The sequence below is a fragment of the Cajanus cajan genome, chromosome 1 (assembly GCF_000230855.2).
Source record: "Cajanus cajan strain Asha chromosome 1, NIPB_CcT2T_4, whole genome shotgun sequence".
In the NCBI taxonomy this organism is placed as follows: Eukaryota; Viridiplantae; Streptophyta; class Magnoliopsida; order Fabales; family Fabaceae; genus Cajanus; species Cajanus cajan.
The window spans coordinates 72,029,687-72,143,178 of NC_138517.1; the positions used below are offsets into that span (position 1 = coordinate 72,029,687).

Sequence of the window (113,492 nt, forward strand, 5' to 3'; positions counted from 1 at the left end):
TCCATTTGGTTACAGTATCTAAATGGTCCAAGAATTCCCGCCCATGGGCCGACATAGCATCTGGCTGAATCAGTGTATCGGCCGATACGTCATCCCCCAGAAAGGCACGGGACATCAGAGTGGGGGGCACCACAATCACCGAACGATTTAGTGATGATGTCTCGGCCACGTGCTTCGTCTTTTTTGGATTCTCTTGACACTCCTCATGGACTTTTCTTTTCTGACCCCCTTTCTCGGCCTCCTTTCCCTTTTTTCCCCTTCGCTGCTTGCGTTCCGGGGAAGGAGGCACTTGGTCATCTTGGTTGGGTCGGGGATGCGTGCGACGGTTGAAGTGCCAACGCCTCCGGACTCTTTGACTTGCTTCACTCGTTCGGCAAGCAAGTTTCGGATGTTGAACTCGTCGGCACCACTGGAAACCATGATTCCTGCAAAAATGATTAAGTAAACATCAATAGGAATTTTGCGTACAGCCGAAACAAGACAGATAGCATACCTATCAGGTCGTTCTCCCACTGGGGAGATTCAACCAAGTTAATCAAAGATCTTGTTGGCAAACGCCAAGGCAGACGGAGTAGTAACTTTAAGTCATTCCGCTCTTCGGCCGAAAGAATCTTCTTCGGCACCACATCGTAGGGCCGAGGGGCACGTGTCCAGTACAAAGGAAACAAGCTCCTATCGTCCTCGCCAAAGAAAAAACGTCGCCCGTTCAAGCGGATGGTCACTCGGAAAAATCCAGCCTTAAAATTCTAATACGAGGAAGTAAAACTATCTAGTAACTGCCGATCTCCCACTTGGCTTAACGACAACCACTTAGCCAATATGGAAGGCCTGGACGAGTAGAAGTAGAGAAAAAGGAGTGGTGATGGCTTAATGCAAATGCATCGGCATAGGTGCTTGAAACCTTGTAATTGGGCCTAGCTATTCAGATGTAACTGAGTCGGGGCAACATTCAAAACCCTCAACACACCCATCGTGAACTCGTCAAAAGGAAACTTCACCTTGAGATCCCGAACGAGGAAATCATATATGTAAAATGACTCCATTTTTTCACCATGCTGGTCGAGGCAGACTGTGTCGGGGTTCGGAAAGACGTTGTTTCGGCATGACCGAACACCAATGGGGTACGGCTCCTCCTTAGCATCAAAGTTTAGGCAGTTGGTATATTCCAGAAGGTTGGTGATCATGGTCGTGTCTTGATAGCGCGAGTAGTATGATGTCACCTCCCCATTCACCCACTCGTAGCCAAGTACCTCAGACGGCCCATACCGTTGCCGATTTGACACACGCCTCGCTTTAGGCTGAACCTCAGGACTCCCGCTAGTAGAAGTCTCCCCCGAAGACGATGCATTCCCATCAGGCCTTTCGGCATGCACTAGGGACTCAACTGTGCTTGGACGACTGGAATCACTGGACGACGACCCCTCGGACGAGGATGACCGAGAAATGCTAGTCGAAGAGCTGTCAGAAGCGTCAGCCATGATATTAAACACTTACCAAAATTTTCAAAGATCTACACAAGGTCGCTCGGCACGCTTGATTCGGTCTCACGGTGGTTCAGCTGCCACACCTCGGTTGAAAGAAATACGCGTGAAAGGCCCTACCACTCATGACTATATATAGCCAAGGAAAAGGGCAGAAAATTTCAAATTTTAAAAAATGTAACCGTCCGATTTTTTAGATCCAACGGTTTAGATTATGAAAACCGTTCGCCTTACCCTTAGCCAACAACCTCCATATACCCTTGAAGAAGGATCGCCCTTCTCCAAGGCTGGGGGGCAAGTGTACTGGTAAAGGCGTTCGGCCACCGCATAGTCGAAATCCTATCAGCCACCGAATGGCCGAACCTGGTGGCCGACACCCAATCGGCCACCAGGATCGGCCTGTACTGAAATATTACCCTTAATCAATAATTAAGGGTTAATTACACCGATAAACCTGATGGAGGACCATCCTTGAAGACACATGTGGGCCCCATCACTAGGTCCATGGCTAGGAGAGTTGAAGAGGAGGAGGGAGTTCACACACCAAGGGACACTCTCCTCATGATCATAGAGTATTAGTGCTCTCCTAAGCCTCTTTAATTTAGGATTTATTATATTTTCCTTTTTTACCCTTGTATTTTGGGGTATTTTAGTCATAGTATTTATTTCTTTGTATTTCCCATTTTACCCTTGTATTATGGGGTGCTTTAGGAGATTAGGTTTCTAATTCGGGCTAGGGTATCACATTAGGAGGTGACGCCTATTTTTGGTGAGTTTTGGGTCTATTTTTGGTGATAGAAAGGCTTAGGCCCAAGTGGAGGGTAAAGGTTGCATGATCATATCATGCACCTTGATGTAGCCAATCTAGACCCATAGATTCCAAACTTGGTCACCAAGTAGCATCTAGGGTTCATTTGGCATGTCATTTGGAGTGCATTTGCCTTATGAATTTCGGCCATGCATGTCCCAAATGCAACCCTAGATGCCTCCCCTCCTATAAATACCCAACACCCCACCACTTGTAAATACTTTGGATTATATAGAATTTGAGTGAGCCTTTTGTGCCTCAAATCCTCTCCTTAGTCACTAGGTTAACTTTGGCTAACCTTCTCCTATCTCCACCCTTGGAGAGTGGGAACCCTAGAGTGGCCTCCATTCACTTTTGGAGTGAGCCAACCTTGTGAGCACCAAACACCATCCCATAATCACTTCCGCCACCCTTCTCTCCTTAGTCACCTATCATCCTTTTTCCCATCCTAAGTCACCCTTTTGTCTACCTTTGGTGAGCCTAAGATCAAGGGCAAGGCCTTCCCTTTCATATTCTACAACAACCATGGAAGGAGGAAGCCATCAAGTGGTATCAAGAGCCAAGGTTCATCAAGGGTAATATCTTGTCTTTCTTGTCATTTTGGTTGTCTTTTTTTCTATTCGGTCATTTTCTCCTCCTTGTTTCTTTTGTGTGGCCGAATAGTTTTGGGTTCACACTTTGTTCCTTGTGAGCCTTCCTTGCCATTTTAGGTTTCCATTGTTAGGGTTGCCATGCTTTTCTAATTTTTAGGTTGAGTATCATATGAAAATGCCATGAACATGCTTTTTGATTTTTGAATCCACCTAAGTTTTGTCATTCTATGTTTCCTATATTTTTGTCTACATAATTTCCATGTATGTGCCAAACACTTTGCATGAAACACATGAACAAAATACTATGATGCATCATTCTAAGTGGGCGTGACATATAGGAGCTATCTAGGAGTCATTCATGCATGCTATTTAGTTCTAGCATGTTCCTTGAATTTCTTTGAAGTTTCCATGTGTAAAAATGCTTCCTTGCACATGCATGTAAATTGCAGCCCACTTTCCTTGCATTCTCACTTGGTTTAGTCAACATTTTATGCCTAAAGAAACCCTAAAAGAATCTAAGTGGTGTGCTGAAATTTTTGTGCAAAACAACTTGTACTAGATAGTACAAATCATTTTCCACTCAAAGATACCCTAAACACCACTAAAATCACGCCACTTGTCCTCCTCTCTCTCTTCTAAAATTTGACCTAATTTTCACCACCCACAAGTGCAAAACCTAAGCAACATTGGGCTGAATATTAAAGAAAAGAAATTGGACCCAAGGAACATCAAACAAAAGTGACGTGAAAAATAGAACAAAAAAAAAAAGTTTCAAAAAAAAATTGGACCAAAAAGGGCTTGTTGCTAGACTTGTGGACTTGGACCCATTACCTTTGCTTTTGGAGCTGGACTTGTGACACTTTGACCTTATTTTGGGACCTTAATATTGGCTGGACCGAATCTTTAAAAAGACTTAATCAAGTGAGCTAAAACACTAATCCATTCTAGTGCCTTTCTAGGACTACTCTTTTTTGTGCTTCCTTTTTGTGATTGAGTCTTAATTTTAGTTTGTCTTTTCTTTGGCCTCTTTTGTTTTGTCTTCATCAATTCCCTCTGAGTTTAGCCTTCCTAATTGTGCTTTTTTCAGTTTTATTTTCTTGGACTCTTGCTCTTGGGTTGGTTTCATTTTGTTTGTAAGTGAAGAACCACTCTAGCAAACTTTCACACCTTTGGTGGATTTGAGTGGAGGAGTGAACCGAATCCAAACCTAGTCTTTGGAGGGAGATACACCAAAACAAAAGGAGTGTCTAAACACTTGGAGAGGACTAACAAGTTTGCTCTTTGTGAAGGAACCCAAGTGGAGGAGTTTGAAGACCTAGACTTTTATTTTTCATAACTTTGCTTGATTTCTTTTCTTTTCGGCCTCTTGTGTTTTTGGGCCTTAGTTTCATTCTTTTGGTTTGTAATTTGGCCATTTCTAAACCTCTTCACTTTGGTTTTAGTTCGTGTAGTTGAAGGTGATTTGAAAACCTTCACCTAGGACCTCGACTAGAATATGTTTTAAGTGCTTTTCTTTTGCATGCTTTATAGCTTTTGGTAGTATAATTGTTTAGGCTTTTATCTTTGTCTTCAAATCCGTTTAGAAGGCTTGCTATTTGCCTACTAGGGGTAAAGTGCACACACACACTTTATTGTTGTGCCAAATTGTTTTGTAAGAAAAGTAGAAAAGGCTTAGTGATTTTTACTTGATAGGGCTTGGTTATTAAGTGATTCTTTGTAGTCCACCTCCCCTTGAAAGTTCACTTTGTACACTTAGGCCTTTTCCTACCTATCTTGCACCTTGAAAACCCTTTTTGTGAAAACCTTTTATCACTCACTCTTTGTGAAAACCATTTCAAACCCTTTTTGAAAACAACTTGTGAAAACCTTTTTGGATCAAAGATGAGTGATCATTCTAGTGTCCATGGTCATAATTCTCGTAGTACTAGGTCTAGTGTTAGGGATGAACTTAGGGAATTGAAAGAGTACCTAAGAAAAAAAGAAGAGGAAAATATAAAAAGAGAGGAAGAATTGAGAAGAAAAGAAAAAGAGTTTGAAAGAAATAATGAAGAAATAAAAAGATTGCTTGAAAGACTAGTTGTGGGAGGAGAGGCTAGTGGTTCAAAACCAAGAGTCACTTCTCCTCAACCCTCAAGAGGAAAGGGGCATATGTATGCAAGTGTTCATGAGGAGGAAGGGCATCACACCCAACCTCTAAGTGATACCTTCATTAGTAGCCATCACAATGATGGTTACTATCAAAGACCCCCAAGGCATCATAGACATAGGGAGTCTTCCAATAGGGAACCCCACATCCCTCTTCCCCCATTCCATGGCAAAGACAATGTGGAAACTTATTTGGATTGGGAAATGAAAGTAGAACAACTATTTTCTTGCCATGGAGTGAGTGAAGAGAGAAAGGTTTCTTTGGCAAACCTTAGCTTCCAAGGGCATGCCATGTATTGGTGGACCTCCTTAGAAAAAGAGAGAAGAATAAACCATGAGCCTCCAATTCAATATTGGAATGAGCTCCGTAGTGCCTTGAGAAGGGGGCATATTCCTCCATACTATGACCGTGAGCTTATGGATAATCTACAAAGATTGAAACAAGGGTCATCTAGTGTGGAAGAATATAGGCAATCTATGGAGTTACTCATGATGAGGGCTGGGATAAGGGAAGAAGAGAGGACCACCATCTTAAGATTCCAAAGTGGTCTTAACCTTGAAATAAGGGACAAAGTTGAGCTCTTACCATATAGAGATTTGAATGAGCTTGTTCAACTTTGTTCTAGAGTGGAGCACCAACTTAAAAGAAAAACTTTTAGAAAAGACTCCACTCCATCTTATTCCAAGAGTTTTAAGAAGGAGGGCCCCTCTTCCAATCCTTTTCCTAAAGAAAAAGAAAAAGAAACCTCTCAAAAGACATCTTCCAAAGACACTAAGACAAGTGACATCAAGTGCTTTAAGTGCCTTGGTCGAGGGCACATTGCCTCTCAATGCCCAACAAAGAAAATCATGATTTTAAAGGGCCAAGACCACTATAGTAGCCTTGATGAAACTTCTTCTTCTTCTTCAAGTGATGAAGAAGAAAACTTAGAGTCCGAGGAAGAAATTTACCCTTGTGAAGGAGACTTGTTAATGGTTAGAAGGCTTCTTGGAAACCAATCTAGTAACCTAGACCAATCCCAAAGAGAGAACTTGTTTCATACAAGGTGCAAAGTTTTAGAAAACACTTGTTCTCTCATTGTGGATAGTGGATCTAGTTGCAATTGTTGTAGCACTAGATTAGTGGATAAGCTAGCCTTAACTACTATACGTCACCCAAAACCTTACAAATTACAATGGATCAACGAAGAGGGAGGTATTGTAGTTAATCACCAAGTAAATATACCTATCTCCATTGGCAAATACCAAGATGAAGTTTTATGTGATATAGTGCCATTGGATGTTAGTCATATTTTACTTGGAAGGCCTTGGCAATTTGACCAAAAAACTATTCATGATGGCCTAACCAACAAAATAAGTTTTCATCACTTAGGTAAAAGGATTGTGTTGTGTCCTCTATCACCCTCCCAAGTGTATGAGGACCAACTTAAAATGAAGGACAAAAGAGAGGGAGAAGAAAAAAAAAGTAGAAAACCAAAGAAAGAAAAAAAAAGACCTTTCCCTTAAAAATAAAGAAGGGGAAGAGGAGGTACCAAGTTTAGAGGCAAGTGTCCCCTCTAAAGAAGTTGTTCATAAAAGTGTTTTATCCCTTAAAAATGATATCAAAAACACACTTTTGATTGAACAACCTTTGTACCTTCTTTATTTCAAAGAGACACTTGCTGCCACTAGTCATGAGCTTGAGTCTCTACCTCATAAGGTTCAAAAACTTTTAAAGGAGTTTGATGATCTATTTCCTCAAGAAGTTCCAAGTGGACTTCCACCGTTAAGAGGAATAGAACATCAAATAGACCTCATATCGGGTTCTAGTCTTCCTAATAGGCCCGCCTATAGGACTAACCCACAAGAAACCAAAGAGATATAAGCTCAAGTTGATGACTTGTTGAAGAAGGGTTGGGTTCAAAAGAGCCTTAGCCCTTGTGCCGTCCCCGTTCTCTTGGTGCCTAAGAAAGATGGCAAATGGAGGATGTGCACTGATTGTAGAGCCATCAATAACATAACAATAAAATATAGGCACCCAATCCTAGGCTAGATGATATGTTAGATGAATTACATGGGGCCATCATCTTTTCCAAAATTGACCTTAAAAGTGGTTATCACCAAATTCGAATCAAAGAAGGTGATGAATGGAAAACCGCTTTTAAGACCAAGTTTGGTTTATATGAGTGGTTAGTGATGCCTTTTGGTCTCACTAATTCCCCTAGTACTTTCATGCGCCTAATGAATCATATTCTTAGGGATTGCATAGGAAAATTTGTGGTTGTCTACTTTGATGACTGTAGACCCCTAAAATTGTCCGGGTCGGAAATAAGACTCAAAGACTCTCGAAGACCGAAGGAAAGTCAGCCGGAAGGACTCCTGGAAGACCCTAGGATGATTCTTTGTAGGTCTAGAAGTCTTAGAGTAGCTTAGAATAAGGGTGTGCGAGGATTGGAGTTCAATACGCCCTCCCAGAGGTTCAGTACGGCCGTACTGAGCCATTTGAACTGCAATACGGGCGTAGTGAACTCAATACGGCCGTACTGAAGTTTTTGAACTTCAGTACGGCCGTACCAAATTCAATAGGCCGTACTGTAGTTCAAAAAACTTCAGTCCGGCCGTACCAAATTCAATACGGCCGTACTGTAGTTCAAAAACCCAGTACGGGCCGTATTGACCCCCCAGGCCGTATTGCGCCTCAATCCTATAAATAGGACGTCATTGGCACGTCCTTCCACACTTTTTACGGATTCCTCAACCCTCCTGCTGAGTATTCTTGGGTTTTTGAGCTCTTCTCTGCCCTAGATATCTCTCCGGGAGTCGATCCGACGAAGTTCTTGAGTCACGAGCCATTAGCTTGAGATTCGAACAAGTCGAAGGGAAATCTCTTTGATTTCCATAGTAAAAATTTTGTCTTTAAGGGAAAGGAGCGAGTGGACGTGTAGTGGGAAGGAGCGCCAAAAAGCCTCCTAACGTTGTTCATATATATATAAAAGCCCGCTTCGGAGGTTTCTTTCTAAATCCTTTCTTTTACTGCTTTTATTAATTTTTGATTGTTGCATTACATGTTTAGAGCTTTCATCATGTAAATATTTTATCTATAATCGTTTCTAATAAAAAGGGGTAATTTAGTAACTTTATACTATTATTTATGAAATAATTCGTCATAGGGAACCCAAAAGGGGCGTTGTGGGGTGCTAACACCTTCCTCACACGTAACCGACTTCCTTACCCAACTCTGGTTGTAATGGCCGAAGTTGATTTACGAAAATCAATTGCCTTATATCTTTTTCCAATGTTTTGAGTAAAACATTGGTGGCGACTCCAAGAACCCTTCTTTTTGCGAAAACCACTAATCCATGGAGGGTCCCGCTTGGGATTAACATGGATTGGTGAATCATTCAATAAAATTGTTAGTTCGATGAGGTCTCAGTTTGAGAATAAGTCGTTCTAACAATCCATCATTTTTTCAAAACTTAAAAAGAGTCCAACCATCGTCGCGAATGCCAATGTCCGTTTCGGCGGGTGGCGACAATGACATCCTTGTGTATAGTAAGACCTTAGATGAACATCTTGGACATCTAAGGCAAGTCCTAATAATTCTTAGAGTCAACCACCTTTATGCCAACCTTGAAAAGTGCACTTTTTGTCAAGAACAAGTTAAATTTTTGGGCTTCATTGTTGGCAAAGAGGGAGTACAAGTTGACTCCGAGAAAATAAAGGCTATCCAAGAATGACCCACCCCAAAAAGTGTTGGAGAAGTTAGAAGTTTTCATGGTTTAGCTAGCTTCTATAGAAGGTTTGTAAAAGACTTCTCCACACTTGCATCCCCTCTTAACGAGCTTGTTAAGAAGGATGTGCCCTTCCTTTGGGGTGAAGCCCAAGAAAAAGCATTTAAAAACCTAAAAGAGAAACTCACCAATGCACCCATTCTAGCTCTACCAAATTTTGATCAAACCTTTGAGCTAGAATGTGATGCATCCGGTTTGGGCATAGGTGTTGTGTTACTTCAAGGAGGTCACCCCATTGCTTACTTTAGTGAAAAATTTCATGGGGCCACGTTGAATTATCCCACCTATGACAAGGAACTCTATGCCCTCCTAAGAGCTCTCCAAGTTTGGGAGCACTACTTGGTGACTAAAGAATTTGTTATTCACACCGACCATGAGTCACTCAAGTATCTTAGAGGGCAAGGGAAGTTGAATAAAAGGCATGCAAAGTGGGTGGAATATCTTGAACAATTCCCCTACATCATCAAATATAAGAAGGGAAAGAGCAATGTGGTAGCCGATGCTCTTTCAAGGAGGCACACCTTGCTCTCCACCTTAGGAACACAAATACTTGTCTTTGATGATGTAAAGGAATTGTATGAGCTTGATTTAGACTTCCAAGCCACTTATGCCAAATGTCTCCAAAAGCCTTTTGATGGATTCTATCTTCTTGAGGGGTATCTTTTTAGAATGGGCAAACTTTGCATACCCCAAGGATCCATTAGAAAACTTTTGGTCAAAGAGAGTCATGAAGGCGGTCTCATGGGCCATTTTGGGGTTGATAAAACCCTAAGTTTCTTGAAAGCTAAATTTTATTGGCCCCACATGAGAATAGATGTCCAAAGGCATTGCTCCAAATGCATTACTTGTTTGAAAGCTAAATCAAGAGTAATGCCTCATGGACTCTATACCCCCCTTCCTATAGCTAGCTCCCCTTGGGTAGATATTAGCATGGACTTTGTGCTTGGGCTTCCAAGGACTCAAAGGGGATTTAACTCCATCTTTGTGGTAGTGGACCGTTTTAGCAAAATGGCTCATTTTATACCATGCCACAAAGTGGATGATGCTAGCTATATAGCTAAACTTTTCTTTAGGGAAGTGGTCCGTTTGCATGGTCTACCCAAAACAATTGTGTCCGATAGGGATGCTAAGTTCCTTAGTCATTTTTGGAAAGTTTTATGGGAAAAACTAGGAACTAAGCTCCTCTATTCTACTACTTGTCATCCTCAAACCGATGGCCAAACCGAAGTAGTAAATAGATCCCTATCCACTTTGTTGAGGGTACTCCTCAAAGGAAATAAGAAAACTTGGGATGATTGTCTCCCCCATTTAGAATTTGCATACAATAGAGTAGTCCATAAGACTACTAATCTTTCCCCCTTTGAAGTTGTCTATGGCTTTAACCCAATCACTCCTCTTGATCTTTTACCCCTCCCTAATACCCCTTCCTTGTTTCACAAAGAAGGAGTATCTCGGGCAGATTTCATCAAAAAATACCATGAAAAGATCAAGAGTCAAATTGAACAACAAACTCAAAAATATGCCAAATATAACAACAAAGGAAGAAAGAAACTTACTTTTGAAGTCGGGGATTGGGTTTGGCTTCATTTGAGGAAGGATAGATTTCCTACTCAAAGGATGTCAAAACTCAACCCTAGGGGAGATGGACCATTCCAAGTCCTTCACAAAATAAACGACAATGCATATAAATTAGACCTTCCTTCTGATTATGGCACTAGCTCATCTTTTAATGTTTGTGATCTCACACCATTTTTAGGAGCTGAGGATTTGGATGAAGAATCTAATCTGAGGACAGATGCTTCTCAAGAAGGAAGGGATGATGGAGGACCATCCTTGAAGACACATGTGGGCCCCATCACTAGGTCCATGGCTAGGAGAGTTGAAGAGGAGGAGGGAGTTCACACACCAAGGGACACTCTCCTCATGATCATAGAGTATTAGTGCTCTCCTAAGCCTCTTTAATTTAGGATTTATTATATTTTCCTTTTTTACCCTTGTATTTTGGGGTATTTTAGTCATAGTATTTATTTCTTTGTATTTCCCATTTTACCCTTGTATTATGGGGTGCTTTAGGAGATTAGGTTTCTAATTCGGGCTAGGGTATCACATTAGGAGGTGACGCCTATTTTTGGTGAGTTTTGGATCTATTTTTGGTGATAGAAAGGCTTAGGCCCAAGTGGAGGGTAAAGGTTGCATGATCATATCATGCACCTTGATGTAGCCAATCTAGACCCATAGATTCCAAACTTGGTCACCAAGTAGCATCTAGGGTTCATTTGGCATGTCATTTGGAGTGCATTTGCCTTATGAATTTCGGCCATGCATGTCCCAAATGCAACCCTAGATGCCTCCCCTTCTATAAATACCCAACACCCCACCACTTGTAAATACTTTGGATTATATAGAATTTGAGTGAGCCTTTTGTGCCTCAAATCCTCTCCTTAGTCACTAGGTTAACTTTGGCTAACCTTCTCCTATCTCCACCCTTGGAGAGTGGGAACCCTAGAGTGGCCTCCATTCACTTTTGGAGTGAGCCAACCTTGTGAGCACCAAACACCATCCCATAATCACTTCCGCCACCCTTCTCTCCTTACTCGCCTATCATCCTTTTTCCCATCCTAAGTCACCCTTTGTCTACCTTTGGTGAGCCTAAGATCAAGGGCAAGGCCTTCCCTTTCATATTCTACAACAACCATGGAAGGAGGAAGCCATCGATTAGGACGTATTACCTAATACGGTAAGCATGTTGCAAGGCCCACGGGGATCAGGGCCCATAAATGTCAGTATAAATAGCTCGTCATGAGGTAACGTCACTGTTCATTAATTACCATCGATATCTGTGCATGTCCTAACTTGAGCGTTGGAGTGCCTTTTGCAGGTACCACCCCTCTTACCGGAATATTCGATCGGAGCTCTCGTTCGACTTTCAGAGTACGAGAAGATTACTAGTTTATCCTTCAGACAGGTACATTAGTCAAAACACGCTGATGAGAGAATCTAGGACGACGATCTTATCTTCCATTAAAAAATTTGTATACGTGACTTGAGAGGCTATCCGATTCCAAAATGATATCACACAAAGGAAGATCTTTGATCCGTTCGATACCCAAACCCATCCTCAATCATAAGATATAAATATTTGTGAAGACTCAATGAGAAATTAAGTTTAAAAAAAAATTGACCAAACACAATAACACATGCTTAATATTTAAGTAAACAAGAGAAAAAAAAAATTACGTATCGATACCTATCTATATATATATATATATATAATACTATGAGGCAAAACTCTTGCTAAAACTTAAAAGTGTCTAATATTATTATATATATTGGACTAAGTTAGATTTATCCATATTAGATAATTAATTTACTCGTTGGTTGGTAGCATTTTTTTTTTGAAACGGCCAAATAAAATTATATTGTGGCACTAGGGGTGCCATAATCCCATATTTACAAGGTATTGGTTAGGGGTAATTTAGATTAACTAACCAAATTACGAACTAACCAAACAAAATCTTAGTAGCTCCCCAACATTGCATAGCAAAACAGTGAATCCCGAATTCACTCTCATTTGTTTTCTACCAATCATTTAATGCCCTGTATAGAACCCTTTTTTCCACTCAACCACTCAGATTATTATTACCTCTTGTGTCATCCCTGGTATCCCCTTGTAAGTCTTCCAATCTTTATCCTTCATCTAGTTTGGGAATAGACCAAATAAAATATTAACCGATGGCCATATCTCTCTAAAAAAAAATATAATCAACTCTGTTTTTCTTTTGACAAAGTGAAAACCTTATTCTTCACACACTCAAAATATTTTCTTTTCACTCACACTACCACAGATTTTCAAACTCCGATGCCAATTGTTAATAGTAGGATAACAATATCATTCACTCACAAACAATGGAATCGAAAGAGGGAAGGGAGGAAGAGGTTTTTTTTTTTTTTTTTTTTTTTTAAATCACTCAATTGATGCACCACTAATTCATTTTCTTTGATTGACTTGGCTATACAAAATTCATACGAAAACATCATCAAGTATGTTATCTTTTATAGGAAAAATATTCAAATAAAATATTAGTAAAAAACTAACCTTAAGTCTCAAGAAAAACAAATGGCCGTACAATTATAACTTAAGAAAAAGAAAGTGGTGCTATAATTTTTTTAAAATTTTTGGAATGGTTAATTGCTAAGTAGATTTCATTTTATGCGACTTGAATTAGGGGGGTGTATTGGTTTAGGATTTCGTAGGATTTTAAAAGACTTTTTTTGAGTAAAAAAGTCCATTGGTATTCAATCAGGATTTTATGTCACTTAAAAACAATCCAGTGGTATTCAATCTGGATTTTCAAGATTTTTTAAAGAGTCCATTAAAATCCACTAGTATTCATTTGAGATTTTTTACAACTTAAAAACAATCCATTGGTATTCAAAAATATAAAGATTTTAAAGGATTGTTGTATGAGAGAGATTTTGAAGGACTTTCTAGTGTTATCTATAAATACCAGATTCATAAAACAATCCCATCCAAACCCATCGGATTTTGAAGGATTGTTTGAAGTGACTTTTCAAGTGTTTCAAGAATTTTCAAGAATTTTCAAGTGAATTTTTCATATTTTTTCTATGCTCCTGTCTTCTCCATTTTTTTCTCTACTAATAATACTACACTATTATTCATTGCTCATATATAATATTGTAGTATTGTTCTCATCTCATTCCCCTATTTTGTGAAACTCTGATATGTAAATGATAGTGTCATTGACTTGTTATATTTTTTTGTTAGTTCTCTTTAATTGACTTGCTTTATTTTATTCTATGTAGTTGAATTTGTTCCTTTATATAACACAAAAAAACGATTGAAATTTTAACTTTCAAGTGATAATTTTTTTTATAACACACGTCAAGAAAAGAAAAAGGTGAAAGATGAAATTGATATCATAATCTCTACAATATATATATATATATATATATAAGATGAATTTGTTAGGGTTTCTGTGAGTAGAATGAGATGAAAATGGATCTTAATTGGGAGAAGAACTCTCTCAGCATAAAAATTGCGATCTCTCTCCTTCCCTTAATTTGTTACTCTTATCCTTCCTCATTTTATGACTCAACAATTATTTTATTTTTTTTACTATGTATTTTTCTTTTTATTTTTATATTGTAAAATTAGGATTTTTTTTATATTTTAAAAAAAGAAAATTAACATAAGACATTGTAGTATCTAATTTTTTAGGGTTTAGGATTTATGCCTTCATTAGCTTATTTTTTTAAAAAAAAGAAAATATTGTTAAAATATTTGTTAGAATAATTTACATTTATAAATATCGTTAAAAATTATCATATAATATATAACTAAAATTATATATATATATATATATATATATATATATATATATTCTCTATATCTAAATACTTTTGTTTATATAAAAAAAAACTATATATCTAAATATTTTCCCAGTATCAAATATACTGATTTTTTTTATATAAAAAATTATCTTATGTTTCTATATTTCTGTTTTTGCATGTTTTTTTTATAATGGCTGAGGTATTTGATCCATTGGGATAACCAAGATATATTTGATCTTGTATGATTGGTGTGCTTCTAAAAATAATAATATAATTTTATTGATTTTGTCTCTTATCCATAATTATTTATATAACTAGTTTTCAACATATATTGTTTTAGTAATTCAAATGGGAGATTTACAAGGAAATAATAAAGGAAAAGGAAAAGAGAAAAAAAATATATGAAGCTTGGAATAAGGAGGATTCCGATGAATTGTTACAATTGATAGTAGATGCTATAAAAAGAGGATAGGATATTATGGACAATTATTATTATTATTATTATTATTATTATTTATCTAGACATTATTGTTTTTTTTATTATTTTTGTCTTTGACTCTTTTTAAATTTGAATGTATGAATTTTTTTTTAAAATCTTATCAAATGTCAAAACTCCACAAAAAATCTACAAAATCCACAAAATCCCACAGAATCCATTAAAATCCTGATTTAAAAGTCTTGCAAAATCCATTAAAATCCTGATTTTAAGTCTTATAGAATCCTGCAAAATCTTAAAAGTCATGAAAATCCTGCAAAGTCTTTTAAAATCCGCAGGATTTTTTATAACTAAAAAAGTCCTTTAAAATCCTAATCCAATACACTCCCCTTAGTGTTTTTTCTAGAAGGATTTCATTTTTAATTCATTGAGGTGTTACTTCACATCATTATGTGTTAATTCAATGGATATTTTTAAGTACAAAATTTCTTTCTTTGTCCAAGAATTTTTATTTCTATTTTTTTTACTCAATTAATTGTCATTAATTAGTAAGATTATTATTTGAATAATGACAACCTAATTTTCTTTTCCCAACAACCATTGGCAGAAGTCAAAAGTTTTGCGCCAGCGTGAGTTTAATAGCCATTAAAACAATTGATTATATTTTATAAAAATTAAATACGACTTTGAATTATTTATCCTTTATCAGATTTTTACAATAAAAATGATACATGCGAGACTTTAACACCAACTGGTCTTCTATACACTTTCTCTTTTCTCTTTTTCCTTTCTATGATTTTCATAAGACACACAATATATATATATATATATATATATATATATATATATATATATATATATATGGATAAATTATTATATAGTATAAGATAACCACGATTTTAATTAATCTTGACATAATGTGTTATACAATCTTACAGTGCTTTAGAATTATTTAATATTTTCTTATTTTTGGGATAATTGAAAGAAAGAGATAGAAAGAAAAATAAATAAACAAGCTAACTAATATGATAAAAAAGGAAGAAAAAGAACAGAAACTATAAATATAAGTTAACAATAACTCAAGTTTTATTATATTTGAAATCATCATCCTCAAATAAATACATATATATCCTCAAAAGATTGTCTAACAACGGTACTGACAGTGACATATAGGGATGACAAAAATACTCGCACCCGCGGGTATCTGTGGATAAAACCCGCTACGGATAATAAATGGATAGGCTAATTGGGTACTTGCTGATAATGGGGACGAATAATTTTTTACCCATTTATAAATGGGGCGGGGGCGGGTATGATGATATCCATACCCGCGGGTACCCGTTTAATATTATTTCTTAAATATCCTAATTATCCTTGTACCACATAACCCTAAAACTACACTCTCTCATCTTATTTTCTTACAAAAGTGAGGTTGATGAAGTTACCGACATATGTTAAGCATGTTATAGAATTATGTTGGATGTAATTTGATTAATTTTCTAACTTTGATTGAACCAATAAGATTTATGTATTTTAAGTTATTTACTTTCATTTGCAATTATGAGATTGAATTATTGTAACTTTGTGATGAGACTTTAACTTATTTGTGAGATTGATGTATTTTAAGTTATTGATTATCTTTGAATTTTTATTATTATTTCAACAAAATTAATGTTAAAAAAAAGTTCAAAATTAACATTGAATTTTTATTTTTAATATTTCAATGACATTAAAATATAAACTTAAAAATAATTTTTTTAATTTCTTAAAAATTTTATAAATATCCGTGGATATCCGTAGGTATTCAAGAAATTCATGGATACCCGCTTAATGGATACCCGCACAGATATGGGGCTCATTGCCATCCCTAGTGACATATACTATTGGGCTGACCAAAGTCAACACAAAATCCAGTAGGATTTTTGCGTGGATACTTGGCTTTACAATCAGCAATGCATCGATTGAGAACGCATCCTATATAGGGCAATGCTGTCTCACATAATCCTTTACCTCCTTTGCCATCACTAACCTCTCTAGCCATCACAGTTCCTATGTCACAAAAACCATCATTCAATATATATGCATAAAGGATTAGAACTTATAAAGTAATTATAATATCAACAATATTATTATGTAAATAATAATTAACAAGCTTCTTCTACATAAGCACAAGCACTATCCTAGAATATGAATATGTGTTGCAAAATTACCCAATGTGAATAAAATGAGGAGAAGAACATATGATCAGGAAAAACACTTGGCCATCACTAGTACACAAAGGGTCTTTTACGTCGCCTATTTTGAGCCTTTTACGTCGGAAAAGGTTCCGACGTTAATACGGGAGACGTAAATTTACTTCGCCTATGAAAGGCGACGTAAATTTACGTCGGGGATTCTCATAGACCGACGTAAAAAGGGACAAAAAACATGCCACAATTTTACGTCGGACATGGCGTGGTTCGACGTAAATTTACGTCGGCCATTGCAAGGCCCGACGTAAATTTACGTCGGACAACGCCATGTTCGACGTAAATTGTGGCAGTTTTTTTTTAAAACGTTTATAAATTTTTGATATACCCAACACCTGCATATAAATATAGTCCAAAATACCAAATCTAAACCAGGAAGTCCAGAATAGAAATTCAAATTATATTTCAAAATTGAATGACAAAAAGAAAATAATATATAAATCTTAAAAAACATAAATTATGACAATGTAAATCCTATTATCCTAAAAAAGCTATAAAACATATGTTTGTCAATGCTATCTAACTAACTAAACTAACTAACTATCAAACTATAAACATAATATCTAACTAACTAAACTTAGAAAAAAAGTTGTCCATTGTTCTCTTATCTTGAGCAACTCATCTTCGGGCAATGAAGATGGATCTTGAAAGACCTGAAACATTAATTTAAGTGTCATTAATATGCAATGTTAATTATCCTAAAGGTAAATATAGTTAAATAAATTTTGATATGAATTACCTACGCCCAAGAATCAATAATACCCGCAGAAACTATGGCTCTCATCCAATACATGATGTAATAGCCACATTCAAACGAGTCTTGTTGCTTATTACACTAAAATGAGAAACAAATAACTATTATTTCCAAAGTCAATAAATTTAAATATTATTGACTGTATGAATTAATTTGCTAACCTTAGGGTATATGAAATGCAATGACTTTGATGATCTGGCTCTTCCACTTAAAATATTAGCTCCAGACACGATTCTAATTAATTGAAATAAAAACAAATGTTAGCCAATATATATAATTACAGTTTTAAAACATAATGAAAAAATTTAGTTACCCTTGTAATTGACATTTAATTTCGTGGCTTGGTTTTCGATGTAGTGAACAAAACCACACCACGGTGTATTCCTTAGGAATGATTACCATTAACTGCCAATGGGACCTACATTGTATGACAAACAAATTAGTTATAAAATTACCATGATTAAAAAACCAATTAAAAAACTAACCCGTCAATGTATGGAGCCATGTATATATCTCTTCTTGAGTCACTCATCCATGTTTGCATATATTGCTGGATCTGGACCTGAGTGTTTCCTGATTTTTGGATTGATTGAGGCTCAATAAATCCATATACTTCTGCTTGTCCTTGCTCCACACTCAATTTGTCCATGTACCTAACACAAATAATTATTATAATTTAAATGTAATTATTGTAAATTTAGACTCATAAAAGAAAATATGACTTACATGGCCCACAGCTGTATGATAGATATATTTAACATGGAGTTTCCCCCAACAATCTCTAATGCATCAGGCAAAGATATGTGTAGTGGAACATCAGAGCTATCAACTCCAAAAACTCTAATGTCCCACTGCAATTGAATTGGCTTCTTCTTTAATAGTGGTAATATGATTAGAAGCTTAGATATGGGATCACCCTCAGCTTCTGCAATATGAGCATCATCAACATGAGGTTCTCTGATGACCTCCTTTCCACGATTGATAAAATCCTAAAGAAATAATGAAAATTAGTTAAACAATAATAGAATTATAAGAATATAAAAGAGCAATAATATAATTACCTTTGCCTGTGCTGAAAGCGGCATGACCAAACGTTTTGGCCAAGCTAAGAATGTGCCGGTTGCCTACCCCACTAGTTGAACCTCTGTATTGGGCAAAGGCACTAGAGCAGCAACATCTTGAACTTGGTCAACCACAACCCGTGTCCAGTCTGGCTGTAGAGGGACACCATGGATGGTTGAGCCACCCTCAAATACTCGGCCAATTGCCACTAACCGTGGGGGGTCATCCTCAACATATAACTCACACTGGTTTGGTACATCAGTGTGAGTCTGATCCGGTGAGGGATTTGGAGCAGCACAACTCCCTTTAGTGCTGACTCGAACACCATCATGAGCAACTGCAGTCTGTTGCTAAGAACGAGCCAAAAGTTCAAACTTCTGTTCAAACTGTTTTTGAATATTCTTCAATCTCTCTTCAAACTGACTCTCCAATCTCTGCTCCAATCTTTGCATAACCTCTTGACTGCAAGAGTCAACAGTGCTCCTCGATGATCGGGCACCAAAGAAATCTCGGTGGCTCCAAGAACCACCAACACCACGCACACGGCCTCCGTGCTCTGGCCTTCCTATGGCCGTTGTGAGGATATCATTCCGACCATCGGAAACAAAATGAGCCCTGGGTGCTCTGCTCAACTAAACCCTCCTACAACATATTAACAATAAGTATACCCTAAACTACACTTATGAATTAAATGAGTTGAAATGAAGAGTGTTAGTTTGTATATTTTTACTTACTATTTTATCCACAACGACCCTTGCAGACTCAGAAGTCATTTGCCCATCTGATTTTGTCCGGGCTGCTATCCACATCTCATGGCGGGGAGGTGACTCCACACGGTCAGCAGACTCAACCCCTGCTGCCTCTGCCCTAGCCTTCTTCATTTCCTTTTTTTTTCTTTCATATCCCCCTCTTGACAATAGATAGGGTGCATCATTCTTGGCCTGTCGTTCTTGGGCAACTATTCTTTTAGCCTGCAATAATACAAAAAAAGAAAATAAGATTAATTAAAATATACCTTAATTATTTGTGTCAATGTAAGTGTTATCAATAACTAACCTGCCACGAAGGGTCCAATCGAGTGGCACGAAATTGCATCCACTCCTCATCAATGATCTGGTACTTTAGACAGGGAGTCTCATTTTGTTGCTCTCCAAATACATACTCCCGTGTCAAGAAAGTCTTGAAGTCTCTCCACCTGGTGGCCAGGGCAGATAACATCTTCCTCCTCATGACCTCAGTATTGGGAATGTCAAAATTTTGCTATGAAAATAACAACAATTAATAAATAATGTATTTAAGTTATATAATATTCAAGGGATGTGAAAGTATATACCTGAATATCCTGCCACATGAGGTTCTTGTCAACCTCCTGAACGTCATCTCATGATGGAATGATAATAGAAACATGTCGTCGAGTTAGGACTCCCAAATAGCTCTTAAACTTGGCAGCATTTGGGCCTGATGCCTTGCCAGAACGAGGATCCACCTCAACTGGTGTCCTCTCCTTGGCAATGCGTCCAGCTGTCAACTCAGACAATCGGGTGACAGATCTACCTTCCCTCCTTCCACTGCTAGACCCAGAATCCTCCATAATCCTGAAAAAATTAAACTCTCATTATTAAAACAATGAATTAACTGAATAGACAAATAAAGTAAAAAACATAATAACAATTTAATGCATCTGGAACAGCCCGTACCGAAATCAGAACGGGCTGTTCCAGATCAACAATTTATGAAGCCAGTAATTTAAGCAGAACGACCCATTCTGCAAGGAGAACGGGCCGTTCCAGAGGAACAAATAGCAAAAAAAAAACAAAAAAATTACGTGGACAACAAACTAACCTCAAACGACCAACGTGCAGACACTTAGAGACTTGGATACGTTGAATGTAGCAATAAACGAAGTGGGCGACTTAGAAATTCAGAGGATTTCGTATAAACGGTGAGCGCGGGAATGGAAAATGGCAAGGTGGGTGAATATAGTGGAACTATTACGTCGGACTATGCTGCTGCGACGTAAATTTACGTCGGCCTTGGGGGGGTCCGACGTAAATTTACGTCAGACTAGGGTGGGATCGACCTAAATTTACGTCAGAGTAGAGGGGCCCGACGTAAATTACCTAATTTACGTCGGTCTACGAGGGGTCCGACGTAAATTACCTAATTTACGTCGGTCTACGAGGGGTCCGACGTAAATTAGACTCCACTTATTTACGAAACTGCCACCGCATTTTTACAACGTCGGTGTTTGTGGTTTGCGACGTAAATTGGGTGACGTAAATACCCTTTTTTGCACTAGTGCATGTTCTCTGCAATTGCTTTTTTTTTTGTATAATATCTTTCTCTAGTAGTTTGCTAGTATGATGGACAAGCTTTCATGGTTGACCTTATATAATGGTAATTTGTTCGTTTGGAAAAAGAGAATTAATGAAAAGTTATAAAAAAATCAGTTTGATTCCTGCATAATTAATGGAATTATTTTCTCATTATCACTAAAAAAAATAAGTTATTATTGGCAGTTTTTTTTTTGCGGTTTCCATAAACCGCAAAAAAATATTACATTTGTGGAAAGGATGACAAATGCTACAAATTATTGATACTTTCTGGCAATTTTAAACCGCAGGAATGGTAATCGTTACAGTGTTGGCACTTTCTGGTAGTTTTAAACCGCCAGAACGTTCAATAATTTTTTATTTATTTAATTATATGTGCCTTAATTCTTTTATGAAATTAAAAAAAAACTTATAAAATCAATTTAAAATAAATAAAAAAAAACAATTTTTAGTTCACGAAAAGCCTCACGAACCCGCCATCCCCAGCGTCTGCGCATCCATGTGCTTCAGCATCTCGAACATAAGGTTTGTTCATCCTCTCTTCGCCTTCTTCATTTCACCCTCACCTTCACCGTTCGCTGGACGCTTCATCCTCTCTGGCGGTGCTTGATGAATAAATAAAACGGAATGGGAATGGGAATGGGGGTGTACCCGCTTTTCATGCTTTTCCCTATTTATTCTCATTTACCATTTTCCCCCTTTTTCTTCTTGCTCCTTCATTCTACAAACTATTTCTTTTCTTTTTTCTTTTAATCTCACTTCACTGATAAAAAATTTCCTCTGCTTCATAACCAGGTCACAAAATCTATTTGTCTGCATGTTGGGACAAAGATTGCATTTCTATTCATATGTTCCTACTATTCGTGAACAGTTGCAGGTGATTTGATATTTTACTTCTGCATTTACACTTTTTCCTATTTTATTGATCTTTCTATTGAATTGTTATTATTGAATATTCTGGAGTTTGAATGCCATAACTAAGTGGCGTGTTTGTGTTTTTGTTGTCTTATTAAATAAAACATGGTTGTGGATACTATGGAAGATGGTTGCTAATGCTAGCTTTGGCAGCTTCGGGTATGGAAAGGAAATAAAAAAAATTATGGATTTTTTTTTTCTATTTGTCTTTGAAGTTCGATTTGTACCATAAGGGGACTTGCTATAATTGATTATCATGTGCTTGTAGTTTTGCTGATTAGTTATGTCATGTAGGATTTGGTGAAGGTTGGCAGAGTAAAACAAAATAGACAAAAAAATGGAGTCGTAGTGTTGGTTTATAGCTAAGGATTATGGAAATAGTCCAAATATTTGGAACATGTAATTTATTTGATTTGGAACCTTGCATGAGCCACTGCCTATATCATGATTTTGTCACTGTCTCTTCAATTTGATCTTGTTTTGTTTCAATTGTTAAGTTTATGCAATGCTTGGTGTACTAAGTTTATGTAATTTCTGAAGTGTTTGATGTTTTCATGATCTTCTTACAACTAGACGGTGTAGTGTATAATTGTTAAGTTTATGCAATGCTTGGTGTACTAATTAATATTTTTCTTTTTGGTTATTGTTCTTACCGGAGATCGATCGTAGGGGACGATCTGTTGGGTAAGATCGACGAGCCTCCTTCACGGGTACGCTGGTTGCTCCAAGATGGGGGTGGTACCTGCAAAAGAGACTCCGATGCTAAAGTTAGTGTTTGTGGGTGTATGAGTCTCGTATAAGTAATGCACATACCTTTGTGTGAATTAGGGTTTTGTTGGGCCTTGGGCCTGAGATCAGTTATGACCTATTTAGATAGTGGACCTCGTCTTGGCCGAGGTCTCCCAGCGCGTGTCCGAGGTCGTCCTACACTGTGATGCCGAGCTCGAGCTCGGCATAGCGGTACGGATAGTACACTAGCCCCCCGAGCTCCGAAAGTCGTGGGTCGAGGAGTTAAGACCGAGCTCTCCAAGGGGCCGTGACCTTTCGCGTACGCCTGTCTGGCAAGATGCCATGTGTCGTAACCGTTGCATCGTTCTTGAAAACGTGCAGGCGGCGTGTTAATGGGGAGTGACGGTTAAGAAATGATGGTCGTGCTTGTCATAATGGGGCTCATTAAATGCGTCGCCAGTTTTGTCCCTTGGCTGACACGTGTTGTGGCCGTTTGGATTTTGTGGAACCCCTTTTCTCACTCTCGCGCCTCTTCTCCTTTCACTTTACTCTTTGCATTCTCTTTCCCCTCTGGCTTCTTGAGCATGCCGATTTTCTTTGTCTTCCTGCTTCTTCCATCTCCGTTTTCCTCCGTCGCCCTCTCCGGCAACCGAGTTTTCCTCCTCTCGTTTCTGTCTTTTCGTTTATCAAAGGAGTACCAGGTACTTCGATCTCTTCTGAAATCTTTTCTCCTTCTTTTCAAATCTTTTGATTTTCTTGATGGCTGGTAACAAGGATGCCGCCCCCTCTGCGCCTGCCAAAGGCAAGGGTAAGGCGCGCGGCAAGGCGGTGGCTGCCGGGACGGTCGCCGCCGAAAAGAAGAGAGGGGAAAGCCAGCCTAAGGACCCCTCCCAGGCATTCCTGGCTACGACTGGGTTAGGAGTGACGTGGGGGAATTTCATAGCATCTTCAGGTCGTTTATGGAGATCAATGCGATGTGGAAATCGCATAGGATCTGTGAATCCTCTCTTTCCAAGCTTATCCGGCTGGAACCGTGCCAGCCTGGTGAGCCCGTCTATATGGGGGGTCCCTCTGACCCTCCTTTCTTCTATATGTACCAGTGCTTCTTCAGGGATTTAGGCGTATGCCTTCCCTTTACCCAACTTGAGTGTGATTTTTTAAATTTTATCAACTCGGCTCCTTGCCAATTGCACCCCAATAGTTGGGGTTTTTTGAGGGCCTTTCAAGTTCTATGCTCGACCTTAGGGATAGAGGTATCTCTCCCTGTCTTTCTTCATTTTTACCAACTGAAGCTGGGTGTACCCCCTTATTGTAACGACCCGTCATGGTCTCTACACTTAGTGGAATCGCAGAGAATATTAAACTGGATAACACATACATACAAGCATAAATATAAAGATCAAAATAATTAAGTTTCTGTATACAAAATAAAGCACCATATATGTACAGTCATCCCAAAATATTCCTTAGTGCTGGTCAAGCACAGACAAAAATTGTTACCTAAAATGGTAACCCTAACACGAGGATCAAACTCCCTGTCTCGCAGTGGTCACCTCAACTCCAAGCTAGTCCTGACCTGCTCCCATACCAAGTATGATCATCGCAATTCCACCACATGGAAACAGAAGGGTAAGCTAGAATTCACAAATCAATCATACAAGTATAGAACAATAATCTATACTACATAATTGTCCAACTATCAATCATATTCATAGAGTCACACCATACACTCTATCCAATACTACTCATGCATAAGATACAATCCACCAATCATGAAGTCAAACACCACACTTCATCATATTAATAATCATGCAATAAATGCATCTCATGACAGATATCAATGCATATCAATCATCTAATGCATCGTCACGCATACACCTAGGAGATCTCCGTAACAATAGAGCTATATAAGTGACATTACATCCTACCGAAACCACCCCAACCGTTTTCACGCCCAATGCGCCCGCTCGGTCACAGCTAAACAGGATATATAATCCTCACTCGGGTTAACTCAGATGATGTCACTTACACAATTGGAAGTCCAGATCCACCGTCAGGTATAGCACAGCTGGGTACGGGCTTACCACGACCTTGGCATGCATAACCAAGTCAATTGTGGAGTTCGCCCACCGACTATCCGCAAGGATCCACGCACCTTCTCGAGTACTTGGTTAAGGGAATAACCCTCGACCTCATACCCCGCTCCAACACTAGCTAAGGACTTAGAGGAGACTCACCCAACGCAGTGGCCTATCCGAGCACCACTCTCCCAAATCCAGTGGCCTCCCTGAGCACCACTCTCATATATCAGTGGTCTATCCAAGCACAACTCTCAAGAGACTCTATGTGAGCTCTTCCAGTTTGAAAATATTTTCCTCTCCTCAAGTCCTAGGCTAGACTCATGCCATAAGGTATCACATGCAATCATGCATCATACATCATATATGGTCTGCCCACCATAATGATCAACAATCATACACATGTCATAAGACATCACATGCAATAATGCATCATACATCATACATGGTCTACCCACCATCATGATCAATAAACATACTCATTCCATAAAACATCACATGCAATAATGCATCACACATCATACATGGTCTACCACCATTATGATCAATAAACATACCATATGAACATATACACATGTCATATCATATTCAAACATTCATACGTATCATCACAATCATACATCATATATCATACATACATGATCCAAATCTTCAACTTTAAACATGCATAAGCATCAATTATTTATAAACATATTCACGGTCGGCGCAACCTGAGCTCGCCCAACCTAATCCCAACCTGAGAGTCCTAAAACTCATCCACACCTGGCGCGTTCAACTCACGCTCGGTGTCCTTGAGACAGAGACTCTTAAAAGTCTCCACGCCTGACGCTGCCAAATCATGCCTAGCCCAACATCCAACTCGAGAGCCCTAAGCTCTTTCATGCCCAGTGCGCTCAACCTGCGCCCAGCCTAAATCCTAGACAGAGAGTTTCAAAACTCTCATCCAAACCAACACATCTAGCCACATGCAAACACAAAACACAATGCATAGGCTCCATATAACATAGAACAAACTCAAAATCAACATGCACCTCAAATTCACCAAAAACTCCATTTTTTCCAAGACCCCGAAAAATGAGCAAATTCTCCGATCCAGCCATGGATCCTCAACTTTCATGCATCAATTGAGTTTCTAAACTCACATGCAACTTAATAACAAACATTCTAGCTTCCCTTACCTGAAGATCGGCTCAAAATAGCCAACAAATGTGACGAAATAGAATTCCCTTCCAAAGCTCAACCCGGAACTTCAATCCTCCCAAAGTAAGCTTTCTAATCTGAATTTCAAGAAAAGACAGAAGGCATTAGTGGTCTAGAGGAGAAAAGGAATCATATAGAGAAATTTGGGAGAGAAAGGAGCTCACAGACCTAGAGACCTTCTCTCTAAAACTTCTCTCTAAAAACTCACACTCTCCTGAAGGCCCCCAACCCCTATTTATAGACTTTTCGAAATGGCCAGAACGGCCTGTACCGATACCGGAACGGCCCATTCTGAATTCCCTCAACACACACAAAAATCACTTGCAGAACGGTCTGTTCTGAAATCAGAACGGCTCGTTCTCCATCCAGAACAGCCCGTTCTCCAACCAGAACGGCCCGTTCTCCACTACAAATTTCAGTTTAATTTAATAGCTTGGAACGGCCCATTCCAGATTGCGAACAGCCCGTTCTAGGCTACTAAATCAGCCATATTTCTTTTTCTACGTTACACTTATGGTTGGGCTTCTTTGAACGGCAGTAAGGCTGGGGGATTATTTTCTCTTTACTCCTAGTCTTACAAAAATTTCAAGCAAGAGTTTTTCTGGGTTCGGCTCGTGGATGTGAACCCGCTGGAAGATGGGGTATTTTACTTCAGCGGGCTGCCGAGGTTCCCTCTTTATTGGCGGCAAGCTCCAGCCAGGTTTCACGGGTCGGGCAACCTTCAGTTGAGAGCATTTTTTCGCTTGCTAACTCGGTGTACAAGGAGAGGGCCTAGAGAGTGAGTATCTTGTCTTTTTGGCTGTTAAGGGCTTGGGAATTTTTGCTTTTACTGACATATTTGATTGTTGTACTTGCAGGTATAATGGGAAAAAATAAGTGGCGCGAGTTGAAATCGCGCTACAACATCGCCGAGATTGAGGTCCCTGAGCCTCTAGAGGAGGAGGTGGCCCCCCTGGAGACCCGAAGAAAAAGAAAGAGGGGAGAAAAAGAGGTCAGGGGGACCTCTGCCCCTCGAGATGCTGAGGAGGTGACCTCCAAGGTTGCCGATGCTGATGTGGTCGACCTAACTGGGGGTTCTCCACCCGAGGGAGCTCCTCAGGTGGTCGCGAGGAGATCGCCCAGGCTGCCGAGCAGGTTGCCCAGGCCACCGAGGTTGGTGCCTTTCTTTGTAGTTTTTATTCTATACTGCTATTTTCTTGCTTGCTAACTTAGGGGGAAATTTGTATTTTTTGTAGGTGAGGCATGCTGCCGAGGTCCCGGTGGCTTCGAGTTCGGGGGTACTAAGGGCGGGTGCCTACGTTGCTGAGCAGGGGGGCCTGCCTCTACTTCTGTTGCGGCCTATGGGAAGGGACCGAATTCTGAGGTCCCGACACGCACTCCCGCGACCTCGGCACCACCGTCCAGTTCTTCGAAGGGGCCCCCCAGAAGCCAATTCCTTGCCCATCTTTATGGAAAAGATCGCTCCCGAGTGCGGCTGGACTATGTGAGCGCTTCGAAGGATTTGGATTCTCTGTGGAGTGCGGGGGTGACCTCGGAGAAATTCTTCTCCAAGGACTCGTTGAGCACGGCTGATCAGGCTATGATCGAGTCGGTCGGGCCAGTAGAGGGCCTTGATTCTGCTGAGGTATTCCTGCAAAGGACAATGGCCATCATGGACTATTGGAAGCGTAAATGGGCTAAGCAGCAAGAGGACCTGGCGAAGCTAAGGGGCCGAGTCCAGCCCTTGGAGGAAGAGACCAAGACCTTGAAGGAGAAGAACAGGGCTTTGGCGGCTGCCCTCGGTGATGCGAAGCTGCAGAATGAGGTCGAGCTCCAAGCCACCAGGAGGGAGATGGAGAGGGTTCAGAAGTCCTTATAGATTGCTCTGAGGTCTAATGAGACTCACACTGCCCAAGTGAGTTTGCTGTAAGAGCTCGCCAACTCTTCCCGAGGCCGGGTGCGTGCCTTAGAAGACGAGGTAACTTCCCTAAAGGCTGATCTCGTGGTGGAGGCTGAGAAGCGTCTTTGTGACGAGGTGCTTCTCGGCGGGAAATAAGAGGAGGTTGCCGCACTCAGGGTGGACCTCTCGAAGATGGATGCGGAGAAGGCGGAGCTGGAGAAGAAGCTCGAGGGAACTGAGCGAGCTGTCCTGTTCGAACACAAGAGAGGATTCCTCAAGGCGGCTCGCCAGGCGAGGATACTTGAGCCAAGGGTCGACCTCTCTGTCATGCATGTGGAGAAAGAGGTGCGCTTCGGGAAACTGGTGAAAGAGGACGACCTCCAGGACAGCTTGAGCGAAAATGCCTCTACCTAGGCCGGTTTTTGTAATAGCTTAGTTTATTTTGTTCTGCTTGATTTTTTTCCTTGGATTCAGGTGTTGAACTCTGCAAACATTGTTGTGTATATGATATTTTTTCTTTCGAGATTTTATCCTTGCGCTTTTGGTGGTTCTATTTGACCTTCTGCTTATGCACTTGTGTTTTTTGTGCTTTTCCGGGGCTCAAACTTGGCCTGATGTAAGTAATTCGTATTGAGGTTTGAACTCGACCCTTGGTGAGATAGAGTGATTCAGACCAAGATTCGAACTCGACCTCTGTGTAAGATAAAAATAATGTTTGCCGAGGTTCGTACTTGATCTCGGGTTAGAGTGAAACAAATCGTACTAAGGTTCGAACTCGACCTCAGTTTAGTGTAAAGTAACTCTTACGAAGGTTCGAACTCGACCTTAGGTTAGAGTGAAATAAATCGTACCAAGGTTCGAATTCGACCTCGGTGTAAAGTAACTCTTATGAAGGTTCGAACTCGACCTCAGGTTATAGTGAAATAAATTGTACCAAGGTTCGAACTCGACCTTGGTGTAAAGTAAAATAAATCGTGCCAAGGTTCGAACTCGACCTTGGTTTAAAGTGAAATGAATCGTACCAAGGTTCGAACTCGACCTCGGTTTAGCATAAAGTATCTTATGGTGAAATGATGCGGAATTAAGAAGATATGAATGGAAAAGAATGAGTTATTTTATTGATGTTATGTGTGCCTCGTTAAAAACCCTCTCAGCCAAAACTCATTTTTCTATTTTTTGGGACAAAAGACTAAGTCGGGAAAAGAGTGTACAGCTCATTCATACAAAGTTAACTGAAATAAAACTTGAGATGCGTGGCATTCCAAGTTCGCGGGATGGGTTTTCCGTTGAGTTCTTCCAGTCGGTATACCCCGTTCTCCAAGTCTTCTACAACTCGGAATGGGCCACCCCAGGTGGGTGCAAGCTTGTCGTCTAATGTGTCTCTTCGTGCTTCGCCTAATAGTCGCCATACCAGGTCACCAACTCGGAAAGAGCGAGGTCGCACTCGCGTATTGTATCTTCTGGAAGCTCGGAGTTTGCAGAATTCTTCATGAATCTGAGCTTCATCTCTGAGCTTGTCAATCAAGTCAAGGTCAGCTGTTATTTCTTGAGCATTTTGCTCGCTGTTGAAGACTTGACGTCGGTGAGACGTCTCCCCGACTTCCACTAGGATCATGGCGTCAGTTCCATAAGTCAGCCTGTAAGGCATTTCCTGCGTTGTTGACTGGGGGTGCAATGGTACGCCTAGAGGATGCTGGGGAGTTCGTTATCTCATTGTCCCTTGGCGTTCCCTAGCCGCTTCTTGAGCTCTCGGAGCACCACTTTGTTTGCAGCTTCAGGTTGGCCATTAGTTTGCGGATGTTCCACCGAGGTCGGAAGGTGCTTAATTCCAAGTTCCCGAAGGAAGTCTTCGAAGCTTTGCGCGATGAATTGTCGGTCGTTATCGGTGACAAGGGAATGCAGAATTCTGAACCTGCATATGATGCTCTTCCATGTCAACTTCCGTATATTCTCAATGGTGATCTTGGCGAGTGGGCACGCTTCGATCCACTCGGTGAAGTAGTCGATTGCCACCAAGAGGAATTTGAGCTGACCTTTCGCGGGGGGGAACGGTCCTAGGATGTCCATTCCCCACTGGGCGAACACGGGGACATCATCTGGTAGAGAGCTTCAGGTGGCTATCGATGCGCGTTGCCGAACTGCTGGCACTCTTTGCATTTTTGCACGTAGACTTGGCAATCCGACTTCAAGGTAGGCTAGTAGTACCCAGCCCAGAGTACCCTGGCTGCCATCGAGCGCACTCCGGAATGCATTCCACATATACCTCGGTGGATCTCCTCGATGACATAAGCGGCTTGCGGTGCAGTCAAGCATTTGAGCAAAGGGGTGGAGATTTCACGCTTGAACAGTTCGTCTCCGAAAATTACGAACTTAGCCGACCTTCCCCTCATCTTCCAAGCTTCATCTTTATCCTCGGGTAGAATTCCTGCCTTCAAGTAGTTCCAAATACCTGTCATCCACCCTTGTTCTTCGCTTCGCTGGTATTGACGACCTTGTCGTCCAAGCTGGGTGAATGCAAGGTTTCTTGGATAATGGTCCAATGTTGTCCAGGGCATTTGGTACTGGCGAGCTTTGATAGGAGGTCAGCTCTGGTATTTTGCTCTCGCGGTACATGCTGTATAGTGAACTCGTCAAAGGACGAGATCTGATGTGATGCCATGTGAAAGTACCGCTATAGAAGAACATCTTTGGCCTGGTATGTGCCGCTGAGCTGCTCTACCATGAGTTTTGAGTCGCTGTTGCAACTCACTCTTCGTGCTCCGAGATCGTGGGCTAACCTTAGCCCTGCGAGAAGTGCTTCGTACTCTGCTTGGTTGTTCGTCACTTTGAAACCGAACTTGAGAGATTGTTCCAAGGTGACTTGGTTCGGCCCTTCTAGGATGATACCTGCCCCACCACCTTTAGAATTGGAGGACCCATCATCATACAAAGTCCATACCTGTGGCTCCTCGACCGAGGTTGGCGTCAGTTCGGCCACGAAGTTAGCTAAGCATTGAGCTTTCAAAGCGTCGCAACTTTCATACTGGATGCCAAACTCAGAAAATTCGACTGACCATGCTATCATCCGCCTGGCGAGCTCTAACTTTCTCAGGATTTGCTTGATTGGGTAGTCAGTCTTGACTATAACCTGGTGAATCTGAAAGTAAGGTCGGAGACGCCGAGCTGCGGTGACGAGTGCCAGTGCAAGCTTTTCAATCGTCTGATATCATTTGTCGGTGTCTTGGAGGACTCGGCTGATGAAATAGACTGGCGTCTACACTTTCTGGTTCTCTTACACTATAACTGCAGTGATTGCGCCTTCTGCCACGATCAAGTAGAGGAGGAGGTCGGCTTGATGATTCGGCCTCTGGAGAATTGGCGAAGTTGTGAGGAATGCTTTGAAGCTTTTGAAAGCCTCTTCGCACCGGTCCGTCCATTCAAAATTTTTTGGCTTGCGCAGCAGGGTGAAGATGGGCCCCGCTTTCTCCGCTAGCCTGGGGATAAAACGGGACAGGGAAACCAACCTTCCCGCCAAGCGTTGGACTTCCTTCACATTTTGAGGGCTCTGCATCTGGATGATGGCTTTGCACTTCTCCAGGTTGGCCTCGATCCCCCTGTTAGTGATCATGAATCCAAGGAACTTACCTCCCTGGACGCCGAAGATGCACTTTTCTAGGCTGAGGCGCATGTTGTGCTTCCTAATCTGCCCGAATACCTCGGTCAGGTCGGCAGCATGATCCTCGGCCGAGGTGGTTTTGACCACCATGTCGTCGACGTAGACCTCCATGTTCCGTCCGATCTGCTGGTGGAAAACCTTGTCCATCAGCCGCTGGTAGGTGGCCCCCACGTTTTTGAGACCGAAGGGCATCACTTGGTAGTAGTAGTTGGCGTGATTGGTGATGAATGACGTGTGCACCTCGTCTGGTGGGTACATCATGATCTGGTTGTACCTGGAGTAAGCATCAAGGAAGCTGAGGAGGGCGTGTCTGGATGCTCCATCAACCAGCCTGTCGATGCTCGGCAAGGGGTACGAGTCCTTGGGGCAGCTTTGTTCAGATCAGTGTAGTCGACGCACATGCACCACTTCCCCGAGCTCTTCTTCACCAAGACCACGTTTTCCAGCCACGTGGTGTACCTGACCTCACGGATGAAGCTTGCGTTCAGTAGCTTTTGCGTCTCGGTGATGATGGCCTCCCGTCTTTCACCATCGACCTTCCTCTTCCTCTGGGCGACTGGCTTTGCCTCCTTGTGAATTGCCAACCTGTGACAGATGAAGTTAGCATCTATACCTGGTATGTCGGTGCTGGACCATGCAAAGAGGTCGGCGTTCCTGGAGATTTTAGCTTCGAGCTGTCGCCCTAACTCCGGGTTCAGCTGCCTACTAATTTTCGTGTATTGCCCAGGAAGTTTTCCGATTTGGAGGTCATCGAGCTCGTCGATGGGACTCGGCCGTTCATCATGGGAGTCCGACCTTGGATCCAAGTCAGTGATATCCACGTGGGTGATGTGAGCCACTGTGGGGGGATCACTCCGGCAACGCTCGTCGGATGAAGAGACTTTCAGACTCTCGGCGTAGCATTGCCGAGCTGTCTTCTGGTTTGCCTTGACGGAGATAATCTTTCCGTCACTCCCTGGGAATTTCATGGTGAGGTGCAGGGTAGACACCACTGCTCCGAGTTGGTTTAACGTCGACCTCCCTATGATTATGTTGTAAGAGGTGTTGGCTTCCACGAGGAGGTGACCCGCCTGGATGAGTTCCTCGATATGGTCTCGGAGTGTGCGGCACTCTTCAGTGGTGTGACCGTGGTTTCTGTGGTATCGACAGTGCTTGGATTTGTCTGCACTGTTGGGAGTGTGACCTGGTGGTGGCAGGGTGAGCAGGTTTCTAATGCTGGCCTCCTCCAGGATGTGTACTCGGGGCGTATTCAGGGGAGTGTAGAAGTCGTATCTCCCCCCCTTATTTGCCCTGGCAGTCTTTTTGAACTGGCTGTTATTGGTAACCTTCATCTTGTCTTTGTGACCATTGTCAGGCTTCGCTTGTGATTTTCTACGAACCTGGTCATGAAAGGCGGAGTGTTCTTTCATCTGTATGTACCCTGTAGCTCGGGCACGAAGTTCGTCCATGTCGGCAGGAGCTCGGCGACACAGGCTGTCCACAAAAGAGCCTGGCTTGAGCGCCATGAGCATGGCGTGCAGGGCGACCTCGGGGTTGAGGTTCTGAATCTTCACCGAGATGCTGGCAAAGCGCTCCATGAACGCCCACAGTGACTCGTCGTCGCCTTGTCAGAGACTGGCCAAGGCGGCGGAGGTGACGTGGTGAGGGCGACTCGTGGCGTACTGTGCCGTGAATCACCTTACCAAGGTGTCGAAGTTGTCAATTGACTCAGCAGGTAACTGGGTATACTAGTTGAGCGCAGCCCCCTTGAGTGAGGTCGGAAAAACCCTACATAGAATAACATCATCATTAGTGTAAAGGTTTACCTGCGTGATATACAGGTCGATGTGCTCGTCCAGATCCGTCGTGCCGTCGTAGTGGTCGATGTGGAGGGGTTCCCAGCCGAAAGGTAGGGGGTCTCCATAATGCCATCCAAAAAAGGGTGGCGACGGATGCTTGCTCGATTGCCAAGAGCCTGGGCAGGAGCAATGCTGACTTCATGGACTGACCTGTGCGTTGGTGCGTGTGACCAATGTGTGGCAAGCCTGGGAGTCGGTGCCCTAGGTGTTGTCGGCGGTTGAGAAACCGAGTGCACCTCTTCCTCGTGTTGGTGACTCGATTGAGGAGGTTGATCAGAAGGCCGCCGGGGAAGCTGGGCGCGAATGCGCTCATTATCGGTGCGCAATGCTGCTAGGTCAGCTTCGTTAGCGGTACGCAGCGCCACTAAGTTAGTTTCGTGCTTGGCACGCTTGTTTTGCAGATCGGCGGTGTGTTGTTGTCGCATTTGTTCGACCTGCTCGATCAGCCTTCTCAATGCTGCTTCGTTGTCCATGTTTGTCGTGTGATCGACGTCGTCTGTTGCTCGTCTACTATGGCTTCGGGTGAAAACCATAAGCGTGGCCGATAAGAGCTGTCTTGATCTGCCCCACGGTGGGCGCCAAATGTTCTTACTAGAGATCGGTCGTAGGGGACGATCTGTTGGGTAAGATCGGCGAGCCTCCTTCACAGGTACGCTGGTTGCTCCAAGATGGGGGTGGTACCTGTAAAAGAGACTCCGATGCTAAAGTTAGTGTTTGTGGGTGTATGAGTCTCGTATAAGTAATGCACGTACCTTTGTGGATTAGGGTTTTGTTGGGCCTTGGGCCTGAGATCAGTTATGACCTATTTATATAGCGGACCTCGTCTTGGCTAAGGTCTCCCAGCGCGTGTCCGAGGTCGTCCTACGCTGTGATGCCGAGCTCGAGCTCGGCATAGCGGTACGGATAATACAGTTATGAATATATATATATGGTAAAAAATTTAATGCCCTTGGAAATATAAAGTTAAAATTTGCTGAGCAATGGTAGATTTGATAAGAAAACATAACATTCCTTTCTCAGCTGGGACATGTTTAACAAAATTCTTTGTCATATATTCTGGTTTTTTCTTTCTCATTTATGTATATGTGGATTGTGACACTTGAGCTTGTCTAATTTAGTTTGAATCTGCAACATCCTTTCTTCTTCTTTGCCTCTTGATCCTTTATTAACTATGTTTTCTGGTAGTTGGCATCACTTGTGTGTGTGCTCAAGTTTGTTCTAGTTGAGCAATGGTTCTCGATGTCTTGTATCAGATTTAGCTTCATAGTTAGGAGAGTTCTGTTTCCTCTGTCTCAAGGCAAAGTTCTCAGATTGCTAAACATGTGATGGACTACTGATTTGTTCATCAAAATTGATTTTACCTAACTATAGACTATAGTCATCGGAATTTGGAGTTAAAATATGGCTGAACTTGTAGACAGAAGCATAAAAAAAAGGTGTATGAATCTTCAAGTCTTTATTTTTTAATTATTCGGGTTAAATAAGTATGTTCTTCTCAATTTTGCTTTCCCCAGACTAAACACGTGATTATTTAGGTAATGCTGATTAATGACTATAATTATAGTCGTAGAGTTATTAAGTATTTTATTTTGTGAAAACAAAAACTAAAAAAAAAATCTGAACTAATGTTTGGCAAATGAAATAGTATTTATGTATATATACAATTTTGTCCCAAGAAGCACAAAAATAAAAAATAAAGAAACTCTACTTAGCTTTGCAGGTAAACATTCACTTTCCCTTAATATGATAAAATGGAATTGATTTACCTGCAAGACAGTATGTGTCATGTGGCCACGGGAATAAGCCAATAACTAATAAGCTATGGTGCACCAACAGATCACTAGACTAGATATCAAGTCCTCCCTTAATCTTCTTGGCCTCCTTTTGAATAAACCATTTCTATACCTTTATTTTAGAAACAACCAACGACACAGGGATTCAGAAGAAAGATGTGAATTTTATAGTTGGTTTTTAATTTTATAGTTTATCTTTGACAGATGAATGATTATATGAATGTAATTCAACTCAACCAAGTTTAAAATGGGGTCTAGTTAAATGCAAATACTATGTTACTAGAGTGGAGACTAATTGAATGAATGACCAAGATATTAATTTGTATGTTTATATTTATTTTTGTTAAAATTAAACAACAACTTTAATTATATATTTTAATATATATATATATATATATATATATATACATATATTATATCAATTTTATTTTATAAAAATAAAATATTAAATCATTTTTGATTAATATAAAATTATATATATATGATCTAACTGTAAAGCTTTTAATTTAAAAGTTAAATTTATAAAATTTAAATTTAATATAAAGTTATTAAACGATATAATACTTAATAAAAGTTATATCAATATTATTATTATAACCCTCTTTATAAATTAATGCATTCACTAAATCCACGTACCCAAATATTAATTTCTCCTCTCAAATCAACTATACCAACATCACTTCACAGTCTCAAGGGAATAATGTCTCCTTTGTTGTTTTTCTCATACTTTCTCCTTCCACTCCTAGTGTTCTTCCTCACTCTCAAGTTCCTTTTCCCAACCAATAAACTCCAAAACCTGCCACCGATTCTCGTCCCTTTCCCCATAATCGGCAACCTCAACCTCCTCGAAACCCCAATCCATCGCACCTTTCATTGTTTTTTGAAAAACACGGCGACATAATTTCCCTCAGCATTCCAAGAATGTTTCATCACACACGACATCTTCTTGGCCAACCGGCTACCTTCTCTCGCGGGAAAAAACATCTTCTACGATAACTCCATCGTAGGATCGCGTTCCTTCACTGACTTTCACTCAACACAACGCGTTCACTCCTTCTCTGGAATCCTAAACGATGAGACTAAGAGGCTGATACATGGGGTTCAAAGAGTGGCGGTGATGCTGCAATATACATGGGGTTTTCTCATAAGGTGGATTATTACTTGCCTTTTATGAAATGGTTTGATTTTCAGAATTTGGGGAAAAGGTTGAAGGGTAGTGTTATAAGGTATGATGCGATCTTGAATGCGCTCGTTCATGAGACTCTCGTAGCAATAAGGGGCGAAATGATTCCATGATTGATCATCTCCTGAAATTGCAAGAGACGCAATCCGAGTATTATACAGATTCAGTTAATCAAAAGCCTTGTTTTGATAATGATTTTGGCATCTTTCCTCCTTCCTCTCTTCTACACTAACGAAATATTAGATACAGGTATATGCAAAAAGTGTTATAGATATAACATCGGTAATTATATTTTTGTTTGATATATGGTCATACAATTTTACTGTTGATTTTGAAATAAGATTCAATAATATATATTATATATCAATATAGTTTATGACTACACTTTTTAATAAGAGTTAATCATCTATATACTGCCAGTATAAAGTTTTTTTACACTGACAACCAATATATCTTTTAATTGTGTCATGTCACTGTTAAAAAATAAATGTATTTACAGTGACATTTCACAATTAAAAGATATAATTGGTTGTCGATGTAAAAAAATTTCACTAATAATGTATAGGTGATTACAGTGACATGTATTTATCATTATAGGTTGTGTCACTAAATGATAATTTTTTTATAGTATATTACTTTTTCTCTCCAAACCAAGTGTTATTTTATTTTTAATTTGTAATTCAAAATCATGTGTTATGGTGGGATAAGGTTTGTGTTGTGAAATCAATTGTTATCATATGAAAAATCTTTTTGTCACCGTGAGGTATTGAAAAAGGTAAAAGATGAATTTGAGACTCAAGTTGGGCAAGATCAAGTGTTAAATGAGTCAAATATTCCAAGACATCCTTATCTCAGGAAGATCATCCTCGAGACACTTAGGTTGTATCCCACGACTCCAGTGTTAATACCACATGTGTCTTCAAAAGACATCACTATTGGTGGATTCAACATCCCATGAGACAAATAGTGATTATTAATGCTTGAGCCATGAAAAGAGATTCTTGATTGTTGAATGATTCCATAAGCTTTAAACTTGAATGGTTTGATGAAGGGGAGGAAAAAAAGTTAATAGCATTTGGCCGGGAAGAAAGGCTTGTCTAAGAGAAGCCATGGCTATGCAAAGCGTTAACTTCACTTTGGGATTGTTGATTCAGTGTTTTGACTAGAAGAGAATAAGTGAGGAACAAGTTGATATGATAGAAAATAATTGGATTACCTTGTCAAGGTTAACTCCATTGGAGGCTATGTGCAAGGCCCGTCCGCTCGTCAACAAAATTGGAAATTATTAATAGTATAAATTTATCTGATAGAGTTAGGTGATGATCTAATACTTATAATTTCAATATGTAAGTGGTGTCCAAATATATGTTGAAATCAATAATATTAATTTGTTGTATATATACCTACCAGATGAGTTGTAGAAAGAGGTGAATTGTAGGAAGAGGGTGATGGGGATGTGTATTAGCATATACAATATCATTATGTATAGTTACTTGAATAAATTTCTTTATTTTTGTTAACTATGACCCATAATGCTTATGAAAATTAGATCACACTTTTGGTTTCTCTCATTATTAATGTCGCTTAGATGAATTAAACAAAACCATTAGGTATAGTATAATAGTGCCAATATATATAGTTATTGTAATTTTCGCTCTAGTTTAGCATCACGTTCAACCTTATCCATACTTCTTTCTCGATCTAATCACAATAAAGAAATAAGAATAAGATCCACTAGTGAAAAAAAGCTTTTAAAATCAGTTATTTTTAACTTTTAGAATTGGTTCCGTAACCGATTTTAAAAAAGCCGATTTTAAAAGTTAGACTTTTAAAATCAGTTAAATAACCGATTTTAAAAGTTAACTTTTAAGATCGGTTGTTTTATAACTGATCTTAAAAATGTTGGCTCCGAAAAAAATTAAACTGGAACGGGCCGTTCCAAAACTAGAACGGACCGTTCCAGGTTGTTAAAAAGACTACTTGAAGAACGGATATTAGAACGACCCGTTCTCCTTGAAGAACGATAACGAAATTTACCTTATTAGAGACTTTAGAAAATGAGAGCGCGAGAAAGTAAAAAAAGCAATGGAAGGAAAGATTAAAGAGAATGAGAATGGAGGGAAATATAAAAGGTTTCTGACGATACTTTTAAAATCGGTTATTTAAGAACCGATTTTGTATACTACATACAAAATCGGTTCTGAAATAACCGATTTTAAAAGTAGCACTTTTAAAATCGGTCATAAAATAACCGATCTTAAAAGTGTTCATATTATTTACAAAATTTCCACTGCATCACTTTTAAGATCGGTTACTTTGTAACCGATCTTAAAACTCCGATTTTAAATCTAATTTTTACACTAGTGATCATTAGATAAGCAACCAAGTTAGCAACAAGTTCAAAATAAAATAAAAAATAAAAAAATGAGATGGTTGGACAAAGAGATCCACCTTAGAGGACAATTGGTGATTTTGCCTCAACAAAGGCAATTTTCAAGCATTATGACACCCCTGGTAACTACTCATAGTTTTGAAATCAAGCCAGCACTTTTAAATCTAAATTTAAATCTAGTTTAGAAAAATCAATTTTTCATGCAATCACTAGTGCAAAATAGTGATTTCATGATGGACTTTTATATTAGTTGTCAACCATCTATCATAAAAATGGTGCAATGGAAAACCTATAGTTATAGTAAATTTATGTCATTATTATACAAAAATCTAACGTAGAAAGAACATTCTATGTTAGGTGTTTTGTCACTAACGTCGACATAGAATATTTTTTCTCTGTCAATTAATTATATAACTAGCATAGCAAACCTAATATGTAAATCCCAAATTGTGAATTTTATTTGCGCTCTTCATTCTCTTGTGCAATGACCTTCATCTTCCTTCTTTGGTGCAACAACTCATTCGTGTTTTTCACTTGCTTGAACTGCAACAACCATTTCTGATGACCTTGTAGTGCTTCAACAACATGTTCTAAAAGAGTAAGGAAGAAAGAAAGAAGACCAAGATTTTTATAATAGTTCACTCTCAACCAATGTGTATCTTTACTCAAAGTTACATCAAGTTCCCTTAGGATTTTTCATGGGAACTCACAGGGACCTTAGAGCACATAATTACCATCCAAAACATAAAATTAATTATACATTCAAATAATTCATACAATTAATTATGAATAAGAAGAAAAATGAGCAAAACAAAAGCATTAGGAGAAATCTCCTCATACACAGGCATACAATACACATAGGATTAGAGGCCAATTTTACTAGAGCTGTCAAAACGGTAACTCGGCATGGCCCGGCTCGGCCCACCACAGGTTGGTGGGTTAAACAAGTTGACTCACCTAATTTAAAAAAAAATGTAATTTTTTTAATATACAACTAAAGCCCAAAATTTAAATGATAATTCTAAATACAATCAAATAAAATTTAAATAATCTCATGTTAACAAATATAATTCAAAATCATCTCAAATACTCTTTTGGGCCCAAAAATTCAAATATAATTCAAACCCTAATGCTCATTTGGGCAATTAGGCCCAATAAAATGAAAGTTGAAGCATAAGTTTTTTTAACGGGTTGGTGGGTCAGCCCAGCTCACCGTGGGTTCAACCCGGGTGAGCGGAGTTGTTAGTGAGCCGGGTTCAAAATTGGTCTATATTGAAATTTTCAAAATTTTTTGGCCCAACTTGGCTGGAACCCATGGTGGGCCGGGTTAACTCACCGGGTTGAGCCCATTTTGACAGCTCTAAGTTTTACTACTTACCATACAAACTCTCACTCAAAGCAAGATTTCTCACTCTGTCTTTACCTAGATAAGATCTAGAGGATTGGGTGCACAACTCTAGGGTCATTTTCTTCCTACTTATGTTCTCTAAACTCTGAAACACATACATAAAAATAGAGATGTAAAAGGATTTGATCAGAAAATGAAAATTGTTCTTTTAAAAATGCTAACTTCCCTTTAATCCTCTAATTAAAACATACTAACCTCACTTACAAATAACTTCCCTTTTTAATAAAATATTATACTATTCTTTAATAAATATCATATAATATATTTTAAAATATATTACATAATGAAATAAATATCAAATAATCTTTCTTAATAAAATAAAAACATCAAAATTACTTATATAATACTTATATTATATTTTATAAAAAAAAACGAGGTATTAGAAAAATAAAATAGAAATAGTACCATAGAATACGTGAATAATATTCAGCATTTGTATTTGTTGTCAACTATTGAATACGTCACATTTTATCAATCATTTTCAGGAAAATCACGTGTCTTACAATTCAAAAATTAGGGGGTGTATTGGATTAGGATTTTAAAGGACTTTTTTAGTGTAAAAAAATCCTGCGGATTTTAAAAGACTTTGCAGGATTTTCATGACTTTTAAGATTTTGCAGGATTCTACAAGACTTAAAATCAGGATTTTAATGGATTTTACAAGAGTTTTAAATCAGGATTTTAATAGATTCTGTGGGATTTTGTGGAGTTTTGACATTTGATAAGATTTAAAAAAAATTTCATACATTCAAATTTAAAAAGAGTCAAAGACAAAAATAATAAAAAAAACAATAATGTCTAGATAAATAATATTAATAATTCTCCATAATATCCTATCCTCTTTTTATAACATCCACTATCAATTGTAACAATTCATCGGAATCCTCCTTGGTCCAAGCTTCATAGTTTTCTTTCTCTTTTCCTTTTTCTTTATTATTTCCTTGTGAATCTCCCATTTGAATTACTAAAACAATATATGTTGAAAACTAGTTATATAAATAATTATGGATAAGAGACAAAATCAATAAAATTATATTATTATTTTTAGAAGCACACCAATCATACAAGATCAAAAAAAAAGATGAAAAACTCACTTAAAAATTCTTGAAACACTTGAAAAATTACTTCAAACAATCCTTCAAAATCCGATGAGTTTGGATGGGATTGTTTTATGAATCTGGTATTTATAAATAACACTAGAAAGTCCTTCAAAATCCCTCTGACACAACAATCCTTTAAAATCTTTATATTTTTGAATACTAATGGATTATTTTTAAGTTGTAAAAAATCTCAAATGAAGATCAGTGGATTTTAATGGACTCTTTAAAAAATCTTGAAAATCCGGATTGAATACCACTGGATTGTTTTTAAGTAACATAAAATCCTGATTGAATACCAATGGACTTTTTTACTCAAAAAAAATCTTTTAAAATCCTACGAAATCCTAAACCAATACACCCCCTTATATTAACACGAAATTTCTGTTTCAAATAACCATTGTCAACGCTTTCTAGTAAACAAAGTACATTTGAATCACAAGGCAAATTATTAAATTTTCTTTTTAATTATTATGCAAAATAATTTAACAATATTTTTCCTTCGTAAGCTCTCAAACAAAATTACGATTAGATTTACTCTGGCATGAAAAGGACATTTTTCAAAGGTCCTTTTCCAATCAATTGTACTATGAATAATTTTATTTTAAAAAAAATACTATCATAATTAGCTTAAAATAGGATTACATCCACCCTTATCTTAATTTTTTTGAACCATGTAGAAAACCCTTTTTAGTATATTTTTATGCTTATAAGTTGGGTTTAGGAGGTATACGCATATACTGAAGGGTAGGATAGTACCATATGCATCTAGGTAGTTAAAAGACCATGAAGGAACTATCCAGCATCTGATTTAGAGTTAGAAACTGCATTTAGTTTAACCTTTATAGGAATTGCCTTTGTGGTTCTAGATTTGTCATCTTTAACAATTGTAAGAGCCTTAAGTACCTTTTTGATAAATAAAAAAAAAAAAAAAAAAAGTTGACATTGGTGCAACATTGACGATTAGAATTCCTTAAGTACTATGAGTTTCAGTTGAGTTACCACCTTGTTAAAGTCAACATAATAGTAGATGCCTTGAGTATAAAAAATCTTTAAGCATAACATCCTTGATGGTTAGGGATTTAGGTCTTATAGAGAAGTTTAAAGAATTGAAACTAGCAAGTGAGACTAATCACTAAAAAAGACACTCATAATCAACGAATTTTTTTCACGAATAAATATTCATCTAAAAAATGACATTATTAACGGATTTGTCTGACGGATATATGTCTATTTAAAACATAAATGACTCCAACAAATATTACCCACAAATATTTTCCGTCTGAAATTTTAGATGAATGTTATCCACAAATTTTTTTCGTGAAAAAATTAAGATGTTTCATATAGATATTTTTCACAAATTATTTGTCTAAAATGTTCGTAAAAAATGAAAAAAAAATCGTCAGTAACTTTAAAAAATTAATGATAAAAAATTAACAAATTAAATTTTTAAATACTTAACTAATTTTCTCGTCTAATTAATTTACCATATCAACTATTATATATATATAATTTATAATTAAATGATAATATAAAATAATAATTTACTATCAATATATTTTAATATTATATAGTTAATTTTATTTAAATTGAGAAATATAAAATTAGTGAAATGATATTGATGCCTGATAGACTAAAATTAAAAGATAATTTCTTAACATTTATAATAATTTTACCAATTTTTAACTATATATTTTTTTAATAAAACAAGCTTATTATTTAATATAATTTTAAAATGATTTTTTTGAAAATATTATCAACAATACTCACAGAATTATCAACATTATTACTAAGAGGTGCATCCGTGGATAATTATATTTTTATTAATAATTTATTTTAAAAATAATAAAATTAATTCACAATTAATTATGATAAATAAAAATTAAATTAAATAATTACCTACGGCATATAAATCTATAGGTAATTATTTTTTATTAAAAAATTATGTTAAAAATAAAAAATTAATTTATAAGTAATAATGTCAAATAAAAACTAAATTAGATAAAAAAAATTTAAAAAATTATAAAATTCTTCTAGTCAAAGAAAAGTCTATAAAAACGCTATGGCATAAGAAAGACATTTGTGCTTTATATATAGAAGTTAATTATTATTTGATTAATTACTAATTTTAATTTAATATATATTTATACAAATTTAAATATGATTTATTGATTTAACTATAATATTTATTTTTATATATAATTTATTATAAATTTTAATTATATATAATAAAAATGTAACTTGTGAAATACACAAACTAAAATATTTGTATTTTTTAATTTACATAAAAATTATTGTATTATATTATATTGTAATTTGTGAAATATACTAGAATGAGAAGGATCTAAAGATTGTATAAGTATGAGATTGTATAGTTAAGGATGACTTAAAAGAATTAATTTGTACTATCTATACCAATGAGATGCATCTACTCTTTGGTAGCTTACTTCTTAAGAACTTCACAGTTAAGCGTGTTTAACATGGAATAATTTAGGGATGGGTGACCTTCTAGGAAGTTTTTCAAAAAAATGTGTGAGTGACGACAAGGATTGCATGAAGTGTCGTGGAATGGAGCTGCTGAAAGGTTAGATATGAAGTATGTTGCACTAAATAAGGGTGTTATTTAATAAGAGTGAGATAGTTAGGTTGCATGGAGTTCCTTCTAGTACAATGTCAGACCACTACAAGAAATTTGTCATTTTGCAGGAGGTTTTTTTTTTTCATATTGCGGCGGTTTACGCCTCCCTCAAAATAAGTAATGACGTTTTATAAAAACGCTGCAGTTACGTTCGCCACAAGCATTATACGACAATTTTTACCAACCTCCGTTACCTTTTCCATTCTGCGGCGTTTTGTTTAGAGGGAGTTTTTGACCTCCTCAATTTGAATGATTTTCTTTTTTTTTTTAATTTCACAATATATATTATTTTTTTAATTTAAATTACATTTAACCTGTATAAAAAAATAATGAGGTAACATAATCCAAATCCCGTTACATTTTTTTTAATTTCACAATATATATATTTTATTAAATGTTTTTAATGCACACCTATTTCAATATTTGATCCAAGTGCACCTACAACATTCAAGAGACAAATAACAAAACAATTAATCACCTATTAGTTCATAAAAATATTTAACCACCTAATCTTACATATTGATCTAAAAATTGAATCACAAGAATCGGATTTGCATTCATCTATATCTATAACCATTATGATGTTGGTGGCGTTTCCAAGACCAAATGGTATTGTCATTAAACCATCAATCAGGATGACCACATCGTTGGTCTTGCGTCCGAGCCATTATACCAAGAGGAACTAGATATCCCCCAGAATTGGTAATGGACGCAGCGAATAATATACATTAGATTCAATAATATTTGACATTCAAAATTAACTATAATCACTAATATACAAACCATTAATACGCATTCATTCAAACACTTTTTCCGCCAACATTTATCATAGTGCTCAGTGGAAGGAGAAGTCGTTAAAATACAAGCTCACGGCGAAACATTAGGGTAACGTCCACTGCCCATAAACACTTAGGTGTTTCATCTCATCATTGCACTTCTCAACACAAAATTGCTTACTACAATGCCTGGTAACAGAAAGGTCAAATACCACTTATTTTGGCTACACTAATAACAATAGGTACAACGAAATAGAACAAATAGAAAATGCACATTTAAAAACAAAAGTCAAAATCTAGAATTAGTGAATGGCTTCAGTGTGTGTAACAATCAGATCATTGATAGAAATCTCACTGAAATCTGCTAAGATAATTAAATTATCATCATAAGCCAAATCATTTTCTCAAATCAATAACAAAATAAGTGTTCCAAAATCACAAATGTTAGGAAAATTAAAATTAAAATTGAAAAACAAATGAAAAAACAAAACTTTATAATAAAAAATTGGGTGTGCTCAGACAGCCAAGGGTTAATAATCAACTTCTGAGTAAACCCCAGATCAGAATCTCTAGTCCACAAAATTGTCTCGTCACAGCACAAAAATAATACCTAAATTTTAATTTCAAAAGAAATTAAGAAAAAAAAAAACAAAAGATTACTATCACAAAGCATTGAAATGCCGAAAATGAATTTCGTAAAGATGAAATCTTCAGGAGATTTAGGAGAAATTGAGAGCGTAAGTTCACAAAGAGAATGAATGAAGCAATTTGATGAAATTTATGAAGCACTAAATAAACCCATGTACCTACTTTTCCAGAACCGAGCAGCTAAGCAGGGCGGGAGGTGGTGGCGCTGTCTTTGTTGTTGGGGAGTGCAGTGGAACAGCCCTATGCGCGCGGTGGTTGGCGACTGAAATGGGCGACGGTTCGGGACGGGATGCGTCACCCTCCTCCTGGCAATGGCCTCACAAAAATCACCTCCCTGCATGAAGCGGAAATGGTAAAGAAAAGAGGGAAAGCACCTCCCTGCATGAAACGAAAACCTAATGGAAAAGAGAAAGAGGAAATGGTACCTGAGGAAGAAGGAAGGGGATCGTGAGGTTGAGAGAGAAGAGAGGCTCGAAGAGTGGAAGAGTGATTGAAGGAGGGATTCAAAAAAATTGGAGAAAAGTAAGAGAGGGAAAGCAGGAAAATTTTTGCAGGAAAAATTGTATATGAATTCAGGAGGGCATAAACCTCCTAAAATAAATGATAGAAACTGCCGCTATATTCAGAATTTTAAGCGTTTCTTAAAAATGTTGCAAGTCATGTTAATTTGAGGGGATTTTTAAAACTCCCGTAAAATAACCTCCACTAAATAATATTTTTTTGTAGTGGGCAGAGACCCTAAATTTATGTTGAGAATTTAGGAGAGTTTACATAGAGCTTTAGGAACCAAGCTTAGGCTAGGTTCTAGTGTGGTTGATCATTCGGAGCATAGATGACTGCTGGAGGAAGTAGCAGCAGTAGAGGCAACAAGAGATGTACTACGTATTTTTTTGGAAATTTCCCTGAAGCCTACGATGAGTATGATATGTGGAAAATATTTCAACGATTCGGGAGAGTGTGGGAGGTTCTAGTGGCCAGGAAAAGAAACAAATGGGGTCGCAGATTCGGTTTTGTTAGGTTCCTGGACGTTGTTGATGCCAAGAGACTCGAAGACCAATTGGATAAAATTTATATTGGTAATGCCAAGCTATATGTCAACCTGCCAAAGTATCCGAGGCGGAGTGCCTTGCAGGATCAACGCGGAATGGAAAGAAAGGGTCCCCGCGCAGCAGAACATCCAGGGGTAACTTCGTTCGCAGCGGGTCAACCAGGGATAGAGCAAGTAAGCAAAGCTTCAACCCAACCACAAGTTAACCTGAAGTCCTATGCAGAAGCAGTTCAAATAGGTATGAAGCATGCAGAGCGAGGAAAACAGGTCTGGAGGCGTAAATCCTCTACGCAGCAAGACAAATGGAACGGCGTGTCTTTTACGGTGACAGAGGTTAATACACACTGGCTAAATGATTGTTGGGTTGGAAAGTTAAGGGATTTAACAATGTTTGAAAAATTAAAAGAAACCCGACTTTTTCATGATGCGGCAACCGTCAAAGTCAGATATATGGGAGATGATATGGTGTTGATTTCTGGTGTCGATGAAGAGATGCTGAACAATCCGAATCAAGAGAATGAATTTTGGTCCTTTTTCCACTCAATCCAAAAGTGGGAGCCCAATTCCATTCCTGGAAATAGATTAGTTTGGGTTCGGTGTATTGGGATTCCTATTCATGTATGGGGTGAGGAATGTTTTTCCAAAGCAGTGGGAACAGTTGGCTCATTGGTTGCTATCGACAATGAAACATCCTCTTTTAATAGACTTGACTCAGCAAGATTGCTTATTAAAACATCTGCCCTTCAACTAGTGAATATCCATTTTATGGCGAAGATCAATGGTGTAATTACGTGTGTCCGTATCCAGGAAGAGTTGGCTACCTCGGTTAACCAATGCAGTTGTTGGATGAGATGTAATCCTAATATGTCGGTGGCATCTAACGAAAGTGACGCAGATTTGAGTTTCAACTCATCGGCATCGGAGGATAATGAAGACAATATGAGTGTGGAGGAGGAGAACGCTACTCCGGCGACTCAACGTTGTGTGGATAAAGAAGGAAGCAATTTGAATCTTGATCCTATGGTTCTTACCCAGCGGGTGGATGATAATGAAAACGACCAAAGGATAACTCATGTCATGGCGTGTAAAGGGGGAAGCGTGCCATCATTGCTTGGGGATGGACAACTTGACAATAACATTGACTTGCTTGGTGGAGGATCAGGTTTGGGTCCACCCATATTAACGAAAAAAACAGCAATCGGATATCAAGAGAACGATTTTCATAGGGAGGCAGGTAAGCATGCATCTGAGGAATGTCAGGATTATAGTGTACCAAGGTTTGACCTTTGTTACAAAGGTGGCAACCAAATTTTGGAGGTCGTAGCTAAAGTGGGCTCCATCGGGGGTTACGTGGCAAATGTTTCAAGGCCCAACTTAAGTGGTCTTTCACTTACGAATGGTGTATATGGGCTGTCTAACCCTGGCCCATCTACGCCTATTATAGAACACGCTCCAAGCCAAACCATTGTGGAAGAGTCTCCAGTTGGGATCCAAACAAATGCTATTGAAGAAGTAGACGTGAGTCCGGGAGTGGTGGCTTATATCAACCCCCAACCTGCTATTGTTCCTTCCAATTCCCCATTGACTCATTCTCTCCCCCCTCTAGATGAAGTGGCGAACCGGAATCACACCATTATTTCCAACCCGCGATCCATCAAAGGTAAACGGGTTGCATCTGTTAAGCAGCATCGAAGAAAGGTTAGGCAACAAGCCCTTTCGTTTTGCAATTCAATTTCTGATGGAAATATTAGAAATTGCAATAGGATGTTCTGGTTAAAAGATGAGGTCATAGAGGCTAAGCGAGTCTGGGAAATTGGCAAGGCATTAGGCGTGACTTTTGATGGTGAGGAGGAACATATCATAGAAACATTGGTTAATCTAGAGTCAAGAGATCAACAGGAGAGGCATAAGATAATTGACGAGTCAAGGGTGGATAATATAGTCGGTAGATCATGAAGTTGATGACTCTTAATGTAAGAGGGATGGGAGGGAAAATCAAGCAGAGGTATATTAAAAGGCTCATAATTGAGGAAGACATTCATATCTTGTGCTTGCAGGAAACTAAAAAACAGGATGTAACAAATGAGGTTTGCTGTTCATTGTGGGGGGACAACGATTGTGACTGGAGGATGGTTCCCGCCATTAACAAGGCGGGTGGTCTATTAACTACTTGGAGGAAAGACAAGTTTGATTTGGTCAATCAGTTTGAAGGTGTGGGATTTCTAGGTATTGTGGGTACCTGGAAAGATAATGGTGTACAAATTGTGATTGTTAATGTTTACGCCCCATGTCAATCAATGTTAAAACGGGAACTGTGGGCTGAGCTAATTGGTAAGAGGAGTGCTATTTCTGTATCTCTCTGGTGCCTAGCTGGAGACTTCAATAGTATTAGAGTGGTGTCTGAAAGGGTCAATTTGGTGCACGAAAGTCATAACCAGACTGATATTCAACTTTTCAATGATTTTATCTCTAATATGGAAGTTGAGGATATTTCTATTGTTGGTAAACGATTCACATGGTTTAAGCCAAATGGTATGGTCAAGAGTAGGTTGGACAGAATCTTGGTTTCTAGGGATTGGTTTCTTATTTGGCCTGGCTGTCTACAGACTGTATTAAATAGATGTATTTCTGACCACTGTCCAGTCAAGATGCAGGTGTGTAACTCAGATTGGGGACCAAAACCATTCCGCACCCTAGATCATTGGTTTCAAGACCCATCGTTTAAGAAGTTTGTTGTGGACTCTTGGGAAGGAATCTCAATTCAGGGGTGGGGTGCATATGTTCTAAAGGAAAAGTTGAGAGTGTTGAAGTCAAAGCTAAAACATTGGAATCTAGAGTCTTTTGAGAATCCACAGGCCTTACAACAACGGATCGTCAAAGATCTAAACTACCTGGATAAGAAGGAGGAAAACCTTGGGTTGTCTGAAGAAGAGATCCATAAGAGAGTGGAATTACAAAATGAGTTTTGGAAAGTGGCAATTAGAAACGAGGCGGTTCTATCACAACAGTCAAGAGTGAAATGGTTGAAAGAAGGGGACTTGAATACAAAATTCTTTCATCTCATGGTAAGCTGGAGGAGAAAGAAAAATGCCTTGAAAGGACTATTCATTGATGGTTCTTGGTCAGAGGATCCTACAGTAGTTAAGGGACATGTTAGAGATTTCTTTTATCAGAGGCTTCAAGAGCAGTGCCAAAATAGACCAAGACTGGATGGTACACATTTTAGATCACTTTCCCAAGATCAGAATGAATTACTCATTGCTCCATTTTCTGAAGAGGAAATTCGATCTGCAGTGTGGGAGTGTGGTAGTAATAAATGTCCGGGTCCTGATGGTGTGAATTTCAAATTCTTAAAGGAATTTTGGGAAACTTTTAGAGGGGATATATGTCGCTTTCTTATGGAATTTCATCACAATGGGAGACTGCCTAGGGGCACGAATTCTGCCTTCATCACTCTAATACCAAAGAAACAGGATCCACAAAGCCTTGAGGACTACAGACCCATCTCCTTGGTTGGGTGTATGTACAAGATTTTAGCCAAAGTTCTTGCCAATAGAGTCAAGCGAGTTCTGCCAAGTGTTATTGATGAGCGACAAAGCGCCTTCCTTGAAGGTAGGAATATGTTACATAGTGTGCTGGTTGTTAATGAGGTTATTGATGAAGCTAAGAGGATGAAAAAACCTATCATATTCTTTAAGGTTGATTTTGAGAAGGCATATGACTCTGTGTCATGGGAGTACCTACTATATATGCTTGAGCGCTTGGGTTTTAATGATAAATGGATTGGATGGATCAGGGAGTGTCTCAATACAGCTCGTCTATCAGTGCTAGTTAATGGTAGTCCCACTGACGAATTCCCAATGAGAAGGGGGCTAAGACAAGGTGATCCCTTAGCCCCCTTTCTCTTCACGATTGTAGCAGAGGGGTTGTCAGGATTGATGAGGGAAGCAGTGAAGCATAAGAGATTTAATAGTGTGAAGGTCGGGCACAATCAAGTTGAAGTTAGTTTGGTTCAATATGCAGATGATACAATGTTCTTTGGAGAAGCTTCTTTGCAAAATGTATTTCTGATAAAAAGTCTAATCAGATGCTTTGAGGTGGTCTCAGGGTTAAAGGTCAACTTTTTCAAGAGTAAATTTGGTTCCATTTGTGTGGATCAGGCCCTAGTGGAGGATTTTGCACATTTGTTAAATTGTGCACTTCTATCTCTACCGTTTCCATATTTAGGCCTCCCCATCGGGGCAAATCCTAGGAATGTGGTCACCTGGAGGCCAATTATCTCAAAAGTTCAGAAGAAACTTGCGATGTGGAAGCATAAAGTTCTCTCTATGGCTGGTAGAGTGTGTCTGGTGAATTCTGTGCTAACTTCCCTCCCTCTTTATTATTTATCTTTCTTCAAAATCCCAAATCGGGTGTCTAAGGAGATAGTTTCCCTACAAAGGCGCTTTTTGTGGGGTGGAGTCGGGGATCAGAAGAAGGTTTGTTGGATTAGTTGGGATAAGGTGACCCTACCAAAGGAAAAAGGGGGATTGGGAGTAAAAAATATCATACTCTTCAATAGATCGCTACTGGCTAAGTGGAGATGGAATCTCTTCCACCAATCCAGCTCTATGTGGGCTCAGGTTCTACAATCAAGGTACAGAGGTGGGCACAATCTGTGTGCTCAAGCCTCCTCTCAGAAGGATTCTATATGGTGGAGGGATCTTTTAATGGTGTGTGGTGGAGTTGAGGAGGATAATTGGTTTGATAAGTTGATTGAGTGGAGAGTTGGAGTGGGGTCTAAAGTTAGATTTTGGCTAGATAAGTGGGTGGGGCCTACTAATCTTGCAGTTGCATTCCCTAGATTGTTCATTAGCTCTGATCAGCAACTTGCTTCTATTGCAGAGATTGGGGCATTTGTGAACGGAGAATGGGTGTGGCACCTCAGGTGGAGGAGAAATAGATTTGAGTGGGAAATTCCTTTAGAACAACAACTTTTGCGCCTAATTAATAGTCGCATCTTCAATTCCTCCCAATGCGACTCTTGGAGTTGGGTGGCAGAGTCCTCAGGGATGTTTTCTGTTAAGTCGGCTTATCAGATCATATTAGCTGAGTCAGTCACTATTGAAGATCACGATATCTTCAAGTTAATATGGTCTATCCCTGCCCCTCCTAAAGTTCTCTTCTTTGCTTGGAGGCTTCTGAATCGAGGACTCCCAACTGTGGATAATTTGGCACGCAGGAATATATTACTTGGCGAGCATGAATCTAGATGTATCTTTTGCAAGGTAGATATTGAAACCACTACACACATCTTTTGTACATGTCCGATGGTTGATAGAGTTTGGAAACAGTGCCTCTCCTGGTTAAATTGTCCTGCACCTCTTCCTAGGCAGATCTTCGACCACTTTTCTTTCCTCCCAGCACCAATTCAAAACGAGTCAGAGGCAGAAACTTGGCATACTGTGTGGCTAGCTACAATGTGGACCTTATGGAGGTACAGGAATAAGTGTATCTTTGACGGCGGAACATTTGAGCAAGGTAGTATAGTTAGAGACATTCTTATTTTTTGTTGGAGGTGGCTATCCACCCTCAAACCATCCTTTGCCTATTCTTTCTCTCAATGGAGTAGCAATCCTGGGCCATGTATTTGTTTCAACGGGTGTGGATAGGGTAGCAGGTTCTGATTATGAGGAGATAGAAATGTACTAAGTATTTCTCTATAATCCTGGAAAACTCTATACTTTGTATATGGGTTCAGGTACCCCTTGTACCTGTTATATATTAATTTTGCTGTTTAAAAAAAAAAAAAAACCAAGCTTAGGCTAAGTTCAACTTACCACTCACAAAAACAAGGCCAAACCAAGCGTATCATCCAATCTTTAAAGGATCTCCATTCAACATGCGTGACATAAGATAATTGTAGTTAGGATTTTTTTTTTTACCTTTAATAGAGTTTACCTATTCAATAATTGCCATTATAGTATTGTGATTGTATCTTATGAAGTCTTATATGGAAGGAGGTGTAAGATACCCTAATGTTGGTCTAAGTTAGGAGAGAACCTAATGTTAGAACACGAGATATTTTTGCCACAACAATTACCAAACATCCCCTCAAAGAACTTTGAAGGCTATCTAAACAAAACCTTGTTCATCTTTCAACATCCTCTAAGGCTTGAGGCATGTATACTAGATGGACCTTAGGTAACCGAAAACTAATGCTATTATATCACCTTTGACCACCTATACACTTGCACATATATGGTTCATACCAGTTCAACACCTTCTGCCACATATACACTTGTGCGTATATGGTTCATACCCGTTCAACATCCTTAACCACCTATACACGTATGTGTGTGTGCATATGGTTCATATCCATTCGTCACCATCGATCACCTATATATATACTTGATGGTGTGTCATTCATACCAATTCAAGACTCTTGGTCACCTATATACCTGTACCTGAATGTGTGTAGTTCATAACCACTTGGTACCCTCGGGCACTAATGCACGTAAGCTTGTATGCAATGCTCGTTTGACATTCTTAATTAGATGTCATTACCCTATGAAATTGAACTTCCAAGTCATTCGACAACTGAAAATAATGAGTAGTTGCTCACCATACATAAAGATAATTAGGGTAATTAAGTTTAATCGTGATAAAAACGTAAATTAAGGATTTATTACCTAATTGGTAATCTCTGACCAAGGCCCGTTGAAATCTAAACCTATCACAGTTAATATAAATAATATCGTATATTAAGATAAAGTTACTTTTCATAATATATTTGCATTTATTACATTTAGGAAGTTTCTTATTCGAGTGTTGGAATGTTTTTTGTAATTACATTAAAGAGACATAGCGTGGAAAACATCGTTGGACAGAAATAAATATAATATCAAGTTGTTTTTTTTTTACTGCATGTTAGTTATTCATAACCTTTTTGATACAAAATTGTCTCACGGAGGGGGAGGCTTAAATTAAAAAAAAAAACAATTATATTTTCAATTTAATTAAAATAATATCATAGTAAAATACTCCATTGAATAATAGTGCTTATATATGTTAATAAATCCTTCACGAACTTGTTTTATATTGTATTTCTTTTTCATAATGCACTATATAGCTTACAATATAAGTAAATAATAAGATTATTTTTAACAGTTATTAACACTGCAAATTACCCTAATATCTTAACTGCACCAAATTTTTAGATAAAAAAAAAAAAACATGACATACACAATTTTCGATGGAATTGAAGTAATAAAATATAAGGAGACATTTCTATTTAAATTTTTACACGTGGTTTTATAATGTAAGAATCTTATATTTATCTTTCTCTTAAAAGGCTTTTTTTTTTTCATCAATGAGCATCTCTTATAAAATACGAAAATTAATTCCTTTCAAGGATTTAACCGACACTGAATAGGTAAATATTTTCCCACAATTTAAGTTTTGTACATACATAAGAGATCAGATTCGAATCTCACTTGATTAAATACAAAGAAAAATAAACACAGTTTTCATGTTAAAATGCTAATTGATAAAATTAATCACCAACAAACTGAGATTCAACGTACATAATTATTTATTTACGACTATCAATTTAAAGTAATAATCCAGATGTAACAAAGGAGCACAATTTCTCAAGTATAAAAGGTCACTGCTTCTTATCTAACGAAAGGTACGATGAACCACTCTGCATATAATAACTGGAAGAAAAATACAAATTAAACATCACATCAGTAACAAAAGCTAAGAGTATATGTGCTCCAATTAATATGCATAATTGATGTGAATGTTTGGCTACTGATTAATTGTAACTTTTCCATAAAGCTGGAAAAAGTTATGTTTTTTTATAAATGTAAATAGTCAAACCAAAGTGCCAAACACATTACAAACACACACGAATTTGAAAACCAATATATTACGGCGTCAAAATGCCTAATTTGTATTTATTTAAAGGAGTTTATCAACTATAAAATCCCATTATTAAAACTTTTCTATAATAAAATTGCTGAACTAATAAGATGATTGTGTAGAAGCTAAACAAATGAACTTCTAAAAATCTATGTGATATATTCACTTTAACTTATGCAAAAAGTTAACTCATTTTTCCTTAAAATATTTTATTTTAAAGGATCGGACTATTGTGAAGAGGTTAATAAATGACTATGGCATTGTGTCCTAATATATCAAGTGTTTTAGATAGTGATGAATTCTTCACAAAGTTGTCGACAAATGGTTGATCTCTCTAGTTCTTATCACCATAAATAAAACCATACCAGTTCTTATTTTTTTTATTTTAATGATCAAATTTCTGAAAGTAAATCTTTATGGGAATTTCTACAACCGTCTATCTTATCTTTCTTTCACTCCCATGTCCACCAAATCATTTTTCAAATTCTAAGGAGAAACCACTTACTAAGTATTTTTCTTTTTAATCGATACCTTCAAAGAAGTTAATGGAGGTTGCCCAAAGGAAAGGACTTGGTTTTCAGCATAAAAAAAATTCATTAAAGCTAATGAACATTATATTTTAGCTATTAACATGGACAACTATTCCACTTCAATATGAACAACCCTTTAAGGTGTAAGTTTTTGCTCCTCTTTAACTTTTATTATTGTTGTTCTGGACAGCAGTCTAACTTACATTTGACATTTCTTTACAAAATTACAACTCATCTAATCTTACCTGAGACAAGCTTTAGATAAAATCAAACTAGGGTTTCACATCAAAGATTGGCACATGACAATTGAATCAATGATGCTCACACATCATATATAAATGAAGTAATAAAACTTTCCCACAAAAACACTTTTATAAGACTCCTTAACTTAGGTACGCATTCACTGATATTTCAACTCTAACCTAAGAAAAGTATTAACTTAAACATCAGAATCCTTCTAGATGTCACTACCAAAAATTTAGATCATCGTCGCTTGAGCCACCACATTTTTGTCAAAAACCTAACTCTTCACCTAATTAAGTTCACAACATTGGCACTGTCTATCGGAAACACCAGATTTCTCTTTCAACTATTCAATTTTTCGTGATTAAAGAAATTATTGATCTTAAAAAACTACAACAATCTTTCATCACTATTACACATTATCAATGGAAGCGTCACTTGAGCAATAAAGTGATTCTCAATATGATTGGAGGGGAGTATGTGTGATTATTAGAGGAATTTCACGGGAGGAACTTGTAGTAATAAGAGGAAGAAAAATGTGAGGGAGATTATGATGACTTCTTCAGAAGAAAGAAAGGACAAAATCTTGTAAAGGTTAAGGGTTTAGGGTTTAGGATTTTGCTAATTCTGATTCTGATTGAACATTGGTGTTGTCTATAGAGAATGGCATATTGCTCTTTCAATTCTTTGTGTGATTGAAGAAATTGTTATGATATTGAGTTAAAGAAACTACAACAATCATTCATCAAAATTGTACATTATTGAAGCATTACTTGAACAATAAAGTGGTTCTCAATACAATCGAAGGGGAGCATGAATGATTATTAGAGGATTCAGAGGATTTTCAGGAGACGACTTTGTAGTAATGTAAGGAAGAAATATACGACGGAGATTATGATGACTTTTTCAGAAGACAGAAAAGACAAAAACTTGTAAATGTTAATTTTCGGTCTTAATTTGTTGATTTTGATTTAAATTTTTTTTATTACAAATCATGATGTTTTCCTATTAGTAAATGCCTCAATCGCAAAGTAAGGATGTTATTTGCTGATATTGAAAACTCAACTCATAGCATATTTTACGGCCTTTTTAAGAATTAGGGATACGTAGCTCTTGATGACTCATCATTTTTATCTTATACGATTTTCTGGCTATCATATTAAACCTATAGGATATGTAAAACTGGCAACGAAATTTAGAAAGGCATCTATAAACAATGGTTATTCATTTCATAGTAGCAGATTTTATCTCACCATAGATGATATGAAGGTTGTAACATTATCGGGAGATTAGAAAATAAAAAGGAAGAGAATGTTATACAGAACCTTTATAGGCAACCACCCTCTAAAATTAAAGTTTGAAGAAAATTGGGGAAGCTAAGAAATCTTTTTGACCGAGCTAAATTGTCAAGATGGCTTGAAGAATGATGTCTAGATGACTAGATTGAAATTAACCCAATGGAGAATGCCTTCTAGTTCAAAAATTGGAAAAAAAGTAAGAGCAACTTACAATGTTAGGCTTGAATTGAGATGAAAGAATGAAAGAAAGTCTGGTTTTTTTTGCTTAAGGAGATCATTGAACTTTTTGCATGGGAATTGATGGATAAGCTGAGAATAAATCCCTATTTTTTCTATCATAGATTCGAATTTGATCCTTCAGTGAAATTAATTTTAAAAGAGAAGGAAGATTACTTTAGAGCGGTAACAAGTTGAACGACAAATTAAAGAACTATTAATGGCACGATTTATAAGGGAGGTGTACTACATGAATTGTTAATATTGTGTTAGTAAAATAGAAGAATAAAAAATGGAGAATGTGAGTAGAATATATTGGGCTTAATAAACCTTGTCATAAAGATTTGTATCCATTACCATATATTGATAAGCTAGAGGACATTTCTTCAAGTTGTCGTTATTTGACTTTTATGGATGTTTATTCCAGTACAATCAGATATTATTACATCCATATGATCAAGGAAAACAATGTTCATCATAAAAATAAAAATAAAAATAAAAAGGAAAAATATTGTTTTAAAGTGATGTCTTTAGGATTGAAAAATGTCAGAGCTATATATTACAAAATAATGAACAATATGTGTTTGACAGGTAGGGATGATTTTCAAGGTATATATATATATATATATATATATATATATATATATATATATATATATATATATATATATATATATATATATATATATATATATATATATATATATATAATGATATGATCATAAAAAGCTCAACACCAGAATGTCACTTAGAAGATCTAGTTGAAACTTTTCTCTAGTTAAAAAAATATAATATAAGGTTGAATCCCACTAAATGTGCTTTTGGAGTATCAATTGGAAAGTTCTTGGGACATATGTTGCCAGAAAATGGCATTGAGTTGAATCTGAACAAGTGTTAATTAAGCAATTTTAGATGTGAAAATCCCTAAATGTGTTAAAGAAATAAACAAGTTGATGGGATGATTAGCCGCTCTGACAGGATTCGTGGCACAATCATTTGAAAAAGACCATTCGTTTTTCACAATGTTAACGAAATATCGTCCTTTTGAATGAGGTAAAAGTGTGAAATACTTGTATGCAAGTGGATAGCATTTTCATAGACTTTTTTTTTTTTTTTAAGGTTTTCTTAGAACTCCTAAAGGTTTAGATTTTGTTTGGGTGATGTGTACAAGTTGACTAAATCTTCACATTTCCTTCCAACTAACATTAGATATCCCTTAAAAAGGTAGAGTAGCTTGCACATTAGTAAGATAGTTAGGTTGCATGGAATTCCTTTTAGCATAGTGTGACACTCTAGGTTTACGTCAAGGTTTTGACAGAGTTTACATATAGATTTAGGAATCAAGCATAGGCAAGTTAAGTTCACCATACCACCCATAAACAATTGGTCAAACCGAGCGTACCGTCTAATCTTTCGAGGATCTTCTTAAAGCTTTTGTGTTAGAAGAGAATGGTAGTTAAGAAAATTTCTTATCTTTAATAGGGTTTACCTATAACAACAACTATCAATTTAATATTTGGATGACATCTCATGAAGCCTTGTATGATAAGAGGTATATGTCACCTTTATGCTAGTTTGAGTCAAGAGAAAACCTAGTGTTAGGACCTGAGATAGTTATGCAAATTAAAAAAAAAAAAAAGAGTAAGGATTATCTAAGAGAGGATAAGAATAACTCATAATAGGTAGAAAAATTATCATGATATGAGAAGAAAAGCCTTAGAGTTTAATAAAAACAATCAAAGTTTCTTCGTAAATAGGGGTAGAACGTGTTTTGAAATCACATAAACATCTTCCTTATTTCATTATTCTTTTCCAAATTCTTAAGTATCAATGAAGGCGCATATCAAAAGGCTTTGCCATTATCCTTGTCAAACATCCATAGTGCCTTTTAAGGGAGGGTGAGTTTTAACACCTCAATTTTCATAAATAAAATAAATAGAAGGTTTTAATTCAAATAAATAAATAAAGGGTTTTGAGAAATTGATTTTTTATGATAAAAAGGCATTTAAGAAAGATAATAGGTTATGAGATAAAAGTGTTTTCTAACTAATGGATTTTATTCCTCATAAGTCCAATACACTCTTTATATAGATAGGAGTCTATTAGGTTTAAACCTAATTTTATCTCATTATTTTTTTTAGTGTCATCTTGGAATCCCATCATAAAGTTGTGAAACCAAAGAGGAACCTTGAGGGGGTCTTGTTGCTACTACCTCGTCTTGCCTCCTTTCTTGGAGTTCACTTATCCAGGTAAAGGCAGTGGATTGTCTCACTCAAGGATAAAGTATGGGTTTTGGAAGAGGGGTTGGCCTTGATCCTAAGGTAATGTTTATATGTTTCTTAGAGGGGTTATGAATACCACTAAGCTTGTGTTGTCGTATGATTTGCCTATTGTATGTTTCCTTTTAGTTCCTTTATGTATGATTTGTTGTTGACTTTGGGCTTATGATTCGGTCATATTCCTATTGTCTCCTTTTGAGAAATTGAATGTTCTGTGCATTAAGAGTACAAATTTAACTTAATGGAATAATTTGGGAGAATGTGTGTTGAACCTTAGAGCCTTAAAATCAATTAGAATGGATTGGGTATCAAATTTAATTCATAATTGGATTAGGATCAAATGAGAACCCTTATATTAGGCTTGCAATTCACAAAGAAACTTAATAGAATGGTTATAGGTATGAGAAACATGTAATAGGGTTAATTTTGCATATCTATAGAATTGTAGAAAATTGTCAACATGTTATGCATATATAGGGACATGAACAAAGTCTAAGAGCCCCTAGCAGCTTTGTGGCTTTTGTCTCCAAGATGCCGAGTGTTATTGATCAGATGATGTTGAGTACTAAAACACATGAAAGTAAACTAATGTTGAATACTAAGAGCCCATACCAACACTAAGCACCATTTGACATATAAAAGTTACATAAGTTAAGCTTTAAGTGTGGCAACAATCACACTTAACATGAGAGCTTTGAGAGTAAGGTTTTCTCTCTTTGAAATAAAGTGCCTAACGTACCTTGTTGGTAGAGGTCACGTGGGAGTTCTTCGCTAGACCTTGGGGGAGATTAGATCTAGTGGAAAATCCTAGTGACTATGTTGATCCCATAGTTATGCATTGGGATGTAGCAATGGTAGTTGGATGGCCCTCAATAGTCACTCAGTGGAAAGCATACTACATTGAGGTGGCAAATGGCCACTTGCATGCTTTATATGTTAAACACTACATTTACATCTAGTTCACTTTTACAAGAATTTTGAAATGGTACCACATGTATGAGATAGAGGTCTACGATGCATCACACTAAATCTCACACACACACACACATACACACACACACACACACACACACACACATATATATATATATATATATATATATATATATATATATATATATATATATATATATATATATATATATAAATGTTTGATATTGATCTTAGTATGTCTAAATGTTATATTTCTTTTATGTTTGTAAGTTGTGCTTACAACCTTGTTATATCTTGACGTGATTTGAGATGTATCTCACTCTATATTTGTTGTTTGTGTTTGTATTGATTGTCATTTACAAGTAATGATGAATTTGTTTAGGATGTTGATGATGTGAATATAGAGGATGTTTATGCCTTTTAGTCCATGTGATGCTTTGAGACATGTTGTAACAAGCATAAGGCTAAGGAGGGGAACCATCTCTCAAAAGCCGGCCCAAGAGGTTGGAAAACCTCCCGCCTTATAAGGCCTCTTTGGTAAGGAGACCTCCTCGATGTGGGATTTGTTACATTACCACTCCCTTCGAAAGCCAGCGTCCTCGATGGCTGCACTCCACGGTACTTCACTCACCGGCACTTCACTCATCGGCACTTCACTCGGCCTTTTGCCGGTCAGAACCCTCCGATGGTCAGAACCCTCCGTGGATAGCCCTTCTCGATTTGGCTGGCTCTCAACGAAAGCACCATTTGTAACAAGCATAAGGCTAAGGAGGAGAACCATCCCTCAAAAGCCGGCCCAAGAGGTTGGAGAACCTCCCGCCTTATAAGGCCTCTTTGGTAAGGAGACATCCCCGATGTGGGACTTGTTACACATGTTCTGTTAGAATGTGTTCTGTTAGAATGCCACATTGAGGCATTATATTTATGATGTTTTACCTTTATGATTCATCTTTATGATTAAGAAATTTGGATTTCAATTTTGTAATGGTCATTGGAGTTCCAAAAGCTTTGTTTAATTTAGTTAAAGACAATTATATTTAGTTTTGAAAGTTGTGTATGGATGTGATACTCTGTACTCGCAAAAAACTTTTTGAAAATTTGTTGTTTTAGTTAATAATTTGCAATACATTTTTAACTCAATATTTAGATGAAGAGGGTGCAATATCAAGTTTCCTTTCCTTCTAGTCCATACCACAAACTCTAATGTTCAAAATTCTGTGTTATAGTCGTATATAGAGATCTACAAAATCCAAGAGCAAAAACACACACCCATGACCTCACTAAAGTCAATAAAAGGAAATTAGTAAAGGCAATTGACATTACATTTCATTTTGTAAAATTCCTAAAGTCAATAAAAGAAAGTTCAAAATTAGTTGTTGACAATACTAAAAGACATACAAAAAAGAAAAATGCCACGTGAAGCTCATTTATAGTTACTCAACAAACTACCGTTTTAAATTCATTTTCTTTAAAACAAAATATGAGAAAGCACATGTAGTTTTCAAATGTAATTTTCAAATATAAGTATATCTTGAAGGAAAGAACATGTAGTTTTCAAACACACAAATTTTAATCTTTTGGAGGAAGAACAAATAAAAGAGAAAGATAAAATAATTTTAGTATTTCAAGAGAAAGAAATGTAATTTACCAAGATATAAAGTATACAAATCCCTCTTTCTCATCTTGCTTCTCAATATTATGGAGATACTACCCCGATCTCATTTTGCTTAATATTTTAGTTAAAAAATGTCCCATTTTGATTTTGATTTTATAATATTAATTAACTATAAAATAGTTTCCCTATTATATATATCCTTAAACATTTACCATGGAGTGATAAAATAAAAAAATGTTTAAAAGAGAAAAAAATCTAATTATAAAATCAAAAGTATTAATTATATTTCTTAATTATCATACCAAAACATGAGATAAAGGGAGTAACTAATAAGATTCCTTAATGTTCAAGGGTAAATAGCCAAACAAATGTATGGGTAAAGAACTATAAAATTGACTATAATGGTGACATTTATTTTTTATTTTAATGTAGATTTTAAATAATCATTGATTTTTGGAACAATGTAAGAGTAATGGGATGATCATTCTCTTCGAAAAATTGTTTTATAAAATTCATTCTTATGCTAAATGTATTAGTTTTGAAAATTTGTTCCTCATGATGATCAATAACTTATTAAAGGGTTGATTATTACCTTCCAAATAAACATATAGAAGGATTGTGTGTCTACTTTGTTTTTCACATCTACAGACCGGGCACGATACCAAAGGATTGTTGCCAAAAGAGCATGTCCCAAACCCTAACACATGGAAAACGAAAATAAACTTCAAAATAGTGAAAGGATCAAACACTTCACATTTACTATATATATCCATATATGTAACAATATAATACAATTTGAAAATTTATAGAACAAACTAAACTTTCCTAAAAGAATGTCGCCACCAATTTTGACACTAATAACGTATCAAACCATATAGATATAAAGACAATATATTATATGCAACAAAGGTTGAAATTTTCCTTATTCTAGTACACTTGATACACATTGTGTATGCATTAGCGAATGAGTTGCTTTAGACTTTTAGATGACACAATTGTAGAAAAGTATACTATTTCTATATTTTTATAATTGACCAACCATTGTATTGCATAAATTCCAACATGAGATGGAAATAGAGTATATAAATTGAATTCCTTGAAACTCACTATTCTACAAACATAATCAAAATCACATTCTGATCCTCTAAGCATGAAACTTATAAGAACATATAAGACAAAACAAAGAGTAAATTCATAACTAAATCTATATAAGTAAATAGCACATCACCGTGGTCAATTTGCTCCAGAGGTAGGAAGATGTTGCTCCCACAAATAGAATGGCAGCTACATAAGCCATTTCAAGAATTGAAACACAAATCCAGAATACCTAGAAGAAAAAAAACATTTAGGGAAATCCTGGATACACGAGGGCTTAACTAAGTCATATAGGATGCTACATGAGAAGAACGTACTCGTTTTTGACCCAAAAGTACTGTCATATTTCGAATGCCAAACTTTTCATCTCCTTCAACGTCCGGTATATCCTTGATGAAATGAAAAAAAATAATTTTTACTTTCACATCTAATACACATGCATATATTTTCAAAAATATAAGATTTTATCTTTTTACCTTGAACAATGCTACAACTATAGAGAAGATGATTGTGGATACTATACCAAAAAACAATGATCTTGGATAAATAATTGGCCTCTTGAACACATAAGCCTGCACATTTTAATTTTATATACATATATTAGCAACCAAAAAGCATCTAACTTGGTAGAAAGTTGGCTCTACTATATAAAAAACTAAAATGTATCTACTAGACAAAATGTTATGTAAATTACTACTATGTAGCCTAAACCCTAAAATATAGGAATAAATTTGTGTAATATAGTGTATCATGAATTCAAATAAAGCAAAACAAAAGCTTGGATGAAAGATTTTTTTGTTGCAATTGTGTGCTCAAAAGCTAATGTATTGACAAGATCACCTTCATGTGAAGAAATAATCCAAGTTGACACATTATTCCTCGATCAATTATGAAGTTTATGGTTGTAAGCACCGAAGATCTCTTCCATCTCAATAGAGGCAACTGAGAAATTTTAGAGACATAAAAAAATGCAGTCACTATCAAATAAAATTCCCAGACCAAGGCTTTCAAGAAGCTAACATTCAAATCTAATTTTTTAAAAAGAAAACTAGTATCCCAGACTTTCAATTCTTAACCAATCTTTTACTATACATAGTTTCATTTATAAAAAAGAAAATTAAAAGTAACTACAAGTATTGTATATCACATTTTTAAAGTTATTGACTGATCTTTATTAATTTAAAATAATTCATTTTCTTATTAAGTATAATTTTGAAAGATGTTACAATGAGCATGGTCGTGCTAAGGGAAGCATGACTCTACAAGAGGTTTGAATTTTGGCTTTAGATGCATCTACGAGGCACAAAGGTGCTGAAAGCAGGCACAGTCACCTATTCAAGGGTTTTATAATTAGTGTCTCAAATCTAGAACAACAAAGAACACCCATGTTGAAATCTCTACCAGTCAAAAGTTGGGGATTGTGAATTAAATGTATGTTAATTGATATACTTGTTATATGCCTAACTTACATGAATGTATTATACCTGTTATATTTTTGAAGGCGACACCTTTGACACCGAAAGGGTAGTAAGAACTAAAAAAAGTTAAATGATTAAAGGAAAAGTTAAGACATAACATCTATTTGGACAAAGAAGAGATGTTCGTCTCCATCATACCTCAAAGGATTATGTTATATTTCGATAAGAGAAAGTTGTATTACAGTACAAGGAGAGCACACTCTGAGAGTTTGAGCTAAAATTTATCATAAGGATGAAAAAAGACAAGTAAAATAGAGATTTAAATGCCTTATTAAATATAATATTCTGTTATGTTTTATATCTTATTGTTTTACTTGTATATGCCCATTTATGTTATATGTTATTGTAGTGTGCCTAGGATACTTACTACGATGTTTGTTTCGTTAGTATATTCTATCATATTTCAAAGTATATAGAATGAGGAAATAACTGAAGGAGAACGAGTTTCCATGCTTATACCTTAGAACATTTACATATTCTTATAGCTTTTAGACTCAATACCTCTTGAATGAATATTATATTTATGGTTATTTAAGATTTATAGGTACACCACTTGCCTTTTATTTTTTTTGTTCTCTCCAATATCCTCCCGAGATTTTCCATATTGTATATTATATTTACTGCAAGTATTTATTTAGACTAGACATTCACTGTATAATGTTCCCTTAACTATGATAAAGCACAACACAAGTCTTATTGATATTGAAATGAAAAAATTGTAAAAAGACTCGCAACAATTAATTATGCCTTAAATAATAACGAGGAAGGAAAGGAAGTTTAAGTGCTATTGAAATGAACTCACATTTATTGAATAAGCAGATGCTAGAACAAAATGGGAGGAAATAACCAAAATTAATGGCAGCGAACCTATAATCCATCCGATCCCAAAACTCTGTAAAAAAAGAATAAAATGATAAACCTTACTAAAGATTATCAATTAAGTTTATCTTGAACAATATGTAATTAGAAAAAGTACATAAAAAATATAAAACTATCACTATCATACTTTGTCATTAATTATTATTCACCACGTTGTGGTTAGTTTAATGACTAGGACATTGAACTCATGTGCAACCAATGTAGTAAAAATTCCATAATTAAATTTTTATTTAATGGATAAAATTTATTATTTTGATGAAATGTTTTTGGGACAAACCATTGTAAATATATCAAATAGTTTATTAATACCTATTACATTAGACAATTATAAGAGTGTGGACTTTTTTAAAGATAAGATCGAAATTTTAGAGAAAACAAATTGATTGCTAAACAAAGACAAGATCATAATCCTAAAGATATTATCAAGGAAAATATTTAAATGAAATGACTTTGAGTTCTTAGATGGTAACAATCTACAGCAGGGTGTAGGATCCCAAAAGCATATACATAGAGAAAGAAACCACATATTCTGTTAATTATGAAAACTTTTTGATTCTCATACTATTTCAAATATTAAAAAAAATAAAAATAAATATTCATATTTGCATGTTTAAATTTATACCAAGTAATTGAACAATAATAGAAGAACTAATTGGTTCCCTTTTTTTTTTTTGTTACAAACTAATTAGTTCCCTAAAATATAGAAAACAATTTATATTAATAACAACGAAAATCAAGTACGAGACATGATATGAATCAAAGTTAACATAAAGGAAATTTAATACCGAAATCAAACATGACGCTGTAATAATGACAATAGTTCTAAGAGAAAACTCCCCGGATGCCATTGGAAGATAAGGTTTGTTTATCTGCAATTAATACAATATAAAATAAATATATTATTTTTTCAACAACAAAAAAAGAAAAATTACACAATAAAAAGTTACTTTTGTGATCATATAGAACTTTTTTGGGATGGTTTTACACCAGGTATTGTAATACCATTGTATAAAACAAGACCTGTCAGAAATTTTATGTAAATTTTCTCTTAAAAAAACATCGGTTGATAATTATGAATTTTGATGTCTAAAGTAATGCATTTTTATAATAATTTGGTTAAGCTATTTTTTAAGTCTCATTTTATTTACATTATTGAATTTGATTTTTTAAAATTTTTAATTTAATTCAGTAATTAGTTTTTAAAAATAATAGTCCATGTTGCTATTCATTCCAAATTGATACCGCGACAATATTAATTAAATCAAATGAAAGGATAAAATTATTTTTTTAAATATAAAAGATTAAATTAAACATTTTTAAAATAGATAAAATAAATTGAATAATAATTGGAATAAAAAGTTATACGGTCTATGTAATATTTAATTAAGTGTTTTTATATTAAAATCATATTAGATTATTGAAACAATAAGAAAATACAAAAAAAATTATTATTTTAAAAATTTTCCTAATTCTTTTATCTGTTTTGCATTGGTTTAAAATTTATTATCAGTTGTTGTATGATTCAAGATTTTTTTTAGTTAATGCATCAATATCACATGATTCTCGATCAGATTAGTTGAACTGAATGGTTCAATATAATTTTAAAAAAAATGATTAAAATTGAAATCAATTTATACATGAAAAAAAAAATAAAAAACTTAACCACATTAACAAGATAACGATAGACAACAAATTGAGTACTAGAAATGGGAAATATGATCACAAAAAAAAAAGTTATCTAATTAAAGAATTGTACCTAGGTAAGTTTACTAATCAATGAGGGTCTCTGATTAGTGGTTTATTTGACTCTAGGTGGGAAGAAATATAAGATTTTTGCTTCGAGCAAAATTTCGTAATCTCTTGTTTTTCAGAACTTGAGAAAGAGAAATCTAGAGAGCAAAGTTGTGACTAGTGGTTTTCTTTTTCTCTTCTTCCTTCTAGGTTCTTCGGGTGTGTGAAATTCGTAGTTGGGATCAGTGGTGGTGGTGTGCTTGTTCGGGTGTGGAGCTTTGAAGCTCAAATTTTCCTTCTTCCTTTTCTCTGATTTTGAGAGTGGGAAATTGAGGTAAGGGAAGTTAGGATGAATGATCAATTGATTGGTTGTGTTGCATGTGAGTAGGATTCTAAATTGTTACACGAATTGAATGATTTTCGAATTTGGAATATTGTGTTGGTGGGGATTTTGGTGAAGGTTAGGGAAAATGATGCATAATTGATGATTTTGACCACCTTTAGAGTTGCATGTGTTGTTTCTTGGTGAATATTGAATTGTAAAATATGTATGCATGTGTTGTTTGTAACACATGTGTTGGATTTTCTGTATTTCAAATGGATTGAAGTGATTCTCAAAGTCTACATTCATAGATTTCTAATGTCACGTTGAGCACGCCTTCGTAGTGCTTGGCGTAGTTTCAACCAAAGAGCTTAATGCTTCGTGATGTTAAGCATAGGATCAGTAGCTTCAAGTACAAGGAGAGAGACTCGTCTCAAGTTGGGACGGTGTTGGACGTATTTTGAATGGCGTCAAGCCTAAGAGGTTGGGGAGTCTCTAACTAGGTGATGTTGGATACTATTAAGGTGATGTCGAGGGTGAGTCAAACAAAGACTCTCTACTTGATAAGAAGTTGAGCATGAGTTTTGCCACATTAGGCATAAGGTCATAGGGGATCTCCACCTTGATCATTCTTGGCACGATTTGGATGGTGTTGAGGGTGAGTAAGGAAGAGAGTTCCCTACCTCAATGGTGTGTGATGATTTTTCTATATATGTCGATTAGATATGAAATATGTAGATGTTTGTATAGTGTTGGATGATGGTGAGCATATGTATGTCATATATTGGTATGATATTCTTGATCTCTTTATGCATGGACTGAATGTGATGTATATAGATGATGTATGCATGAGGTATAGCTTTTAAAAATGCAATATGGAATTAAGGCATGTTAGCTAATTTAGGACTTGAGGAAAGGAAATTGTTTTAGAAAAATAAAGATCCAACATAGGAAATCTTGGATTGGTGTCTGGGTAGGGCACTATTGGAAAACCCTCCTTAAGTAGATGTGTCTCTTGGAGTGGTTTGAGGTGCGTTAATGTCTCTTCTTGGTCCTTAGTTAGTGGTTAAGTAGGATAAGAGGTCAACGACTATAACCCTTAACCAAGTACTTGGAAAGGTTGTGTGATTCTTTGATGATAATCAATGGAAGAATTTCATATGTGACTTGGTAATGCATGCATACCAAGGTCATGGTAAGCCTATATTCAACTGTATTATTCCTAAAGATGGAACTATACTTTCCTAGTGTAAGTGACAAGACACAAGAAATCAGAGGAGGGATTGATATCCCATTTTGTTATGATCGAGCTAATGCTTTAAGTGTAAAAATGATTGGATTGATTTGGTAGGGTGGATAAGGAGAGAAACACAGAGAGAGAGGGGGGGGGGAGAGATCTACTTACTCAAAGAGTAAGTCTATCTAGACTTATTTCACTCAATAACTCATGTTTTATATTAAATTTTGACTATCCAACTGTTAAATTAAAAATTCTTTATGCATAGATAAAATCTATGAATTTTTAAACAATTTTAAAACTATTTGATACTATATTGGTTAAAAACCTAATTTGGTCCCTTATAATATTTTTTGTTTCAATTTAGTCCCACTTTAATTTTTGGTTTCAATTTGGTCCCTAATAATTTAAATTATTGCAATGTCGGACTTCCGTCCAAATTATTTAAACAGAGTTAACTGTTGGCCACGTGGATCCCACATAGATGCATAGGTGGATGCCAAATTTCTTTAATGCATCTGGAACCAGAACGGCCCATTCTGCTTGCACTCTTGGTGTGTTAATTTTGTACCTGGAACAGGCTGTTCCAGATGCAAAATTTACATACCAATAGTGCAAGCAGAACGGGCCGTTCTGGTTTCAGAACAGACCGTTCTGGTTCTAAAATGCCAAACATAAACAATCGATGATTATAGTTCACGTCCATGATTCTAAATCACGATTGTGAATCGTGCAAGGAAAAAGACCCAAGGTACAAAACATTTCAAACACTGGATTTGGTAATATTGTCAATGGGGATTGATAACTTCAATTGCTAAACATTTGGGATATACAATGTATCACTAAGGACAATGGTGACAGGTTTTATTTCATTGTTAGTCAAACTGGAGTGAACAACTTATTACCAAATCGGCACTATACAGTCAAGGATGAAACGACATGGTGTTTTCCCTTGAAGTCATTGACCGATGTACCCCAACAACAACAACTTATTCTTGAGGAGGTACAACCTGAAGTAGAGGAAGAGGACACACAGAACCAACATTTCACCACACAATCACAAATACAGGTAAATAATGTTGATATCTTGTCAGCCATTCAGTTTATGGATCGTCGATTGCAAGAGATGAATGAACACCAACAACACTATAATTATATAGTGGATAAGATGTATTATTGGCACCTTGAGCGTTATCCAGATGATTTCTCTTCTCAGTAAATTCTTTGAACTTTCTTAGTATATGTTATGTTATGCATTTTTGTTTCCAATCTTTGAACCATATTTCAGTCTTTGAATTTATGTTATGCTATGAATTTTTGTTTTCAATTTTTGAACTGTAACACCCCGAATTTTCTACTAATACAATGTTGAATATTATTATTTTTATATAGTTATTTTTGTTAATTAAACGGGTTTTATAGAGGTTTGTATTAATTATGAAAATTTTATATAAAGTTAATTTTGATTTTTTTAGGCCCAGAACGGCCTGTTCCGAAAAGCGGAACGGGCTGTTCCCAAAAAGCGGAATGGGCTGTTCCAAAAAGTGGAATGGGCCGTTCCAAAGGATGAAAGTGAACTATTTTGAAGGACCAGAACGGGCCGTTACAAATGGTGGAACGGGCCGTTCCAAATTTGTAAAAAACGCCTAATTGGGTTTTTCCAAAACGGGCCGTTCCCAAAGTGAAACGGGCCGTTCCAGAGTAATAAAAATGCCTAAAAAGTTAAGTTGGAAACGGGTCGTTCTCCTTATGGTCAAGCTGTGTAAAAATGAACTCCAGAACGGGCCGTTCTGCTTTTTGAAAACGGGTCGTTCCGATTTTGGAACGGGCCGTTCCAGTTGAAAATTTTGCACAGATTCGAAGGATCCGGAACGGGCTGTTCCGAATTCAATACGGGTCGTTCCGGGTACACCAGGTTGCCTATAAATAGGGGCAAGGGGTGAAAAAATTTATATTCAGTAAGAAGTGAAAATTTTAGAGAAAGAGAAAGAGAAAGAGAAAGAAAGAGAGGGAAAGGAAGAGGGAATCCTGAGGAGGAGGCCCTGCCCAAGTTTCAACTCCGCTTATCCAGGTAAGGGGGGAGTGAGAAACCTCGCTCAGTGGTGTGGGGATAATTGTTGGATAGTTTGTTTGTCGGATTGGCCCCCAATCCCTTGCCGTTGTTCTGTCTGATTTTCTGTTTGCTCTACTTTATTCCTTGTTGGAAATAATAAATGATTATGTAATCCCAATCCCTTGCCGTTGTTCTGTCTGATTTTCTGTTTGCTCTACTTTATTCCTTGTTGGAAATAATAAATGATTATGTAATCCCAATCCCTTGCCGTTGTTCTGTCTGATTTTCTATTTGCTCTACTTTATTCCTTGTTGGAAATAATAAATGATTATGTCATTAACGTTAAAAATGAATAAGTTTTAATATGATAAGAATGCCCTTTGTGGATTCCTGTGCGGACCTTATGAGGAGTATTTACGACATGACCATGTGAACTATGGACAAATGACATGAGACCTAAAAATGGACTATTGAGACAAACTGTGATTATAAGAACATGAAAAATGATGACATGATGTACTAAATGAAATTATGTAATAAGTTAAATATTGAGTCAATGAAATAATGACTGTATGACATGCATCATATGCATATATGACTCCAGGTGTGCCGTTGAGGCCGCATACCAGTGATGTAACTTGCTAACAAGGTGTACCTTAGGGTCACCAGTGATGTAACTTGCTAACAAGGTGTACCTTAGGGTCACCGGTGATGTAACATGCTAACAAGGTGTGCCTTAGGGTCACCGGTGATGTAACAAGCTAACCAGGTGTACCTTCGGGTCACCAGTGATGTAACCAGGTGTGCTTTAGGGTCACCAGTGATGATGAATTGTGAAACTTCCTTATGGCGCCACATGCATGCATTTATGAGTCGAGTTCATGACATCATTGCATGATAAATGAGTGTATATGTGATATTGATGATGTATGTGTATTGTTTACATGTTACTTATAATCGTTGTGTGTGTGTGGGTGCTATCTAACCTTTATTTCTTCACCTAAAACTGAGTGAGATGTTTCTCACTCCCTTGTTATTTTTGTATATGTTTAAATTATGTTGCAGGTGATCAGCATCATGAGGATGTTGGTAATGAGGCTTAAGGCTTCACTTGGGCATGCTCTGACAAGATGTGACATCGGGCATAGCTAGGCTTATTTTTGATGTTATTATTTTAAAAAGTTTTAATTTTCTCTTCTTTTGTAATTTTGAACGTTCTTGAGAAAAGACCAAAATGTATATTTTTGTTATATTATTTTTATTACATGAATTGAAAGTTATAAATTAATTCCTAACTAGGAGGCACTGCCACCTTTGTTAGAATTAATCTATATTTTCCTTTATATGATTTCTTGAGTTTTAATACTTATATGTTGACTTCTTATGATTTATGAGTTACGAATGTGAATCTTCTACCTTCTAATATTTGAGACATTTGTTTTATCATGAAAGATGTTATCAATTATGAAAGATTTTTATTTACTCGAAAAAGAGAAAAGAAAAATTAGTTTACATTTATTGTGTATTAATATTGGGGTAGAGGGTGTCACATTTAGTGGTATCAGAGCAGGTCGATCTAATCGACCGTGAGTTATGTACTTATCTTGATTCTGTTGTGTACTCTGACAGTGTTTTGTTTGTTGTATACTTTGATGATGCTTTGCTTTGATAATGATGATGATGATGTTCTCCTTGTGCTGATATTGTAGAGTTTGATATTGTTAAGTTATTTTGTAATTAAAGGAATAATAATCATGATAGTGTTAGCTATTACCAGTATGACCGCTCTTCTTCATTCTTATGATTGCTTATTTGTTTGATACTTCTTGCTTATGTAAGAAGTAGTGGCTGAGTGGTATCACTTGTGTTGCAAGCATATGTGCGAATAATAGACGAGATATTGTGCCAATATTGTAGGGGCTATTGAGGCCTTAGATTTGGGTAAGACATTGATTTTTTTTTCTAGTGTATTAAGAGTTTACGATTGGTGAAATTTTTGAAAGCTATAGTTGTAGCAATTGAATCCAAGGATGATGTATGTTGAGAATTGGAATTTTGGTATTCTTAAGGAGAGATTGAAGTATTGTTGATTTCTAGAGTTTGATGGTTGCATGTGAATTTTATATTCTAAGCCTTTTGTACTGAATATGTGAGTTGTTTGGTTTAGATTTGTAGTGGAAAACTTTGATATGAATTTGAGGTGGAAAGGAGTAAGTTTGGAAGGATTGAGGTATTTTGTGGCCTAGATGTTGATGCGTTATTGTGTAGGGGATGTTTGCACTCTAGTTATAGCTACTTTGGTGATCAAAGGTCTAGTTGTAAGCATTGAATATATCTGTGGTGATTTTTGAATTTTTAGCTAAGAAGATGATCCTTTTAAAATCTCATTTCTCCCTAAGAGTTGTAGCTTATTCACTTAGCTTTCTTTGGTGATAGGTTGAGATCACGTGGATGAGTAGAACTCTCTATGTGTTGTTTGATAGTTGTTGAAAGGAGAAGTTAGGCTGTATAATAATGTTTTCGGGTTAGTAGGCAATGCAAGGATAAGAATTGACTTTGTTAAGATGTTTTGGGGTGTTTTCATGTGGATTGAGAGGTTGTTTAAGGTTGTATGATGCTATGTGGTAAAGGTTGTTCATGTACATGCTTATGGATGGTATATATGAAGGTTTATAGTAGGAATTCTAATATGACTTGATATGCATGTATGTTGATATGTGGATAGATGACTTTAGGGATCAATTAATGAAGGTTGTGTGTTTAATGAGATTGACCTTAGGATGTGATATCATCATATTAGAGTTAAGGGTGAGGATATATTCAAGACAGCGTTACGTCAAGTTACCTAAGTATGAATTTCTATTGTATGAGGTGAACTTTCTAGGTCTTGTAATTTCTAGTGGAGATATAATGTAGATCTATCTGTGGTAGAAGTTGTGTTTAAGTGGGAGATACTAAAGTCAGTTAGTGTGGATATGAATTTTCTTGAATTAATTATTATAGGAGATTTATTGAGGAAATTTCTTAGATAACCTTACCTTTGACTAGATTGATCAGGAAAAGATAGTTGCCTTTAAGGAATAGTAAGTGTGAAAGTATTTTCTAAACTCTTAGAAAAATTGACTAGTGTTAACATTACCGGACTCTAGTAAGTCTTATGTGGTATGTAGTAATGGCTTTGAAGATAGGTTTGGGTGGATTATTGATGCAAAGATAGTAACTTATGTTTTTAAGTATCTAGGTAATGGAAAATTCATGAGAGAAATTACCTTACCCATGACCTTGAATTAGAGGTTGTAATAGTTACGCTTGAGATTTTGGAGACATTACTGGTATAATTCTAAGCTTGAGGTATTTAGTGATCATAAGGATCTTAAATATCTGTTTGATCCGAAGGAGTTGAATATGAGATAGAAGAGATAGTTGGAAATTGTAAGGATTAAGATTTTAATCTTAGTTGTTATCTGGGTAAATCTAAAGTAGTGGTCGATGCTTTGAGTAGGAAACATCTATATTCATCTTTCTTTATGGTTAAAGAGATGTATCTTTTGGCTCAGATTAGAAATTTAAGTTTGACTTGTGAAATTACTCCTAGTAGTGAGAGACTAGGTATGACTCGAGTAACGAGTGGATTGTTGAAGGGTATTGAATAAGCATAATTAGTTTATTCATTTTGTGGCAAGGTATGAGGCTATAGGACAAGCTAGTAAATAAGAGTTTGCTTGGGGTATTAATGAAGTGGTAAGACTTGAAGACCGAGTATGGGTACATAGTGAACTTACACTTAGGCTTCTAATCCTTGGAGAGGGTTATAAAAGTAAAACTAATATAGTGACAAATGCCCTGAGTAGGATGAGCATTCATCTATCATTTTGATGATATAAAGGTTGGATTCGATTGAGGATGTTAGAAACTTAAGCGTGATGTGTGAGCTCACCCTTAAGAACATTGAATTGAATATGTTGAAAGGATTAATAGATTAATGGATGAGATTAGAGGACCCAGGAGTTAGATTCTTTCTTAGTGACCCAAATGAAATAGATTGGCAGAGATATAAATAGCCTTTTGGAAGTTGATGATAAAATCTATGTGCTTAGTAAACCCAAATTAAGGAAGATGATCTTAGAAAAAAATACATAAGAGTACTTTTTGCATTCATTTAGGAGTTACTAAAATGTATCAGAGTGGCGCAGCGGGAATGTGATGGTCTAAGGTGAAAAGAGAAGTAGAGGAGATGGTTAGAGTTTCTTAAAGATTATGACTTCCAATTGTGAATTATCACCCGGTAAGGCGTATGTTGTAGCTGACACTTTAAGTAGAAAATCTTTGAGGGTGTTTTCTTTGATGATTAGGGAATTGCATATGATTGAGGAATTTAGAGATATGAACTTAGGGTGTAAGTTGACCTCTAAGAGTATTAAGTTGGGAACTTTGAGAGTGACTAATAGCTTGATAAATGAGATTAAAGAAGGTCAGAAGGTAGATCCTTTTCTTATTGAGTCAAGAAGAGAAGTTGAATCAAGGTGTGGAGAGTGAGTTTAGACTTGAATGGATGAAGTTTTGAGATCTAAGAATAGGTTGTACATTCCTAGTGTGCCAAAGTTTAAGAGAGCAATTCTAGAAGAAGGTCATAGGAGTAGCCTTAGTATCCATCCAGGAGTCACTAAGATGTACCAAGACCTTAAAAAGATGTTTTGGTGGCCTAAGATGAAAAAGGAAGTGGAGGAATTTATGTATGCTTGCTTAGTATGTCAAAAAGATAAGGTAGAATACCAAAAACTTTCAGATTTATTGCAACCTTTAGACGTCCTAAATTGGAAATAAGATTCTATATCTATGGACTTAGTTGTAGTTATGTACGATATTCTTAAAAAATTTGATCTTATGGATAGGCTTACCAAGTTTGTTCACCTTGTACTTATGAACATTAGACATTTCTTGAAAAGATTGGTAGAGTTGTACATCAATAAGGTAGTGAGTGCTACATGGGAATTAGAAAGCAAGATGCGAGAAACTTATCTATTTCTGTTTTCAGGTAAATTTCGAGGACGAAATTTCTAAAAGGAGGGGAGAATTGTAACACCCCGAATTTTCTACTAATACAATGTTGAATATTATTATTTTTATATAGTTATTTTTGTTAATTAAAGGGGTTTTATAGAGGTTTGTATTAATTATGAAAATTTTATATAAAGTTAATTTTGATTTTTTTAGGCCCAGAACGGCCTGTTCTGAAAAGCGGAACGGGCTGTTCCCAAAAAGCGGAACGGGCTATTCCAAAAAGTGGAACGGGTCGTTCCAAAAGATGAAAGTGAACTATTTTGAAGGACCAGAACGGGCCGTTTCAAATGGTGGAACGGGCCATTCCAAATTTGTAAAAATGCCTAATTGGGTTTTTCCAGAACGGGCCATTCCCAAAGTGAAACGGGCCGTTCCAGAGTAATAAAAATGCCTAAAAAGTTAAGTTGGAAACGGGTCGTTCTACTTATGGTCAAGCTGTGTAAAAATGAACTCCAGAACGGGTCGTTCTGATTTCAGAACGGGCCGTTCTGCTTTTTGAAAACGAGTCGTTCCGATTTTGGAACGGGCCGTTCCAGTTGAAAATTTTGCACAGATTCGAAGGATCCGAAACGGGCTGTTCCGAATTCAATACGGGCCATTCCGGGTACACCAAGTTGCCTATAAATAGGGGAAAGGGGTGAAAAAAATTTATATTCAGTAAAAAGTGAAAATTTTAGAGAGAGAGAGAGAGAGAGAAAGAGAAAGAAAGAGAGGGAAAGGAAGAGGGAATCCTGAGGAGGAGGCCCTGCCCAAGTTTCAATTGCGCTTATCCAAGTAAGGGGGGAGTGAGAAACCTCACTCAGGGGTGTGGGGATAATGGTTGGATAGTCTGTTTGTCGAATTGGCCCCCAATCCCTTTCTGTTGTTCTGTCTGATTTTTTGTTTGCTCTACTTTATTCCTTGTTGGAAATAATAAATGATTATGTAATCCCAATCTCTTGTCGTTGTTCTGTCTGATTTTCTGTTTGCTCTACTTTATTCCTTGTTGGAAATAATAAATGATTATGTAATCTCAATCCCTTGCTGTTGTTCTGTCTGATTTTCTATTTGCTCTACTTTATTCCTTGTTGGAAATAATAAATGATTATGTCATTAACCTTAAAAATGAATAAGTTTTAATATGAATAAGAATGCCCTTTGTGGATTCCTGTGCGGACCTTATGAGGAGTATTTATGACATGACCATGTGAACTATGGACAAATGACATGAGACCTAAAAATGGACTATTAAGACAAACTGTGATTATAAGAACATGAAAAATGATGACATGATGTACTAACTAGGCTTATTTTTGATGTTATTATTTTAAAAAGCTTTAATTTTCTCTTCTTTTGTAATTTTGAACGTTCTTGAGAAAAGACCAAAATGTACATTTTTGTTATATTATTTTTATTACATGAATTGAAAGTTATAAATTAATTCCTAACTAGGAGGCACTGCCACCTTTGTTGGAATTAATCTATATTTTCTTTTATATGATTTCTTGAGTTTTAATACTTATATGTTGACTTCTTATGATTTATGAGTTACGAATGTGAATCTTATACCTTCTAATATTTGAGACATTTGTTTTATCATGAAAGATGTTATCAACTATGAAAGATTTTTATTTACTCAAAAAAGAGAAAAGAAAAATTAGTTTACATTTATTGTGTATTAATGTTGGGGTAGAGGGTGTCACATGAACCACATTGTTGCATTTTTTTTGAACGTACGTATGTTTTTTGCGTTTTGTAACAGTCCGTTCTAAATCTTGAACGGCCCGTTCTAAAACTAGAACGGTCTGTTCGGGTTTCAGAGCGACCCGTTCGGGTTTCAGAATGGTCTGTTCTGCTTGCACTTGTTGTGTGTTAAATAATGCATCTGGAACGGCCCTTTCCAGGTGTAAAATTAACACACCAATAGTACAAGCAGAACGGGTCGTTCTGGTTTCAGAATGGGTCGTTCTGGTTCCAGATGCATTAAAGAAATTTGGCATCCACTTATGCATCTACATGGCATCCACATGGCCAACAGTTAACTCTGTTTAAATAATTTGGACAGAAGTCTGACATTGCAGTAATTTAAATTATTAGAGACTAAATTGAAACCAAAAATTAAAGTGGAACTAAATTAAAACAAAAAAAAATATTATAAGGGACCAAATTAGTATTTTAACCTACTATATTTCATCAATTCAAATCGATGGATATATAATCATAAAAACATTTTAGATGTTTTGAATTAATGAAACGACATATTAAATAATTTTTAAAGTTTTAAAAAATTTGTAAACTTGATTTATACATTAAAAATTTTAATTCAACGGTTAAATCGCTAAAATTTGGTATAGAACATTAGTTATTGAGTAGAGTAAATCTAAGTAGATTTACACAGTTAACTCAAGTGAGATATTTCTCACCCCTGTTTTGTTTATTTTATGTTCTATTTATGTATTGCAAGTGAGGATCATTTCGAGGATAATGTTGGAGATGTGGCTAGGCCTTATTTATTAGTGGTGTATCGAACTTTGGTAGGTGTTAAGTGTCTTTTATTCCTCATTTACACTCAATTTTTTGTACTCTTTTTGGTAATTGTAGATATATATTTAGAATATTTTACCCCCTGAATTGGAAGAATCAAGTTATACTAAATAGGTAGAAGAGTAGTAGCAAAATCTTAATAATTTTCCTCCATTTGTGCAGAAAATTTGAGAAGACAGAGTTCCACAGCCATAGCTGTGGATCTGGAGCTCTAGCTGTGAAAATATGGGGAGGAATTAGAAGGTCAGAAAGTTGTAGTTATAATTGTGGTTCTGCAGCTATAGCTATGGAAATCTAGAATGCAAAATTAAGGGTTCAGAGACTTGAAGCTAAAGTTGTGGACTCACAGCTAAAGCCATGGAGCACCCAGGATCCAGCAAAAGTTCACAGTCATAGCTGTGGTTTCACCATTGCAACGCTAGGACTTACTTCACCATGAAGGATTTGCCACAGCTATGGCTATGGATCTGCAGCTGCAGCGTTCGAGGTTACTTCACCTTGAAGAATTCTCCACAGCCATAGTTGTGGATTTACAACTACAGCTGTGGGAGAAAAAATCACTTTTTGCCCCCTGTTTTGAAGCTAATATAAAAGGAGAATAGAAGAACTGAAAGAAGGACGAAAATAGAGAGAAAAACAAGAGTTGGGAGCATAGAAGGAAGGAAGAACAGAGTGGGAACGAAGATTTGGTGGCTGCATCACTTGGGAACGAGGATCAACTCCTTTTCTTCATCTCTTCCTTTGTAATTTCTTCTTCCACTCCTTTAATCTTGTAAATGGCCATGAGGGGCTAAATCTTTGAGGATTGGTCTGGATCTAACTACTAACTCTTCTTCTTCTTAAATATATATATGCATTTCATTTTCATTACTTGTGCTTGATTCGTCTCTTAATGCTTATATCGGCTTGATCACCCGTTGTATGATTTTTGGTTTTTGAATCCGGTTGAAAAACGTTTTAGAAAACCCGAACTGAAACTTGCACCTAAACATCTCTTGCTTTAGGAATAGACTTGATTTGTTTAGTCACCTTGTTCAAGTCATTGTTTTTAATACAAAGTGTTAATTTCAAAACATAAAAGAATCATGTTTTAGATTAATCACTTTAGGATTTAACTTTGAAGGATCTTGTTGAATTACTAAATAAACGTGAAAATCATGAAATTGAAATCAGTAGGATTTAACTTTAGGATTGTTTTCTTAATTCATCATGAGTAGGTTTTGATGTTAATTTTCCATTGTAATTACTTGTTTAATTTTCTTTTAAAATTTTGATCTATGTTTTATAGATGTCACTACTTCTATCCAAGAGGTTTTATAAACCGTTTTTCAGTATTGAAGTTATCAAAAGCTTTTTATCATTTTTTTTATTTTATATAATTTATTCGTATGTGTGATAAAGAATGTCATATGATAACTTGTCAAGTTGTTAAAAAAATCTAATCTATTTTTTAACTTGTTTTTGTAAATCAATATGCTCGCTAAATATCATTCTGTTTGAAATGCTTTTGATAAAAGTACATTGTCTGTTGGCACAAATTCGTTATACTTTGTTTAATTGTTTTACATTGTCTGACTTAACACAGAAAGTTAAGTCTTTCGTAAAAATTGTAAAAATTATTTAAAATATAATTTCAACTCTTTCTTATGTTCACCTCAAAAAAAAAAACTCTTTCTTATGTTTTCCTTTAATTAATGGGTATGCATTAACACTTGTTAAAAAAAAAATTTTTTTAAAAAAAATCAACGATTGTACTAATCGACAATTCATAATACTTAAAATATACCAATTGAATTAGGAAATGTTATAATTGACACATTTATATTTGGGGAAAAAATAATATACATTAAATTGAATTTATTTAATACTATATTAGCAAAAATTCATTACAATTTGAAAACATCATCTATTTAAAAATAAAAGTATTTAATTTAATAGCCGATTTATTAATATTTGATATAATAAAGAGTTATTCAGTTAAGTAACTCTGCTTCTCCAATGATAACTTCATCTTTTTCCCATATAATGATATTCTCATGGGTTGTCATCACGTATTAATCTGAATAAAAATATCTTCAAATTTGTATCCAACTTTATAAAAGAAATTGTAGGTTTTTAAAATATTATGCCAAAATGAGTTGCATCAGCTCAATTCTAAGTATAAACTATTTTCAATCGAAAAGTACACCAAATTTAATTCTCAAAACTCAAATTTTGTCTAGTTCAATACCTATGTTCAAAAAGACAAAAAATAACTACGCATTACTCAGTATATTATTTAAGTCAATCTATAAGTTTCATACCTTGTCTATTTCATAGTCAGCTATATGATTTATGCCCATCCCATAAAGAGTTATAGGATAGATAACTGACATGGCCTGAAATAAAATAATTCACAAATATTAATAAAGTTAATTAGGTGAAGGAGGCAAATACTAAATAGCCTCCATCGGAAATTTTTAAACCACCAACAATTTTGAGTCGCCACCTTCAACAAACCAATGAAAAATGTTGGAGAAATATCTGATAAATTATCTATTGCAAGGAGAGACACGGAAGCTATGTTCACAGCCTGTACAAACACAAACAAATTAAGTAAATCTTTCTAAAATATTACACATTTTTTTTGACAGGGGTTCATATACACCAAAGAATATTTGGATTAATTAATATTATTTAAAAGATTGATTCAAGAGAAAAAGGTTTGACTTAACTGTGGCAACCATTGCGTATGGCCTACTAAACTTGTAAAATGCATACAAGAAATCTATGGTAGTGGTCCATAAGCTTTTTCGACTAGGTTCAGATTCTAATGATTCTCCAGGTGCTGCATTCACAACATAACTTCTAGAAAATTCTTTACTTGTGGATGCTGCCCCAATGCATCTATAATCATGCTTCAAATTATGTTGCTTCTCATGTCTCACGATGGGATATTCATTTTGGATTTTCTCACTTTTATACCATGATGCTTTTGGTACGTGACAACCTATAGTATCAAATGTGGAATGTTAGTAGCATTTAAAAAAGAGATTTTGATATATCTTTTAATTAGGACAAATAAAAAGAGTAAAACCACAAATTCTATTCTCGAAGTATCATTCTATTTTCTAAATGGGTTTTAAAGTAAGACAAAAATACAATAAAATAATTTAAGCATTATATTCCAAAAACTATTAGAAATCGTGTTAAATAATTCATTAATATTAAAAGAAAAACTCTTCAACTTGATCTCTATTTTTTTTTTCAAAATAAACATCTTAGGAATTACAATGATGGTTTCATAATTTTAAGAACCATTTAGAAACTATAAAAAAAAAAAAAATTAAAAAGAGAGTTATTTCTTGTTGAGAAAATTAACAGTTTATTAAAAAAAATATGTAGCAAAATCTAGTAAGAATATTTGATAGTATATAAATGATTTCTATTGTTCACACTCTTGGAAAGAGCACACACAAAAATCACTAATATTTGTTACTCTACGAAGATATCTTGATCTGTTCTCTTCCGAATTTTATAAAACGAAATAAATACTTTGGCCAATAACAATTAACAACAATTATTATTATCCTTTTTATTTTTGTGGCGGGGCACATTCGAAGCACGCCAACAATTTGTACCATATCAATTTTATCATATATATAAGCAGAAAAAGAGAAACTTCATACTTTTTAATTTTAAAATTTTTAGATAAAATGAAAAGAGATAAATTGAATATCAACAATTATTTTATTTAGTTTCTTCAAATAAGTATAATGATTCACTAAAAATTATAGGTCAAACACAATTATTCCTCATGTATTTATTTATTAATTTTCTCTTTCTGTACTCTCTTTCTAGGTCTTAATTAGTTGTACGAATCGTAAAGGAATCTTCAACAAATCAATTTTACATTTCCTTTTATAAAAAAATACTTTTAATTGTGAATTCATATATCAATACATTTACATATAGTCAAAATTTCCAATGATTTTTAGTATACAATATGAAATAGTAGTTATATTCTACCCAAGAACTAGCAAGCGTTTGTCTGACTACAACACACAATTTTTTTTACATGTAGTTTTGAATTTAATTCTGAAATATTCATTAATATTGAAAAAGATACTATTAAGTAGAATCTTTATTTTAATGTTTGATGATATCACATATAGAGAAGTCAACCCTTATAGGTTCCAGGTTGATCTAGCAAAAAAAAATTATTTAGTTGATAGGTTGACCTATCAAATTATAAAATTATTAAAGATAAAAAATTTTAAAATGTAAATACATACGTAAAACATGAAAAATATTCTTAATATAATGAAAAAAAAATCATAAAATATTACATCACTGTCATTTAAGAGTAGATTATCATTAATTAGATCATAATCAACTATTCATGAAACCAAAATAAATAAAACGATAAACAGTAGTTTTAATGTGTTAAACTACCTCCACAATGGTAAAATAAATAAATAAAAAAAGAAATATTTATCATCTTTCAAAACAGAAGGGAAGAGGCAATACCACTGGGTGGCTCTACATATTTATCTATAGAAATAATTAAAAAAAATGTGTACAAATAAATCCGTGAAATAATCTGATGCGTACGTAAAAAAGTTACTTTATTTTGTAGTTGAGTAGTTACATTTTTTGTGAGTGGTTGACTAAAAAAATACGAGTAGAATGTATTGTGAAATTTACATAAAAGAACAAAATTAATAATTTATAGAGTAGTTAAGGGGTAATTAAAATAGATAAATTGTGTACATGAAAGATGTAGATATCTTTATTATAGTTATAGATAAATGAATGGATTCACAAATTGACTCACTTTGATGTTTCTTGGTATAATATCTCAAACAGGCCAAAACGGGTTAGAAAAATATAAAAGAAAGACTGAACAAATTGGTCCAACATATTCAAAGTTATGCCCGCGAGAAGGGTGTTCATAAACGGTTTCATTCAAAAATCAAGTAAATTGAAAATCATATAATATATACATGATTTTTTTAATTATCTTTATAATGATTATCATACATATTACAATTTATTTAACATTTTTAAAGAGAACTAACACTAAAAAAACTTGAAAACATTCCAATTAAAATTGCTTTAAATTAGATTGGATCAAATCGAATTTAAATTTTTAAAACCAATAACATGATCGAATAATGAATTAAAAACTGAAATAATTAATTCAGACGATTTCTCATCAAAATCTACATTTATAAATCACTTATTACATAAGTGTAAAGGAGAATTCTTTCTTGACTCATTGGCTGTCAACTCCAAATAGAAAAACTGATAGAGCAAGAGCCCTTCTACTTAAGATTTAAAAGTGAAGAGTTGATAAAAGGTACCCTTTAACAATAGCAACATAATGAAGCATTGCAATAATTTTTGTCCAAATTAAGGGATGGATATATATATATATCATAGACACGAAAAAAGAATTTAAAAAGAAAAGAAAAATAGACATACTTGCATGGTAACTTTTGGCACATTTTTTAGCCCTCCCATGACTTGCAACTGCCAATAATGTCTACATGTTAGTCCCAACATATTTCTCTTAAACATGAACAAACATCTTAATTTTTCAGAAATATTACACAAAAAATGGACCAAGTTTCATGGCTTACCCGCAGGAACGGAAAAGGTTACAGGGAAAGACCCAAGATGCATAGAAGCCATTAACTCTTCAGTGAGCTTTTGTCGTTCAGTTTCATCAAACACAACACAACAAACTCCTTCTCATAGAGACAGCTTAGTCGTATCATTTAAAGTTGTTTGAAATCGCATTATTAATAAATGGTTTAATTTGCTTCCAAATCAACATTGTGTTAGGCAAGCCGTATACATCACAGATCATAATTGATTAATTAAATACTATTATAATCTTCATTAATATGCAACTTACTACTACGTACTAACATAATCGACAATTAATTCAACTTAGTTACTTGTACAACAATTTTTTGTATCGGGTTTTTTAAGTGAGTAGCTTGGGGCATTGGTTAAAGAATTAATATATAGAAAGTTTTTATTTATTAATTTTGTAATTAAAATGTTGTATTATTTTATTTCTAAATCAATGTACTAAAGACACCGGTTAGTATTTTCTTTTATTTAAAATATTCTCTTTCTTTTTCATAATTAATATCATTTTAGATTTTGTTTAACAAAACAAGAAAAACTAATAAAAAAAATGAAAGTTAATGATGATATCACAAAACTAATTTTATGATTAATGTTTTTCCTTCTAGAAACTACACAAATTGTAACACTCTCTACCTTACATGTCATAACACATATTATAATATAAAATTGAAATATTTCTTATAAATAACTCAAAATCCATAAAAATAAAAAGAGTCATATTATTAACACAAACTAAACTTAATAGAACTAATGTAATTATAAAGGAATTAAAATTAAACTACTCAAATTAAATAATATGAATCAAATTATAACTAGTCTTGACAGATTATCAGTGTCACATGTCCTATTAAAGCAAAATCCAACATTGAGGTCTAGGCTTCACCACCAACATAGCGTCATGCCGATGATCACCTAGAGAGATCACAAGGAAACAACACAAAAGAAAAAGGACTGAAAAATATCTCACTTTGACTCACGGTACAGGAATGCAACTCGGCTAGCCAAAAATAAACAATGCATACAATAAGATATAACATATACAGTTACACATTATCATCATACTTAATTTATTCATAACATAACAAACAACAACAAGTAACATTATAATGCATATGCAATGAACACGAACTACATTTTATCATTCATGTGACATTAGTAAAAATATCACATTTTTGCATTGTTGCTAGCAACACACTAAAGTAGTCTAGGAGTACATGCGAGTCACACCCTTTACGTACTCTCACTAAAAGGACATACTATCAGGATCTGGTCAGGATAGCTAAATCATGTAAGATACATCTCATGCTCATGAGGGCAAGAGTAGGACTTCCAAACTGAGTTATTCCAGGTTGGTTTCCAAGATTTTACACAAGGGACCTTCCCTAACAATGTATTTCATATCGTACCCTTACAAAAAAAAATATTTTATGCATATGATGTGCATGTTAAACAAACTTTATGCATCACATTCACATGATTCCATAATTTTACATACACATATTCCTCATATCATATTACTCATCAATCATATTCATACATTCATATGTATACCAGGTCATATCTACATTAACATCACAACACATAATTATGGCAATGGAATTTAACAAAAGAAAAGTAGAGAATTCGCAGGTAGGATGGTGCCCAACATCACACGCCCCACACTTAATGCGATACCACCAAAGGATCACATTGGTCTTTATCTGAATTGCACTTAGTGTGACCGACTCCATGCCTAGCGAGAACACCACTGTGAGCTCTCTAAAGTGTCTAACCCTAGCGAGAGTCAACTCACGCCCAATGGAAGCGTCATAGGGAATCCCTGAAACTTTCACGCCCGATAAGGGTCATCCCACACCCAACGTGAGAGACCCCAAGAAAATATAGAATTTATGAATCACACATCAATTCATCAAAACATCCAATTCAATCGGTAAACATATTCCATAGCAAGTAATTAACAATTAATATCACCTAATTTACACATAGAACCAATATCTTTACTGAAAATCACATCAAGTTCCCTTAGGGTTTTCCATGGAAACTCACAGGGACCTTAGAGCACATAATTACCATCTAAAACATAAAATTAATCATACATTCAGATATAATTCATGCAATTAATTATGAATAAGAAGAAAAAGGAGCAAAATAGAAGTATTAGGAGAAACCCCCTTATACATAGGCATACAACACACATTGGATTAGAGGTCAATTTCACTATCCACCATACAAACTCATGCCCAGAGCAAGGTTTCTCACTCCCCCTTTACATAGATAAGCTCTAGATGATTTGGTGCAAAACTTTAGGGTGATTTTCTTCCTACTTCTATTATTCAAACTCTAAAGCACGTACGTAAAAATAGAAATGTAAACGAGTTTGATTAAAAAATGAAAACTCCTCTTTTAAAAATGCTAACTTCCCTTTAATCCTTTAATTAAAACATATTGTACTTGCACGAGGGTATGTCAGTAATTGTTTTGCGTTTTCGGAGTCTTCGTCCTCCATATGCTTGTCCTAGCGAAAGGAGGGGTACCTGCAAAAAACATTACAACGCTCAAGTCATTCCTCGAAGTCAGAGAGATCAATGCTAATCAATTTTGATAATTATTAAAACATATCTTTTTCGTCACTAATCATCTTTATTTATACTAAACTTAATGGGCTTAGGCCCATAAACAGACCCACAATGAGATCCATTAATTTTAATATGTTAGGTTCTGTGAGCCATTGTAAAGAGCCGATGACTCCTCAGCTTGTTTCATGTTTATACAATTATGTCGAGAAGTCTTCCATCTTTCTCTTATACCTATCCGGTATACATACTAACCGGTTACAAATTACTTCTCTTTTAATAAAATATTATATTATTCTTTAACAAAATATCATATACTATATTTTAAAATATATTACATAATAAAATAAATATCAAATTGTCCATCTTAATAAAATAAAAACATCAAAATTACTTATAAAATATTTATATTATATTTTATAAAAAAGAAACGAGGTGTTAGACAAATAAAATAGTATTAGTACCATAGAATACGTGAATAATATTCAGCATTTGTATTTGTTGTCAACTATCGAATACGTCACATTTTGCGTTCTAAATTGCATACCTATCATTTTCAGGAAAATCACATGTCCCACAATGCAAAAATTATATTAACACGAAATTTCTGTTTCAAAGAGCCATTGTCAACGCTTTCTAGTAAACAAAGTACATTTGAATCACAAGGCAAATTATTAAATTTCCTTTTTAATTATTATGCAAAATAATTTAACATTTTTCCTTCGTAAGCTCTCAAACAAAATTACGATTACATTTACTCTGGCATGAAAAGGACATTTTTCAAAGGCCATTTTCCATCAATTGTACTATGTGACATATGTACATGGAAGATAATGAAGGCACTTGCTCCCATTATCATTTTACACATACATATATATTTTTATTAAAAAAAATATTTTTTTAAAAAATTATATTTTAATAAAATAAATATATATTTAAATTATCATATATATATATATAATATAAATTTGGAAGAAATGTTCATTTATTTTATATTTTTCAAATTTTTGAAGAAGATTAGTTCTCATATGTGATAAAGAATACTCTTTCATAATGAATCAATTTTTTAAAAAAATTTAATTATATAATATATATATATATATATATATATTAATGCTCACATATATAATATAATATATTAAAAAAATAATTTTTGATAAAATAAAATTTGCATTATTTATGTTTTTTATTTATTGTATATGTTGATTAAAAAAAATTAAAATAATAAACATTGTAAGATTATATACATTGATTAAAAAAATCAAAATAGAAAAGACTGGATGATTTATGTTCTATTTAAAATTTTTATTATAAAATATGTTTTAAAATAAATTATCATCTAAAAATTTATATTAGATATTAAAAACATGTTTATATCATAAATAAACTTAACTTAATTTTTATACAATTTAACGTATTCATTTTTTATGTTTTTATTAGTGTTAAATTATTATAAAATATGTGTTTAGGATTGTAGTTCAAATCAAATATTTAAAAAAAATTGTCTATAACAGATAAATAAGTTATATTTAGAACATGTATTTTAAAAAAAAGTTAAATTTAAACTTATTAAATTATAATATAACTTAGTCTAGTTTAATTTATTTTCATCCTTAATCGTAATCGTAAATATAAAAACTTATAAAAAATATTTATGATATATATTTATATATTTAAAAGTTATATATTAAATTTTTAATATTATAAATATATGAATAAATATTGTTTTTATCATCTAAATTTTTTGGATCCATTACTAGATATGACTTTTTTAAAAAAAAAAAAAATACTATCACAACTAGAGTCACAATATTGATAATAGAGGGGCGCCACTATAGTTTATAAGGAAAACTACAGAAAATAAAAGAAAAAGGGTCTTGAACAAAAAAAAATAGTTAAATTACTTTTAAGAAAGTTGTTAGCATATCGAATGATGTTGATTACAAGACGATTACTTTTAATTAAATGTATATAATTAATATTACCTTAAAATTACTTATCTTTTTCTTAAAAAGAAATAAAACAAAAAAAATTATTATATATTTTTCCTTATTTGTTTGGTTAATTATTTATTTTTAAAATAAACATTATTAAGTATATTTAATTATTTAATTGGAAAAATAATATTATTTTTATTTTTAATCTTTTTAAATCGACAATAGTTGAGTTTGTTCCTAAATATTCTCGGGTTACGTAATTCATTTGGTAAAAAAATATCATTTTGTGGGTTAACGCATTTTAATTTAGTATCTTTAATACAAAATTTTATTGATTTTTATTATATTCTATTATTCATTTCTATTGTTTTTAATTTAATTAACTGAAAAAAATATATCTAGACTCAACATCCACAACCATATAAGATCTAACAGATATATATGGAATGTCTCTAGACAAATTTTCATAATATCAAGTAGACCTGAGGCCCAAAATGACAATTACTAAATCTACATTATAATTATTTTTTATTAATTTTATTGTGTTTTACGCCTTAACTAATTAATTAACTTGGTCAAAATCTAGAAGCAACCTCTGCAACGATTGACAACCTAGCAGATGCACACGTGTCTCTAGATAGATTTTCGTAATTGACAAGTAGACTGGAGACACAACATGACAATTACTAAACCTATGTTATTATTATTTTTATTATATTTTATTATGTTTATATTTTACTTTCTTTATTTTTGTCAGCAAAAGAAAATTATTAATACTTAGATACTAGAAGTACCTAGAAATATAAAAATAATTACCACATTTTAACAAGTTATAATAAATAAGAAATGGCAATAAATCTAATCAAGCCTAATAAAATATAAATCAATTACAAAATATTTATATTTTACTTATTATCTTTTAAAGTATACTGCACAATGGTAGGCGACCTAACAAGTGTGAGATATTCGCACAAAAATGTATCTTAGAGAAAAAGATGATAATCAAACAAGTTTGAGATTCAACATAAAAATCATTAATTTTATACTCAATTATTTAAATGGAACACCTTTGGTTAAGTGTTGATTAATGATGATTGTAATCGCGCGGGGTTTCAAATTGTGACTGCAATAGCTTGCAATTGCATTGTGAAGCTAATTCACATGAAAAATTGCAACATAACCTCAAGGCAACTGTAATAGACCCACAACTCTTCTACTCCCTTTTTATTTTCGTGAAAAATAAACGAAGATACGAACTCTTATCTATTGTTTTAATGGGTGTGGTGTCATTTGGGATGTTGAGTGAAAAATTGAAAAAGAAAGGTTCAATTGATTTCTATTATTCTAAAATTCTTTTTGTGATTATTGCAACCGCGGGATCTCAACAGTAAAGAAAAATTAAAAACATAAAATTGTAATTAATATTTATTTTAGAAAAATATTGAAAAAATCTTAGATGAACAATGAACTTTAAAAACTAAATTTTGAGTGGAAGTTGATTATGAGTGGGAAATGTACCAGCGCCTTACAATGCCCATTCTAAGGTGATATCTTCAATTAATTAAACAAATTATTTATAAATTAAAAAATATTTCTCACACTAAACTAAAATTAATTGTGAAAAAAATTTAAATTATTTATTTATTAAGTGCATATATTTATTTTATTATTAGAAAAGATTTAATATTTTTATTTATTTTAGGTTGATCAGTAAGACATTCTCGTACTATATATCTTCATGTATAATTGAGAATCAGAAATGTAATAGCCTAATTTTCACTGGGCCAAGAGCCCAATTAAGGTATTTTAGTAGCTCGGAACGGGCCGTTCCAAAACTAGAACGGGCCGTTCCAAAACTGGAACGGGCCGTTCCAAATTACTAAATAGACCTACATTTGGTAGTCCGGAACGGGCTGTTCCGGATTTGTATTAAATTTGCCTACGATTCTTAGTTGGGAACGGGACGTTCCGGTTTTCAAAAATGGTCTTTTCACCTAATTGAGAACGAGCTGTTCGAAAGTTGAGAACGAGCCGTTCCAAAATATGACCGTTGTGAGTATTAAATGCACCCCAGAACGGGCCGTCTTGGTTTGAGAACGGGCCGTTCCAGCGAAGCCTGATGCTTATAATTGAGCTCTCTGCCACTCCCAAAAAGGCACACCTCTCATTTTCTGATTTCTTTTCTTCTGCTCTCTCTTTTTTCCCTTTACTTATTGCTTCAGACCAAGGGGAACCCAGCGAGGGAGATCAACCAGATCTTGTGTAGGTTCAATTTCTACATATCAAGGTACGGGGGAAAAAGGGATTATTTGTATGTAGAGTTACATGAGGGGATTGGGTAGAGAAAGAGTCCCTTAGGATTATGAGTAATTTTATAATTATTTCTGTTTAGAGAATTATTAGTCTTATGTGATTTTATATGTATTTAGGACTATGAATATATATTTAATTTGTAAAAATGTTGATTTGAGAGAAAGAACGAAATTATAGAAAAATGTCTGTAAGTTAGTTTTTGGAAAAATTGGATTATTTCTGTTTGAGAAATTGATGATCCCATTAGATTCTGTATGGGTTGAGGATTAGAAATATATATTTAATTTGTAAGAATGATGATCTGAGAGAGAGAGAACGAAATTGTAGAAAATTGCCTGTGAGTTAGGTTTTGGAATAATTGGGGGTTTTACCATTTATGTTAAAATTGTATTAAATTGGTAAATCCATTAATTATGATATTAATTTATGAATGTTATTGTTATATTACTTGATAAGAATTGATGATCTAGATGTGAATTGCTCGAAGGGTGTGTAAAACCTTATTTTGTTGAACTTATTTATTGTGTATGTGATATGCAATTGTGTATGTAATATGGAATTGAGATATGAGACAAGATGTTGTGTGGATATGATTATGATTGTGATTGTGGTTCCTCACACTAATGACCAGGGATGAGACGAACCTTGAGCAGTGATGCTTCAAGGACGAGCGTGCCCTTGGCATGGTGTGGGATGAGTGAGGCAATTAACACGCATCACTTATGTCAAATATAGCAGCCCTAGCATAGGGTTAATTGCAAGACTTGTGTGGATATTGTAATGTGATTGTGGTTCCTCACACTAATGACCAGGGATGAGACAAACCTTGAGTAAGTAATGCTACAAGGATGAGCGTACCCCTGGCATTGTGTGGGATGAGTGAGGCAATTAACCCGTAGCACTTGTGTCAGATGTGGCGTGGCCTTGACATAATGTTAATTGTAAGATTTGTGTGGATTGTAATGGATTTGTTTGATTATGAATGGTGATGTGAAGATGATGAATGATTGATAGAATGATAATATATCTATAAAAATGCTTGTAAATAACATTTCAAGTTATGATGAGATGATGTTGTGGATTTCCTTGTGTGCTTTATATAGAAATATTTCCTTTTCTCACCGTACAATTTGTGGATGTTTTAGGTGGGGAAGATCCGGCTTTGAGTGGCATCTAGAATGTCAACTGTTGAGTTGTGGGTGTGCTATGATATTGTGACATCGAGGCAGAGAATTCTAGGTTAAATTTTTATGTGTATTTAGAGTTATTCTTTCTCTTTTGAAAGCAATTTGTAAACTCTCAAGTTTTACTTTCTAAATTTCATTTTTAATTATTTTGGTTATTTATGAAGGTTTTATGTGAACCCTTTTTACCAATTTTGAATATTTTATTCTTTAGTTTATTTACAAGATTTATTTATATATGTGTTAGGGTAGTAAGAGTGTCACATTTAGTGGTATCAGAGCAGGTCGATCCAATCGGCCGTGAGTTATGAGTCTACTATGCATGTTTGGTAGATGAATGATGGAATATGTTTTGCTTTATGATGAGGATAATGATGATGATGTTTTCCTTGTGTTATTAGTGTTGTGTTTACTTGTATATTGTTTTCTTAGAATTTGGCTGAAAGGCATGATATAATTTATGATGATTTTATTTATGATGATTGCTTATTTATTATGATACTTCTTGCTTACTTACGTAAGAAGTAGTGGTTGGGTGATATCGCTTGTGTTACGAGCATAGGTTCCAGTAGTTGGGTGAGACAATCATTTGTCGAGTGTATTAAAAGTTTACGATTGGTGGAGTTTTTGAAATCCATATAGTTGTAGCGATTGAATCCAAGGAGGTTGTATGTAGAGAACTGGAGTTTTGGTATTCTTGATGAGAGATTGAAATGTTGGTGAATTTCTTTAGCGTTGGTGCTTGCATGTTAACCTTTCGTGGTTTAGATAACATGTGAGTTTTATTTTCTAAGTCTTTAGTGTTGAGTATGTGAGTTATTTTGGTTTAGGATTGTAGTGGGAAGCTTGGATATTAGTTGAGGTGGAAAGAAGTGAGTTGGAAGGATTGAGATATTTTCGTGGTTTTAGAGGTTGATATAATATTGTTGTTTGGTATAGAGGATGTTTTCGCTGAAGTTTTGTTGTGCTAGTATGAGTACCGTATTGACATCATTAGGAAAGTTGAATCCTTAGATGTTATCTTTTCAGTGGAACTGGAATCAGGAAAAATGAAGGTCTAGAACTCCAGTTATAGCTGCTTGGGTGATCAAAGGTCTAGCTATAAGTGCTGAATATATTTGTTGTGATTTTTGAATTTTTAGCTAAGAAGATAATCATTTTAGAATTTTATGTTTTCATAAGAGTTATAGCTTATTCTCTTAGCTTTCTTTTGAGATAGGTTTGAGATAATTTGGATGAGTATGACTCTCTGTGTGTCATTTGCTTCGACATTTGTTGAAGGGAGGTGTATGCTGTTATGATGTTTTTGAGTTGTTAGGCATAGCAAGGATAAAAACTGATTTGGATATGATGTTCTGAGGTGTTGTCATTGAGAGGTTGTTTAAGATGGTATGATGCTATGTGGTAAGGTTGGTTCATGTACATGCTATATGGTGTAAACGGTGATTCATTCGTACATGCTCAAGAATGGTAAATATGAATGTTTAAATAGGTATTCTAATATGATTCGATATGCATGTGTGTTGATATGAGGATAAATGACTTTATGGATCAATTAGTGAATGTATATGTGTTTAGTAAGATTGATCTTAGGATGTGATATCATCATATTAGAGTTAAGAGTGAAGATATATACAAGACAACTTTAGGCTAAGTTATCTAAGTATGATTTTTGATTGTGTGAAGTGATTTTTCTAGGTCTTATAATTTCTAGTGAAAGTATAATATAAATCTACTTAAGGTAGAAGTTGTGCTTAAGTGGGAGATACCTTAGTTAGTTAGTTAGTAAGGTTAAGAGTTTTCTTAGATTAGCTCATTGTTGTTGGATATTTATTGAGTAACTTCCTAAGATAGCATTACCTTTGAGTAGATTAACTAAGAAGAGTGTTATTTTTCTGTGAGATAGTAAGTGTGAGAGTAGTTCCCAAATTCTTAACGAAAGATCGACTAGTGCACTAGTGTTAGCATTGGCTGATCTTAGTAAACCTTTTGTGGTATAGGTTGATGTTTCTAAGATAGTTTTGGGTGGAATGTTGATGCAAGAAGGAAAGGTAGTAGCTTGTAATTCTAGGTAATTGAAAATTCATCAAAGGAATTACCTACCCATAACTTTAAGTTACCCGTTGTGTACTCGTGTTTAGTATGCTAGAAGTCTTTAGGACTTTTGCAGCCTTTAGACGTCCCATTTTGGAAGTGAGATGGTGTGTAGATAAACCTTGGTTGTAGGCTTGCATAAAATGATTACGAAATTTGATTCTTTTTGGGTTATAGTGGTTAGACTCACCAAGTTTACTTGCCTTACCCTCGTTGATAATAAATATTCCTTGGTGAGATTGATAGAGTTGTAAATCTATAAGGTAGTGAGGTTCCATAGGAATTAGAAAGCAAGATGCGAGGAGTCTACAATTGCAAAAAATTTCGGGGACAAAATTTCATAAAGGAGGAGAGAATTGTAACAACCTAATTTTCACTGGGCCAAGAGCCCAATTAAGGTGGTTTAGTAGCTCGGAACGAGCCGTTCTAAATTACTAAATAGACCTATATTTGGTAGCCCGGAACGGGCCATTCCAGATTTGGAATGAGCTGTTCCAAACTATTAAATTTGCCTACGATTCTTAGTTGGAAACGGGATGTTCCGGTTTTCAAAAATGGCCTTTTCACCTAATTGAGAATGGGCCGTTCTAGAGTTGAGAACGGGCCATACCAAAATATGACCGTTGTGAGTATTAAATGCACCCCAGAACGGGCCGTTCTGGTTTGAGAACGGACCATTCTGGATGTGATTTTTAGTCGTGATTTAAGGGTCCAAAACGGGCCGTTCCAGATTTGGAACGGGCCGTTCTGGCGAAGCCTGACGCTTATAAATTGAGCTCTCTTCCACTCCCAAAAAGGCACACCTCTCATTTTCTGATTTCTTTTCTTCTGCTCTCTCTTCTTTCCCTCTACTTTCTGCTTCAGACCGAAGGGAACCCAGCGAGGGAGACCAACTAGATCTTGTGTAGGTTCAGCTTCTATATATCAAATCAAGGTACGGGGAAAAGGGGATTATTTGTATGGAGAGTTACATGAGGGAATTGGGTAGAGGAAGAGTCCCTTAGGATTATGAGTAATTTTATAATTATTTCTGTTTGGAGAATTATTGGTCTTATGTGATTTTGTATGTATTTAGGACTATGAATATATATTTAATTTGTAAAAATGATGATTTGGGAGAAAGAACGAAATTATAGAAAAGTGTCTGTAAGCTAGGTTTTGGAAAAATTGGATTATTTCTGTTTGAGGAATTGATGATCCCATTAGATTCTGTATGGGTTGAGGATTAGAAATATATATTTAATTTGTAAGAATGATGATCTGAGAGAGAGAACGAAATTGTAGAAAAGTGCCTGTGAGTTAAGTTTTGGAATAATTGGGGTTTTTACCATTTATGTTAAAATTATATTAAATTGGTAATTCCATTGATTATTATATTAATTTATGAATGTTATTGTTATATTAGGAGAAAGCTAGGAAAGAAGGAAGGAAGTCAAGCATAAAGTGGTGAATTTGAAGTTGAAGGAATTTTTGGTTAAGTTCCCAGGCTAAGTCCCAGATCCATGCTTAGCCTCAGCATGGCAGAGAATCCCTGGAACAGAATTTTGATTCCCACGTTGAGCGTGGAACTGAGACTTAGCGTGGATTGTGCTGACATGTCATTATTCACATAAGACAAAAGCTTTTATGACCTAAAAGTGGGATTTTCGAAGAGAGAAGCAAGGAGGATCATTCTTGGACTTTGTGTGGCGGCTAGAGAGCTCTGGAACCTTCAAGATCAAGCTTCTTCCTTTCTTCATCATTTGTAGAGTTCTACATGTCTATGTGTAGCTAAACTCACCCTTGTTGGGGTTTGATGTAACTAAACCCATTCTCATGTGTAAACTCTAAGCTATCAGTCTAAGTTGTTATTCAGTTTTATTGCTCTTTTTCTGTGCATAATGCTTGTTATGGCTTGATCACCCTTAACTTGAACTTAAGGTTTTTAAGAGATTGAGAAATGATTTTAAACCTTTGACTTGAAATAGAGCAGCTAATGGTGCTTATTGCTAGAGATAGAGTAAATGCCATTGGTCTTTCTTAAGCTCTTATTTTTAAAGCTGGTTTCTAGGTTAAACTATGCAAGAGATTGATAGTTTAAGCTAGTAACTTAGATGTCAACTTGTAAGAGATTAGGGTTGGTTACTTTTGAGAGTGATTGATAAATTCTAAATAATAACTATTGTGAACTTAGTGATAAGCATGAGAGGAAGGTTTAGTGAAGTCAAACCCCAACAATTTATTAATATTGCATTAGAATCAAGTTTTGCACTCTAAGTGTTTACCAAAACACCAAAAAGAATTGTTATTGCTTGTTTACATTATTTACTGCAGCAAATCAAACTCTTATTGTTTTTCGGTAGCTTAGTTATTATAACAAGTGAAATTGCAAAGTGTTGCGCAAGTCCCTTGGGAGACGATACTCATACTTTTATTGAACTACGTATACGATTTGGTACACTTGCCAAACGAGATAACAAGTTTCTGGCGCCGTTGCCGGGGACTTGCGTCTCAATACTTAGGCAAAGTCACTTGGATTACTAATCTAGGCTTTGATTCATTTATTCTTTTACATTTTACAATTACTATATTCCTTTTCTTTTAATTCATTGTATTTGTGTTGCTGACTGTTTGTTGTAGCTTTGTGATTCTGGTTTATGCGAGGTACTGTTCCTGCTAGTGATTTAGCTTACGACCCGAAAATTGAGAAAACAGCTAGGAGGAACAGGGGAGCAGTAAGGAAGCAAAGGTTACTAGCCAAGCAGGCACAACACAGAGAGGCTACTTCGTCCTCTCTCAGTCCTTCTTTATCTGAAATCTTAGAGGAAGTTGAAATGGCAGAGGAAAGACCAAGAATTACTCTTGGTGATCATGCAGCTGCTACTGGTACTACTCATTTCTCTAGCATTGCCACTCCTGCAATCGCTGCCACTAATTTTGAGATGAAGCCAACACTTTTGAATCTGATTCAGAACAACCAATTTGCGGGCCTTGATCATGAGGACCCATATATGCATCTCCATACTTTTGTTGAGCTTTGTGGCACAGTGAAGATACATCAAGTTCCTGAAGAGGTGATTCGGATGAAGTTGTTTCCTTTCTCACTACTTGGGAAAGCTAAGATGTGGCTCAATGCTCTACCACATCAAAGCTTAACCAGGTGGTCTGACATAGAGACAAAGTTCTTAGCAAGATTTTTCCCTCTTGCTAAGATAAATCAAGCAAAAAGTGAGATTGTCACATTCTCTCAGAAGCAAGATGAACTTCTTTCCGAGGCTTGGGAGAGATACAAATCCTTGTTGAGGAGATGTCCAAGTCATGGATTTGATTACCTTACTCAGGTTAACATTTTTCTAGGAGGATTGCAGCCATGGGTGAAAATTCTATTGGATGCCTCAGCTGGAGGTAGTATGCGTTTTAAAACACCGGAGGAGGCTATAGAGTTGATTGATGCTATGGCAGCAAATGATTATGATTTGCCAGCTGAAAGGGAGTCAAGACAGAAAAGTGGAATTTTAGAGTTGGGATCTCAAGATGCTTTATTAGCTCAAAATAAGCTCTTGTCCCAGCAAATTGAGGCTCTTACCAAGCAAGTTGCTCGGATTCCACAACAACTACAATCCACTCAACATCAAGTTCTAAGTTGTGATCTTTGTGGGTTGAATCATCCTCACGGGCAGTGCATTGATACTTTCCCATCTCATGGAGAAGAGGTGAATTACATGGGGAATCAAGCTCGACAAGGAGGAAATTATGGTGGTAATTATGAGAAGAATTGGCAATCACACCCTAGCACAGGGTGGAACCAGAATGATATTGTTCAGTCTAGTAGACCTCCTATGCAAATTCTCAACTTGTATGAACGACAATCTAAATTTGAAGAAACATTGAATCAATTCATGCAGGTCTCAATCTCTAAACACAATAATACTAAAGCATCTATAAAGAATTTGGAGATTCAAATGGGGCAGCTGGCCAAACAATTGGCTGAAAATTCTGGTGGAAAATTTTCAGCCAATACTCATACTAATCCAAAGGAGAATTGTAGTGCAATTACAACAAGAGGTGGTAAGAGAGTGGGTGTGTTCGAGGATGAGGAAGAGCAACAAGAAAAAGAGGAAGAAATAAGAGAGAGAGATGGAGAAAATAATCAAAAAAATAAAAAAATAGAAAATGCAAAAGAGAATGTCATAAAGGGAAAAGAGTTGGCTGAGGAAGTTGCTGTTAAAATATCAAAGAGCCAGCTAACAAGAGAATTGAAGATGAAACCCAAGGTGTCTGGTACCAAGGATATGCCATATCCCCCAGCCCCAAGCAAAAAGGATAAAGAGAAGCAATTTGCACGTTTCATGGAGCTTTTTAAGAAGCTTCAGATCAACATTCCATTCTCAGAGGCATTGGAGCAGATGCCCACTTATGCAAAATTCATGAAAGACCTCTTGACAAAGAAGAGAAAGTTCATTGAGCAGGAGATTATTGAGTTGGAAGCGGGGTGTAGTGCCATAATTCAAAAGAACTTACCTCCCAAGTTTTAGGACCCTAGAAGCTTTACAATTCCAATCACTATTGGGGACCTATCAGTTGGAAGAGCACTGCTAGACTTGGGTGCAAGCATTAACCTCATGCCCTTGTCTATGTTAGATAGAGTTGGCCAGGTGGTAGTAAAATCGACCCACATGACTTTGCAACTAGCTGACCGGTCCATCAAGTATCCCTATGGTGTCACTGAAAACATGCTAGTCAAAGTTGACAAATTCACATTTCCAGCTGATTTTGTGATTTTGGACATGGAAGAGGACTCTACTATTCCTATTATCTTGGGGAGGCCATTTATGAAGATTGCACGAGCAATCATTGATGTTGGGGATGGTGAATTAAAATTGAGGGTCCAAGATGAGGTGATCACTTTCAATGTATTTGAAGCCACAACCCATCCGAATGATAAGGGTGCTTGTTTCGGAATGGATGTGCTGGATGAGGTAGTGTGTGAGGCTACAAAGAAGCTAAAAAAATCAGTTCCAGATGATGTAATCCGCTTGAAGCCACCTCCATTCTCACTACTTAGGAAATCTAAATTGTGGCTCAATGCTTATGAGTCAGCTAAGTATTACAAGGAAAAGGTGAAGTTGTATCATGAACGAAAGATCTTAAAACGAGAGTTTCAACCGGGACAACTTGTGCTCCTTTACAACTCCCGGTTGAAACTATTTCCAAGGAAGCTGAAGTCAAAGTGGTCAGGGCCATTCAAAGTTAAGCAAGTTAGGCCTCAGGGAGCAATACAAGTGGAGGATCTTGCCTCTAAAGAGAGCTAGGTGGTAAATGGCCAAAGACTCAAACTCTACCTAGGCGGTGAAATTGAGCGAGCTCATTCCACCGTTGAATTGAACAACCCTTGAAGTCTTGGCTTGTCAAGCTAGTAACAAAAAAACGAGCGCTTTATGGGAGGCAACCCATCATTTCTAATCCAAAAACAAGTTAGCATGCCTTTAAATTCAGTTATTTTGTGTTAGTGTGTTTTAGGTGTAGGTACATGGTTTATCATTGTGTTTGCTTCTTAGCCGAGAAAGCATTGTGATTGTGAGGGCTTGAGGAACTTCATGTTGAGCTATGCTTGAAAAATTTGAAAATTCGCAGAAAAATTGAAATCCACGCTCAGCATAAAGTTCCAAGCTAAGCTATATCAGTGCAGAGGTAGAAAAATAACTCTCTGGAGGTGCCAGGCTAAGCGCCAGTCCCACGCTTAGCCTCAGAACTTAAACTTGAAAACTGGGAGTTCTCTCTAGAACTCCCAACTCAGCCCCAGTCCCACGCTTAGCCTGGGAGTTTCTTTTTCATTAAATGCTGTCACACTCTCTCTCCAGACACCTATTTCTTTCCCTCTACCACTCCTCACTCTCTCACAAACACTCTCAAACCCTAAGTCTCTTTCTTTACTTCCTTGGCCGTGTTTCTCTTGGTGTGGGTAGGCTCCATTTTCTCTCTTCTTCATCAAAGGCGCGAAGGTAAGTTCATCTCCTCTAACCTTATGTGGTTCCCCCCATTGTATGTTTCTTGGCTCCATTTCTATTTTTCCCCACTCATCTAATCCCCCTACCCATTTTCGTGCAAACCCTTGTATCCATGGTATTTTTGGGCTTATTTTCATGGTTGATGTTCCTTGATGATATTTGCACATTTGTGTTGGTATATTTGTGAATGGGTCTTCTTAAAACCCTTGGAAACCTTATTTTTGTGAATGCCCAGTACAAGATTCAAGTTATTTTGGTGTTCTTGGTGGTGGGTGAAGCCTTTTGGGGGCCAAAAGGGGAGCACATTGCTGCAACCCTCACGCTGAGCGTGGGCTGGGCGCTCAGCTTGTCTATGGAGTTAAAAAAAAAAAACCCAACTTGGTTGTTCATTGTTTTGCCTGATTTTGTGTCTTGCTAATTACATTCACTTATTTTACTTTTGTAGCATGGCCAGGAGGCCATGATCAAGAGAAGGGGGGAGGTGATGCCGTTGACGATGAAGAAGAGTTAGACGAGGCTGAAGATGATGAGGAGGAAGACTAAGTTGTTTCACTTTGGAAAACTATGTTTTATTATTTTTTTCTGTTATTTGCTTCTAATTGTGTGGTTTTAATGTGTTTTGAAAACTGGAAAAGCAAAAAAAAATCAGGTGTGTATGTATCCCTTAGTGAACAAAGGTATTTTAAGACACAAGATCAAATATGTTTGTGGTTGCACTCTAGGGATGATTAGAGATAGTGTGACAATTACTTTTGTGGTTAATGACTGTGGCATGATACTTTTGAAAAGTTTTGAGCACCTTTATTAGCCCATGTGAGTTTTGGCCCCTCTTGCTGTTAGAGTGTTACCATTTGATTTCATGCGGTTGATTTTGCTTGAGTCTCTTTTGAGTTTGCATAGCATATGTTGTTTAGAGATGATCAAGGCAATTTTTCTTGTAAATTTGAGCCACTTGACCAAAAAGCCAACCTAACAAAAAAATGAATCCATTGCACCCTACTTTGAGCCAAACAGTGAATTTATTGAGAACCTTGAAGCCCTTAAGAAAAACAAAATTCTCCCACACCTTAGGAATAGGAGAGCAATCAAATTGATCATAAGGGGAGAAAAGTCTTAAGTTTGGGGTATTGTGGGGTGATCATTGTTGCTGAGCATATTGATGAATGTACATGTTATGGTTGTACCACTGTGGCTATTAGTCAGCTATTATTCAGTTTCAAAAGAAAAAATCAAAAGAAAAAGAAGAAAAAAAAATCAAACATCAAAAAGTGATTAAATTGTGTGAATAAGTGTGTTGTATGAACTATATGCTTTGGCTGAAGGTAGTATCTTGGGACTTCTGGGAATAGAGAAAGGAAGAGGAATTATACATGGTGATCTATGCATGATTATGTGACTGTTTGAATTTGATTGAGATGAAAAGAAAAGTTGACTTGTGTGATTCATTTGTGTTGATTTGAGAGATTCCCACCTAAATACACTTGTGTGATGAGAGAAACACTGATCTTGGTGAGGAAGAGGTTGTTCACTAATTTTCATTAGTATCATTGCCATGCTTGTTAATCCCTTTGGGAACTGTTGCAATACACTTCTGATATCAAATTGTGTGGGCACCACATTAATTGGCGGATCAAGTGTAAACATTTTTGGTGTTCAACTATTGGAAGACATGTATGGTTGTTTTGTGTGATTACCAATTTTCAAATCGTGTTCAATTAGGAGATTAGGTTGTGTGTTAACTTAGTTGCTTTATTTTTCTTTGCTTGAGGACAAGCAAGATCTTAAGTTTGAGGTATTGATAAGTGCTATGATTTCATTAAGTTTATGGCCTAGTTTGAAGCACTTATATCAATTTTCCTTGCTTTAGACTTTGTTTTTAACTCAAAACATATCTAAATTGTTAGGTGATCACATTTTGTTTTTGAATCATGTTTTTAGGTAACTTACAAGTATTTGGTTGTTGTTTTATAGTTTAGGAGAAAGCTAGGAAAGAAGGAAGGAAGTCAAGCACAAAGTGGTGAATTTGAAGTTGAAGGAATTTTTGGTTAAGTTCCCAGGCTAAGCCCCAGATCCACGCTTAGCCTCAGCATGGCAGAGAATCCCTGGAACAGAATTTTGATTCCCACACTGAGCGTGGAACTGAGGCTTAGCGTGGATTGTGCTGACATGTCATTATTCACATAAGACAAAAGCTTTTATGACCTAAAAGTGGGATTTTCGAAGAAAGAAGCAAGGAGGATCATTCTTGGACTTTGTGTGGCGGCTGGAGAGCTCTAGAACCTTCAAGATCAAGCTTCTTCCTTTCTTCATCATTTTTAGAGTTCTACATGTCTATGTGTAGCTAAACTCACCCTTGTTGGGGTTTGATGTAACTAAACCCATTCTCATGTGTAAACTCTAAGCTATCAATCTAAGTTGTTATTCAGTTTTATTGCTCTTTTTCTGTGCATAATGCTTGTTATGGCTTGATCACCCTTAACTTGAACTTAAGGTTTTTAAGAGATTGAGAAATGATTTTAAACCTTTGACTTGAAATAGAGCAACTAATGGTGCTTATTGCTAGAGATAGAGTAAATGCCATTGGTCTTTCTTAAGCTCTTGTTTTTAAAGCTGGTTTCTAGGTTAAACTATGCAAGAGATTAATATTTTAAACTAGTAACTTAGATGCCAACTTGTAAGAGATTAGGGTTGGTTACTTTTGAGAGTGATTGATAAATTCTAAATAATAACTATTGTGAACTTAGTGATAAGCATGAGAGGAAGGTTTAGTGAAGTCAAACCCCAACAATTTATTAATATTGCATTAGAATCAAGTTTTGCACTCTAAGTGTTTACCAAAACACCAAAAAGAATTGTTATTGCTTGTTTACATTATTTACTGCAGCAAATCAAACTCTTATTGTTTTTCGGTAGCTTAGTTATTATAACAAGTGAAATTGCAAAGTGTTGCGCAAGTCCCTTGGGAGACGATACTCGTACTTTCATTGAACTACGTATACGATTTGGTACACTTGCCAAACGAGATAACAGTTAGAAATTGCCTTTGATAGCAGGGAAGGTGCTCATGGCGGTTTGACCCACGTGTTGTGGTTCGCCACACAACAAAGACGTGGGGAAGAAGATGAAGGTGAGTGTCTCCATCGCCAAAATATATGATTGGTGGGGTGGGGTTTTGACAAAGGAGATAATGAAGTAATTTACCTGTTTTGTGATTATATGTGTGTATTTTTTCCTAATAAAATTATTTTAGAACCGAAACACAGGAATTTAGTAAACAATAACATTGTTAAACTTCAAACAACAAATGGAAGGGGAGTAGAAGGTCATACCAATGTTGCTAAATTATCTCGTAATGGCCTTGCCTATTTTGCTTCTACAAGTTTCTTCTACTGTTTATAAATTATCTCTATGATTTTTGTTAGAAAAGATGGTTGATCTAAGAAGGGGGGTTTGAATTGGATTTTACAAAATGCTTTTCTACTTTCTTGAACAAAAACATTTTTTAAAGCATTCCAATGAACCAAATTGATTTTCAGCCTATGTGAGATGTTAAGTTGAAAGCTTTTGCTAATGTGAGTTTAGAATTTAATTATTCTACATGCAACGTTTATGAAAACCAATATATAAAGTTTCAATTCCTACAAAGTTCTAATAATGAAAACCAATATATAAAGTTTTCTGCATAAATAATCAATTCGTGTTATGAATAATTGATCGTTTTGTTCTTCTTAGATCTAGAAACTCACCAAGAACAAATTGATCAATTATTTTGAATGATAATTGATTATTCCAGAAAGTTGTCTATAAAATAATCAATTATTTAGTAAGATAATCGATTATTACAACAAGATTCTCAAGTAATTGAAAAATAAAATAAATAATCAATTATTAGTAGTGATAATCGATTATCTTAAGTAAAAACTTAAGATTTGGATTTTTCATACTAGATCTCTTTTTAAATCATTTTTAAACCTTACTATCATCATCAATCATCAATCTAAATGAAGAATTAAAATTGAGTAAGTTAATGCACAAAGCAACACATGCAACAAAGCAAAAACAAACACCAAATTACAGTTTGCACTTTTATTTTTAAAGAGGCTCTATACTACATATTTGTAATTATCAAAACTCATCACATATAAGTTCTTTACTTTGAGCTTGATCAACACTTTTATAAATTTGCAACAAAAGTTTTCCAATCCCTTATTCGTCTTATGTTGTGGTATTTATAGACATAATTTAATTATTATTATTTTTTATCAATATAGTTTAACTTTATTTTTGTAGTTGTAATTCATGCTTTTGGAAACATATCTGCCAAAAGTAGAACCTTAGGGGCTTGTTAGTGGCTCTGGCAGGGAGGGTCAATAAAGCTAGTTAGAGGAGATTAAAAGGCAATAATAGAGTGTAGGGTGGCGGGAATTTGGTGCAAAGGGAGATCTTATTTTCTTTTTCTTTCTTTGTCTTTTTCTTGATTTTTTTTGTTTTACATATTTTTCTTTGGTTGCAAATATGATTCATAAATTATTTTTATTCTTGAATCATTGATTTATTGTATTATATTGGATTTTTCTCAATTAGGTTTATGAAATCCCAAAATACAGATCATTGTGGCTGGTTTAGATTTTTTTTGAAAAGGAAATTAATGAATGATAATTGAGTGAGATTGAGAAAAATCGGTAGAGAAATAGAAGGTGACAAAATTGGATGTTTACAATGATTAGTGTAAACATATAATAATTTTATGACACAACAGTGAACACAACGACAATTTAGAACCATGGTTATAACCTAAAGCTGAAATTTCTTATAAAATATCAATTACAATGATGACGACCTAAAAGATTTGAGATACTCATGTAAAAGCATACTTTAAACTATATTTTGTGAAAGCTAAACAGCTATCAAGTCCTAGCATGAAAATCACTAAATCTACATGCTTTATTTCATTAATATGATTATTTAATTATCAATTAATAATTTAGTTATAAGAAATTTTGTGAAGGGGTTAAGTGTTTGATAAATTTCTTATTATTTAAATTATTTATCATCCTTGTAAGAAAAAGTATTTAAAACAATGAAAAATAAATTTTGGTAGAGTTTCTCAACTCAATAACTCATGACTTATAAATTTTTTTCTCCTTGTGAGAAGTTTTCTCTCCACGTGAGAAGTCCCATCCTTGACCTAATTTTGCAACATTACTTGACCTTGTGACCATTGCATGCACAATGGAGCAATCATATATAGACAATCTCTCTCAACAACGACGACAAAGATCTAATCCTCTCGTTAGACACAAATGAAGGCAAAGGCATTAACTTGCAATCTATCTCATAAGGTGTTTCTTGACAAAAAGACAGATGAATGTAACGCCTATTTTTATAGTTCTAAATTTTAATACCAAATAATATTTTACTAATGCAATTATAAAATTAATAATATTTATAATAAAGGCAAAAGAAAACTTTGTGAAATAATATACATATAGTTGGATTTATATACATCACATACTATTATAAAATATTTACAATAAATACTTATTTACAAACTACTTTTTTTACATAACTATTATAATAGTTACATTGGCGGTAGAAATAAATTTACAATTGAATTTAAATATTACTTGTATGAGCAAGTTGACGTCCAAACCTATGGGTCATAAAAAAGATTTGGACCATCCTAAGTACAACTAAGTTTAATAAGACTTTGCTAGTTACACATTTCCCTAATCTACTAATTACACCCTCAAGTAATATAAGAATAAAATTATCGGTACTACTTGTCCCAAAATACAAAGGCCCTAAATATCCTAATACAATCACTACTAAATGAATTATACGTAAAAAAGATGTATTACAACGTACAATAAGAATCATTTAAGGTAAGATAAGTCTTTAAAGGGAGGGTATCTTATAAAATAAGGATAAGTGCTCTAAAATTCTTCAAACTAACTTTATTACCTTCCACTCTTCTTAGACTTATGTCTTCCAAAAGAATTCTTGAGTAGTAGGTTTTCATCAAACATTAAATTTTAACGGATTTTAAATCTCCTTTCCAAATCAATTAATTGTAATAACTAATTTAATATAAAATATACTAAATAGCTTAAATTTTAACTATTTTTTATATACCATACTAAATCGGTTATTATTTAATTGATTTAGAATGTAGTAGCCATTTTAGAAAATCTTCCTTCAAACCCACGAGTTGTTCCTCTCAAGTCTAAATCTCTACTCATTCGAAATTCTCTGGCCATGATTCCAAATTTCTTCCTGAACCCTGACCTCACCATATTTGAAATTGTCTCTTCCTCCGTGGCCATGGTTACAACCTTCTCAACCTGTGTGGTTTTTTCAAGACATCCTTAGCCCCACTCGTGCCAGATCTAAAACCGTTGATGATGTAGAAGGAGCAACCTCGTGGGTTTTCAGGCATAACTTTCACGGCAGCAACACGAGAAGAAGTGATATAGAACACAATGGTCACCATAACAAAATTTATTTTTACGGACAATTATTTAACAGTAATAAGTTAATTGTCTTTATTTTATTATTCAATATAAGTATTAGTGACTAATATATAATGGTTATTAAAAATGTATTTATATCACACCAAAATTTACTATTAGCGACAATTATTTATTAAGAAAAACTTTAGCCTCACATCGACTAGAAATAAGATAATTAAAGAGTATATAAATAGATAATAACTCTCACCTTACAAGTTTGTTATGTAGGGTTGAGTTAGACCTATAATTCACTATTCTAAGTTAGTATGAGATTACTCACTATTATCAAACTCAATAGTCCTTAAACTTAAGGGGACCGACTATGGATAAGATAATTAATATATATATATATATATATATATATATATATATATATAATTAGAAGACAACTTTCATCTTACAAGTCTCACATCGACTAGAAAGTAAAAAATGTCACAAAAAGTTATACACTTTCTGACCATTATAAGAGTTTCTACCAACATTTAGAATAATTGCGGCTAAATGTTTTAGCATCACTGCATACAATGACTAATGTGAAAATGCTGGTAAAATATTTTGTAGCAATTTTTATTGCCACTAAAAGTCATATTAAATGCCACTAAAAGTCTATTTTGTTGTAGTGGGTGGTGGCAAAAGAAGGAGTAGCGATAGTGTGAGAAGGTAGCGGTGGCGATGCAACAAGGAGCCACCCATCGGGAAAACGTTGAAGCCATATATCAGTGTTAAAGACCTCTTGCTTACTCACGAACACAACCTACTACATGAGAAGGAACTATTGTTTTATATTTTCAAATGTCATGTTATTTGTCTCTTCTCTTTGTATCGTTGATTTTCAAATGTGGTTTGTGACACCCTCTACCCCTAATATTAATACACAATAAAAGTAAATAATAATATTTTTTTTGAGTAAATAAAATCTTTCATAGTTGATAACATCTTTCATGGATAAAACAAATGTCTCAAATATCATAAGGTGGACGATTCACATTCATAACTCATAAATCATAACTCCAATGTAGAAATTATAAAAGAAAAGAAACACAGGTTTTTAATACAATTTAATGAAAATAACATCCTAAACTAAGCCTAGCTATGCCCCGATGTTACATCCTATCTGAGCATGGCCAACTGAAGCCTTAAGCCTCATTAAGAACATCCTCATGATGATGATCACCTGGAACATAATTTAAACATATACAAGAGCAACAAGGTAGTGAAAAATATCTCACTCTAATTCAGATGTAGAAATAAATGTTAGGCAACACACACAGTCATAACAAATACCACACAAGTTATACATAACCAATCATAACTCTCAAGTTATAAATACATTAGAATACATATACATTCACTTATCATGAAATAATGCCATGAACTCGACTCATAAATGCATGCATGTGGCGCCATACGAAAGTTCACATTTCTCATCACTAGTATGTTGCACAACAACATACCTGGGCACGTTCATTCATGAATACATCACTGGTAACTCAAGGTACACCTGGAATACTTCATTTCATCACTGGTATGCGACATAAGCGACACACCTGGTATAAGTCATTTCATCACATAGCTTGTTACATCACTGGTACGCGGCCTAAGCGGCACACCTAGAGTTGTATATGTATATCATGCATGTCATACATTCACTATTTCATTGACTCAACATTTCACTTATTATGGAATTTCATTTATTACTTCATGTCATCATTTTTCATATTCTCATAGTCATAACTTATCTCAATAGCCCATTCTCATATCTCATGTCATTTGTTCATATTTCACATAATCATGTCATAATTATTCCTTATAAAGTCCGCACAGGAATCCACAGAGCACTCTAATTCATATTAAAACTTATTTATTTTCAAAATTAATTACATATTCATTAATCACATCCAACAAGGAACACATCAGAGCAATCAGAAAGTAAAACAAAAACGTTCATGCTTTGCATGTTCCTAGAACCATGTTGTTATGTCGTTTGGCAAGTGTACCAAATCGTATAAGTAGTTCAATGAAAGTATGAGTATCGTCTCCCAAGGGACTTGCGCAACACTTTGCAATTTCACTTGTTATACTAACTAAGCTACCGAAAAGCAATAAGAGTTTGATTTGCTACAGTAAATAATGTAAACAAGCAATAACAATTCTTTTTGGAATTTTGGTAAACACTTAGAGTGCAAAACTTGATTCTAATGCAATATTAATAAATTGTTGGGGTTTGACTTCACTAAACCTTCCTCTCATGCTTATCACTAAGTTCACAATAGTTATTATTTAGAATTTATTAATCACTCTAAAAAGTAACCAACCCTAATCTCTTACAAGTTGGCATCTAAGTTACTAGCTTAAACTATCAATCTCTTGCATAGTTTAACCTAGAAACCAGCTTTAAAAACAAGAGCTTAAGAAAGAGGCTTTTTGACCAAAGTGGAGTTGTTTTAAAAGTTTATTACGTAAATGGGGTTGTTTTGAAACTATTTACGCTTTTGAGGCTGTTTATAACGGTGTCGCTATGGGCCATAGCGACACCGGTGACACGTGGCATTTTTTTCACTTCAGGGAAGCCATGAAAGCCATATAGATAAAGTCGCTACAGCCCATAGCGTCACTAAACGGCTTAAATAAAGTCGCTATAGCCCATAGCGCCACCAAACGGCTTAAAAAAAAATAAATTCAAATGTAAAAAAAAATTAAGTTAATAATTTAAATAAATAAAAAAATAGTGGCGCTATGGCCTATAGCGACACAGTGTCGCTATAGGCCAAAGCGCCACTGTGATAAATAATAAAGTACATATTTAATTCGTGATAAAATAATCTAAAGGAAAAAAATATATATAAAGAAAAGAAATTACACAAAAAACAAGTTTATAAATAGAAATTAATATTTAATTTGTAATATAAAATAAATAAATTTTAAAAATAATTAAGTAAATAATTCAAATAAAAAAAAAATAGTGGCGCTATAGATATGTATAAAATAAACAAATTATAGAAATAATAAATTTATAAATATATATTTATATGAAATTGATAATATAATTTACTAGAATGTTGAGTATATAATAATTTTTAACAGATATATTTTATTTAAAAAAACTGGGCAAAAAATAAGTGAAGGAAAAAAATGTAGAAAAACAAAAATGAAAAAGAAAAACTGGTAGAATAAATCTGGAGAAAAAAAGAGACCCAATAACCCAAAAAAATGAAAAAAAAAAAAAAAAAAACTAGTGTCGCTATGGGCCACAGCGACACAGTGTCGCTGTGGCCCATAGCGACACCAGCCTTTTTTTTATTTTTTTTTTTAAATTTTCGTTTTTTTTTTCTATTTAAAGTCGCTATGGGCTATAGCGACAGAAAGTCGCTGTAGCCCATAGCGACTCCAGCCTTTTATTTTTTTTTTTTTTAGTTTTTCATTTTTTTTACCTCAGTTTTTTTTTAAATTTTTTTTTGTGTTTTTCGGTTATTGGGTCATTTTTTTCTCCAGATTTATTCTACCAGTTTTTTTTTTAAAAAAAATTTGTAATTCATTTTCTTTTGTTTTTCTACAGTTTTTTTCCTTCACTTATTTTTTGCCCAGTTTTTTTTTTAAATTTACATATAAAAAATTATTAATAAACTTAAATAATAAATTTTCTTTAAACTACACAATTAATTATTTTTAATTAAATTTATTAACAAATTAATGATATTATATTAATTTTCTTTATTTACTTATTTTTGCCACAATTTTTTTAAAATTTAACATATTATAATATAATTTTATTTTAATTATTTAGTTTCTGTACTTTTAATTTTAAATATAAAAACGCAAAATTAAAAGTAAAATCTCATTATTGCACAGTGTCGCTATAGGCCATAGCGCCACTTAAAAAAAAACATTAAATAATAAAGAAAAAAATATATATACACAAACCTAATTATAGAAAAATTAAGTTTACAATTACAATATTATTTAACTGCTAATATAAAAATAAACAAATGGTAAAATAAAATAAGTAAATAATTAAAAAAAAAAACAAATTAAATAGTGTCGCTGTGGCCTATAGCGACACTGTGTCGCTATAGGCCATAGCGCCACTTAAAAAAATAAATAAATGCATTATTTAATTTGTCATAAAATAATAAACGAAAAAAATATATATACATAAAACTAATAAGAGAAAAATTAACTTTATAATTACAAATTAACATTTTTAACTGGTATTATAAAAATAATTTTAAAATAAAAGAAAATAATAACTAAAATAAAAAATAAATTAGTAGTGTCGCTATAGCCTATAGCGACACGGTGTCGCTATAGGCCATAGCGCCACTTGTAGAATAATTATATATATTTTTTATGATTACGTTTTTAAATAAATATTTTTTATTTTTATAAATATATAAGTTCACTTCATTATTTTTAAATTTAGAAATTATTTTACTTTTTTTTTGTTTTTTTTCTTAAATGGTGTCGCTATGGGCTACACCATTTTTAATGGCGCACAAACTGTGTCGCCTCAGCCCATAGCGACACTGTTTTGGCTCATTCGAGCCCACCCCACACCAAAAAAAAAAAAAACCACGTGGCATTGGTGTCGCTATGGCCCATAGCGACACCGTTGTAAACAGCCCTAAAGGCGTAAATAGTTTTCAAACAGCACCATTTACGTAAATAACTTCCCATTCAACCCTACTTTGGTCAAAAAGCCTAAGAAAGACCAATGGCATTTACTCTATCTCTAGCAATAAGCACCATTAGCTGCTCTATTTCAAGTCAAAGGTTTAAAATCATTTCTCAATCTCTTAAAAACCTTAAGTTCAAGTTAAGGGTGATCAAGCCATAACAAGCATTATGCACAGAAAAAGAGCAATAAAACTGAATAACAACTTAGATTGATAGCTTAGAGTTTACACATGAGAATGGGTTTAGTTACATCAAACCCCAACAAGGGTGAGTTTAGCTACACATAGACATGTAGAACTCTACAAATGATGAAGAAAGGAAGAAGCTTGATCTTGAAGGTTCCAGAGCTCTCCAGCCGCCACACAAAGTCCAAGAATGATCCTCCTTACTTCTCTCTTCGAAAATCTCACTTTTAGGTCATAAAAGCTTTTGTCTTATGTGAATAATGACATGTCAGCACAATCCACGCTAAGCCTCAGTTCCACGCTCAGCGTGGGAATCAAAATTCTGTTCCAGGGATTCTCTGCCATGCTGAGGCTAAGCGTGGATCTGGGGCTTAGCCTGGGAACTAACCAAAAATTCCTTCAACTTCAAATTCACCACTTTGTGCTTGACTTCCTTCCTTCTTTCCTAGCTTTCTCCTAAACTACAAAACAACAACCAAATACTTGTAAGTTACCTAAAAACATGATTCAAAAACAAAATGTGATCACCTAGCAATTTAGATATGTTTTGAGTTAAAAACAAAGTCTAAAGCAAGGAAAATTGATATAAGTACTTCAAACTAGGCCATAAACTTAATGAAATCATAGCACTTATCAATACCCTAAACTTAAGATCCTGCTTGTCCTCAAGCAAAGAAAAATAAAGCAACTAAGTTAACACACAACCTAATCTCCTAATTGAACACGATTTGAAAATTGGTAATCACACAAAACCGCCATACATGTCTTCCAATAGTTGAACACCAAAAATGTTTACACTTGATCTGCCAATTAATGTGGTGCCCACACAATTTGATATCAGAAGTGTATTGAAACAGTTCCCAAAGGGATTAACAAGCATGGCAATGATACTAATGAAAATTAGTGAACAACCTCTTCCTCACCAAGATCAGTGTTTCTCTCAATACACAAGTGTATTTAGGTGGGAATCTCTCAAATCAACACAAATGAATCACACAAGTCAACTTTGCTTTTCATCTCAATCAAATTCAAACAGTCACATAATCATGCATAGATCACAAGGTCTTTCATGGGTTGTAATGTGGCTGGGCTAACAAAAGAAATTGGTTTTTCTGGGTAAACAAAAGACACCACAGGAGTAGAAGAGCAAGTCTTAATGATCACCATGTATAATTCCTCTTCCTTTCTCTATTCCCAGAAGTCCCAAGATACTACCTTCACCCAAAGCATATAGATCGTACAACACACTTATTAACACAACTTAATCACTTTTTGATGTTTGATTTTTTTTCTTCTTTTTCTTTTGATTTTTTTTTTGAAACTGAATAATAGCTGACTAATAGCCACAGTGGTACAACCATAACATGTACATTCATCAATATGCTCAGCAACAATGATCACCCCACAATACCCCAAACTTAAGACTTTTCTCCCCTTATGATCAATTTGACTGCTCTCCTATTCCTAAGGTGTGGGAGAATTTTGTTTTTCTTAAGGGCTTCAAGGTTCTCAATAAATTCATTGTTTGGCTCAAAGTAGGGTGCAATGGATTCACTTTTTTGTTAGGTTGGCTTTTTGGTCAAGTGGCTCAAATTTACAAGAAAAATTGCCTTGATCATCTCTAAACAACATATGCTATGCAAACTCAAAAGAGACTCAAGCAAAATCAACCGCATGAAATCAAATGGTAACACTCTAACAGCAAGAGGGGCCAAAACTCACATGGGCTAATAAAGGTGCTCAAAACTTTTCAAAAGTATCATGCCACAGTCATTAACCACAAAAGTAATTGTCACACTATCTCTAATCATCCCTAGAGTGCAACCACAAACATATTTGATCTTGTGTCTTAAAATACCTTTGTTCACTAAGGGATACATACACACCTGATTTTTTTTTGCTTTTCCAGTTTTCAAAACACATTAAAACCACACAATTAGAAGCAAATAACAGAACAAAATAATAAAACATAGTTTTCCAAAGTGAAACAGCTTAGTCTTCCTCCTCATCATCTTCAGCCTCGTCTAACTCTTCTTCATCGTCAACTGCATCACCTCCCCTAAGTGAATGTAATTAGCAAGACACAAAATCAGGCAAAACAATGAACAACCAAGTTGGGTTTTTTTTTTAACTCCATAGACAAGCTGAGCGCCCAGCCCACGCTCAGCGTGAGGGTTGCAGCAATGTGCTCCCCTTTTGGCCCCCAAAAGGCTTCACCCACTACCAAGAACACCAAAATAACTTGAATCTTGTACTGGGCATTCACAAAAATAAGGTTTCCAAGGGTTTTAAGAAGACCCATTCACAAATATACCACCACAAATGTGCAAATATCATAAAGGAACATCAACCATGAAAATAAGCCCAAAAACACCATGGATACAAGGGTTTGCACGAAAATGGGTAGGGAGGATTAGATGATTGGAGAAAAATAGGAATGGGAACCAAGAAATATACAATGGAGGGAACCACACAAGGTTAGGGGAGACGAACTTACCTTCGCGCATTTGATGAACAAGAGAGAAGAAAAGAAAGTAACCTAGGGTTTTGAGAGTGTTTGTGAGAGGTTGAGTAGTGGTAGAGGGAAAGAAATAGGCGTCTGGAGAGAGAGTGATAGCATTTAATGAAAAAGGAACTCCCAGGCTAAGCCTGGGACTGGGGCTGAGCATGGGAGTTCTAGAGAGAACTCCCAGTTTTCAAGTTTTAAGTTCTGAGGCTCAGCGTGGGACTGA

At 35.2% G+C, this 113,492-nt stretch overlaps 2 protein-coding genes, 1 long non-coding RNA gene, 4 other non-coding genes and 2 pseudogenes across 7 annotated transcripts; 3 read left to right on the plus strand and 6 right to left on the minus strand.

Annotated features, from left to right (window-relative positions):
• Positions 1–17,220: 17,220 nt before the first annotated feature.
• LOC145955794 (uncharacterized) lies at positions 17,221–18,332 on the minus strand. Its single transcript, XR_014432575.1, has 2 exons — positions 17,750–18,332; positions 17,221–17,669 (listed from the first exon to the last, which is right to left on the minus strand). It is a non-coding gene; the product is annotated as an uncharacterized LOC145955794 (long non-coding RNA).
• Positions 18,333–35,647: 17,315 nt separating this feature from the next.
• Positions 35,648–37,773, plus strand: LOC109814850 (isoflavone 2'-hydroxylase-like; annotated as a pseudogene).
• Positions 36,942–37,773, plus strand: LOC145950666 (isoflavone 2'-hydroxylase pseudogene; annotated as a pseudogene).
• Positions 37,774–44,319: 6,546 nt separating this feature from the next.
• LOC114916945 (naringenin 8-dimethylallyltransferase 1, chloroplastic) lies at positions 44,320–83,592 on the minus strand. The gene is made up of 15 exons (XM_029274663.2): positions 83,283–83,592; positions 83,125–83,172; positions 80,373–80,647; positions 80,147–80,230; positions 79,962–80,036; positions 65,517–65,600; positions 64,655–64,744; positions 63,215–63,316; positions 62,851–62,946; positions 62,692–62,763; positions 62,508–62,606; positions 61,872–61,976; positions 52,080–53,957; positions 45,375–45,546; positions 44,320–44,753 (listed from the first exon to the last, which is right to left on the minus strand). Exons 1-13 carry the CDS (start codon positions 83,332–83,334, stop codon positions 53,916–53,918), a joined length of 1,224 nt encoding a protein of 407 aa, XP_029130496.1. The 5' UTR covers positions 83,335–83,592; the 3' UTR covers positions 44,320–44,753; positions 45,375–45,546; positions 52,080–53,915.
• Positions 44,368–44,492, minus strand: LOC114916949 (small nucleolar RNA snoR80). Its single transcript, XR_003805617.1, has one exon. It is a non-coding gene; the product is annotated as a small nucleolar RNA snoR80 (small nucleolar RNA).
• On the minus strand, positions 44,619–44,724 carry LOC114916948 (small nucleolar RNA Z152/R70/R12). The gene has a single exon (XR_003805616.2). It is a non-coding gene; the product is annotated as a small nucleolar RNA Z152/R70/R12 (small nucleolar RNA).
• On the minus strand, positions 44,875–44,958 carry LOC114916947 (small nucleolar RNA R11/Z151). Its single transcript, XR_003805615.1, has one exon. It is a non-coding gene; the product is annotated as a small nucleolar RNA R11/Z151 (small nucleolar RNA).
• Positions 45,072–45,167, minus strand: LOC114916946 (small nucleolar RNA Z157/R69/R10). Its single transcript, XR_003805614.1, has one exon. It is a non-coding gene; the product is annotated as a small nucleolar RNA Z157/R69/R10 (small nucleolar RNA).
• Positions 83,593–96,038: 12,446 nt separating the features above from the next.
• LOC109796474 (uncharacterized) lies at positions 96,039–97,916 on the plus strand. Its single transcript, XM_083070228.1, has 2 exons — positions 96,039–97,457; positions 97,578–97,916. The coding sequence occupies exons 1-2, from the start codon at positions 96,039–96,041 to the stop codon at positions 97,914–97,916; spliced, it is 1,758 nt and encodes a 585-aa protein (XP_082926354.1).
• Positions 97,917–113,492: the final 15,576 nt, after the last annotated feature.

Bases quoted from the DNA above. Each gene is read 5' to 3' on its own strand.
- LOC114916945 (XM_029274663.2), bottom strand. From the start codon at position 83,334: ATGGCTTCTATGCATCTTGGGTCTTTCCCTGTAACCTTTTCCGTTCCT. The intron at 83,173-83,282 runs GTAAGCCATGAA...CATTATTGGCAG, and splicing joins AACCTTTTCCGTTCCTGCGG to TTGCAAGTCATGGGAGGGCT. The intron at 61,977-62,507 runs GTGATGTGCTAT...TCCATGTGTTAG, and splicing joins TCTGGAGCAAATTGACCACG to GGTTTGGGACATGCTCTTTT.
- LOC109796474 (XM_083070228.1), top strand. From the start codon at position 96,039: ATGCGAGGTACTGTTCCTGCTAGTGATTTAGCTTACGACCCGAAAATT. The intron at 97,458-97,577 runs GTGGGTGTGTTC...AATGTCATAAAG, and splicing joins CAACAAGAGGTGGTAAGAGA to GGAAAAGAGTTGGCTGAGGA.